Source organism: Melozone crissalis, unplaced genomic scaffold (assembly GCF_028551555.1).
Source record: "Melozone crissalis strain CALT ecotype California unplaced genomic scaffold, PUWL_Pcris_2 ptg000041l_1, whole genome shotgun sequence".
Lineage (NCBI taxonomy): Eukaryota > Metazoa > Chordata > Aves > Passeriformes > Passerellidae > Melozone > Melozone crissalis.
Window position 1 is genome coordinate 4,674,734 of NW_026535819.1, and position 101,551 is coordinate 4,776,284.

General features: G+C 50.7%; 4 protein-coding genes across 6 annotated transcripts; 1 reads left to right on the top strand and 3 right to left on the bottom strand.

Moving 5' to 3' along the window:
* Positions 1–5,697: 5,697 nt before the first annotated feature.
* FAM78A (family with sequence similarity 78 member A) lies at positions 5,698–16,250 on the top strand. Its single transcript, XM_054284111.1, has 2 exons — positions 5,698–6,629; positions 13,736–16,250. The coding sequence occupies exons 1-2, from the start codon at positions 6,367–6,369 to the stop codon at positions 14,262–14,264; spliced, it is 792 nt and encodes a 263-aa protein (XP_054140086.1). The 5' UTR covers positions 5,698–6,366; the 3' UTR covers positions 14,265–16,250.
* Positions 16,251–23,071: 6,821 nt separating this feature from the next.
* NUP214 (nucleoporin 214) lies at positions 23,072–62,618 on the bottom strand. 3 transcript variants are annotated; one of them, XM_054284219.1, is made up of 36 exons: positions 62,542–62,618; positions 61,012–61,207; positions 60,215–60,366; positions 59,757–59,961; positions 59,217–59,287; positions 58,786–58,849; positions 58,419–58,522; positions 58,004–58,110; positions 57,789–57,855; positions 57,146–57,269; positions 55,147–55,308; positions 53,637–54,093; positions 52,176–52,351; positions 51,575–51,666; positions 51,161–51,250; positions 50,672–50,821; positions 50,295–50,453; positions 48,013–48,116; positions 47,340–47,519; positions 46,808–46,893; positions 46,620–46,703; positions 46,061–46,297; positions 45,208–45,372; positions 44,603–44,714; positions 41,046–41,121; positions 40,273–40,381; positions 39,203–39,305; positions 37,598–37,671; positions 34,077–35,843; positions 32,603–32,673; positions 31,953–32,109; positions 30,502–30,651; positions 29,112–29,283; positions 25,731–25,873; positions 24,926–24,950; positions 23,072–24,244 (listed from the first exon to the last, which is right to left on the bottom strand). In XM_054284219.1, the coding sequence occupies exons 1-36, from the start codon at positions 62,581–62,583 to the stop codon at positions 24,211–24,213; spliced, it is 6,267 nt and encodes a 2,088-aa protein (XP_054140194.1). In that variant the 5' UTR covers positions 62,584–62,618; the 3' UTR covers positions 23,072–24,210. The 3 variants fall into 3 exon arrangements, with proteins under 3 accessions (XP_054140194.1, XP_054140193.1, XP_054140192.1); XM_054284218.1 differs by having other exon boundaries at positions 31,953–32,106; positions 46,052–46,297; XM_054284217.1 differs by having other exon boundaries at positions 46,052–46,297.
* Positions 62,619–64,413: 1,795 nt separating this feature from the next.
* Positions 64,414–76,353, bottom strand: AIF1L (allograft inflammatory factor 1 like). Its single transcript, XM_054284273.1, has 5 exons — positions 76,276–76,353; positions 71,834–71,900; positions 68,807–68,848; positions 67,505–67,667; positions 64,414–65,860 (listed from the first exon to the last, which is right to left on the bottom strand). Exons 1-5 carry the CDS (start codon positions 76,351–76,353, stop codon positions 65,773–65,775), a joined length of 438 nt encoding a protein of 145 aa, XP_054140248.1. The 3' UTR covers positions 64,414–65,772.
* Positions 76,354–76,959: 606 nt separating this feature from the next.
* On the bottom strand, positions 76,960–97,439 carry LAMC3 (laminin subunit gamma 3). The gene is given in 29 exon segments (XM_054284151.1): positions 76,960–78,855; positions 79,866–79,965; positions 80,164–80,310; positions 80,441–80,640; positions 80,742–80,844; positions 80,969–81,130; positions 81,233–81,377; positions 81,649–81,783; positions 81,897–81,973; positions 82,246–82,451; positions 82,849–82,987; positions 83,449–83,627; positions 83,710–83,852; positions 83,954–84,107; positions 84,462–84,707; positions 84,790–84,978; positions 86,613–86,831; positions 87,659–87,771; positions 87,962–88,157; positions 88,419–88,535; positions 89,911–90,047; positions 90,237–90,335; positions 90,449–90,566; positions 90,702–90,890; positions 91,207–91,373; positions 92,212–92,342; positions 92,521–92,825; positions 96,825–97,248; positions 97,251–97,439. Coding segments are annotated over 29 exon segments (4,974 nt in total). The 3' UTR covers positions 76,960–78,610.
* Between the last annotated feature and the right edge of the window lie 4,112 nt (positions 97,440–101,551).

The following is a 101,551-nucleotide window of genomic DNA, read 5'->3' on the forward strand; positions in this document are numbered from 1 at the left end:
TCCCTCCCTCCTCAGGGCACAGGGGGCTGTGCTGCCTGGCTCTGCAGCACCAACACCAGGTGTCACCCAGGCACTTTCCCCCAAGGGGGTCTCCCCCAAATCTTCCTGATTAATCTGTTCTTCAGCTTCTCCTCCCCATACCTGGGCACTCTGAATGCCCCCCTGGCATGGATACCTTTCAAAGCCCACCCTCCCTGTGTTTTCCATCACTCACCTTGGAGAAGCATCACCTGCCTCCTGATTAGCCTGGAAGGAGCTGCTGATGAATTCCCATCCTCCTTGAATTCCCATCCTCCCTCAATTCCCATCCTCCCTGAATTCCCACCCTCCTGCCCCGGCACTGCTGCGTGGCCTCGATAGCGCACGTGTCCCCACCGTGTCCCCAGTGTGGCACAGCCCGAGCTGGCAGCAGGTGACAGCCACTGCTGTGTCCCCTGACAGCAGCACAGCGCTGGCCCCAGCAGCACGGAGAGCAGGGAGGCTCTGCCAGGCCCCAGGGAGGGCAGGGAACACCTGCTGTCCCTCTGTCCCTCCTGCCACGCACGCAGTGCTCCATCACTGTCACCTCCCACCTGAGACACCCATGCCCCTGGGAGCATCCCTGCAGCTCCGACTCATGGGCTGAAGGATCACCCTGCATCCCTGGGAACTGCAGCTCCAGTTCATGGGCTGAAGGATCATCCTGCATTCCTGGGAGCATCCCTGCAGCTCCAGTTTGTGGACTGAAGGATCATCCTGTATCTCTGGGAGCCTGCAGCTCCAGCTCATGGGCTGAAGGATCATCCTGCATCTCTGGGAATCTGCAGCTCCAGCTGATTGGCTGAAGGATCATCCTGTATCCCTGGGAGCATCCCTGCAGCTCCAGTTCATGGGCTGAAGGATCACCCTGCATCCCTGGGAGCGTCCCTGTACCTCCAGTTCATGGGCTGAAGGATCATCCTGCATCCCTGGGAACGTGCAGCTCCAGTGTGCGGACTGAAGAATCACCCTGCATTCCTGAGATCATCCCTGCAGCTCCAGTGTGTGGACTGAAGGATCATCCTGCACCCCTGGGAGCATCCCTGCAGCTCCAGCTCACAGGGCTGAAGGGTCACCCTGCACCCCTGAGCACCCTGTGTGGCTCTGAGCCTCCAGCACCCCTGGGACACACCACCCCTGCCATTCCTCCTGCCTGCAGGGTGACAGCCCAGCTGCAGCACCTGCCCTGCCAGCACCTCCCTGCACAGTGGGCTCTCCACAGCACCCCCAGGCTCCTGGAACAGGATTATTCCTATGCAAATAGGCTGGAAATCCCCTGTGGGTGGGGAATTGAAGATGGATATTGCACTGAGGAGCAGAACAGCCACGGCTCTTGGTGCCAGTGACATTTGTCTACACAACTGTCCAGTCACAGAGGTCAGTGGATGCACAGGTAACCCCAGGAACTGGGCACTCAGGTGTCCAAACTGCACTGGAGAGTTTAAGTACTAAATGAAAGGTGGTTCTCAGGATTCCGAAGATAATAACACAAATTCTACATTTTCTTTGCACTGTTATACACAGCTCAAAATTCCCTCAGTGAACTGAGCATCCAGGCTGTGCCCATGTGAGTGACACACCATCCACGTGGCACCAGTGCTTGGACAAGCAAGTGCCTGAGGTCCTGAGGAGCCCTCACTCCTGGGCTTTGTTCATATTTTCCTCCTTTAAGGGAAAATAATGTACATCAAGTTATGATTCATGCCCTCCTGGAACTGATCCCTGGTCAGGGAGGTGATTCTGCCCCTCTGCTCTGCTCTGGTGAGCCCCACCTGGAGCACTGCATCCAGCTCTGGACCCCAGCACAGGAGGGACCTGGAGCGTTTGGAGTGAGCCCACAGGAGGCCTTGGAGATGCTCCAGGGACTGGAGCTGCTCTGCCCTGGAGCCAGGCTGGGAGTGCTGGGGGTGCTCAGCCTGGAGAAGGCTCCAGGGAGAGCTTGGAGCTCCTTGCAGTGTCTAAAGGGGCTCCAGAGAGCTGGGAATGGAGTGACAGGGCTGGCTCACCCTGCCAGAGAGCAGATGGGATATTGGGGAGGCATTTTGTACAATGAGGGTGCTGGGGTCCTGGCATGGGTTCCCAAAGAAGCTGTGGCTGCCCCATCCATCCCTGGAGGTGTTCAAGGACAAGGCTGGACAGGGCTGGGGTAGTGGAAGGTGTCTCTGCCAATGGCTGGGAGTTGAACTAAATGACCTTTAAAGATCCCTTCCAACCCAAACCATGTGATTCTGTGATCCCAGTGGGAGGAAGAGCTTGTTCCCTTCCCAGGCACCCTCACCCAGCCCATAAAACCCAACCTCTCCTGCCTCAGGTACCACGTGGGGCTGTGGCAGCCCTTAAATCACTCAGGAGCTGCCACATCACCCACACCCAGCAGCTCCTGCCTGATGCCTGCCTGTGCTGCCACTACCAGGGCACTCAGCACCCCGTGCCCACCTGCCTGCCCTCACCCCACTGCCCAGCACAGGAAAATCTCAGCCCACCTGAGAACATCAGCACTGCCTCCGCTTGGCTGCAGCCATCACCTCCCAGTGCATGGCATCCTGGATTTCCCCACTCTGTGCCAATGTGGGGCTCTGCAAACATCAGTGGGCACAGGGATAAAGGCTCTGGTGGCCAGGACCCTGCAGAAACAGGGAGACACCACCCAGGCTGTGCTGGGGATGCTCAGCTACAGCTGAACAGGTTCCTCGGGAGCTGTCAGGGGTTAAAAAATACCTTGGAAGCCCTGGGAGTGAATTTAATCTGGTGCCTGTCTCCTCTGCTGACACTGATAGGAGGGAATTTCTGTGCCCCAGCCTCCCCATGAGACTCCAGCCCAGTCCTGAGCAGGAAGGGCAGCGTGGGGTGGATGCAGTGCCAGCTAAAGCCCCGTCAGTGCTGGAGAGGAAAGGAAAACTGCCTGGTGTCTCCTGCAGCAGGGTGGGCTGTCACTGACAGTCCCAGCTGGGGAAACTGAGCTCGGGAGGGAAAAATCCCTGATCCCACTGAGGCCATGACAAGCCCCATCCCATAAAACTAACCCGGGGTTTATAAATATCCCTGCAGACAGGCTCCCTGCTCGGCGGGGCTATTCCAGTCCTGACACACGATCCACAGGGGTCACCCAGCACCTGGGAGAACGCCCAGACACACAGACAGACAGACCCGGCATGCTCCCTGTGTCCCTGCCCTGCCCACCCTGCCTGCAGGGCTGCCGGCCACAATTCCTGCACAATTCCACAATTCCAGTGGCCAGCATGGGCAGGAAAACCGCGCTGGAATGTGGCTGGGACAGCAGTGACAGCCCCATCCCTTTTCTCTGCCCTTCACTGGCAGAGCTGGTGCATCCCAACCTCTGGCCAAAGTGCATCCAGCCAACCCTGCCCGGGATTCTTCCAGGGTGGGATGTGCTAATGCCTCAATCACTCACAGCAGCCTGATGGAGACAGGCACAACCAAAACCCAACAAAAACCTCCAGCTGAGGAGCTGATTTAATTAGAGTGAGATAATGCAATTTCCTAGCTGACCAGAGACAGCCAAGTTGAAGTAAGACCTGGCTGAAGCTTCAGTGGAACTAGAGGCGCAGAATAAGCAGTTTCACCAGGCTCAGGATGCTCTGGGAAACTGTGACAAGCTTGTTTGAAAAGTGTGAAAGAGCCTTGGAAATGTCAAAGGATTTCAGCACCTTCTGGAGGCTGCTGGATATTTCATTCGGAAGATGCTAATTTCATTCTTCCTGGTACTACATGGTAGTAAGTGCCTTGTAACTCGAGCGGGTTCTTAGTGATTGTCTCTGTCACAGGATTAGTGACTAAATTGTGCCTTTCACAGCAACTGGGAAGTTTAAAATAAATACTTCTCAATGCTCCGAGAAACACGTGAGGAGGAAAAACATCACAATAAGCTGTGTTTTTTCCACTGACTGTGGGTGGAAAGGAGCAAATCTGCCTCTCCTATCCTGTGGCATTTGCTTGTTAGGATCATCTAGTAGCTCAGGTCTCTCCTACCTGCTAAGGGCTAATCCAGCCTGCTGAGAGTGCAGGGTGGGAAGGACTAAAAGACATTTACAGCAGCTCTGCACCGCTGTGCCACACCACCAGCAGCACCGGCAAAGAGATTTTTACCTCTCATTCCCGCAGGTTTCCTATTTAGAAACAAGTGACAGAGGACACACTCACCCAATGCCTGATGACCATCAGCTATTGCTGAAAAGCCAAAAATTTCACCTCCCCTGGTGCTCAGATCCTCGGCCAGCTGATGGCCAGCAGGAGCAGCTGGCAGAATTACCCTTAAAACTGCCTGTAATAGAAGTTTACAACTTTCCCACAGGCCACTGCTGCCTCAGACGCTCCTCACTGCCTGTTCCAGCTGCTCCCGAGTCTCGTTGCTGCTGTGGACAGCTTTACATTATTCCTTGCTGGAATCACAGCCCATCCAGCCTCGGGCTACAGATTCTGCAAATAGAGAGACAGACTGACCATCCCCTCTGGTGCCCTTCGGTTGGCACCAAATCTACCTAGGCGGGAGAGGAAAATCTTAATCTGAAAACGCAAGAAAAAGGACTTTGCCGTGAAATTAAAATATAATAAAAACAATAATGATAATAACAATAATGATAATAACAATGATGATAATAAAAAATTAATAATAAAAATAATAATAAAAAAGGGGGGGAAGGCGTTTCTAAAATAAAAAATAAAAACTACATTACCCACAATCCACGGACATGTGGGAGGAAATGCTGTTTTTTTGCAAAGGAGGTTTAGCCTCAACAGCTGCAGTTTAAAAGCGAAATACAGGGGGAGGGATGGCACTGGGCGAAGGAGGGAGGACGGGGCGGCGGGGGGGGCCCGGAGCCGCCGCCGGTGCCGCCGCCGGGGCCGCGGGAGCCTCGGGCATGCGGCGCTGCGTGCGCGGGCGGCCGGCGGGGCTCGCCCGGGGGCACCGAGGGGCTGCCAGCGAGTTCCCGCGAAGTTTGACCCCGCTGCCTTTGCCGACGCTGCGGCGAGCGGAGCGGGAGCCCGCCCGCGCCCCCCCGCGCCCCCGGCGAGGCTGAGCCCCGGGTGCACGAATGTATTGCGGGAGAGGAAGCCTGCGGCAGCCGGGAGGCGGAGGCACCGATCCTGCTCCGCTCAGCTCCCCGGGCAGCCAGCGCAGAGGCGAAGGGGAAAAAAACCCCAGCGGGAGAAGAAGCAGGAGAAGCAGGAGCCTCCCCCCCGCCGCCCCGCGCCGCCGCTCGCCCCCGCAGCGCAGGAGCCGGGGCTCGGCGGCGCGGCCGGGGCTCGCCGCGGCTCCCCGCGATGCTGTGACGCCCCGCGGGGCCCACGCGTGTGCGGGGCAGCCCCGGCGCCCGCCCATGAGCCCCGCCGGCTGAGCCGGCTCGCCCCGGAGCGCCAGCGGGAGGAGGAGGAGGAGGAAGGTCGGACACCCCTGCGGAGAGCCGCTCGCCGAGGAGGAGGAGGAGGAGAGAGGAGGAGGAGGAAGGGGAGCGGCGCCCCCGGGCCGGTGCGTGGGGGGGATGTCACGGGCGGCGTTGAGCGGGCGCTGAGCGGGCGCGGAGCGGCGCGGCCCCGGCGGGCGCGGGGGAGGCTCCATCGCCGCTGCCCCGCTGCGCGCCCGCAGCCGCCGGCCCCACCGGCACCGCGCTCGCGTCCCCGCGCCCGGCTATTTCTAAGGGGAAGAGGAAAAAAAAAGAAAAAAAATTAATCCCCAAAGCCCAGACAGCGCTGGCGGAGGAGCCTCCAGAATCGGAGATTTGGCGACTTTTTGCATTTTCCAGCCGTCGTTTCTTTCTGTTATTATTGTAATTTTGTGCGAAAGGAAGTTATGAACAACTGCAAGTCAGGAAGTGGAAATCCACACCGGTTGTGACAAGCTGGGGCTAAAAACTATTTCATTATTTATATAGATGTGTCTATCAACATTCTGCTTTTCATCCAAAGAATAAAGGGAAATACCGGCTAGTCCTATGTTTGATGGTGAATGACAGACTGCATCTGAGCAAAGGAAGGACTAAATATATCAGCTAAGAACACCACCTTTATTTATTGAACTCAAGAGACTTTTTTTTAACCCAAAGACTGTTTGAGCAAGAGATTTAATGGGTCATTAAAAGGGGAAAAAATTTTAAAGGCCCTTTTGCTTCTGAAGCGCAGCTAACCTCAAAAATAGAAGCAGTGCTTGTAAGACAGATATTCGAATTAAGGCTTTACGTGATGAATTTTCTATCCTATGGATATCAGTTTTGAAATTACAAACCAAGAAGATCTGTAATTGATCTAGCACCAGACAATTTCAATGCCTAATATTCCCCAGGATTGCTGGAGTACCCTAGGAGCTGCGTCAGACTGTACTCGGGGTATGCCATGGGCTGTATTCAGAGCATTAGCTGCAAATCCAAAGTTTTCCGGGAGAGCATTTCAGTGGTCGAAGTGAAAGCCTCCATCGATCCCGTTCCCACCAGCATTGACGAGTCCTCCAGCGTGGTGCTGCGCTACCGCACCCCTCACTTCCGAGCCTCTGCCCAGGTGTTGGTGCCCCCTCTCCCCAAGAAGGAGACCTGGATCGTGGGCTGGATCCAGGCTTGCAGCCACATGGAGTTCTACAACCACTACGGGGACCAGGGGATGTGAGTATTGCCGAGGGGAGGGCGCGTGCGGGTGGGAACGGGGAGAGAGGCAGGGCCCTGGCCTGCTTGGGAAATAGTGGATCGAGCCAAAAGTTATGATTTTTATAATCCATGTTTAAAAACCCAGCCCCTCCGAAACTTAACAGGACTTTGCTGTGTGTTTAAAATACAGGAGAGCTTGTCCCTGCCCTTTCAAAGCAGTGGGTGTTCTTCTCCTCGAGTGGGAATTTGCCCAAGCCCCAACCAAACCCCACTTGTTCTGGTGGGAACCCAGCAAAGCCCTTCCACAACAGCTTTTGGAGATCCTGAAACCCCGGGAGCAGCCCTGCTTTGATGGGTGTGCGACACCAGTGGCTCTCCTGACCTCCAGCTCCTCTTGCCTGCATCCCTCCCCATCCCAAAGGTGCCCATCGAGGAGCCCCAGGGCGAGCCCAGGGCTGACACTTGTGGCACGGAGCCGTCCCTGGCGTGCTCTGTGCTGCTGCTGCTGCTGCTGCAGTGAGCTGTGGCTGGCAGCTCGGAGCCCACCAGCTCTGGGAGCACACTGAACGTCACAGGAGGAATCCTGCTTGCTTTGCCCACAGCAGCAGGCAGCCCACGGGAATCACAAGCTGGATTTAACCCCTTGGTAGTTAAACCACCCGCATCACCTTGGAGCAGGGTGCGGATTTCACGTTACCCTCCCTCACGGGGGATGTGAAAGGGAATATATGGGTGTAAGTATGAGGTGGGAGGAATCCAGGGGCTGCTTGCACACCAGGAATCCCCGTGGTACTGGTCAGACAGTCATAGTGAGGCAGGAATGAGTCAAATCAGAATGTCACCTCCCTGCCAAGAAAAGTCATCTCTCCCCAGTGCCCCACCAGCTTGTTCTCCAAACGTTTAGCCCACAGCTAAATCAGCCCCAGCACCTGATCCCCAAATGCCTGCACAGAGCAGCAGTTCTGCAGCTCACAGTGCTGGGCAGCACAGGTGCAGCCTCCTGGTGCAGCAGAAATGTGTCTGTCCAGCCAGGGGGACAGAGCCTGACCGTGCTGGCAGATGGGTCAGTGGCTGGAGCTGCTGATGCTGCCCAGGCTCTGGGGCTGAGGGAGGAAGGACGGGAAGGTCAGGTCTGAGAATCCTCTCCCTGCTCTGCCCCGAGCCAGGGAGATGCTGGCTCAGCCCCTGAGGGTCAGTCTGGGCAGCTTAAAAAATCCCTGAATGAGGAGAGCTGGGGGAGGCGGGCTGGAGAGCAGGAATGAGTGAATGCAGCACCTTCCTGACAGCCTGAACATCTGCACGCACAGCTTCCCTTCCCTTCCCTTCCCTTCCCTTCCCTTCCCTTCCCTTCCCTTCCCTTCCCTCTCAGGGACCCCAGGGAATCAGGAACACCCCCAGGTGACAATCTGCCCCTCTGCTGTCCCCATGTCCCCTCTCTGCTCAAGCAGAAAGTTTCCTGAGATGCAAACTGGTACCTGGCAAACAGCAGCAGTGAAGGCAGGCTGATTGTGATTTTAAAAGTATTTACAGCAGGCCTGAAATCTGTAGGCTTTCTTGGCTCCAAGAGCATCTTTAGCAAGGACAATTTGTTGCTCAGATGTTCCCAATTGCAGGCCTTTGGGATTTGCATGTGTAATTCTCAGGCTCATTTAGGAATCCTGTCTTTAGCCACCAGCTGCAAAGGGAAAATAGAAAAGTCCACTTTGTATAAATACAGCTCAGATGCACTGAAATAGAGGGGACTGGGCACAGAGTGATGCTGCCAGTGCTGCAAACCTCAGTGTGGCCTTTTATTCCCCTGCACCTGAGTTTCCCTGTGTTTAAAATGAGGATTTGGTACAGCCTGCCCTTGCTGGAATGTTTTGGGACAAAAAAGAAAAGGAAAAAAAAAAAAAAAAAAAGGAGTAGTAGGTGCTGCTGTAAACTGGTAGAATTAAACACTGCAGCTATGTATGAGAGCTTTTAGCTAGAAAATCATGGAAACAAAGATGTTTCCCTAGGAGGTTCACTGACATTTAACTGATTAAAAAAAAAAAAAAAAGTTACCCAAACACAAGCAGGAATTGGTCTGTTTCTGCACTCTCTTTCTATAGACTCATTGCCATCTGAAGGCTATAAATAAAGGCATTTAGGAGGAAAGGCCTCTTCAATGCCATTGAAATATGGGTTGGAAGACCATTACAGAGAGAGAGGACACAAACCTGGTAGAAAGGATGGGCCAAGGCTTTGGCTGGTGAAACTCGATGTAATCCCTCTGACCTCCACAGAGCTGCATCGATTGATGCCAGCACAGCCCCAACCCTCCATGGCAGGCAGAGGCCACTGCCACATCCATGTTTTTAACCCCTGTGGTGACTGGCAAACAAAAACCCCCAAATAATCAAAAATCACTCATCCAACCGCAGCACCAATACTTACAGCAGGCTCTGGATTAATTTTGCACTTCTCTGCTGGGAAGTTGTTAGCTGTGCATAAGCTGGCCATTGCATTGAGGATGGAAACAGCTGAGAAATACTGGAGCAGATGGAGCTGTGCATAATGCTGCTATAGGGATGGGAGTACAGAGGGGATAATTTAGACACACACGTTTAAAGTGGCACTGAACAATTTGGGGGCTAAATGCAGCATTTTTAAATTTAAAGGGAGAGAATTAGAGCTCAGCTAACACATGAAGTGCTGGCATTGCTTTTCATGTGAGTCAGGAGATGCTGCAGGGAACATGAAAACCCCCAGCACGGGGATGGGGATGTGCTCTGTGACCCCTCTCTGTGCACCCATGGCTGGTGCTGCTGCTCCTCCCTAAAATGCAGGATTTCACCCTGGTCCTGAGGGAAGGATCTGCTGTGCACAGGGAGGCAGCAGCATCAGGCCAGAGCTGTGACCTGAGCAGGAGCAGCTGGACCAGGTCCCTGCTGGCATCTGCTGGGCTGGGTGCTGGTTTCTGCACCTGGTGGAACCTGTGCCAGCTCTGGGCCCTGCTGGAATGGCATTCCCCAGCCTCCTTCATCTCCATGGAGATGTGCAAGAAGCTGTGCAGATGGAGATATGCAAAAGAGAGAGATAAATGAATTGGAGTTGGAATTTGATCAGCCAGGAATCAGGAGAAGTTTTCCTGTGGATGTTTCTCCCCCTGGAAGACCTGATGGGGCACTTGCATCCTTACATCATCACTCCATCTTCCCAGGCATCTCTCCCTGGTGAGATTAAATCTTCCATGCCCTGCAGCAGGGACATAATGAACTCAAATTGCCAAGAGAATAAACCCCCAGTCCCCAGGGGGGAGGACACGATCAAAAACACCACAAGGGCATCTTTTCCAAAGAAAGTGAAGGGAGGTCAGTTCCCTGTGGGAATTTACTCCTCCAGGGATTCAGAGGACAAGGCTCTGCTGCCCTGCAGTGGCCCCTGGATCTCACCCACCTTAGCCCAGTTCCATGGGTTGTCCATTGAGTTTGCTGCAGAAATTGTTCCCTTTTTCCTGATGCCAGTTTTGTGTCAGTTCCACTCCCTGACCCAGCCCCAAACGCTGCTGCTGGCTCAGGAGATGAGGCAGGAACACACAGCTGGAGGGTGGGAGGGAGAGGGACCACAGCAGCACAGCAACATCTTCAATTTCCTTCCTGTTCTTCACTCTAACCCTGCCTTGACTTGCCTGCCATGCTGGAAAAGGTGAGAGAGGCACTGCAAAGGAGAATTTAAAATTAAGCAGCTCTGGCTATCAGGTTTTCTTTCTTTCAGTGAGTCCCCAGTGCAGGGCAGTGGTGGAGGGAGGCAGGAGCAGGATGTGAAATCCTGAGACAGAGTTTCAGTACATGGCCCTGCTCCCTGCACCAGGCAGGGGCTGTGCCCCACAGGGGCTGCTCTTATTTAGGGAGCTTGGAGAGGAAGGTGCTGGAAAGCAGAAGGTTGTGCAAGTCCATCTGGCCTGTGACTAATTAGGAGCTGGCTTTAGGCAATTAGAGCTGAGGTTGCAGCAGTGCCTGGTGCCTGTCTGGAGAGGTTACCTGCATGTTCCCCACTGCTGGATGCCCAGGGCTGGCTTTGCTGTCCCTGCCCTGCTGGGTGCTGTGGGACAGACATCTGGAGCTCAGGATGATTTGTTCTGTGTGACAGAAGAGGGAAAAAGTGTCTGAATGAGAACTGGGAAGCCAAAACCTACATAAAGCTGCTTGGCTGTCAGCAGCAGGGCTCTGCTTGTACCACAAGAAATAGCTCAAAGTTCCTTCTGGTAGCAAGAAGACATTTGTTGGAGAGGTTTCTTGGCAGCTCCAGGCTCTGGTGGTGCCCACACTGGCTCTGAAGGTTTCAGAGGAGGCAGAAACAGGCCTGTCAGTGTTGTGAGGCAGAACCTACTGATCCTGGAGCTGATCAGTGAACCCACGAAACCAGATAGCTTGATTGCTTTTCATGCCTCCTTCCTGCTATTGTCAGCAAAGTGTTTACTGGGCACTTTCTGGTCTCTCCTTGGCTCGACACTACCAGAGAAAGATGCTGATGCAGCCAAAGATCATTCCACAGCATTCTTTCCAAAATCATCCAGTTGTTGGCATATTATTCAGCATGGACACGCTCTGCAAGCAGAGGCTGCCAGCCTGGCTGGCACAGGGGCTTTGCTGGAGCATCAGGAGAGGGACAGTCACCAGCAGCAGCCACCAGGCAGCCTCTGCTCTGCTCCAGTCATGGGATCATCATGAGGCCTCGTTTTTCTGCTTGTTCCAAGCAGAGCAGATGAAGCATGATGGTTTTGAAACCCTGGGGTTAACCACACTGGCTCGAATTAGGCACAGCGCGCTCTCTGAAGAAACGCAGGCTGGTGTCTCCTTCCCCGTTCCTGCCCACGCCTTTGCTCAAGCTGGGTGTCCTCCCTGAGCCCAGCCACGCTCAGCTTTGCCCTGGGATGCTACAGGCTCTGCAGGCACCATCCTGCTCAGGCTCTGACACAGCTCCACCCTTGTGCTCTTGTTTAAATCCTGAGCAAATCCCCAGAAGCTCCTGCAATTCCGTCCTGACCTGGGAATGAAGATGGGGACAAGCAGATCTTAGAGGAGCTGCATTTCCTGAGCATCCTCTGTCAGGTTCTCCTGCCATCCAGCCAGCAGCTCTGATCTGAGCAGGCTGGAGCAGCCCAGGAGGGTTCTCACCCTCTGGGGCATCGCAGCTCCTGGTTTGGCACCTGGGTACCTGCAGAGATGCTGTGGCTGCACCACACTGTCACCTCAGAGTCAACCTCTGCCACGTCTCAGCCCTGGGTGACAGCCAAGCTGAGCACCAGCCCCTGTCTGAATGGAAAGTAATCCTAAACCAGCAGGTGACAGGGAGAGAAGAGCCCCCAGATGGGGTTTCGGAGCTGGGCTGTGCAGCAGGGAGGGGTGGGGGCTGCAGAGCAGGACCTCCACTCCTCCATCAGCGAGGGCTGGGTCACTCAGCATCCCCTGGGCCTTCCTGGGGCCATCCTTGAGCCTTCCTGTGCCTTCCCTGGGCCATCCCTGAGCCTTCCCCTGCTCAGCTCTGCCTGAAGGGCGCTAGGGTTGGTGAGCCAGGATGACTCCGGTTTGCAGAGCAGAGCAGAGCACATAAACATCTCTGCAGTGCACAAGGGTCCTGGCAGGACTGCTCAGGGATCTCCTTTTGGCTGCCTTCACTAAAAATTTTCTTCCAGGGAAAGGACTCCCTCTGCCTGCTGGCGATGAGCGCGGGAGGAAGGCATTGCTGCAGCTGCGGTGCCGTAGCTGACAGCAGCCTGTAAATCTGACCAGGGAGATGTTGTGCTTGCATAACCCCTGCTCCTGCGGCTCAGAGCATCCCTGCAGCCCCTGCAGCTCACAGCATCCCCTGCTCCTGCTGCGCTCCCCAGCCCCCAGGGCACCCCACCTCCTGTCTCACACTTCTTCTCCCGTGGGGAGGTGTTTGCCAGGACCCTGGCATGAAAAAACAGATAAATGAGACCTTGAAATCCCCCGTGGTATCCTCTAGCCACAGCCAGACACAGCTAAGTGCTGAACGATCCAGCGGGTACAAACATGGAGGCACTTCACGGTCATTAACTAATTAACAGTCAAAACAGCCTTGTGAGACAGTGACATCTCCCTGGCCAGAGCAGCTCATCCCAGAGCTGTGCAAGAGCCAGCCAGGCCGACCAGTACCCCCAGCCACAGGCTCCTCTGCAATCAAGGGGCTATTTTAAGCTGCAGCACCAGACTTATGAAAGGCTTGGACAGTCACCCTGACCCTGAGGAGCCTCAGGGCGTCCCCTCTGTGTCTCTCCAAGATAAATCATTCCCCATGTCCCAGCCTGCAGCAGGGAGCCACAAGGCTTGGGGAACTGGAGCACAGCCAGTGCTATGGCAGGGTCAGGTGCAAACACCACTGCTGCTGCCACCAGTCCCTTCTGCCACCTTCACTGCTGGGACACCATCCCTGGCTGGTGAGGAGTGCTGATTCATGAGCAGGAAGGAGAAGGTGCATGAGAGGCACCTCTGCCAGCCTGGTTTTTAAAAGATTGTCCTTAAAACAGCTGCTGTGCACTGAGCAAGTGATCTGTGGCCGTGCCGTCTCAGAGCAAGCATCCAACCCTTCTTCTGAGACATTTACAGCGGTTTGCCTCTATTGGCAAATCTAATCTTAAAAATTAAATTGGAAGCTAATGAAAAAACCCACTCCAAGCTGTGCATCAAGCAGCACAAGGTGACAGGGGAGTGTTTTCACTCACATTCCTGCTAGCAGCACTGACCTTTGTGTCCCTCTCGCAGGTGAGCAGTGCGGGCGGCTTTACAAGCAGCTCCACCTGGGGCTCTCTGATTACTGTAACACCATCCCCAGCCCAGAGCCTGGAGTGCAGCCCTCGGGCTGGGTCCTTCCAAGGGCTGCAGGAGGATGGGTTACACTTCCAGAGCCAGGCAGACAGTGGGGAGGGACAGTGGCTCATCCAGAGAGAAATTCAGGGGATGAAGGGATTGAGAGCAGGCCTGATGAGAAGGATGCTTCTAATGGCAGGGATGGCACAAAGGGCACAAATTCCGGAGAGGGAATGCATCCACAGCTCTTCCTTCTCCTTTCTAAAATCCAGGACGTTTCTAAACTAATTAATTAATTAATTATCCATCATTTGCTGTTGATTATGGCAGGTCAAGCTGGGAGCTTCCAGATCTCCTGGACGGTAAAATCCAGGCCATCAGTGACTCAGACGGAGTGAACTATCCCTGGTACGGGAACACCACAGAAACCTGCACCATCGTGGGTCCCACCAAGAAGGAGTCCAAGTTCAACATCAGCATGAACGACAACTTCTACCCCAGCGTGACGTGGGCCGTGCCCGTCAGCGACAGCAACGTGGCCAAGCTCACCAGCATCCACCGGGATCAGAGCTTCACCACCTGGCTGGTGGCCACCAACACGGCCACCAACGAGATGGTGACCCTGCAGACTATCAAATGGCGCATGAGGCTGGGCATCGAGGTGAACCCCAGCAGGCCCCTGGGGCAGCGTGCCAAGCTGCAGGAGCCCTCTGCCCAAGAGCAGCCCCAGGTCCTCAGCAAGAATGAGCCAATACCACCCAGTGCCCTTGTCAAACCCAATGCCAATGATGCTCAGGTACTCATGTGGAGGCCAAAGGATGGACCGCCACTCGTGGTGATACCCCCAAAGCATCGATAATGCACGCCTGGCGTCCTGGCAGCGAGAGGGAGAAAACAAACCCGAAGCAAAACAATCACTTAGGTATTAGGATACACACCTATAATCTGAGCAAAACCTAAATGCACTTTTTATTCATTCAACAAATGCAACCATTCTACCTTCTCCCATTGGGACGGATTTCACTGTGCTAAAGCTAAAGAGGAGACCTTGGACTGGGTCTGTCTCATCACTGGATTCCTAAGGGAAGAAACTAACACTGATGTCTACCCTATAGCTTTTATTTTTTCTTCCCTACTTTAGTTCCTGTTTGAACTTCAGTCTCATTAGCTTGTCCAGAACTGCCGAGAACAATATGAACATTTTATTTGGGATTTTAAGAATTTTTTTTTTCTTTTTTGTTGAGAATGAAACAAGTTCCTGGAGCAAAAAGTTGACTATTTAAGATAAGGTATTTTTTTTAAAGCTGTAAGGTTCTGAGTTGCAAATCCAAGTCATGCGGCCTTATGTAGACTTTGCTTTGCATTGCCAAACTTTTGCCTTAAAGCTATGTTTGAAAAAAAAACAAACCAACAAAACCACCACCAGGCAGAATGTCCTTCCTACAGAATTCTGGAGAAAAAGTTTTGGAACAAGGAATAGGCTGTCAGCGTGGCATGGGCTGATGGATACAAAGGGCATGAAATTGAAAGAAGCAAGAAAATCTTCCTCTTTTTAAAACCTGGAACAAGGAAGCACGGAAATCATCTCAGTTTCAAAGCAATGCAAATAACAACCCTGCTGTGGGATGGCTCTCGAGGGGAGCTCCCAGGCCACCTCTCCCTGCTTTGCAGGATGCCTTGGAAGCTCCTCGTGCTGCTCACCTGTGGTGGTCTCAGCCTCCCTTAGCAGTCCAACAGGGAATCAATCACCTCACAGCTGGAATTGTGGCCCTGGGAGTCAACACCAGTCAAGGGGGGGATGTCCCAGTGGGACATTTGTCGTTAGGACACACAGATGTTTTCCCAGCTAGCCCACAGCCTCACCTTCTCGTGGCTAAGAGCTGGTGTGCCTGCTGCTGTCGGGTGAAGCTCTGTGGCCCCGTTTGCTGTGAAATCCCAGTTATGGGGCTGTACAAAGAGTGGGGTGTCCCAAGGATCTTCTGAAGTCACTGGAGACACAGAGGTGTCAGAGAGGGCAGATCTTACCCAGCATGATCTGTAGTTCAGGAGCAGCCACGTCTGAAAATAACAGGGACCCACTCCCGGCAAACACAGCAGCAGCTGAGGAAAACTCTTCTTTCTGTGCTAACCAATCACATTGGGATTCACAGATCATTTTCTTCCCAATGACCTCATGATCTACCTGGCTGTCAGGAAGGAGGTACAGGCAGGGCCATGACACTGTCCCTGTCTGTCAGGGCACAAACATCCACTGTAGCAAAGGGGAACACACGAGAGGCAGGGCAACACCTGAGCCCTGGGTGTGGATCCTCAGTGAGGAAGGAGCATTTGGAGGAGGAGGAGGTGAAACCTGTAGCTTTTAATAAGGACCAGATGGCTGCTGAGATAACCAGATGCTCCTCTGCAGAGGAGGATGAGGCACAAGAGCCTTTTGAATGGGAGGGAGGGGTTTGAAGGCAGAGGAAGTTCTGTGGTAGAGGTGGCATCTGGAGGCCAGGGCACAGGATGGGGAGTGGAGGATCTGCCCTGCTCCAGCACATGGCCTCAGGCAGATCGCTTCCCTCTGCAGCTCCTTCCCCCAGAAAATATTTCTTCCTCCTATTAACAACTTGCCTCAAGAGCTGGGACTGAGGAGAGTTCTGCATGCCAGGTACAAGCCTGGCCCTGCCGAGCTGGTCTGAACAGGCCTCACAACCCCACACACGCTGCTCAAAAGGCTCTCCCCATGGAGAGGCACCAATCAGCTGCTATTCCTACCCCCATCTTCCACACAGGACCTTACCAGCAAGAAATTCTCCTTCCTCACTTCTCCACAGCCACACCACCTCCTTTGGCAACAGGTTCAACATCAGAAGTGTTGAACAGAACAGGGATGCGCACCCAGGAGTTGTGTCCCCCACCAGGACAGCCTCAAACCAGCAAACAAGGATCCTGGGGCTCTGCAGCCATTCCCCTGCCTGCAGGGGAGCCCACCCTCCTCATCCACTGGCTTTCACAGATGCTCAGCCATGGAGCTGCTCCTTTCCACGGGCAGAGCTCTGAGGTGGGAATTCCGGCTTGGAAACGACTGGACTGGATCAACCCCAAATCCACAAGCCAAAGGGTGCCTCAGTCTCGGCTTTGGGACTATAAAGGATGAAGCTAAGGAGACTTGGACTTGCACAGTCACTCTCTGTATTAAACTCCGTTTTCTTACCTGGATTCACATCCAACTATAGCTCCACTGGCACAGCCCTTTGGGACTTGTCTGTATTTTCTCCGAGGCAATACATGCAGAAGAGGACAAACTGTGAGCTGTGGGTGAATAGCTGATCATGCTCTCATGCATCTTGGCTGCTGCTGAGTCCCATGGGTGGGAGCAGAAGGGGGATTTGTGTCTGGTATTCACTTTGTCTCCAGGTGCTCAGTACTTAGAGTTCTCACTGATGTCAGCCTGGGTCGAAGGAATCGGACCCAGTTGTCTTAATTAGCTGCACAAAGAAATTCCAAGGAAAGATTTCTTCTCAGTCACCAAAAACCACATTCAGGGAACACCTACGTCCTTTTCCACTTAGCTTTGTGTTGGACTTAGTCTCCCAGTGCATTAAGCAAATCTGGTTCCTCCTATTCCCTCTACCTGGTGGACTGGATACATCCATGCAATTTGATAGTAACCTCCTGGCTAATTTGTCCTGTTGCACTGAACGGACCCAGCTGAGCAGTAAACACAAAATTCACATTTCACTCTGGGGTCGGCTTTGCATGGACTTCTCCCTTCCCAAAGAATGCCTTTATCCCGTGCCTAGGTCAAAACGTGCCCCCTCACCTCCATCTGCATCCCCAGACACGGCAGAGAGAGTGATGCTGCCTCTTTGGAGATTTCATGCATTGTGATTAAAAGTGATGTTTTTCCAATGCTGCTTCATTACAAAACTGACGGGGACAGATTGTCTGTAACAGGAAGGATGGCTGGAAGTAACAGGGGCTCTGAGACACCGCTGTTGCTAAGGCTGGTGGTTACAACAGGGATTGACTGACAGGGTTCCAGGGGGGTCTTCAATGTCTGGGCACCCAGGGCAGAGTGGCAAATGAGCAGAGGTGAATCAAGCTCCTTCTCTGGCAGCTTTTGGCAGAACCAGGAATACACAGAGGATACGCTGGGCGGGTGTTGGGGCACCGACACAGCGTACACGGGTGAACGTGAGCGTGTCTGTGCCTCACCCTTCCCATCAGTGATGCTCTCAGCTCTTTATAGACCCAAACCCCCACAGGGGCTCAGAGTGCAGCCTGGCCATCCTGTCACAGCCCTGTGGTGCTCCAGGGTGGGCAGCAGCCCTGGCCCAGACCCTCACCTGCCCCCAGGGGCTGCTGAGCGCGGCCAAGGCACCGAGTGGGTCAGGGACCTCGTGGTTCTCCTTCCCTGCCCTTGACACCGAGATGAACGTGGGAGGAGAGGGGCAGCCCCTCGGGGAGCCAGCACAGACCCTCAGCAGCCTTGGGGAGGGGTAGAGACCTGTGGAGCCGGCGCCAGGCTGGGTCCAGCCCGGGGGAAGGCGAGGCACCGCCGGCCCTCCTGCCCTGGCTCCCGGCGCAGCAATAAGAATCGTCCTTGGTCTTGCAGAGATACTGTGAAAACAAAACCAAGATGTACCGAGTCTGGACACTTACAGATATGTAAAATACAAAACCCTGCTTTTATAACAGAGAAATAAAGTGAAATTTTCAAACGTGTCTGCCTGGAGTCGTTTGGGCGGTGGCTGTTTTTAAACAAATAGCTCTGCGCTCACATTTTGAGCAGCGCTAAATATCCCATTTACCACCAGTTCTATCTCCCTGTCAGCTCTTGGGCTGCAGCAGACAGAGCCAGGAGATTCCTGGCGAACAGCACCAGCCAACATCCTGCATTTTCCATCACCAGCCTGCTGTGCATTGGGGGCAGCCGGAGCTGGGCTGGTCGGCGCAGGCAGCGCTGAACTTGCGCACGCTTCGGTTTCCTGACCCCGCTGGCTTATTTAGCAAAACCCCGGGCAGATGTTCACTGAAAATATCACATCTGGAGAGAGGCAGCAGCGCAGAGCCCTGGGCAGGGGAGAGGGTGGAAGATGCTGCAGTCTGTGATTGGTTTTCAAACATCACCTGTACTCATTCCATTATTCCCTGCCTGCCCCCGAAAATGTTCACGTTCAGGTTTTGTTTGCTTTCCATAAAGGAAAGTGCTGAGTTCTGGAGAGCAGGGGGTGCCTGGCCAAGCAGCCAGCACAGCTCCACTGCTGATTTCTTAAACCCACTGGCATCTTCCAGCTCTGTGCTCCAGCTCCTCCTGCCACAGCCTGACCCCACTGCAGGCTCTAATCCCACCAGTTCTGCCCAAGCAAGACACAGCTTTCTCCTTTGCACATTTGTTTGGTCTTTGAGAAGTTTTGCTGGTCTCTGATCCAGCTGGCAAAGCAGCATCCAAACTTCTCCAAAAAAGCAGCAGAGCAAAGACCTGCTGGGTATCAGTGCTGTGGCAGTGACACAAACAAGTGCAGGTGGGGAGGAGGAGGAGGAAGGAAACTCCCAGCTCAAAGGAAGGAATGTGCAGGGATGGAGCTGGAGCAGGGGAGAGGACAGATTCTGAGTGGGATTCCTTGCCACAGTGGAAACACTCCAGCCTCATCTGTTGATAGCAGGTTAAATTTAGCTGTCCCAGTTTTGGAGGGAGGGAGGGGTGGGGAGGGGACACAGCCAACTCACAGCTGCCTTGGTGAGATCCTGGAAAAGCCAACAGCTCCTGGACACTTCTCCCTGCACAGGGAGGCTGGAAAAGCCCCTGTGGGGGATGAGGAGGGCACAGGGAAGGTCATGAGCTGCTGAGCCCAGCACAGCCCGGGTGAGGCTGGAGCTCTGCTCTGGTGCCTCAGCTAACACCAATCCTTGACTGCAGCACATCCCAAACTTTGCCTTTCTACAAGTTCTGTCCCTTGGTTTTGTGATTTTCTAACCTCAGTTTAAAGCAGACTGAGGCAACAGTTCCTTCATTTGAAGAAACCCTCTGACCTCCACAGTTCCTTCTTGAAACTCTGCAGGGACTTTCCTCTGCTGATGCAAATCAGGTTTTGTTCCCTATTTCTTCTCTCACATCTCCTTAAGCTGTTAATGTGCAGCAGCTGCAAATACTCCTTTCATTCCTTCATGTTTTCAAGTTTTAAAGCAAAACATTTTTAGCAATGCCCTGAAGAACCTTGAAGCACCTATGAAGAATAAAATAAAAATACAGTGCCATGAATTGACACAAAATTGTAACAGCTCCTGAAACAACCTGCACTGAGATTCTCAGGGCTACCTTTAGTAGCTTTTGTAAATTGGTCCCCACGAAGCTTTTGGTTGTAGAGTCCTAGAAAAAATTATTTCTCTGTGAGGGTGGTGAGAGCCTGGCACAGGGTGCCCCATCCCTGGAAGTGTCCAAAGCCAGGTTGGATGGAGCTTGGAGCAATCTGGGATAGTGGGAGGTGTGGAAGGGGGTGGAATGAGATGGGCTTTAAGGTCCCTTCTCCCCCAAATCATTCCATCATTCTGTGAGGAACCCAAAGATGGGAAAGCAGCACTGGAGAGCCAGCTCTGACTCAACCACGACTCATAACTTTGGGGTTGCCCCAAACCCAGGAGAGCAGCACTGGAGAGCCAGGTCTGACTCAACCATGATTCATGACTTTGGGGTTGTCCCACATTTCCCTTTCACCTGTGCACCTGCGGAGAGGTCCAGTGAGGAGCCCTGAGTGCAGCACTGGTGCAGGGGGGCTCTGCCTCTGTCCCTGCTGTGATGGGGCTGTGAGGAGGCAGAACTGCAGCCCCAGCACTCGAGCTTTTCTCCTGCCAGGGAACACAGGAGTCCCAAACAGGCCCTGGCAGCACAGAGCCTGCGTGAGATAAGGGCAGAAAGGAGAAATCCTGGCTCTGCAGCGGGGACAGACTCACGCTGGAGAGGAGGAGCCCTGTGACCTACTGGGAGCTGCAGATGGGGTGAGGTGAGGAATATGCTGAGAGGGACCACAGAGCCCACGGACACGTGTGGGTGTGCAGAGCTGGAAGATGTGTTCTCACATCCAAGCTCATCCCTGGGAGAGGAAGAGCCATGGAGGCACAAAGGTTGGAAAAGACCTCCAAGGTCATGGAGTCCAACCTTTGAGCAAACACCCCCATGCCAATTAAAGCAAAGCACTGAGTGCCCGTTCTCCATGGCTGCCAGGCCCCAGAGCCTCATGGCTATGAGAGGCGGGACAGGGATGGACTCACTGCTGACCCAGGGCTGCTCATCATCCCTGTGAGCCACAGCTGCCTCTGCCCAGCCCCTGGGGCTGCACACGACATTTATCCAGGAACAGAACTTGCCCTGGCACTCCTAGGCTCGCTCATGCCAAAGCCTCATGCAGGATTATTTTTCCTTGTAAGCAATGCTGGAAGCAATGCACAAGGGACACATGAAAACTAAGAAGGGATAAATAAAATGTCATTTCAGCCTCTGAGCCTGGGCACATACACAGCTGAGGGGAGAAGGGAGCTCTGCTCCAGAATGCTGGCAGGGACAGAGAGCAGTGCCCTGATTGCTGGGCAGAGGGCTGGCAGGAGATGGAGCCACCACCTGCCTGCACCCTTCCCCAGCCTCACTCCCTGCTCCAGCATCTGCAGCAAGGGAATCTTCTGCAGCACCTTCCCAACCTCCATCACCTCTGTGAGACTCACCCCAGGCCTGAACACCTCACAGCAGCTCCCTCCCATGGTCTGGATCCTCCCACTGCCAGGGTTTTGGTCAGAGACGCATCAGCTATCTTTTGTCTGGAAAAATAAGGCCAAACCATAGCTTTGTCATAGAGGTGGAAAAATTAATTACTTAAATCTCATGTTTGAAAGGCTTTGCTGTATAAGGCTTGATATTTCAAAATGTGGTCTTGGCCATATCCCTCTGTCTGGGAAGGGAAGGACATCATTCCCTTGGCCCTTCTGTGCCACAGTGGGGAGGTGACCAGAGGACAAATGCCAGCGGTGTCCTGCTGTTGTTGAGCTGGGAGGGGATGGCAGGGCAAAAGCCCTTCAAACATGAGATTAAAGCAATTAATTTTTCTACCTCTGTCACAAAGCTATGGTTTGGCCTTATTTTCCAGAAAAAAAGCTCTTCTCTTTTTTGCTCTTTTAGCCTTCAAGGAAGCAGAAATCCCTGTTTTGGTCTCCCCATGGGTTTGGGGAGATCCTTGTCGTGCCTGAGGCTCCCCTCTGCCCACCACAGCGACACCAGCCCTGTGCTCTGTCACAGCACAGCCCTTCCAACACTCGGCTTCCCACTGCCCTGAGCTCTCAGGGGAGGGGAAAATAAGTGTGTGCTTTCATTAGACACCATTAAGATTTTGCCTTTGATAAAAGCCTTGGAAGATTTCTGATACTGAAAAACTAGGAAAGAAAAAGAGGCACAGAAGGCAAAGCTCCTCCAGAACAGTGGAGTGAGGGCTGCTGGCTACCCAAGGATTAACCAGCATGGACAAACTACTGAGTGAGACCCCAAACCTGGCTGGCCCTTGAATTGGTCCCCATCACCAGAGGCCACTTTTAGCAGTGTGACACAGCTGTGACAGCCTCTGGCAGCCACCAAGCCACTGCCACACACACACACACACTTACCAACTCCTTGAGTCATCTAATGAAAATGCAGATTTTCCAGAGCAGACTCTGCTGGGTTTTGTGCATATTCCTGTGGGCTCTTGGTCACGATCAGCCTGAGCTGCTCAGCTCCTCCAGCAGCTGCTATGGAAACAGGGAGCAGCACCTGCTTTTCTCAAGGGCACATAGTTCAGGGGGCTGGGCTGCTTCAGCCAGGATTTGGGAGTAATTGCAAGAAAATGGATGTTCAGTCAGGGTCTGGGGTAGCTCTGAAGGCACAGGAGTTAAACAGGTACCAAGCAGCAGAGCAGGGACACCCCCAACTGCTCCCATCATTCCAAAAGAGAAACTCCAAAAGGCTCAGCCTGCCAACACCACATTCTTACCAAGCCAATCTTCTCCATAGCAAGAGGCTCCTGAGCTATCTGGGGGAGCACAGCTGATATGGCCTCTGAGGAGGTGTCACATGCCACAGTGAGGGGAGATTAATGCAAAGAATTTAAGGTCAGTGGTTTGGGCCAGCTGCTATTTATAAAGAGGAAAGAAAGCACAACAGCAGTGTCACCTCTAGGCCTTAAGAAATGTTGTCTTGTCAAGGAGAACACACTGGGAAGGGCATGCTCCAATCCATCTTCAGCTTTTCTTCACCTCCAGACCAGCCAGTCTGGAATATTCTCCCTGTCCCAGTGCTGTGGTCCCTGGATCACCAGAACTCTCCCTGTTCCCCCAAAGGACTGGGAGGTTCCACCCAAATCCCAAAAGTGCTGCCTCTAACATCACCCATGGCACACCAGGGTGTGAAATCCAGGGCTTATGGAACAGCCTTGGAGCCCATGGCCTTGCAAAGCCTCTCCACAGCTAAAAACATTGCCCACATCTCTTCATTTTTAAAGGAAACCTGCCTTTAAATATAATTCCCAGGTGCAGAGACAGGAAGGACACCTGGCTCAGCAAGGACAGGAGTTAGGAAAATATTTTTAGGCTGATTTGAAAAAAAATAAACCAATTTCTTCAGGAACTGTTGAAAAATATAAGTAGTTTATAATGGATATGAAAACAAGAAGTTACCAATTATTTACAATTCCCAAAAATGATCACATGTCCACCAAACCAGAAAATGTCACCTGTCATCATATGATATGAAAAGAAAAAAAGAAACAATAGAATGTTTCTGCTGAAAACACAAAATGAAGAACTCCCCAATACATCCTAATAGGACCAAGAAGAAAACCCCATCCAATCTCCTAACACAGGAGCTGCTATTTCAAACATGTTATCCACAGAGCAACATTTGGAGGTTTCATGGAGGTCAGATGCATCAAATACAAAAAGTGTTTGGTCAGAAGTCTTTGGGGCATTCTTAAAAAAAATTGTTTAGTATGTTCAAGTACAAACACACGAGAATTTCACAAATGAAACTGCCTAAAGCCAAAAGCTACAGGAAAAAACCAAAATCTCATCTCTGTTAGAAAACAAAAAGTATCCAACAGAAGAATCCAACAACCAAAGCCAAAAAAAGCAAAATCACTAATGGCTCTAGATGGAGGTCATGTGTCTCCTTTCAGGGCCAGAAGTTTTCCCCAGAACCTGAGTTCCAATTTTTGAGTTCTGTAAGATGTACAGAAAGGTAAAAATAGGAGAGCTTTTCCTTCCCACCTCTTTGCTGAATGTTACTGCCATGGGAACGTGCTCTGCACGCTGCCAGCTTCTCCCCAGATAATTTCCTATTTCTCCACCAAGCCTCTGGCTCACACATGACTCAGTTTCAGCACTTCACTGAGATAAGCATGTGCCCCATCCTAGACTTAAAATTAGCAGGGCAAACCTCAGCCCCTTCTCCAGAGCCTGGGATAATCAGGCATTCTATTAATGAAAAATGTGCTGGTTTATGTCAGGAACCAACTGGAGCTTCCCCCTTGGGTAGGCAAGGGATGGACAAGAAAAAGCTGAGCTCAGCACACATCCATCTCCTCTTGATGCAGGAGATAATAAACCCTTCCACCACAGAAAACATCAAGCCAGATAAAATAGTTTAATATAGAGCAAGAGCAAGTATTGCATAAAAATAATCAAAATCTTTTTCTTAAAAAAAAAAAAAAAGTCTGAGAACTCGTATTTAGAAGAAAAGCTGGTTGGGTATCAATCATGTGGGTGACTCATGAATGCAGGAGCTACAGGAAGAGTTCAGGATGTCCCTAGCTTCTCCATCCACTAAATCCAGAGGAAGATCTGTGGAGCAAGATAAAAAGAAAACCACAGCAGTGAGTGCTAGAGCCTCCCTCAGGCAGCATTAATTCAGCAGATCTCTCAATCAAACCTGCAGTCTCCCTAGTACCAGGAGCTTTTTATGAGAACACACAAGTATTTCCAGCCTCTTTTACCTGAGCCTGCAGCAACACACACTGACTAGATATAATTGTGCTTATTCTAGAGCCTGCCATCTGCAGAGATCCATGTTCTCTCTATCTGACAGGGAAACAAAGTTTAGGAAACTTGCTGGAAGGGATCCAGCCAGGCAGAGGCAGAGCAGATGACAGAGTTAACCTTTAACTGTAAATCATCATCTCACTTCAGCCACCAAAGTACCAATTTATCTCATTCTTTGTTTCAACCTGATAAATGGAGCAGAATCCTGATTCACACACACAGCTTGTGTGCACAGAGATCATGTCCCTGAGAGGTGGAGAAGGAGCATGATCCAAGTGGAAATTTTCTCTTAAGAGACAGGTAAACCTCTCTGGAAAACTCACATCCAGAGCCTGGACTTGGACCTCTGCAGCATCACCAGAATGGAAATAGAGCTAGTATTTAAATGCTATTTTGAGTGTTTGCTCCTGTAAACCATTCCACTCTTTATTCTGATTCAATTCCTATTTTTAAGGAAGAGTTAAGACACAAAATGGTACTTACGTGTTAGGTGATCCAAAACCAAACCCTGAAAGAAAAGCAAGACAGAAAAATAGTTGGTAAAAGGGAAAACGAATGCTTAGGATTTGTAGTAAATGTCCCCTCCCACACACAGATTGAAAAATATTTCTTTCCTGCCTTAGGCCAGGAAAAAAGCGATGGGCAAACAATGAAAGTCAAATCTCCATCTACAAGAGAAGTGACTTGCCTGCCTCCTGAGAGAGCTTGGCTTTCACTGCTCATCAGCCAGGTCATTCATTAGCAGCCCTGCAGACAATGTGCCTGCTTTGCTCCTCTCTCCCTGAGCTGCTTTTTTGAGGTTTGTGCTTAATGCAGGCCCCTGGTGTCAGGCAGCCACCAGGGAACGTGGCCCTGCCTGAATCACTGTGCCTTCACTGAACTGCAGCACAAAAACATTTGGCTGTTGGTGCTCCAGCTCAATTTTTCAGTGCATATTCCTCTAACACTAAGCACTTACAGCACAGATACCCAAGTGGGTACTGAAGAAATATTCCTTAATTCTCAGTATTTTCCTTGGAGGAGAAAGAGCAACTCCAGAAAAAGGGGTGAAAAGCAGTAAACAGATGGGGTGTGCAGAGCAGTAGTGATGTGCTGCCATTGCACCCAGCAGATCAGTGATGAATTAGGAGCTGAAGGCTGAGAAGGTGCTGTACCCCACCCTGCACCTCCATTCTCCTGGACATGGTGCCTTCCCTACAGCACCAGGCAGATTTTTGAGAATTCCCACCCAATTTCCAGGGAAAACCAGAGACATGGGGGATGTTAGGGTGACTTTAGCCTCTCCTACCTCCTCCACCTGTCCCAAAAGCTGAGAATCCACTGCTCTGTGTGCCAAAGCCTGTGCCCTGCTGGGACAGGGAGCCAAAGGTGGGAGTGTTCTGGTTTGCCAAGGTGCCAAACGACGCCGTGTTGTTACTGGTACCACCAAACCTGCAGGTTTAAAGAGAAAATCTCAGTTTGCAAACATCATCTCACTTACACTGGAAGTTTGTCCCCATGCCCATGATAACAGTGCACTCCTTAAATGAGGATACATCAAAAGGTGGCATCAGTTGATACGAATAATTGTTCATTTTGCAAAGATTTCCTGCTTTGGGAGAATATTGTACACAGCAAGGTCTGTTCAGCTTCCATTCCAAACACACACCAGGCAAATATGTTCATGCTCACACACAGGGTATGTTTTCAAGGGCTTGGAAATAACCAACTCCAGCCATCAAATGGAATATTTTAATTCACCCCTGTGTGTGTTCTCACCAAAAGCCTTGCTTCACAAACAGGGCACCAAACACAGAATTGGTGTGAGCTGCTCAGAGCCAGAGCACAAAGCAGAGCCCAGATTCCCAAATTTCAGAGGGTACCTTCCCCATTGCCCAGAAATGTGCAGATTTCTCAATTCCTTTCTCCCCCCAGCCCATTTTGAACCACACAAGGTTCCAGTGCTTCCCTGAAGATCTTCACCAACCAGGCACTTCTCCCCACCAACTCTAACTAATCACTTCCCTAATTGCCTTTGGGGACTGAAATGAGAAACACTTTTATGTAAGAAAATGTGCCTTTCTCCACCCACTCTGTCCAACCAGGCAGCACAAAGCTCTTGGTGTGACACACTAATGAGACCATGACACGCAGTGTTTCTCTGCCCTTCCTTCTATTCTGAATAGAAGAAATGTTCTCAAAGAATGACCTTCAAATTTAACTTAAACTGGGCAAAATGCACATTTCCAAATGACAAGCTCTGCTAAGGCTCTGCAAGTGCACAACAATCCTAAACCCCAGCCTGAGCAGAGCTGGACATGTCACAGTGTGCCAGCTCTGCAGGGCTGTGCCTCACACAAACTCCTGTCATTTCTCACTTCAAACACAACCTGACAGCACGTTAACCCACCTCTCCATCCATCCACATCCAGGAGACTTGAAAACACCCAAAACACAGAGCTACATCAAAAGCCATCTCTGCAGACAAAAGACAGCCCTTGTAGCAATGTGACAAGCAATTCACCTGGCAAAGGACATCACCTCTGCTGCCCCAGACACTGCCAAGTGTGCACACTGCCTCCACAGACTGCAGAGACACCAGGGGCAGCTCAGTGACTCTGCATCTCTGCTCCTGCTCTGCCTTCTCACCTCTCAGAACCACAAATGTGCTTTTCTCAGGAAAAGCAAAACAGATTTTTTTTTTAAAAAAGCAGCAAGATTGGGTGATGTGTTCAGAACAAGAGGTTTTAGAGTGCTCCATCCTCTCAGGACCATGCTACACCACAAATCCTGTCTCCCTTGTGTAAGGAAGAGGTGAAAAGAGTGACAAGAAAACTTGTGGTTCAAACTGCTCCCTTCAGGCCTGTTGGAAAGGCTGCACACAGTTTAAGTAAGAAACAGCTTAATATGGACAGATTTTTTTTCCAGACACATAAAAGACATGCAATGAAATGCAGTCATTGCCTGGTAACAACTTATTCCAACCTATCTTGCTCAGATTTTCAGGTCTTTTGTAAAGCTGCTGTGCAAAACACAACTGAGATGCACTTGAGGTTAGTTTATAAAAGCAAAATATTATTTGCCCACCAACAGTTGGAACTGCAGGCTCTGAAGAAGTGTAGTGGTTTCTATTTCTGACACCCCCATAATTTATTGAGTGATGCACATTTTTCAGAATTGAAGCAGCATGAATCACATGTATTTAAGTCAGCAGAGTATTCTCAGGAACTGGGAGCTAATACAACACCATGTACTTGCAAGTAACTTCTTTGGAATTGGGATTTTTAAAGTTTCACTTCAAGAGAAAGGCAAAAAGGAAGTCCTGCACAGATGCTACATTATACTGCAGAATTAAACTATTGCTCAACATTTTGTGGTGAGATTTGGATTTTTGTAAAAATGCCTGGGAATTTTGCACACTCTTTTAAAGTTTTAAAAATCAACATCCTCAGGGAACTCTGAAAATATCAGACTGAGCCTGTACCCTTCTAGTAGAGAAAAAATTGTCAAAGCTTCCCACAAGTGAAGTCATTGAATTATCTTTCTTGAGTCTGCAGACTGCTTATGCAAGCCCTCTTTTCCATCAACATGCTGCTTGTTCTGAATCCCGTTTTATCTTTAAGCTCTCCATGTTGTCACTAAGCAGATCCAGTCTCAGCACAAAATCCTGCAGCACAGTGGCTTGATGATGGAACTGAACAAACCAGCAGCTGATTTAAGCTAAGTCATCCCCACAAACACATCCTCCTTTTAAGATTTAATTAAGCTGCCTGTATTTTCACTTTCCAAAGGGACTCCTCAAGCTGCTGCACATTCTGGACAGCAGGAGCACCTGGCTGAAGCCTGCCCCAGCTCAGGGGTACCTGCCCACACCTCACAGGAATTAACAAGTCGCACTTCTGGATGCTGCCCTGAGCCTTACATAAGGGCAGTTCCTCCTGAAACCAGACAGAGAGACAAACACTTGTGAAATTTATAAACACCAAGACTGGGGAGACATCCTGTTTCCTCTCCTCACTGGAAGTTTTTCTCTTTTTAATTGGCTCTGTTCAGTCTGACTGTAACTGCAGCACAATGCTGAAGAACTTGCATTTGCTGCCTCCTGCAGAAGCTGCTTGGCAAGGTTTGGAATTTTATATTTGCTGAACAAAGCAAGGAATGATGTGCTGTCTGCTCTGGTGCCAAGCACAGGCTTAGGGGACACAGGAACAGGTAAAAACAATCAGGGAGGGATAAATATGAAGAGGTCTGGGAGCACAGACTGTTACAAGTGCCTCATCCCACAGGTGAGAGAACAGCCTGAATTCTCATTAGCATCTCTAGCCCGAATCTAACCAGAGGATAAAGTGTCTGGACAGAGTAACAGATAACAATAATTGTTATTTTCTTTGCTAGGCATAGTTTGTAGTCCTAGATTTGCACACAGAGAAAATACCCCTGCATTTCCTCACACAGTTACAAGCTGACATCTCTAAAGCTAAAGATTCAACACAGGAGTTACCAGCATTACAATGCTCACGCTCATTCTTTGGGGTGCAAATTTTAGTTTTATACCTTAACATTTTTGTCTTTTAAACAAACCAAGGACAGTTTGAGCTTACCAGTCAACGACAGAACATATTCCTCATGTCAGAGCAGAGGTAACCAAGCAGAACCTTGTCATGCAAGCAGGCTGCTTTCCCTGGCTTACCCAAATCCTCCAGCGCTGGCTGCTGCCGTCCCCTCGCCGAACACTTTGCCTCCCGTTGAGCCCAGAGGGCTTGAAAAGGTTGGGGCTGAACCGAATGCTGGCACCCCTCCAAACCCAGGGGATCCCCCAAAAGTGGGAGGGCTGCCAAACACTGGAGCAGCACCGAAGCCACCTGAGCAAAACAGAGGCAAAAAAGGGGACAGGAATATCACATAAACGATAAGGCAGAGAGAGAAAACAAAGAGCAGCTTTCCAGGTAGGTAATGGGGTGTGCATCCTATCATATGGACATCAATTTATGGAATTAATTCCAATCTGCAGGGTGTTTTGTTGTAAGAGATATGGGTAAGAGAAATGCCTGAATGCATGAAAGAAAACTGCAACTGGCAAGTCTCCCCCATCTCTGACGATCAGAGAGTAATGCAAACTCGGGTTTTAAGTGATTCAAGGATGCAAAGATTCAGGAGGTAGGGTATGATTTAATTCTGGTTTAAGTGGTGGAAACTAAAATGGAAGGATTAAATGCCAGGTCAGTGGAACTGCCTGCAGGGAATCAAGAACTCATCTCTGCTCTTGGCAATGTCTGTTCAGGGGTTAGCTGCCTCCTGCAGCTCTGAATGGATTTCTACCCAGATTATTTCTTTCTATGTTCATCTGCTGATATTACTGGCCTGTTTAACTGTGGAACATGAAGGACACCTGCTCTTTTATTTGACCAGGGATGAGGATGGGATACCACTGCACCTTTTAATACCCAGGGTGAAATTCCAGTCCATGCCAAGGTAATGGATACTGTTTGGCTGTAAACACAAAAGGTCTGGAAAAAAAATAAATGCTAGGCCTGAATTATTTAAATGCAGATCAGATATTTTGTTACCTCTATCTCTAGGAAGTTAAGAGCATTTATCCCAGGGGCTGAAGCTTTGGTCAGCAAACACTCTTTAGCAACGTATATTAACATTTTTCACTTTCCTTTTTCCACTATTTTAAGTAGTGAAATGGGGATAAAAGAGGTTACAAAACCCAGAGCAAAGCTTGTAAGATAATATTCCAAGGAAGTATCTAAAATAAGAAAAATGTATTCAGTTCCATGTTCTGTACTCTTAACTTTACAGAACATATGACCAGAACTAAATTACACAGCTCTCAGCTCTTAAACTGCAATGGGAATTTTTGGAATGAACACCTGAGGATGCTGCATAAGAGAGTAAAATTCAGCCTCGGACCCACCAGTTAAAGCTCCATTCACTCAGCCATCAGTTATTTTTCATTTATTGTTCAGAGACAATTCTTGTCCATGCACCGAGTCCAGGCTGTGCACAGCTCAGTGCAGAACAGCAAATATCTCCCAGACAGTGAGGGCTGTCCTAGTGGGTGCTCCCCAAAGTACCTGCTTTGTTTGGAGTGGAGAACCCAAAGCCTTGGGAGGCCACACTTCCACCACCAGAGCTGAAAGTGCCTGTAGGCTTCTGCTCTCCAAAGGAGGAGCTGCCAAAGCCAAAAGTCTTTGCTCCGCTGTTTCCAAATAAGCTCGAAGAATCTGGGGAGATGAAGAATATTTATAAACAGCCAATACTCAAGAAGACAATATTCTACACTGCACTTCATTAGCTGAAGCAGGAGAAAGGAAAATGACTTTTCTTTCCACAAGCCCCAAGCACACAATGAACATCACACTGACAACAGCACAGGGAGAAGCCAAGTTTTCCCTAATTCCTACAGGACTTTGTAGCTGCACCAAGATCCATTCTGGATTTGATAGACCACTAACAAGCCTTTATTGCTGCAATCTAGTAAATCACCAGGAGGGATGATTTGTTTAGATGCATCCTGTGCCCCAGTCAGTAAAAGACAATTCCTCAAGTGAGGAATCCCAGCAGCTACAATCAGTTTCTCCAGACAACACAAATATCAGCAAACCACAAATTAAAGGTTCTCAGCTGTTTTGGCAATGCTCAGTATTTCTACACAAGATTATCTAACAGGACCTTAAAGTAGGAGCCAAACTTCTCCAGCCTTACTGAGAAATAACTCATTTTTTCATCCTTCGTGAGCCTACAGGGAGTTTTTGCATCTGGAGGCAGGACACAGAACAACCAAAGCTTTTCTCTGATGAACCATCTGTTTTGTTTCATCACAAACCTCAGAATTGCATTAAATGATTAAATTAGCAAAGTTAGAAAACTGACCTCAACCATTAATCCCAATGGATCATTAAAGATGTAATAAAATAAATGGATTTTCTCTCTTAAGGCTTGAAGTGCTACTTCTAACCACTTGCAGCACTAATTTTACAGCTTCCCTTTGCTTCCCAACTTTCATGTTCAGTCACTGCTTCCCCCTCTTTGTGCTTTCTACCTGCCTATCCATATGTCACAGCAAATTCTGATAAAGTACCTTGCATGTGCTGCATAAAGACATTAATTTTTAGGCAGAGGTTCACAAAAATTCTCTCCCTCTCATATTGATTCGTTGCAATTTTTACAGTCCTAGGGCGATGAGAGATGATCAAAGCTTTCTAACTTCCAACCAAGTTGGAAGCAGAAACTCAGTGACAAGAATTTTGAGTATTTCATTTTAAGGAAGGATTTAGACAAGAATTCTCTACAGAATATAGATATTATTCACACTTCTTGTTTGTTTCAATGGCTTCCCTACTTGTTTTCCATAAACCTAGAAGAAAAATTCTGGATTACACATCACACATGCACTGGTTACTCCCTCAAAGCCTTTCATATTAACACAGAATTTACTCAAAAACAACCAGCAGAGAAGCAGATGGGCTCACAAAAAGCAGATGGAAATCACAGCACATTTTGTATTCTTGTTTTGTTCACTTACTCTGGGAAGCTGCAGATCCAAATCCTCCACTGGAGGAACTGAAGGGATTCTTGTTGGCTGCATCCTGGCTTGGCTTTCCTCCCAAACCACTGAAGAAGCCTCCACCTCTCCCACCACTTCCAGCTCCAAACAAGCTTCCACTGGAAGAAGATGGCTGCTAGAACACAAAAAAAGGACAAAAAGGGGATTTAAGCAAAGTCAAGGCAGCACGTGTTCCCCCCAGGCTGCTCTGCCTGGGCCTTTTCTCTGGATGTCTGAAGGGGCTGACAAACCAGCCAGCAATCACCTTCCAAAATGGAATGCCATGAAATTTTATTTAAGTCTCTCTTAAATCTTGTCCACAGCACAGAATAATGCCTTTGAGACTTGCCCTACACTTGCCCTACTTTCCACATGGCATGGAATAAAGGCAGGAGACTCACTGAATCTATCTTATCTTGAATGTGATAAAATGTTTGTGTCTCCATGCCCCCTGCAGTATTCATGCAGATGCTGCTTTGGTGCTTACCACAACAGCAAATATTTCCAGTACAGATGGGACACATTTTATTTAATACATCAAACTATATTTTAAAAACTAAATCAGAAATAGGGAAGCCTGACCAAGTCCCCCACATGTAACAGCCCTACAAAAAGCCATAAATACTTGCCTGGCCAAAGACAGTGCCTCCAGTATTTGCTGCTTGCCCAAACACAGAACCTGTGTTACTAGAACCAAAACCTAAGAGGAAAAAAAAAGAAAAATTAACCACCAAAACTATTACCAGAGTGTAAGACCAGGACAGGATAAGGACAGGTCTTCCATGCCAAAACACAAGGATACAAATGATGTTAGCAAACATATCTAGGCTGGACCAATACAAAACACGTGCCAACACACAAATAATAATTTACACTGAAAGTTTATATCAAAATCATTCTCATTCTCTCTTTGGCCAACCTAAAAACAGACAATAGAAGGCTTTTTCACTTGTGGGACTGTTGCTAACACTAAGAGAATAGGATTTCTGTTAACATGGCTACAATAACACTGCAAGTCGTGCACAAGCACTGGAGCATTCTGATTGCCCTTGTGTAAAGAGGATCTGAGCTTTGTTACCTGAAGACTCCTGTTAAAGATAATGAAATGTTTTGATTAAAAAAAGAACTCCCCTTTCGATTTCCCAGTTCACTTAAATGTGCCTTTTGTAATAAAACTTGAATCTCTATAATTAGGAACACCTTTCTCAAGCAGAGTTCACTTCCCACCATTTAACTATTCTCTGCTACTGTAGTTAAAATGAGCAAGCAGTTGCCTGCAGTGCCATCATCTTTAATTAAATGAACCTAATTAGTTTTTCTTCTTTGGAAATACATGCTCTCCATTATTACTATGCACTTGTCACTTTTCCCTGGGAGCTCTCTGAAGATTGTACAGAAAAACCTTTGGAAAAGCCCCAACAATATACTGGAGAACAAAAAGGGACTGACCAAGGAGGTTTGGTCTGTGCAGGAATCCAATTTAACTGTGTGGACAGGTAGCTGATGCTCCTGTTACTGCTATATTTAATTTTTGAGATGGTTCCAAATGCAGAAGTGGATTTAACAGATTTTTCCCTGCAAATCCACCACTTTGAGGGCCTAAATTTTTTTTTTTTTGGCCATCCCAGCTGATGACAGAGTGTTACACCTGGCTGTACATCCTCTGTTGCATGTGTTCAGTGCAGGCCACTGAGGGAAGTGCTGCATCTGTGTTTATTCATTGCCTTGGTTATGGTTCCAGAGCTGCTCTGCCCCTTTCATGCAACAATTTACATTTCCAGTTATTGTGCAACAGGCAGGACAATATGTAATTCAAAATTAAATTAAGGTAGACTAGTAAGTATAAAATGAAGGCAGGACTGGCTGACAAGGCTACATTCAGAGGCCTGCTGATGAATAGTGAAGCAGAGCAAAAGCTTCTTTTGCCTCCAACATTAGGCTGCTTCTCACATCCACTGCAGCTCTTGTTCTTACTAACTGAAAATAAAATAGAACAAAACCAAAAAAATGAGACCCATCAGGTGCAATAGGGGGGAAAAAAGGCATTAATGCCATGCTGCTTTACACCCTCCAAGCCAGACAGTGCCAACACTCTGCCCTTACCTGAGGCCTGGCAGAAGCTGAAGCCAGCAGAGGACGTGGTGGTGGTGACAGCAGCAGTGCTCCCAAACACAGATCCCCCCTGCCCAAAGCCAGAGCTCTGCCCAAACACAGGAGGGCTGCTCTGCCCAAAGAGCACCCCCCCTGTGCTGGCAGGCTGCCCAAAGGAGAAGGAGCTGGCACTGTTGGTGCTGGCTGGGGCTCCAAAAACATTCCCACTGCTCGAGGCTGCTGTGGAAGCCGCTGGCTGGCCAAAGGCTGGCATTGTCCCAAAACCAGACTGGCTGAAGGTAAAGCCACTTGAAGAACTGCTTGCAGGCTGTCCAAAGACTGGTGCTTGCCCAAAGGCTGGCTGGCCAAAGCCTCCCGTGGTGGTGGTGCCAAAAGCAGAAGCACCAAAGGCTGAGGTGGCAGCCTGGGTGGTGGCAGTGGCCGTGGACAGAGTGCTGGTGGTGAGCTGCCCAAAGGGAGAGGATGCTGTGGTACCTGCTGGGAGCTGTCCAAAAACTGGGGGTGTGGAAGGAGGGGCAGCAGCTTCCCCAGCAGGCTGGGTAAATGCTGAGCCAGAAGAGCTGGAACTCGGTGGCTGAGAGAACACTGAGGAGCCTGCAGACGTGGGGGCAAACACAGAGGCACCAACAGCTGCACTCTGCACACCTGTAGTAACATCAGAGGTGGCAGCCAGAGCACCTGTGGCTTCTGCAGGAGAGGCAGGAGAGGCAACACTTGCTGTGGAGGTTGCTGCTGACACATTCTGATCTGCAGGAGTGGCTGTGGAGACAGCAGGAGGCACTGGAGCCTTCAGATCACTGGTGGAGGTGGGAGCAGCCACGGGCTCGGGGGCAGGAGGTGCCACTGTGGTCCCAGAGCCCTCTGGGACGGTGTCCCCAGCTGTGGCCTGGGGTAAGGCTGGCTCTTTTAGTGGCTCTGAGAGCTGTGCCTGGGGCTGTGGCACTGCAGCTGAAGACCCAGCTGCTCCAGCTTCGTTTTCAGATGGTTTTTCTGAACCTGGTGGTAATTTGGCATCCCCTGCAGACTTACTGGAAGTTGCAGCAGGGACAGCAGTTTGTGATGAACTTGAGAAACCTCCAAAGGAGAGGGATGTCGAAGCAGGGAGAGTAGAAGGGGCAGAGGTGGAAGTGCTCATACTGTTTGTTTGCTGAATACCAAATGAAAAGGTGGGTTTGCTGCCACCAGAGCTTCCAAGATTAAACACCCCAGAAGAGCCTGTGTTGGTTAACTGGACATTGCCAAAGAGACTGCCCGTGGCACTGGTGCTGATGGACAGGGGTGCTGTGCCAGCTGATGTGACTGAGGTTGAAGCAGCTTCTCCAGCTTTTCCTAAAGTCAGGGGAGGAGTAAAACTAAACCCAGAAGATATTGTAGACACTTTAGTTGACTGTGTTCCTGCAGCACTGGTGGATGGTGCTTTACTGGTGGTCTTGGCATTATCATCCACTTGACCAACCCGTAGTCCTGAGAAGCTCCCAAGAGTTTCCCCAGCTAGGTTGCCCTGAAACAAGTGATCTCCTGGTTTGGATGGAGCAATATCCAACTTGCCAGAGGTTGTGGGGGGAGCAGAAGATGATGCTGCAGCAGCTTTGGTTGACTGGGTGCCATCTGCTGAGGAGCTACTTCCTACTACACCTCCTGGAGCACCTGCTGGTTTGTGGGACCCAAACACAAAGGAGGAGGCCTCTGGAATTGCTCCAAGTTTGGAATTCCCAGCAAACAAAAATGAGTCTGGCTGGGCTGATTCTTTTGCAGGAGCTGTCAGTGAGAGAGACAGAGGAAACAAATTGAGTTAAGGTATGCAAAGCTCATTTATCATTCTTGCAATAATGGCCCATTTTAGTGCTTCACAGACTGTCAGTGCTCTTGCCTCAAAGCTACAAAGCCTCTGTCCATCAGGTAACTGCAGCCTTCACATCCATTCAGGACACAACAGTGACGCCTGAAGCCTTTATGGCCAGGGTGGCAGTGACAAACACTGTTAGTGTCACATCACAGCCTCCACTTAACCATCCTTCTCTCTGAGTACAGACAACTCCAGCCTTTGGCTCCCATTTCTTTTCCAGCAGTTTGATAAAAACATGAAAGACCTGGTTATTACAGATCATTTTCTACTGACACCACTCTCACCTCTTCTTACTTGGTTCAGGTAAAAAAATTCCTGACATTTACTACAGCACTTTCTTTTTAAACCAATGGCTCAGAACAGTTAAGGTCATAAAAATACTTTCTGACACTTGAAGAGTTTTCTACAAAATCAAATCTTTCTTTACCAATTCAGCTATTTACAGACCACCAACCAGTTTTGATACAGCTTGTTTTCAGCTTTGAAAAACTAGAGAAAAACTCTCAAAGGTAATTGCCTGCCCTCCATTTCTAACCTACACTGCTGTCCAACAGTGTGAAACTGCTAAAGTTTTAAGGGAGACTGAGCTAGTTTTATTTAATGGACTGTCATTTCATTTCTGTGCACCAAATTCTGACTAGAAAACACTTCACTGGTGTTTGGACAAAGAACAGGAAATCTGCATGGAGATCAAACAACAAAGAGCAAAAGCTTTTTACCAGATCTGGTATTATCCTTGTGTTTTCCTCTTTATTAAGTATATTTAAGTGACTGACACTCAACAATGTAACTTTATTTTCCTCCTGAGGCCCTGAAATTACATTCTGTAGTTCTTCCATTACCAATTAGAGACAGAGGTGCTCCTACCAGCTCACAGAACAGAGTGAAGTACCTGCCCTCACACAATGTTGTGGTTTACAAGTCTGCCTCCTGTACCTCCCACTCCTGCTTTATCTCTGTTATTTACCTAAGCTTTTATGTTCATCTCCAAATTTTAAGCCCACTTCATTCTCTCTGCTTAACATCAAGACCATCAGTAGCATTACTGTAGCTGTGATGTCTAAGGATAGAAACAAGCCAAGATTTGTAAGAAGAGGTGATGTCTTTTATCAGAGGAACCAACAAAACTGGGAGCAAATTTTTTTACTGTATGATCTCATCTGCAAGACTGAAATTAAAGGCAGAAAGCTTCAAAAATATTACAGAGCAGGTTTTATCAGCTCCCCTTGATGAGACTCAACAAGTAGGGTGTACCTATGGCATGGAAAGGCAGCCTCTGTATTGCCACTTCAATTTTGGCAGCAACACAAAGCCATTCCAAGCACTTCCCTCTGATTACTAAATGCTCAGTGGATAACAGTTTATGTCAGTCCACCTCAGCAACCTTAAATCTACAGATTAAAAACAGCAGAGGAAATGACTACAGATGTTACCCTTTCCATAAACTAGTGCCTCCTAAATGTTCTTGGCAACAAATATTTTGCTTAATTGACAGGTGGGTGGCCCAGATTTCTGTATTACAGGGGAGAACCCAACATGTGTATGAAATGTTACTGCAATCTTAGTAATAGAAGTGCAACACACAACAAGAACCACATGGGTTAGGAAGAGTAAACACTCTGTTAAGAGGGAAGAGATGCTGTTTGCACAACTCTCCCAGACTAACCTTGAGAGGGAGCGAGGCTGGCAGGCGTCTGTGAGGAAGCAGCTGATGTGACGCCACCAAAATTAAATACAGGCCTAGGAGGAGAGGGGAGAAAGGGAAAGAATGACTTAGCTCAAAGTGCTGAAATTTCCAACCATATGATGAGCACAACTCAGAGGTTCAGACTTCCAGTACAGACTTGCACAAAGCCAGGCACACAGGAACAGTTTCTCCAAGGATTAACAGCAAGAGAGAAGCATACACACACACTGTGCTTCACTGGTTCCCTCTCTGAAAAGGCTTCTAGAGGGTTAAAGAGAGCCAGGGTTCAAAGTTCTTTTGACCACCCTCATTCTTCCATGTTCTTTCCTTTCTGCTGTGTATTTCTTCCTCATGCACCAAAACCTGATGGATTTGGGGAGACTGGTGAGAGGAAAAACCACAGGGGCAGCTACAGTTTGAAAGAGCTAAAAGGGAAGAATCAGTGCATGTGCAGAAGGGAATGACTGGATACAACCATCCATCAAAAAGGAGATCACTCATAGCAAGACAGAAATGAAAAGTTATCATGACTATTTTACACTGAAAATATTTTGTCTTGCAAAAAGACTGTGATCTTTCATAATGAGTCTTGCAGAGATCTTCATTCCCTGAGGCTTTTTAAGCTTTCTCTGATTCTCAAAGACCAGCTGCTGATACAGAAGTCAGGCCATGGGACTAAGACATCACTGACAGCAGCACTGTATTTAGCATATGGTTTACACACTGAGGCACTGCACATGGGACAAAGGCAGGGTTGTTTGCTTTTTGTATCTGAATTTCCATCACTCAAAAGGACTCTTTTAGCCCTCTGAAGAGCCCAGCAAGGCATTTGGGTAGTATTCACTTAAAAAATGTGCAGAGAAATGGGTAAGACTGGAAGAAACCACCCATTTGAATGTGTGTGTATTCCGAAATACTTAATGTTGCCAACTTCACAGAGAAATTCACTTGAGTGGTAGACCAGTAAACATGCAGAACTTCAAACAATCATTCCTAAGGAATTATCCCTCTCCCTTAAACATAAGATATAACCAAATAAACATTTTTGCTATCCCTGAAATTCCATAAGAAAGATTTCAGAGTAACTGTATGTTCATAACATGTGCCTTGCTTTGTGTTATTGTTATGTAACAAATATCACCAGATGGCTTGGGGCCCCTCTTGTCACCTTTATGAACTGATTACTTTTCCAAGCCAAAACACAAAATTTGTTCTGCTGTATTAAAATGAAGAAGTAATTCAGTGAGTGTGACCATCAGTACATATTTCATGTCCTAACAGGGAATTTGTTTATCAGTAGATAAAACCCAAAAGCAAGCCAGTCATCCTTTACTCTTGATTAGTTATACACTGAAAATTCTCAGAGCAACATGATATTGTGTCAAGAGTCTCACAGACCTTGAGACCTCAGTCAGGCTTCCACAAACAAGGTCTTCAAAGGACTCTGGTACAACCCCTGCCCTCCCAGCCTAACATTTGCAGGTGCCATTTTACAGTTCTGCACAGCTTGTAGGCAACACCTGCTGTAACAGCCAAAACTCATATTTAATGTCAACCACAAAGAAATTTAATGTTCATACAGACCCTGCAGAAGAAAACAAGGGGGTTTTGTTAAGCTGTGAAGTTGTTGCTTGTACTGATGTCACAGTAGAAGAAACAGCTGTAACTGTTTTTACTGTCCCTTGTCCTGTAAGTTACAAGAACAACAAATAAATATACTTTTAAAATAAATTTACAAATTAAAAAAAAATAAACAAGGCATCCTGTCATCTATCTATTAGAAAAGCAGGGATTAGCTTGCACGCACAGTCTGTAATTTAATAAATTTCTAATAAAAAGGAAGTGCTATCAAATTCAGGAGCTGACATTTTCAATAAACCAAAATTTAAGAAGCATTTGCCAAGTCAAATATGATTCCTAGCTATTTTTACTGCTTCTTACCCCTGGCTAAGAGGCAACCTACATCCACGGATTAAAGGCAAAAGACCAACAGAGATGGATTGCAGACATTTATGCAAGAGGCTTATAAAACCATGTCCAATGCAAGCATTATTATCTAATACACATTAAAAATCAATTGCTTCCTTCCTCTAATGTTTCCTCTTTCCCTGTTAAGTTGTAAACTGAGCATTCCTTTCTTTAGAAGCTTCCCAACTGTATGAGACTGATCCCTGTGTCTGAAGTGGCTCCCAAGTTGGTCCTACAGCTCAGTGCTCAATAGATCCTGCACAGGAATTAGATCAAGCTGGTTCAGGTACTCCTATAATGCTGTGTGGCTAAAAATCAAATCAGCACATTTAAAATCAGCAGGATTTTAATGTTTTAAAAACGAGACCTGCTTTGAATTTGCTGTCAAACCACAGTAGCCTTGTGGAAGATGTGCTTTCAGCATTCCCTGATAAGAGCTACAAGCCCTGAGTTCACTCTGAACAAGGAATTGTATCACTAAATTCTAGATGCAGGAACAGACAAAACACAGGGAGTATAGACAACCACTCTCCTGCACTTCTGTACCTTTTTTTTTTACAAATTCTCCCCCTCAAGACTGGCACAGCAACCTCTCAGTGGAGGCAAAACTCTTCTCAGTATCCTCATTCTCTGGACTGTGCACCCTGACATCTTGCAAGAGACATCAGGCTTTATTTCCAACTCACCTGAGCTCTTGTTGCCAGATGATGTTGGAGCAGCTGTGGATGCCACAGGAGAGGGTGCACACACAGAGGAAGGTGGAATCTGGCTCTTCATTGAGCTTGTGAGAGATGTCTAAAAACACAGCACCACTTCAGGTCAGTGAAGTCTGTCCATTAACAAAGGTCTTTCTGACTCTGGTTTGCCATTATCAGTGTCATGCAGTGACTTAAGAATAAAATAGAGGTGGGTGGCTGCAGCACTTAGGAGCGCTCTGCACTCTTGGGCCCATTATGCCTTGACACTTAAATAGAGGGTCAGTCCTCAGACTTTTCAACAAGCCAGCAAGCCTCTGTGGGCAGCAGCTCAATGATTTCAGAGGACAAAGACTTCTGCATTGGGGATTTTTGATGCATAGATATAAAACCCAGCAGCTTGTCAACTATTAAGCAATATTTTCAGTAGAATAACAGGGTAATAAAGAACTCTCTCCCCCTTGATTTCCTGTAACTTACTTTTTTAATGTGGAATTTAGTTGCAGCTACATAATACAGCTTCCTTTGCTGTTAGCTGCAACCATCACTGCAGCAAGGCTGTGGCCATTAGAAAGCTGCATGTCCTCAGAAGTGAGAAAAGACAAGACATAACATAAGATATGCCTGACATCACACTGTCAAGGTCACAGATACAGAAATGGTTTGTCAAGAATGCAGGGCAAGCTATGAAAATGAAACCCCCAAACTCTGCTGAGCATGCCCAGGTAAGTATTCCACAGGGAAAGGGCTCTGTATCAAAATACCTGCTTAGCTTGATTTGTAGCAACAGTTGCCAAAACTTGATGGACTGCCTGGGCTGCAGAGTGAGGTACAGATGATCTTAAAAAAAAAATTAAACAATTATATGAATAACTAGTCTGAAAGAGGATTTCCTCTCCTCTCAGAAAGACCAGCTCCCAGAAGCCTTGAACAACAGCCACTATTAAAGATTCCACACACAACTCCAAAAGAACAAATCTGATTAGAGAATAAACCTCTTAAATGAATCAGTCACATTTAACAAAGGAAGTCTGTAAATGTGTTTAAACCTCTAGACTGAAATGATCAAGTCTTCTCCAGACACTCTTGTCTCTGAACAGAGTCAGGGCTTTCTATTTTACAGGGAGTTGATGAAAAATCAGCAGGTAAGGGGATTACAATTTTATGCCTAGTGGATAACAAATTTAAGCAGCTTCCTCCACAATGTGGAGTCCAGACACGTACATGCAATACTTAGAAATGCTGAGTAAGTTGGGAGGGGGTGGAGGGAGCATTTCCTGTCTTTGAAGTGCACTATAAACACTGACAAAGTCATGGAAAGAACTGTGATAAAATTAATCTATATTCTACATTGTAAATTTGGTATTTTTGACCATGAAATAAAAACCCCCAGACAATTGCTGCAGAATGGCAGCACCTCATGGGCTGCAGGATCTGACCTTGGCACTGTGGGGCACCAACAAATCAAATCAGGGCAACTTGGGAACAGCCAACCAGTTTTAGCATCTCAAGGCTGTGGTCCACCAGGTTCACAAGCTTCACTGGCCAACAGCAGAAGATTCCAGAAGCTTAAATTAAACCATGATTGCATTCTCTTGGTGGCAAAGCCCAGCTTTCTCACCCAGGCAGGCTCTCTCCATCTTGACTTGGACCAGAAGTTCCCTAAGGCAATAACCAATCTCTGGCTGAGGATGCAAATCCCAGACCCTGAGCAAATTTGGGCATCCAAAGCTGTCTGTCTGCTAAAGCATGAGGATTCCCAAACTGCATTTACTGTTTAGTCAGCTGCAGGCCAATTCACAGGAATTTTCTACCAAGAGGACACAGATATGACACATTTTGCATGGACATTTATCTTGGATATGGTTTTGTGCCTTGAACAGCTTTGCTTTACTAGAAAGTCCTTCTTTCCTTCCAGCCATGAGTACCCTCTCTACATTGCCTGGCCTGGATTTGCCCTCTGCCCAAAACAGAAGTACAGCAAACAATGAAAACTTCAAGATTAACACTGGAAAAAGTTGGTGTTGGGATGGTGCAGCTGTAGATTTCAAGCTTATACTGAACAAAAAAAGAAAACAACAAAAGTCTGAAATTCATCAGAGGGTGGGACTTGATCTCAACATCATTTGACAATGCTGTGAAAATGCTGAGTTTGACTTCAGTTGTGGAGAAAGGATTATCTTTTCACTGAAAACTGGACTGGGACCACCAACACACCCAGTCATAGGCCACTGAACAACTGATAACAACTGAAAAATCATTCCTGCTTACCAACCAAAGAGTGTGCTGTGGCAGCAAAACACAGCCAGGATGTCTGAAGTAGCAAAAAGTGGTGAATTAACTTTGCTGGGTGAATGCTCTTCATTTCAGTGCTGAATCTGACTGGCAGGCATGGCTCATTTGGGTAGAATTTTTAGAAAGTACATTTCTATGAGGTCAGCTATAAAGTAAAACTGTAGAAAGCCTCCAAGATATCAAGCTAGCTGGTGCTCTATAAATTAGAGATATCAATCAATACTGACAATCTAAAACTACTTGAAAGTAAGACAGGTCTTTAACTACAGTTCAGCTGAAAACCAATCTCATTACATATTGCTCATTCACAATCTTCTCTGTGCACAGCCAGTACTTTCTACTTTTTTTCATCATAGTTCTGATGAAACAGAGGGTGGAAAACTCTTCCTGGTCACAACATTACAGCAAAAAAATTCCTAAGTAGAGCTGTCTACAAATTTGACTTTCAAAAAATGTAGCAATTCCCCTCCCCACTCCAGTTTATCACTTTTAGGAAGAAATAAAATAGCAACAAGCACCCAAGCTGTTTCTCAATTAAAATGCAAAAGAAACCATGAAGTAAATGTCAAGGTCTCCAGTTGAGTACCACCACTGTGAGACTGTTTCCTCTTTAAAAAGCTGAATTAAAGAAATTGTACCTTTTTTTCTTTGACAGTGAAGAGTACACACAAATGTGTGAAAGCCAGTGGTGATGCAACAACAGCAATTGTTCCAGGAGCTGCACATACAGCTCACTGTTATATGGATAAAGCATTTGCAACTTTGAGATATGTAGTGAATTTATCCCTCTTCATGCACTAAGCCCAACTTTGCACAAACTTCTCAGCACTGCCCTGAACTGGCCATGCACTGCCCTGGTCTTAAGCAACAGCATGAACTTTAAGTTAAGACAGTTCCAAGGTCATTACAATGACAGGGCAAAAGCCTAGTCCTAGGCTGGTGACAGAGCCTGTGATAAGGAAGAAATCTCTGGAATGAGCTGAGCTGGCTGCTGTCTGCAGGAAGCAGAGTAGGGAAGCCAAGTGTTACAGCTAACTCACAAGAAATGGTAACAAATTCAAGGGTAAATACCAGAAGTCAATGTTCCTACTTTACTCCTGAGGAAGAGCCCTGCAGCTCTGAAAGGTTCCAAAGGGACTGACCCCTAGTGACACCCAACCCTTCAGTCAAAATTCTGGTGTTAAAACATTTGAGACAAGTTTCCAGAAAAGCCAGAGCACAGCTCTCCCTCCCTTCAGGGGGTGAATCTGGGAACAGACAGAAGAGGCATAACTCCAGAGAAGGTTCTCTCAGCAAAGGATGACAAAGTAGAAGGAAAACATCTGGACAGCCTGAAGTCACAGACCACACTCAGTGACAGAGAGCTGCAATTCCCTCACTGAAAGAGGTAGAGCAGAGGCAGTGATTTGAGAGATAACAAATTTCATATTAGCAGTAAAACCACGGAATCCCAAAAGGAGAAGATGCACATAAATGCATTTCACAGACAAATGGAGAAGGAGGTTAATACTGGTCTCATCATGTTGTATTCTTGTTGTATTCATATTTCTCAGGTCCCATACTGTACCAAGCTGTTCTTCTCTGCAGCACAGCTCTTCATGTATTCTCAGGGGCTCCTCCTGGGCTCTTGACCCACCCCTTTTTATTCCAGTTACCTTCACGAGCTACATCTGCTGCCCAACTAAGGACTTTGCAGCTGTAGCTCATTTGGAGCAACTCAGACCTACACAGATCTTACAATACATAGATCTTAACAGGGACTCTCTCCATAACAATACATTTATTCAGGCCCCCACATCATCATTTGTTCAGGACAAGCCATTAGCAATTCCTTGAATGACCTGGTAAGATTTTTCTTTCTTTAATTCTTTCTTTCAATCCACAAACCCAATACTCGTCTAAATGCACCCACTTCAGATCTTACACGGCCAGACTCAGTAAAACACTGCTACTGCTCCCCACTGGCAGATGTGCTCCAGTGCAGATGCTACCAAAGGGCACAGAAAGAGAGGCAGCACTCACTCACCCTATAACTGCAGAGACCGCACTGCTGGACAGTGCACCAGACTTGAGTTCTCGAACGTTCACCACCTGAGGAACATTCTTCAGAGTGGATTCAGTCAGGGAGGTGCTCACAGCTTGAAGGAACAGGAAAAAAAAAAAGACAAAAAAAAACCCCAGATGTAAAGAAAAACTCTATATTAAGCATTTCATTTCATTCAGTATGGCCTGAATAATTCCAAGAGCGTCCATCCAAGATTCTAGAACATATATAGTGTACCTGGCCTGAAATATTTGGAACCTCAGATTTCATTAAGGACAAAAGAAGTGGGCAGCAATCTATATAGTTGGTACATTTTTTGTTTGCTGAGCAAATGTAATTATTGTGAACTCTCTCTTACCAACATTGTAACATTTTTTGTTAACAGAAACGGGAGTTTCTCAGGTATTCTGTACTAGCAGCTTACAGGAAAAAGGAAGACAAAGGAACACTGGATAGCTCAGAGGTGCAACAACTACAGATGTGTGCCACATTTTGTTTGATGATCTCCTCCTTTGAGAGCACTAAATCCTTGTGAAAGCCCCACTGAGCTGCTCAGAGGTCACTTGGGCAATTAGCCATCCTTTTACCTGGGGACTGGTTTGCAGCCATCTGCCTCTGCAGAGCTGCAGCAGCAGCTGCTTGTGGTGCTGGAACAGTGACAGTGGGAGCAGGGGCTCCATGCTTCACAGTCTTTGTTGCAAGCATTGTACTGTCTGCCCCTTGTGGGATGATTCTGTTTGAAGATGCAGGCACTAAAAATAAAACAAATTAACAAAAGTATTAGTTAAATGTTTCTCTATAAACCAGGGAGTCTTTGGAAGCCTTTGCTGAGCTGCAGTTCCTCTATGTACACAGCTTCCTTCTGACAGGACGCATGTGCAGGCCATTCAAATAATCAACACAATCTGTCCCTGGCAGATTTTGGTATATCCCAAGGAATTTAGTAAGTCTCAATAGATGTAATTTCAATACACTAGAGGATTTCCAATTTGCTGTAACAGACACTTCTGCTGACACCTTATTTTTCTCTCTGGCTGCAGAGATTAAAGAAACTTCTCTTGCCCAAGGAAAACCGAGTGTATGCAAATGCAGCTCTTACTGAGATTTGCTGGGCTCAGACCTCCTAACCCTGGCCACAGATGCAGCAGTATTCCAGCTTCTTAGGCTTTGGGCAATATTTTAGGTCACTGAAATTTGAAAGAAGCAGGCTATCACAAAAACACAATCAGTGAGTCAAGGTGTTTTAGTGCCTTTAGCTCAAGTTCATGAGGTTACAAAGCCACTCTGTTACTGCTCCTGGGAACCTGGCAAAGTAAATCTGCATCCTGCAATCTCATTTCTCCAGGGCCTGAAGCACTGGCAGTGGATAACACAGTAGTTAAAGCTTCCCACAAGACCACATTGAGGAGAGACACTGCAAACACAACTCACACAAAGTACCCAGGGAGAGGTGCTGTTTCCCAAAGGATGGAGACTGAGCCATCAAGCCAGGCTGGATTGAGGGAGTTCGGACCACGGGAGCATGACGAGGGACCTGGACTGGGGCAGCCTCTTCTTCCTGGTCCACTGCTTGGGAATCATCATTCTCCAGGGACTGGGAAACTGAGGATGTTGAGCTGACTTCATCCAAATCTTCATAATATCTTGTGGACAAGAAGGCAGATCGGGACAAACTTGCTGCAACGTCAGAACCAAAATTCAGTATTAAGCTGAGGGAACCATCCAGTGTAACAGCCATGACAGATGCACCCTATTTTAGGGCAGTCTCCTATTGGCTTGTCTAACTCAAGCATTGATAGGATTTGACTTCTTAACTGCCTGCAAAGGCAGCCTTCAACCAGACAGCAACTGAAGGCAAGTCCTTCTGAGAGTAGATGGGAGAACAGAAAAGGAGAAGTAGGGGCTGAGTAGTCAAAAGCTAATTTCAGGTCTCAGTCCCACAGCAAGTAAGTCACCCTCTCAGAAAGCATATCTGACTATAGAGTCACTAAAGGCTTACCTGGAGCTGTAGACCTAATTGGTGGAGTTTTCCTCTTGGCTAGAAAATTCCTCAGCTGTGCCTGCTTCACTGGGGATAACTTAGCTGGAAAATGGAAGGTAGTTATTAGTCTACAGTCAAACTGCAAGTAAAAAAAATAAAAAAAAGAAGGTAATTCACATTTATGGCAGGAAGAAAGGATAAATTACCAGGTGCTTTGGGCAGAGGTTTTGCATGTGATTTCAAAGTGGTTTTCATCAAATCGTTGCGCAGGCTTTCAAGGTCACTGTCAAAACTGGGACAAGGCAGAGCAGTGAAAAAACAGCAGCAGAAAAAAGAAGCCTACCAAAGCAGGAACAAAACTGGGCCAAAGTAGCCACTAGAACCACTGGCATATTTAGAAGAACAATTGGCTCCTCTAGATACTGTGTGATGCACCTTTAACTATTTTGGAAACTTCAATTCTTCCCCTGAAGTCAGACAGACAGCCAGCAGTATCTCAGCCTGGAGGCTCAATTATCCCATTTACTAAAAAACTCTTTAAACTTTTAGGGGGAAATTTCTGCTAAGCATCACACAGTGTCCACGAATACAACCAATGAACTTCTGCATTACCTGGGCATGGTTTAGTATAATCCTCAGAACATCCTGTCCTCCCATACCATGCCCACAAAACATCATTGTCTGGAGGATGCACATTACTGGGGGCAAGAGAGAGGGAGGAATTCATGTTTCACACACCTCTGAGCACTGTTGAGAGGGGAATCACTGGGAACACTCCACTGAGATGTCTGGTTGTAGAGGCGCAGCTGCTGCAGGCTGTTCACCAGGTGGTTCAGCCTCTTCCTCTGCTGGTTGATGATTTCCCGGTTGTTTGCCAGGGTGTTGAACAAAGTCTCTCGCTCAGGGACTATCAGACGCCTGCAGAGACCAGACCAAGAGACAGGGACAAGGACCATTCTGTGCATCTGGGTCACAGGCAGCAAGCAAACACCAATGGTTTAGTGATTCTGGCTACTGAAACTCAAAGTCAATCTCCAAAGCAGTTCAGTTCATTTCAAATACAGATTTCTCCTTTGAATGTGCAGTTTATTTCTTTAGCTCATTTGCTTTAAGATGCTTTATCTATTAGAAAGGTTTAATTAGCTGCCATCAATGAATTTCTGCAAAACTTCGTTTGTTTCTACAAGCACTATTTACACTGTACAGAGACACAACAAGCTTATAACATGTACGAAGCCAGAGAGTCTGAACCTATGGCTCCCATTAGGTGTCTGAGACAAGCTTCACTCGCAGATCCCTCAAAAAAAAAAAAAAAATCACACTTTTAAATAGAAAAAGGTCTTTGTCTGTTGGTTATAGACTAATTCCCAATTCACAGATGTAGTTCTGTACTCCAGTTTCAATTCCTTACTTCTGCTTTCTCTTCTGTTCCAGGTGCCGGTCCCACTCCAAATCCAGGACGTCGTTCACATCCTGAACAGCAAACTTCACGTACTGGTGCAAGCGCCGGATTTCCTGCCATGAAAAATAAAGTGAGCTTTAAATTAATTTCAGAAATCTCAGTTGGAGAAGATGAAGACACTTTGGGCTCATTAAATCCAAGCCATACAACACTTGCCTGTATTTCTGCCTGGAGAGTTTTGTCAGCACAACAGAACCCAACATGGTGAAAATTTATGTAACAATCAATAGGGTACACATTGTCCAGGGTTTGCCCTGGACATTTCACCTCAGCTCTCAACTAAGAGAAATACTGTCCACAATATTTGCAAAACACTGCCAAGTCTTTACAAAAAGGATTTTACAAACACCAGGCATTGTACAAAACAATCCTTATTTCAAATGCCACTTCCAGAGCATGAGTCATTCGGTCCCATCTTACAACACTGAAACTTCTAACAATTATAAGTGATCAAAGCTTTGCAGGCTGCTCACACGGCTCTAGAATATCAGCATTCACAGACTATGATTCATGAAAGCACTCACAAATGCTCACACCTCCCACAGTAAGGCAAGGAATTAATTTGACTTTTATAGGTAGGAAAATAAAAAGTAAAAAGCAAGGACAGAGAGTAAAGTGACTTATCCACGACCACACAGCTGCACAACTGCAGGTATGCCAGAGACCTCTGGCCCCAAGCTCTGCTCCCTAAACAAACCCAGAGCTCAGTCTCATTCCTGTGATCCCTCCTGCCTGGCATGGCACAGCCCTGGCTTGAACTCCAACCTTGTAAAATGGAAATGGGAACTGCAGCTGGTTTCAGCTCATCTCAACAGAATGCTCACCTAAATACAATGAAGCAACCAAGGAACAGAGCTTGAGAAGAATTCCACTGTAAATGCTCTCAGGATACAGCATGGAATTCTAGTGGGACCTCTCCAACCTGAAAGCAAACCCAGTGCTGCTGTGGGCTTAGTGTTTAACACTGCCAAGCCCAGGTTTCCTTTCTCCAGCACCTACATGGCAGCAACTCTCTGGATACCAAACTAGTAGAGCTGGACATCAGAAAAGTCTCAGGGTATTGAAAACTTCATGAAAACTAAGACACAAAGCTGCCTAAGGGAGCTTTTCTCACCCAGGAGAATGGGGATGATGTAGACTAAGCAAAATTTCAGAGTCAGCACACAGCTTTCTCAAAGCAAACTTCCACAAAGTTGACCCAAAAGCTCCCTCATTCCACTCAAATCCACTTCCACTTCTCTCCCACTGTGTTCTACTTTCCTCATGGTCCTTTCTCTACACAGTGAAACGCATACTTCAAGATTATCATCTCTCTGAATTCACAAGCTTAAGCTTCAAATGTCACAGCGACATGCTGGACATCAAAGCAGCCATGCAATTAAGACTGTGAATCAATCAACAGAATCCAGGTGAAGATTAGAGATCAGACCTAAAAGAAATTACTTTGTGTCAGCTGATTTCCAATAACTACATGCATGGTCTTGATACCTAATGCCACAAAGATGACATTCAATTATGCCTTCAACCTGCCAGTCAAACCTCTTGAGGAGAACTTATCAGTGTATAAAAGACCAAGTATCATTTGTAGGGCACATTCACTCTATTTTGCTTAGGGTTAAATAGCCTTCATCACCAGAGCTGTAACAAAAAGTGCTTCACCCCTACTTTCTTTCTTGTCTTTGAAAGCTTCTTTATGTACTGCTGGTTATTTTCCTTTGTGCCTCAGCTTTCAGAATATCATTAAGCTTTATGCTCCACCATCCATGAAATTAACCACACAATTCTGTAAGTCATAATAAATCATCAAATTGTTCCACAAGGCACTTGCTGAAGATAAAAATAATTCTAAGAACTCTTCTATAAAGTGTAGGAAAAAACCCAACATTCTTTTAACTAAATCCCTGAGCAAACACTACAGGCTGAGAAGGAACAGGATGTCAAGAGTCACATTCTAAGATTAGAAGACTTAGATCTCAGGTGAACTACATCCCCTTCAGGAGGAGTTTCGAATCATCACTGCAAATGGCAACAATAGAGAGGAGCTTCAGGAGAAGATTGCCAGCAGCTCTTGCAAACTCATGGAAACCAAAGCTCCCCACACATTTACTAGACTATTTACTGAAACAGCAAATACTTAGGGCAGAACAAGAATTCTAGGAACTTGCACACACAAGCCTAATTTTTATTTGATTTAAAGCTCTCTATCAGAAGTTGGCTGACATGATTCATACCTGAAGCTGTGCTTCACTCTTGGGATCCAAAGGTTTCTTATAGAGCAAGTGTAAATACCCCGAGCTACGATTCTGCTCGTTCTGTTCTTTAGCCTCTTCTACCCCTGCAAATCCCTCCAGCAGGGTTGTCTTCAGAATACTGATATCTCCATGAAGTGACTGCAAAGTGAAAAGATGGGACAAGGTTCAAGGTAACATTTTCTACCAGCACAAGGGCTCCTGCAAGCATCTGCCTGAAAGCACAAAGGCAAATGCCAGCCCCTCATTAACACAGCAGAGTCAGGTGTTCCCTCCACACTTCAGCTGTAGAGTTTTAGGAGGAACATCAGGTGAGGAACAGTCACTGCTGGTTCACAGTTTGAAGACAGCCTGCTCACCTCTGTTGTCTCTTTAATTTCCAAGAGGAAGGTGTGAAGATCCTCTGACTCAGTCCTCAGCATCTTCATTTCCTCTGGAGTCCCAACTTGGAAACAGGCTTTGGAAGTCCTGGCCTTCAGCTCGTCCATCTCCTTTTGGAAATGTGCAATCTGCAAGGCCAAGTGGAAGAAAGGGCAGCCACTGAAAACACAGCAGGGACTGGAACAAATGTCTCAGCTCTTGGATAATGCCTCTACTACATCATAAACACTGGTCACTTTGCAGCCAAAGCAGGAAATTCTTCTTGAACATTAACAGGAAAGAATATTCCATCTTCTCAGCACAGTGACTGAAGATGACTGAATAGGACACATAAATAACAACTACAAATCAGGCTGATCATCTTAGGAAAAATTTCCATTCTGATTCCTGAACTACTTACAGACACCATCAGAACACAGCTGAAGTGTTTGTGCGGCATTATGAAGAAAACTGCTTGAAAATCTCACCTCCTCCCTGATTCCTGCTATGACAGGGTCTGACTCTTTCCACTGGTGAGTCTGTTTCTCTAAAGCTGTGCTGGGGAGTGCTGATTTGCCCTGGGGGGGGGGGGGGGGGGGGGGGGGGAAAGACAAAACCAAAACAAATATTAAGGATAGATCCATTGCAACAGGGAGCTTAGAATATCAAAAAAGGCCTGGTGTTAAACTCCATTCAGACACTCTGGTTATAACAGGTAAAATACAGCTCTCTAAAGACATGCAGTGAACATTGTTTAAAATCACAGATTTGCCACTGTTTCAAAATCAGAACTTAGCTAATTCTTTGACCTAAGAACATTAGTTCAGTCCAAGGAATTCTAAGCAATTCATGGGCCATGAAAAACATTCACCCTCCAAAGAAACCAGACAAGTTCCTGTTACCTGAGCAGAGCTTGGCTTTGCTGCTGATGGGGTGACTTTGGCTGTCTTCTGTACCAAGGAAGCTGAAGGAGGATTTTGAGCAGGACGTGCCGCTGGAATTTAATAAGAACAGTAATTGATGAAGTTAAACAAAGCTTGAGGAAACAGGCTGTGATCAGAAACAATCAGCACTATCAAATCCAAAAGCAGTAGTGCTATGGGCTCCAATGCAAGAACACACCTTCCTCAGGTGCCTTTTCACTTCCATTCAACTTCTCTTGTGATCTCTGATCAATGCAGATGGAAGGTAAGGCACTGATTTGTGTGGCTGCCCAGAAACCCTCAGAGCACTGAAAACACCAGAACTTCTGGGTGAACTTAAGCAGCTGAATATAATTATTTCACACATGGCTCACTGAGAAATAGAGCACAAATGGAAAAAATGCTCAGTTTCAAGACAAAGTGATTCACATTATGATGGTGTGCCAATCAGGAGGGCCTCTGGAGCAGGAAAAGCAGCAGGAAAAACAAGCAAAAGGCCAAATGAAGCTCTCTGTGACCTAAAACTTTTAGAATGTTTTTTATAATGCTTTATTCCCAAAAATAGGGATCAGACTCCTACCTGTGGCAGGCACAGGGGATGAAGTCTTCAGTGGTGTGGCAGGAGGGGCTGCAAGAGGCATGGACTGGCTCAGAGAACCTCCAGGAGCAGTTTTGGAACTGGTTGAGAAGGAAAACATTGTGGAGGTGCTTTGCCCACTGCTGCTGGTGGGAGAAGAGGTATCTACAGCACTGAACCTGCAACAGAATGAATAAATGAATGAGTGAATGAATAAATGAATGAGCACCCCCTGGGATCAGAACTACTCAAGCTGCAGATACAAAATCACGACTGTAACTTGTGGGACAGTGGGAAGGAGCCATTCAGGATAATTTCTGAATACATGGAACCACAGAGACTTCTATCTTAGATCCTCCCATGAGCAAAAGCTAAATGCCAGCAAAAAATACTACCCTGCTTCAAATGCACCTCATAATTTTGTTCCAGCTATAGCAAATCTGAGCTGCCCTTCAGTGCTCATCTCAGAGTAAGACTCAAACAAAAATTCTGTAAGAAAATATGAATTTCTATTCATTTGCAAACTCAGCTCCTCAAGGCAGCCAATTTAAATATTCAGTCAATTCACTGGTGTATCATTTGCTTTATACACAAAATATAAAAAGCCCTAAGAGCTCCCATCAGATTCTGGTGTAGTAAAGATTTTTCTAATTCAAAAATAATCATTTAAACCATCAGAAATTTCTTTATGATGCATTTACATGAAAGTTCTTCTCCTTAAAAAGCAGCTCCAATTAACATAGCTCTGTGTTTTAAACCACTTCTTCTAAAAATAAAGAGCAAGTCTCAGGAGTTGGAGGGAAGAGTGAGTATATGACATCTGAGAACACTCAAATCCATTTTACATGGCTTCTAATCAATATTAGTTTTTTTCAGCCAGTGTGAACAAGCTTTGAAGATTCCAGATCCTGTGTTCAGTAAGCAAGTGTCCATTGAAGAACACAACCAAAAGGCCTGGCACCTTCTCTGCTGAACACAGAGTGGCAAAGCAATCCATCAGCTGTGGCTCCAGCTTCCTCTCAGGCTGGGGTAAGGAACCTTCAATAAACTGTCAGAGAAACCTGTGCTATCACCACCCCACTCAAACAATTCCAGACAGAAGAGATTTCCCAGCAGTCCTCAGCCATGATTTGCATCAAACCAAGGCACGGAATCACTGTTTGATGCCTATGAAACAAAGATATAAAACCCCCCTGAGTCTGTGGCAATTTATCAGTCCAAATTTTTGGCACTGTCCCTTGACTAGTACCCATGAACAAAACCCCTGGCATGGGAAGCACTGAGGGTTTCCACAGCCACAACGCTCTTGGATAAAGAGGGGCTTCCTCAGTGCTTTCCTGGGAATGTGGGAAGTGCTGTCAGGGCAAAAAGCCAGACACCATCTACAGAACTACCACACATTATCCATGCCTACAGCAATTTAACAAGCACCCAGCCCCTGCATTCATTGCTGAATCTATTTACTTCTCATTGAGGTTCACTTTGACTGAAGAAGCTGAAGGTGAAAAAGATGACTTCTGTGCAGCAGGTGCTGTGGAGAGCAGTGGCCCAGATGAGCTGTCTGCAGCTGGTTTAAAGTTCATGGAGCCAAAAGGAAAAGAGGTGGCAGGAGCTGCTGTAGTGCTGCCTGCAGAAGCAGGAGTCAGGGATGCCTTGGAAGAAGCAGAGGAGAAGGAGAATGTTGCTAGTCCAGTCAGAGCAGGAGTCTGGGCTTGCTTGGAGGCATCAGCGGCAAAGGAATATGGTGGAGGATCACTGCCTGTGGAGCCAGGAGCCTTCACAGCTGAGGGCATGAAGGAAAAAACAGCTGCTCCACTCCCTGCTGGAGGCTGGCTTGAGGTGGGCACAGTGGGAGCAGCAGCTGGGGCTGTGTCAGGCTTCAGAGAAGTTGGAGTTGTGGTTGGACTTGTGGCAGCACTCCCTGCAGGAACACAAATGGGAAAGCAGGAGGCTCATGGGGCTGCACTGAGTCATGGCAGAAGGTATTGCAAGGCTAAATCTCTTTGATATGGACAGCTCAGCACTGCTTCTCTCACTGACAGTGAGGAAGAGAGATGGCAGAGCTGGGTTGGCAGTCCCCAGTCCCAGCAAGTGATACAGAAACTGTACAAAGTCATGATCAATACAACAATCTCTTCAGATTAATGTTGTCTGCAGTTTCCTGTGAAAAAGCTTCACCTTCCTCCATTGATTTTGATGAGGTTCCTGCCATCTCAAATAAAATAAGCAGTAAGCATTCAAGTTAGCCAGCACTGCAGGAAGGCAGGCTGCCAAAAAGCAGCTTTCTGGCTGGGAAAGGAGAAGCAAATTTGGGCACAGGGGAGAAAATGGTGCATTTGCAATTATTTCTCTATGAATGCAAACAAGCAAAACAATCATCTTGACTGCCTACATCATACCACACAGAGCAACACATCTATAACTCAAACAAAACTACTCCCATTCACCTGCTGACACAATTTTCACAGTGCTGAGGAAAGCTTTAAATAGAATTTAAAAAGAATTTTATTTAAATAGGATTTTTCTGAAGTCAAACACCTTAGTTCATATCATGACCTCCTGTGGCAAAACTATGGAGGAAAACCATCACCTCTCTGAAGTGTGCAGGCCATGCTCAGAGCTGGGCAAAGAGCCTCCTAAAACTGGTCTGGCCCTATTCTGCAAAGGCTGATTGCACAGGGAAATCTAAATGCACAGCCTGCAAAGTGCTTGAGATCCCACAAACAAACTCCATGATCTTAGAGGCCTTTTCCAAACCAAATGATTCTGTGATTTGGTGAACAGGACTTGGTAATTTCACACTCATGCACAAAAGACAGAGAACAGTCCTGGGAGCTCAAAACACCCAAGAACTGCTCCCCATTATTATTATAAAGAAAAAATATGTTTTCTGTGACCACATGTGTCTGACTACTGAACTGACAGATCAGTATGACAAAGATCCACAAATCCCAGTGCTCCCCTGAGCACTCACCTGCTGCCTTTGGGACTCTCTCCCCTGCCACCTGCAGTGGCTCTGGGGTCACAATAAGTGACTTGACTCCTGGGTTTTGGTTGATCATGTGAAATGGGCAAAGCACACCATCCGTGGAGAGCAGGATCAGAACTGGAGCTGGAGCAAGGATCTTCTCATCACCTGCCAGAGACCACACATGTAAGTCCTGCAGTCAAAGCTTCCTATTCTGTTCCTACTGGAATTGCCTCCTTCAATATTTCTTACATTTATACCTTCTTGCTTTCATTTGCATCTTTGTTCCCTTGCTTCTCTGTCAGTGCTCAGATCTCTTTCTTTATCCTTTTGTATTCCTTTGTGTTTCTGACTTCATGTTTCATAAAAGGGTTGTTTGACAATTGAATGTCATCTCCTGAATGACAAAGCCCAACTTTCACCCATCAACTCCTGTGCCAAGCTTTTTCAGATTTTGAAGCAGTCATTTTTCCTCACTGATACTCTGCTCCCTCCTTCAATTCCTTTCAGCAATCCCCACATTCCATTGGGCCCTGTCTCCTCATTATCATTCATATGCATGAACTACAAAATGGAATTGCTACAGAGGAAGCTTTTTAACTTTAAAGAAAGCAAACATCAAACAAATATCCTTGTGATCTGAACCACTGACACAAAATACTTGTGTTTTATGCAGCTGCTTTGTGAGTCTGCTTCAGTACAAAAATTCTCAGAACAGTTAAAGGCTTCAGAACACTCTCTGTATTTCTAAAATTCTGTAATAGTTTAACTGTGCTTAATTACATGCAAAAACCCAAACCCAACACATGCAGAGTACAGGAAAAATCTGCTATAATCATGGTGCTTTGTTTGTCAGAGAGCAGAGTGAACAGCCATTTTTCTTTACTATTGGTTCTTCAGGAAAACCATGCTAGGGAAGGGCAGTTTCCACTTGGGAACAAGCTCCAGGACAAATCAGGTTTCTCTGCAACCTAAACTTGCTGTGAACTGCAAAGCCAATTAATGTGTAGCCAAACTGTTGTGTCAGAACACAGAAAATGTATTAGCAAAGAGCTTCTCCAAAAACCTTTTTAAAAACTCTGAGGCAGCATAACACAGGCTTTAAAAAATCTGTCCTGACAGATTTCTTAATCCAGTAACTGTATAGATTAACAGAGAAAAGGCTTCAAATTCAATTTGGCATTCAAGTACAAATGTTTGACCTCAATTCCCTACTGCAGGTTTTTTTTCAGGTAAAGGTCTCAGTTAACTGGCACCCTCCTGTGCTCTTCAGGAACTCCTGACTGCAGTACCTCCCACTCTGCCTCAAGGCATCTCTATTTCCATCTGTCTCTGGCCTTCAAGGTAGAATTCTCAGAATTCACTGAGATGCAACACAATAGCTCAGATGTAGCTTCAGACTTTGACAAAATGCTTTGAAGGGCCTTCAGGCAGCACAGAAGGTACAGCAATAATGCAGCTGAGATGTGGAGCACAGCAGGGTTCAGGCAGTACAGACCTGAGCTTCAATGCAGAATTAAAACCTACGCATTCACCTCAGCAATCTTTGCTGTTTTTGGCTTTGAAACCAACCCACTTTTCCTTTAGATCCATGCAAATGTACTTGATACAAAACAGTTCTGCAAAAGGACGTAAGTGACAAGAATAAAAAACACCTCATGGGCAGTCTGAAATCCCCAGTGTTGGAACACAACTCCTTTAAACTCACTAAAATCTCAGTTCTGGGGACAGATGTAACTCAGGAGCTTTGTTTGTCATGTCTGTTGATGTCATGTTCCCAGGATGCTGAAAGCTCCAGGAAAAAAAAGAATTTACCACTTCACCCCTGAATCCTTACACAGAAGTGAAGCCACGTGCTGTGGGTTTGGAATTAAAACAGCAGGAGGTGTGTTGGTCTGCCTTTCAGAACAATCTACCAGAACTCTGAGCACAAGGCTGCCCCTCAAAAACATCAAATATACTGAGATTTATTGACTATCCCACAAGAAAGACAAACAAGACTTACTGATCACGATAGGCATGTTACTGGTGTAGTCCACAGCAACACCAACAGGCAGAGTGTCATCACTTTTATCTGTCAGAGGAAGTTCTGCTCTGCTTGAGTCCTCCAAAACCCACGATTCCCAGTTCTGCAAAAAGTAAAATTATTGCTACATCAGCTACTGCTTTCCTGTGACCAGCCTTCTTCAGCACTCCAGCCTACAACAGCTGAAACACCAGCTAGAGAGTAACTACTTAAATTTGTCAGATTAACAAATGCCAGAAAGATCAGGGTCCTTCACAGACTTCTGTGTGACTTCTCATGTATCACTGCATGTCAGAGGTCAGACATTTTTAATGCTTAACTTCAACTGATGACCTCACATCAATCACTTCATTATAGTGAGTTTGAGCAAATTTTGAGACTGCCAAGTGAAAAACAAAAACCAGACTTCTGGTACTTGGATCACAACACACATCTCTTGTTCATCTAAGGATTATCTTCAGATTATGTACAATTTAGAAGCTTGTTTAGTTTTGGGATGTCTTAAAAAAAACCATTGTCTCATTGTATTCCAGGTCTTATACAGGTTATACTTGGGGAAAGAAAATGCACGTTTGCACAAATGCAACATAAAATGCATTCAAAAATTGAGTAAAAATATTACCTGATCCCCCTGCCTGGCAAGAATGCTGACTTCTGTGGAAGCTGCTGAAGCTGCCAGAACTAGATCCCTGTAAGCATGGACACAAACAGGTTAAAACTAACATGACAGTCCACTGCAAGGTCTACAAAAAAGGAGGAACACAATCTATGCAGAAGCACTGATGCCTCAGACATGCATACCAAGGGAAGAACTTTGCCATGATTCCTGCCACTCACCATTCCTCCACAAAATTGAGGAAGTAATGATGCTGTCTCTCAGTGCAGCTCGTGTAGCACGGCTCCATGAAGTTCACAAACTTCTCTGGTCGCTTCTCTTCCTTTTTCTGTAAGATCAACATTGATAATTTATCTTTCAATATACAAACCAAGTAATCTCCCTTAAACTTGACAGTATCAGGGCACACCAATAACATCATCATTGCATCTCAGCAGAGAACAATTTACTCATTGATTTTCAGGTGGATCCTACTTCCTCCACTTAATCCCCCAACCTCAATCCCATGATTTACAGCAACATCAAACTCAAATTCTATGTGGTGCCAACATCAACAATAAAAGCAACTCTCCATTGTCATGAACAAGTCAGGAACAAGCAATAGACACTTGTGTCATTGTGACAGCTGGCACTTACAGGCAATATGGCTATGACCACTTGTGGAGACATCTCCAGTGTCCCATCAGCCTCTGCATACACGATGGCAAAGACATAGGTGCCAATCCAAAGCACATCCAAAACTGAAAGAGAAAGCAAATACCTCAGCCAGAAATACTTTATAGTTAATATTTCCTTGTTGATTTTACCTGTGCACAGCACACAAAAGGAAATAACAAGCAAATGGCAACTAACTCCTAAACTACCAAGCTTAAGAATCACAGAAAATCACACTGTAATTTCGTAACCATTGCTATACAGCTGCTATAACTAAAGACAACAGGGGGAACAATGAGTAAAATACTTTTGAAGAGAAAAAAAGTTAAAAAGTAATAAAAAGATGCACCTTTAACAGGATTGTCCGAGTCATAAAAGGGAGGACAGGGGATTACTTTCTTCTCCTGCAGATTCTGCAAATAAAACAACTCTTAAATATACAGAAAAGGCAATGAACAAATCCAATTGCAAGTTTTGCAGGAAGCCCAGAGAACTGGTTTAGAGCAACTCACCCATTCTTTAACACTCATCATGGCCACTCTGAAATCATGACTTCAGTGACCACTGCAAACCTTAAACTAAACCAAATACTGGCCTAAGACACTTGAATATTACTGAAGCACTTGGGCAGCATCACATGGCTCACACCATGTGCCACCTAACCAAATTCTGGAGTTTGTGATACAAAAACCAATCTACCAACCAAAGAAAAACCAACCAACAACCGAAACATATTTTAAACTCCTGAAATCATAAGGCCTTAACACCACCAATACTCACAGGCAGATATTGCACCACAGTGCCATTTTGCCTCCCTGCAGCCAGTTGTTTTCCCTTTGGGCTCCAACACACTAGGCAAAAAAAAGAGAGAATTTCATTAGCCCTAAGGAACTGGAGATGCCCCACAAAAATAGGACCAATAAACTAAAACTGCTATTTTTTTAACTGAAAGAAAAAAAATAATCTGAATCAAACAAGGCATCATCCAGTCACAGAGAAGGCAGGACTATACAGGTCAAAACCCAACAGGTGATGATGCTAATTTGCATGTTTTCCTGGAAATGAGTCAAGCCTGAGACAGCACAAACCACAGCTGGGCATGTTTGGTAACTCACAAGACTCAGCTGCTGCAATCAACTGGGAAAGAGTAATTCCACTGCAACACATTTTCTGAGTCTCACTGAATTTAAACCCTTCCTTTTTGAGAAGAATTTTAAGAAACCTCCTCCTGAGACAAGCAACCTGTGTTTATACACCTCTCAATCAATGTCTCCTCTTTAATGTTCAAGATTCTGAGTGCCCTCCAAGGCTGCCACTCACCAGATGTGACAGCAGCAGAGGATGGGAGCGTGGCATAGACCTTCACAGAGTCTGTGACCTGCAGCACAGAGATGCTGCCATCGGACAGACACACGGCCACCATGGTGGGACTGGCAGGGTTCCACTTCAGGTCATTGACCATGGCTGCACCTCCTGAGTCCTTGGCCAGTTTGTGACAAGCAAATGCATGTTTCTGCTGTTTTGCCTTTTGGGGAAGACAAACACACAGGACAGTCAAAGTGGAGCACAAAACAAAACTCTCCTGAAGCCACAGCTCAAAGCAGTTTTGACCTGCCTATAAATTAATGATAAAAACAAGCAGATTTTGAGCAACTCCTTTACAAGACAACCCTCAGAGAGACAGAAAATCCCACCCCAGCTACACCTCCCCTCTGCTGTATTCTGAAAAAAAAACCCAACCCCAAACCAAAGGCAAACCCACTTGGCACAGGCTGTACCTGATTTAGGAATGTGCGGACATCAAAAAAGCTGATGAAGGATCCAACCTCACTGGACATCATACAGACAGACAGGGTGAGATTGTCACAGCTCAGAGCCAGGTGCTGCATAGGAAACTTCATGGGAACCACAGTACTCTGAATATTGTCCACTTGAAACACAAAAGGAAAGGAAGATGGAATGAAGGGGACAAATTTAAATAGCAGGAATTGTTCTTGTAAAATGAGACAACAAATTTATGCAATAATCTTCAGTCCTATGAACAGCAGTTATTAAAAGTAACATGTAGAAAAACTGAATGAAAGCAAATCCCTTCATCTGTATCAATACAATCTTGAGAGATGCCAAATTTCTAAGAAAAGAAAATGCCACCTTCCTTCCTCAGTAACCTGAGTGGAAAGATTTTTGGCTTTATTTATGTATGTAGAGAGTGGAACAGTTACTAAGGAGAATGAAAACCATTCTGCACTCAGGTGGTGGAACAGTGGTAGCTTCTCCTCTCCTGGACAGTAATTTAGAGTGGGTAATTCAGTATGAAAACTGCCTCAGTGTGTCCCTCAAATCTCACACATCCCTGACACATGCACAGGCTCACAGCTCAAAGAATGGCTACCAACCATTGTTCCTGCCTTCCTACACAAGAAAATGTGGCAATTCAAATGCCTGACAGAGAATGGCAAGGACTGTAACATGTGTCAGAAACCAAGAGTTCCATTTCATAAACCCCTACAAACCTGTCTCTGCCAAACCCGTGAGATTTAAGTGTGTCTTACCATGAGATTTAAGTGTGCCTTACCAATTTTATTGGGATCTTCTCCTGGCTGTTTCTGCATGAGAAGATCTCTGGTGTGGAAGATCTGCAGGCTGGTCCCTCCTCCAGCAAAGACCAGCCCATATTTGTTGGACACTGCAAGGAGGCTGGAGCGCTCTTTGGGGAGGTCATCAGGAGAATCAAAGATGCGAACCTTCTTCAGTGCTCTGAACTGAAAATCCTGTTTGGGAGAGTTGGGAAGAGGCTGCTCACATGCTGCCCAAGAGGAACAATTTGCTTTGGCTTCTCTATCCTGCACACCCAGGCAGGCTCTGGCCACTCCATCACATTTTCTGTCTCATCCATAAAAGACTGAGATCACACCACTTTTTTTTTTTTTCCATTGGTTAAATCTCTCTTGTACCCAGTGCTTGTGTTCATAAAATCTGCCTGGGATATCTGACCTTCTCAGGAGCACACCAAAACCAGCCAAGGGATACAAAGAGAAAGGAATAAAGAAACCATGGGACTGGACTGAACAAAACTTGCTGCTACAGGCACACATTTGCCATCCTACATGCCAGTAACTCCAGTCAAGCACCCGAGTTATTCCCAAATAACTGCCACTAAATAAGTACATTCCTGCAATCTGAGGAGGATGTAGGAACTCAGAAACTTCAGCAAAATAAACAGCCCAACCACTCTATTTGTGAGGGCAAAAGGCAGCTGCACAAAGACCCATAGTCACCCCAGGAATCTGTTCCCCCATGTCCCTTCTCACAGCAACACTGGGTGACACAGGACGGGCTAGGCTGGCTCCACACAGCTAGACTCCAGCTCACACTGCCCCACATCCCCAAACCAGGAGATCCCAGCACAAGGCATGCTGACAGGAGGACTTAGAAACATATCACTCTTCTTCCAAAACAAGGCTCCTCCAACTCTCCTTCATCCCTGAAACTGCTCAAGAACGAGGCTTGGAGCAACCTGGTCTGCTGGAAGGTGTCCCTGTCCGTGGCAGGGTTTACAACAAGATAAGCTTTAGGGTTCCTTCCAACCCAAACCATTCTGTGACTCCCTCCTCAGGGAATAAACACCCCTCTACAGCAAGGCCATGCCAGCCTTCACTTTTCCACCCCACAGGCTTGTACCACGCTATACTGCAAAGTCCTCAAGATTGCCCAAAAATTCTGCAGTGTCCCTCACTGGAGATATTCCAGACCCATTTGGACAATCGTGTGCCATATGCTTTGGGATGAACCAGTCTGAGCAGGGAGGTTTGCCCAGATGACCACTGTGGTCCCTTCCAGCCTGACCCATCCTGCGGTTCTGTTTCACAAACACTGCAAGGATGTCTCAAACAGCCCCGCCACATCCCGAGCCGACCCTCCCGGTTTGTCAGCCCCACGGTCCCAACCAAGCCTCCTCCATAACCCATCGCCGCTCGCAGCCCAGGCCGAGCCTTCTCCAAGTCCCGCTCCCCTCCGGCTCCAAGCCAAGGCCCCCCCGGCCCGAGTTAAACAGCCTGTCCCCCCGTCGGGCTGCCCCCACAGCCCCGCTCTGCCCGTGCCTCACCTTCATCTCCCGCTCGGGGATCACGTCCATGTCGTCCCCCATGGCGGCCCCACGGCCGCGGTCCCGCCGCCCGCGCTCGGCCGGGAGAGCCCCGCGCCGCTTCCGCTTCCGCCGGGGCCGCTCTGGCCGCGACTCTCGCTGCTCCGGGTCCTCCCAGCGGCTCCTCCCCTACCGCAGCTGTGCTTAGTAAACCCTCTTTGCACAGATTGGAAAATATCTCTGAAACCATCGAATCCAATCTGTGACCGAACACCACCTGTCACCCACATCACTGAGTGTCGTTGCTTAAACACCTCCAGGGACCGTGACTCCAGCACCCCTCTCGCAGCCCATTCCGATATCTAATCACCGTTTCTGTGAAGAAATTCCTCCCAGGGTCCAACCTAAACCCCCCTGGCGCAGCTTAAGGCTGTGTGCTTTAACCCTCTGCACGTTCTGAGGCGCTGAGAGCTGCGTGATGCCTGTGCCTCGCTCCATCCTGAGGGGACAGACCCCGCTGACAGCGGGGATGGGCTCCGGCCGAGCAGGGGATGGGCTCCGGCTGTCCCTGCCGAGCCACGGTGGAGCCTGGCAGGCGGCTGCTCCAACCCGGCCACCAGCCCTTGGTGAGCGGCTTTGATGCTTTTCCCGTATCAGTATTACTGAAGGGCTAAGGAGTCACAGAAACTCCCGAGTTGGAAGGGACGCTCAAGGATAAATTGAGCATCGTGATCCTGCACAGGCCAACCCCAGAGTCCCACCATGTCCCTGAGAGCCATGTCCAAACATCCTGGAGCTCTGGCAGTCTTGGGGCCGTTCCCTGGGGAGCCTGGGCAGTGCCCAGCACCCTCTGGGGAACAACCTTTTCCTAATTCCAACCTAACCCTATCCTGACTCAGTTTCGTGCCTTTCCCTCAGCTAAAATCCTGCTCCCTTGGCATGGGCTGTAGTGGGAGCACAGGGATGCTCTGGGTCAGCTCCAGTGCAGGGTGCCTGAGCTGCAAACACAGTAGCTCTGTGAGCTGGAGGAGCCTTATTGTGCTCCAGAACCATGCAAAAGCAGAATATGGGGCCTTAATCATGCCAGGTCCCCAATTTCTTTACTTGTTCAAGTTTTGAGGGGTTCAGCTCCCAACCAGACAGAAGGCCAGCACTCAGCCCTATGGGAACATCTTGAGAAGGGCTGTTTCCAGCTCTAGCAGGTCATTCTCTTTTCCAGGACCAAAAAGGACAAGGATTTCCACAGAGACAAGCAATGATGGCTTTGGGCAGTGACCTGAACTGCAGCAAATCACATCCACGTTTCCCTCGTGTAATATGCTTCCTTTATTTCCTAAGTGAACAACAGCTCCAACACACAGCCAAGAAAAGCAGGTGCATTCCCAGAGGCTACCAGGCAGCAGAAAGCAGACATGGGGCTGTGATCTCAGGGAAATTCTGTCCTTTTGAGAAACATGTGAAAAAAGTGCACACAGTAATTTCCTGGGAAACGTGGTCTCCCCTTTAGATAATTCACATCAGACAAGAACCTTGGGCAATTGCTTCCAGAGCACAGAGAATAATAAAAAAAACCTTCCTTCAAGAGAAGCATTGCAAGTGTCTGCTCTCAATAAACAAGTTATTCCTTAAAACAAGCACTGGCACCTGCTTCTTTTTCAGTAAGTCAGAAAAAAGTGCCAACTTTCAGGAGGTGGCCTCTGTATTTCATCCCACAAACTCCATGGCTTTCAGTCAGTTATTACAGATAAAAATCAGATCAAGACAGTCCAAACCTATCTCCAGGATCTGTTTAAGAGTTTATATTAACAGACTTGGAAACCAGCTCTCTTAATCTTCAACCAGTCATATGGACCAAACTTCAGACGAGATAACAGTAAACACTGACACACTGTGTAGCTTTAAAAGATTTATTTTCAGTCCCTGAAGTAGACTGGTGCTGCTTTTGCTCATAATTTTTCTCTCTGTTACAGTTTTGGTTTTCACACAAACAGTAGTGAGAATGTTTTTGTTGGTTTTTTAAATTATTTAAAAGTGCAGCCTTTGGCAGGAACAATCAGCCTAGTAGAGTTAATCATCTGTATTTCCTTTAAAAAATGTACTTACTAAACCATGATTTAAAAAAGTTAAAAGCTGTCAAGAACATTTAAGAAAAGAGGAGGGAAAGGCCAAAGAGCAAACACCTGAATTCCAGAAATTGTGTATGGAACAAGAATCACCACAGTACCCAGAGCGTGGATAGCACAGTCCCAGCTCATATTCCATATTTACAGCCCTTCTTATTTTGCAGATTTGAGGGCTTATCCATCAGGGAAATGGATAATCCCAGGGGACCAGGCTGAAACATGTACAGGGAGGTCTGCAAAAATCAGAGGGACAGAGCAGCTGCCCGAGGACAGATCCTCATCTGCAACTGCTCTGGCCAGGCTCAGTTTGGTCACTCAGCTTCCTTTCACCTGGAGGTTTCACTTGCCCCAGGCATCCTGTGGGGCTGCAAAGGCATCACAGCTTGGCTCCGGACTCCATGGATGGGACAGACAACCACCTGCCCAGAGGTTACACTCCTGGTCGGGCCCAAGTGGTGATTTATCAGGAAGGGGGTCCCCAAGGTGGCATTAACCATCCTCACTTGCAGTTGGACCCCGAGATCTGCCCGCAGGATGAGCCCCCAGAGCAGACAGAAACTGTCCCCACTCCAACAGGCTGTGCAGGCAGATCTCTGTGTCCAAGCACATTCCCCATAGGATCAGGCAGATGTGGGAGGCTGATTTGCATTTTGGGGAGGTCAGGAGGGGAAGAACTAAGTCCAAAGTAGGAACAGGAGGATGGAGCAGAGAAGGCACTTATTTCTTTGCACCCATGAAGCCGCTCTCAGGGGCTTTGTCCACGTCTGGCAGCAAGGACCATCAGGAACCTGTCATGACAAGCACAGCTCTGAATCCATAGGCTGGGAACAAAGTAGCTCCTCGTCTGAGAAATGCAGGAAGGGCAGAGGAAAGAGTAAAAATCACAGGATATTTTTTGTTCTTTTTGGTCTCACATTACACTTGGTGCTACGGCTTCTGTCTAACAGATCGAGTTGGCTAAGGGATGCAGCAGAAAGACACGAGCTGGGGGGCTCCAGCTTCCCTTGCTGTTCCTCTAAGGCAGGTTAGTTGAAAACTAGGACTGTCCACAGTAAAGAGTAACAAAGCACAGGTAACCTCTGTTACAGACCAGCAAAGCAAACAGTGCCCATTTTACAGCCTGTCCTCTTCAAGGGAGGCTGGCTATGTCTCTCTCTGGAGGGGGACCAGAAGGTTTCCGGCTGCTCTCATTGGCTTTTCCTTCAAACAGCATGACCCTGCAAAACACAACAGATATTGCCAATTTAAAAAAAAAAGCAAATGTATATTTATCCATCATTGGGGGTGGCATTCTCTGCTGAAAAAGAGCATCTGGCTCCCCTACAAAGAGCACTCAGATAATTAGCAAAGCAGGGAAAGCCAACAGAGGGCAGTGCTGCCAGGCTGGCTTTTCCAGCAGCTACCAGGAGTGGGTTCCCTAAGTCTCTGCCGGTTTTCCTCTCAGAGCCCAGGGGATTAGCACATTTTATTTAGACAGCCACTTCCGAAATCCCCTGGGCACACACTGCATGCCAAGTGCTCCTGATGCGTAAAAGCAAATACCACTCCTGGCCCACCTTGCACATAACCACACAACAGAGCATTCAGAAGCCAACACCGAGCAAGCAACAGCAATTACAGCCATGGGAGAGAGCAAAAACAAGGAGCAAGGCACTGGCTGCAGGAATGTCAAGCATTTTGTAACCACTAGCACTGTCTTCCTCCCTGAGGACTGCAGCTACGCTGGGAATGCCAGCTGCCTCCATGGATCAAAGGGCTGCACTGCTCTTAGGACAAGTTTTACATTTCTGCTCCTGCTCTACAGGGTCCAACAGACAATGGGGTGTCTGTTAGCAAGAGAAGGGACCTGTTTGTGAAAGCTGCTGCAGTTGGGAGGAGGGATGGGAGATACAGGACACGCTGCAGGCTCTGTCTGGTTCTGTGGAGAAAAAGGAGGAGCAGGGATGTCAGAAGTCTGTGTCTGCCTGGAAGAGGAGCATCACAACAGAGACACAGCACACAGTGGGGAGAATCTGCCAGCAAACATGTCCCAGCTTAGAGAAACCACGTGAGAAGTGGATGCAAGATTCTTCCTCCCAACCTGCCCGGAAAGCTGGCTGTGTTTCTAAAGCTGCCTTCAAAAAGGGGTAAGGAGGATGGAGAGGATCAGCTCCTATTCATGGCAGTTTCAGACACAAAAGCAGGGCCAGCCTCTGAGCTGTGAAAGGAAATGCCAGGCTTCAATGGGATGGAGATGGAGCCAAGCAAGTGTTTGGAAGCCATTTATTAGAGCAGCACTTTCAGAGCCCTGTTGAGAGGGCAGAGGGGGCCGTGGGAGGCTAGTGCTGGCAGCCTGTATCACAGAAAACCTCTCCCAGCACGAGCCAGCTGTTTTAAGCATGTGCCCCATCTCCATCTACTGCCCATCCCTCCAAGATCAGGCAGGGATGGAGCATCCTGTGGGATACAGGATGCTCCATCATTCACTCAGGTCCTGCCACCATCCACAGGGGAAGTCTGTGTCCCCAAAGCCAGCAGGATCCTCAGGGAGGAGATGGGAAGCAGTCCTGCAGTGCTGAATGCCTGCACACCCTCGGGAAGGGAGGGGGATGGCTCCCATGGAGCACGTGGGAGGAAGCCTGGTGCTAACACACAGCAGGCAGCTCTGCTGGGAGCACTCGCCACTGCTCAGCCTCACCACGGGCTTGTACACCCTCCATGGCACCCTGCAGACTGCCCTGCACAAGGATCCTCGTCTCCCTCCATGAACACTGAGTGTGCACAGCTCCAGCTCCACCACACAGAACAGCCTGTGCTTCCCAGCTGCCCCCAGAGCAGCTCAGGTGCTGCTGCTCTCCCCAGCTCCATCCCGGGACACTCACAGTTTGAGCACAGCAGAGCGCTTCCCAAGCATCAAGTTGACAAAGTCCTGGTAGGAGATGGTGTCGCTGACCCCTCCAGTCACCTCAGAGATCATCCTCTTCAGCTCTAGGTGGGTCTTCGGAGCCCCCAACTTCTCCATCATCCTTTTGACAGACATCAAATCTGCAAGAGCAACCACTGCTGTCAAGGGGTGACCCCACAGACCAACCCTAGGGACAGAGCCATGAGTTCCCACCTGACACCACCTCACCCTGTGGCTGACACAAAAAGCCTTGCAGCACAGCTCACTGCCACTCTGCCCAGTCCAGAGCATCACTTCCCAATTATCCTGAGTGCAGCTCAGGATAAAAGTACCACACACTCAGACAAGAGGGACAACTCCAAGTGCTCCAGAGACACGTGGGGACAGTGCTCTCTAGCTCGGATTGCGGTGCCAAGAATCACAAGGATGGGGAGGAGGGAAGCACCACTGGGGTTAAAGCTGGAGACAAACAAGCAGTGGGGAGCAGACGCCCCTGCCCATCGCCACAGGCCATTTCCTCCCATTGCACTGCTGCCTGCTGAGACCTGCGGGCCCCTTCCCTCCCGGAAGCCTCAGCCAGGCCTCTCCAGCTCCACACAGGCTGCACTTCAGCTGCAACACTTGTGGAGGAGGGGAACGAGGCAGCTGCCTCCTGGAAGGGCACAGTGCACAAGTGATTACACTTCAGTGTCAGCTCCAGGCCTGCAGGAGGCTGGAACTTTATGTAACTGGTGCTTTCTGAGCCCAAAGCAGGGCTGCTCAGCTGAGCCAGACTCACACCCAAGTCCTTGGCTTCCCTCTGCTCCCTTCCTTGCAAAGCAAAGAGCTTCTCTGCACCAGAGAATTGCTCATGGATTTATACAGCTCCTGCCTCAAGCCAGGCAAGCCCTAGGATTGTCCAAGTCCTGCAGCTTCCCAGCTCTGAATTCCCAGCTCTGCAGCAGAGGATTGAGAAGAAGGCCTCAGTGGAGAAAAAGGGGGAAGAAAGAAAAAAAAGTATTTAGAGCAGAAAGAAGTGGAGGAGATCAACAGAACTTCAGGAGAACAGCACTGAGAAGAGCTTAGATCTTGAAATAGGCAAGGAGAGATGGAGGAAGCTGAGAGGCAGGGGCTGGAGAGCCAAGGAAGCCCCCAGCTGGCAATCAAGGTCCAAGCAAGGCTGGACATTGGAAAAGCCCACAAGTTTTCCTCCTCAACACCATGATGCAGAAGGAAGCAGCAGATTCAGCAGCAGACAGGCTGTGGCTCTTCCAGCCCAGCATCGCTCAGAATCACTCACCAATTTCACCTTGGTTGTTCAGGTCAAACTCCATGTATTTCTCTGGAAGAGACACAGAATTAAGTTAGCAGCACTCTAGAGCAGGGGGGTGTGCAGGGCTTTGGAGCACTGCCTGCTTCCAGCCCTGAAATAAAGCATTTGGTGATAAGATTGATATACTGCTGAATGCAAAGTTCAGAGGGGGAGACCATCTCAAGGCCTGGTTTTAGCACCCTTATCTCAACTCTAGGGCTCTAGAGTTTAAGTTCTCTTTAATTGTGGCTGCTTTTCATTTAAGCTGAAGGAAAACACTGGCAACAGAACAAGGTATCAGCTGGCTATGAACAGCGTTAAAAGGTTTCCAGCCAGAAAAACAAAGCTCTGGAACAGGCTCCCAGAAGGAGTAGCAAGGAAAACAAACCCCTGAGCACTGCAGAGATGAAGCTTGATCGGATTAGGAGGGGGATTAAATGACGCAGTTGCCTGCAGTAATGAGGGACAGACTCCACAGTGCTCCCATCACTGTGCTCCCTCCCAGAGCAGCACCTGCCAGCTGAGATGCTCAAGGACCACATCAAGAGGGTGAAGCCAAGAACATGCCTGGGCACAGTGATGCTGGAGCAGGTTGTTTGCCCTTCCAGCCTGCTGTCAAACACTGCTGACTTGAGCAAATCCAGCATTGTCAGGGAGAGGCAGAGCCTGCTCCAGAAGGTCTGGTTAGCTTTGCAGGACAAAAACTTGCATGCTGCAACAGGCAGAGCACTGATTTGAGTTAGAAAATTCAGGAATTCAGTCCTGTGCAGTTTCTGCCCTTTGAAGTGGCACACCTGAGCTTCCTACACACCCCCCCACCCCTTGATAGCTGTTCCCCATTTAGACTTTAAGCTCTTCAGGCAAGGATTTGTCTGTCTTACAGACCATACAGCTCCCAGCACCACAGGAGGCCCCCATCACCTCAGCTCCACTAAATGGAAAGAGCAAGATGCCTGCTGGCACCATCCATCCATGCTGAGCTGGATAAATCACCCTGCAGTGAGCACTCGCTCCCCACACCAGCCTTGGAGGACTCAAATTAACCAAGCCCTTCCAGGCTGCTCTTTTGCCCCAGGAAGGGAAATGGAAAACACCTTTTGCCTCTGCTCCAGGAACACCAGCAGGCGTATGAGCATGAACACAGAAGTGGCAGGCTAATTTAAGGAGCCAAAGGGAAGAGTGGTTATTTCACACAATGGAGTCTTCCCAGGACCTGTGCTTCCAAAGGAAATTGTTGGGATAACTGGACTGATGGGCAGGAGGCAAAGGAATGGCTTGGCTTGGCTTCACCTGGGTCTCAGCCCATGGATTCCTGCTGCCATGAGCTGACCAGGACAGAATACCATGGACAGGAAATACCATGTACAAACCAAAGCTATTCATGCTTCAGGCTGGAGTAAATGTCTCACATCAAGCAACCAATCCTAGCAGAAATCAAGGCTGTCACACAGCCCTGATTAGGGGCTGATGTGGGACTGCCTCTCCCCACTCTCTGCCTCACCACAATGACCTTGTGCATTTTAGCTGCCACCTCCCTCACCAGGGTCAGGCACCCCTGCATCTGCCTGGGGCACAAACCCTGCTCTGCCATGTCCATGCCCAGCCCATGTTTTCTTTTCTTCTGAGCTGACACTTAGCCAACAGTGCAGAGAACAGAGGCAGCTTTACATCAGCCTCAGCTCACACATTCACATTTCCCTCCCACCCCAGCAGCAGGGATATAGTGGGGCAAAAACCATGCACGGTCCCTCCCTCACAAACACATTTACACAAACACTGCATGGGGGCTCCATCTCTGCCTCCCCCAGGCTGGGAGGAGGAAGCGGGAAGGACAGCAGAGAAGAAATATTCCCCCCATCATCACACAATGAGCTGATTGTTGGGGGAGCTGGAGGAGGCCTTGGAGAGAGGGACAGGCCACGGAGACAAACTCACGAGGCAGCAGGAAGAGATGCCAAAGGCTCTCGTTACAGGGAATTCTGCGCCTGTGACCTACAGTTGCAATGTTTGAAGAGCCCCAATTGTGATGGGAAAAAATAATGCGGGGCTGCAGCCAAAAGCCAAAGCTGCACAAAAAGCAACACAAAGAGATGGGGGAGCACAGGAGGCTCCTCTGTGCCCAGCAGTGTAAGGGATCACAAAACGCCAGCCAGCTTCTTCCTCGCTGGATTGCAAAGCCAGAATTCAAAGGGAAATAGCAGACAATGTCTGAAATGGAAGCAAGGTCAGGTTTTATTTGGTTAGAGCCAGGCTGAGCACAAGCCTCGAGGCAGTGTGACGCAGGCATGTTTTCCCAACTGCCTTCAGCCACTGCTTGGAAACAAAGTGGGTACACCAGAATAACCCTGCCAGATCTTGTCCTCTAACCAGTCTGAGGACAAGCTCCAGAGGACTCCAGGCTTTTGAGCTGCTTCTCTATCCTCTGTCCCAGCAAAAGGCCCAAACCTAAGCCCAGGATCTGCTGACCCACTGGAGTCAGGCTTTGGCCAGAACTAGACATATCAGTGCTGTGTTCCCTCTGCTGGGAAAGAACTAAAACTTTTGGAGAGAGGAAGTCCCCAACTCCTCCAGAAAGCAGCTGACACTTCTGCTTTGTGGAATGAGGCCCTCCTACATATTGGAAAAACAAAAAATAGAGTCCAGCTATTGCATTGCCCGTTATGCCAGTTAGCTTGCTGGGTAACTAGACAGAAACCATCCTCCTTTGCTGCTCCCCAGGGTTTTGCCCACACAGCAGGTTTTGTAGTAACAGCAGCTGCCAGGCAGGGTGTCTGTAGGGTGACAAGTCCCTGCAAACACCTCTGGAGAGGTGTTTTCCACAAAGGCTTGTATGGAAAACACCTCTCCAGAGAGTTTCACCAAGTCCCACAAGCAAGGAGGAAGGCATCCATCCCAGCTCAGTCACTTGTATTTGGCCGAGAATCTCAGGCTGGTGACACCCAAGTGCTGAGGAAAATAATCAGGTTCAGAGCAAACAGTAAGGCCCAAAGGACATGGCGACCCTCCAGTTCTCACCTTTGAACACTGCCAACTTCTCCTCCAGGCCTTTTTCATTACTGAACTTTGGGTCACAGAGGAACTCCTAAAACAGAAAAAAAAAATCCTCAAGGTTAAAGGTGTGAAAACACCCTGGAGGGCACCTCCAAAGGGCACAATTCCCAGAGAGTCACAGCTGAGCAACAGCACCAGGAGACTTGAAAATGGGCTGAATCCCTCCACACCTTGTCATTAACATTCCAGTGCGAGGGGAATCCCTCTGATGCCTCAGATTTCCCACCAGCAGCTGGAGGGAGGGCTGGACCCCACCTGCCTTTGGAATAACTGCATGAAAGCCCCTGTTCTTGCTTTCAAAGTTTCAGCTCCCCACATCTCTGCTTAAGCACGCTTAGCATGTGGATTGGGCACTTATTTCCAGCAAGGGCTCCTAGTCCTTGCAGAAAGCACTCTTATCTCAGATTTCAAACTCTTAGATAAACTCAGAGGGGTTGCAAATAGAGCAGGCAAAGTTTGCAGAATGCCATATGCCCGAGAGGACGGGTATTTTGGGCTCAGGAACTCTTATACCAAATATCCATTTTCCCCCCTCTACCCTGCTCACTTCTGGTCACTTGTCCCTAGCCCCACCTCAAAAACCTTCAGATAGCCAAGAGAACAGACCACAGCTTGCACAGCCAGCTCTTGTGCTGTGCCCTGCCAGCAGCACTCCCCACAGCTGTGAGCAGCAGGGTCTTGCTCCTGTCCCTGCCCTCCCACACCAGCTCCAGCCCAGCACAGCTTAATGACTCGATCTGTGTTCAGCACAACACCACATTCTTCAGTGCAGAAATCATTAACATCTGCACAGCTTTTGCATGGCCTGCCCAGGACAAACCCCTCGAGGGGTGAGTGGATGGAGGGCTGAGGCTGCTCCCTACTCTGGGAATGTGTTCCTCACCACTGCTCATGGGGAAGTCAGGAATGGGTCACTAAGAGCCTTGTGTGCTGATCACTGTTGGCCATCCTAATCCTGCTCCTGTGCTCTGGGTCCCACACACCTGGAGCTGCTCCCTCCTTCCTCACTGGGACAGGGGAGCTTGGACTGCTCAGGGAATCCTCAAACCTTCACTGCTATGGCAAGTCTTTTCCCTGCAGCTGAACTAGGGTTTTGTAGGAAGCCCACTAGGACAGAAGTGACTGACACCCCCTCCTCCCACCCCAGAAACTCCAGATGGGACACCAGACACCATGGCCACAAAACCAGTGTGACACTGGCTTCCCTCATCACCATGGTCACCAACTCAGATGGAGAGCTGTGGTGAAAAACAACATTTCCAGTTCCTTCTTTTGCTCTCCTTTGCAAACTCAGTTTCATTTAGCTCAGTTATTTCTACCCAGGGGTATCATTTACCAGCCCAACACAAAGGGCCCAATTCAGCTTCGAGACCTGGGCCCAGGCAGCAGCAGGAGTCACCAGAGACCAGAGTAGTGTTACCTGCTGCCATCACCACTGAACAACCTCTGCAGAAGACAAACACCCCTGAAAGCCAAAACAGGGCCAAAACACCTCCTGGCCACTAGGTCACAGCTTCATTCCTGCCCTGCAGGAGCAGCAAGCAGCTTCCACCTCCCAGCAGAACAGGGGATGTGAGGGCAGAGCACAGTGTCTCTCTGGGAGCAAGAAGCAGCACAGAAATGGTGAACACTGAAGGGAATGCATCCAGACCTGATGGCTGAGGGACACATGCCCAGGAGCCACCAGCACCTGGCACAAAAGCAGCACAGGTGACACTGCACACAGCATTAGGGCTCAGTTCCCTTGTGCTTCAATGGAGGGGGGCTGCAGAGCCCATCAGCACCACAGCTCTGCTCCAGGTGCAAGGAAGCAACAAGGGGCTGTACTTGAAAGGCATTCCACTCTCCACATTGTGTGTGAGCGGGGCTGTGACTGTGATAAGGAAAACACTCACAATGGCACACAGGAATTCAGTCCCCAGGGCCCGTGACTCAAACTCAGAGTGGCTGAAAGTTCCTCCTAGAGCCCAGCTGAAGTTTCTCCTAGAGCCCTTTGCTAAAGTCCCCATTTTAAGGAGCATGTTCTATTAATAAGAACTGCTTTAAAAGCCTCTCCCCTGCTCCTGCCCTGAACAGCCTTTCTTGAGCTCTTGATTTTTCTAAGCCAATAAACTCAGTCAGACAAGCCCCAGTTACCTGCAAGACAACCTGAGCAAAGCCAGATCCATCCTTGATCCCCAAAAAGGTGACTCCAGCTGGCAGGCCAAGCTCTCACAGGGATGTTGAAGTGCTGAATGCCAGCCACCCTGCCTGCAGGGGCTGGGAAGGGCTGAGGGATGCTCAGAAGAAGAGGGATGCTCAGGAGAAGCAGGCACCTGCTCTCTAACAGGCTGAATTCCTTCCCTGCAGCCCAGAGCATTAGAAGGTAAAACAAGGTTGAAACTAATCTGTGCTGGATTAGACCTGCCACCTTGATGCACGAGGCTGGACAATGTGATTGCATTGCCTGAAAAGAGGGGAACAACCAAGACGGGAGCCCACAAGAGTGGTTCAGGCTGGAAGAGAGGAACCAGCACCAGTACTCAGCTATCCTTCAGCAGCACATGTGCACTCAGCCTTCTGCCTGCCAGACCCATATCCCAGAGAGAGCTCTGGGGTAGAAACCAGCCAGGAAAACAGGGCTGGAGGGAGCTAAGTGTTAGGATGAGACAATGAGATTAAGCCTGATAGGAATTTGGCCTGATGGGTTTTATTAGGAGCACTTGACTGTTTTACAGCCTCAGGGCTCTCCAGTGCTGGGGAAACCCCCGTCCCTGGCTCCAGCCACAGTATCAGCCCAAGTTTCTGTATCAGCTGTTTGTCAGGGAGGTGTGAGGCTGTTTGCTGCACTCCCCCATTGCCACACAGAGCTGGCAGAGCACAGCAGCGTGGGGGTTGCTGCCCAGAGCACAATGGCTTCTGAGGATCCACGGGCATCTGCCACCCGTGCTATCTGCAGCTCGGTTTTGAGCTGCTCAAACCCCAGCTCGTAGCGCTGAGCCAGCACACAGGGCAGCAAGGGTGCAAACAAGCAGCCCTGTCAGTGGGAAGTCACATAGCTTGTTTCATTTCTGTCACCCAAACCTCAGCCAAAGAAAAGGCCAGAAGTGATGAGAGCTTAGGGGAGAGATAGGGAAACTGTCCCCTGCATGGGAACAGCCCTGAGCCTGGGGACACAGCAGTGACACATTCCCAGCATCACAGCAAGCACAGCTTCACAGGCTCAGCACCAGCTTAAGGATCATGCATCCACCTTGTGCTTGTGTGATGCTGGAGGCTCTGGAGAAGCAAAAGCTGCAGCAGTAGGTACACCACAGTCCCTTGATCCCCGGCCTAAGGGCCACATCACCTTGTCTAGGAGAGATGTGTTAGACCCTTGGTGCAGGGTGTGCTGTGCCTGCCTTCCAGCAGCAGGTTACAAAGGCTCCATTTTAACCAAGTGCTCTTATTCCACACCTTATGCCTGACATCTCTTTTTCCACAGCACAACCTAATTTCTAGTTAATTGAGTAATTTCTAATGACTTAATTCCCTCTCCAGCGACCTAAGCTTCACCTCTACTGTCTCACTGGAAGACCACATTGCTACTTTTCATAGCTTAGTCAGTGTGAGGGCAAGGTGAGCCCATCTCCTCTGGGCTTTCATCTTGTACAGCGATTTGATTTCTGTACTTGTAACACCAAGGTGTCACTAACTAAAGGAGCACCTAAGAAGTGCTAGAAATCCCAGCACTGTTTGCTTCGAGGTTAAAACCTTCTTTTCACCCTCAGAACTGCTCTTAGCTGGGAGAGATGCCAACAGAGCTGCCCCCATAACCATGCCAAGCAAGGGACGGGGTAAGCCTGGAGCTCGGGGGAAAGGACCTTGCCCGACCCTGGCATGAAGGGCACGAAGCCCAGTGCACTTTGCACTAATCCAGGAGGTTCCATTCCCCCTGCCCGAGGCTTGTGGGACGTCCAGCCATCCCGGGCAGCCCGTTCACCCGCTGTAATGAAAAGCTAGGAAGGCTGGAGTCAGCTCTGAGCAGCAGAAACTTCTCATTCCGGGAAGAAAAAGTTGAAGCGCTCGATACAGCAGAGAGGAGGTTGAAATCCTGCAGGAGAACAATAGTTCCCATTCTTGCCGGAGCACGTTCCCGAAGGGAATTCCATAGCAGGCAGCCCCCGGGCGCCCACCAGCCCGCTCGGACCTGCCGATGTGCGATGCACGGGGAGCAAAGAGCCGCAACACCAGCGGATGGAGAGCGATCCCCGCACAAGCCCCGCTTCCTCCTGCGGCCGGATCCCCTCCCCAAAGGGGTTTGGGCAGAGGGGTCTCCAGCTCCTCCTGCACCCACCGCCCCCCTCCTCCTCTTCCTCCCGCCTACTCCGCAGCCCCCTCCCCATTCCCCACTCCCCGCAGGGGTCGGGAGGCGGCCCCAGCCCCACCTTGTTGATCTCGTCCAGCCGCCCGTCGTGCGGGGCTCTCCGCAGCCCCCCGCCGCTCGGCCGGCGCGGAGCCGCCATCGCACCGAGCCGCCCGCGCCCGCCGCCGCCTTAAATAGGGGCGGGCAGGGCCGGGCCGGGCCCTCCGCCCCCCGCCCTTAACCCGTTCCCCGCCCCGCACCGGGAGGGCAGCAGGAGCCCGCGGTGCCCGAGCACGGGGGAGGCACCGCCGGCTCTGGGCATCCCGCAGGAGCGAAGGGATCGGCTCCCTGTGCCCGCACCGCCCGCAGGACGCGGCTCCGGGACACCGGGGATCGCTCCGGAGCTGCCCTGGGAGCGGCATCGCCCCGCAGAGCCGCAGGGGCGAGATGGCACAGCCGCTTCCAGGCGATGGATTAACGCTGGAGTGCGAGCAGCGGGAAAAGGGATGGACCGAGGTGATGCGTGTCCCGGCCAGGGTCGCACCTCCTCGCTGCCATCCTGACACCTCATGTTAAAATCATGTACTAGCATGATTTCATGCTAGAATTTTCAGACATTTGCCCCTCACCACCCTAAATGCAGCCGCATCTCAACCCCTGATCTTTAAAAGCAGCAAACTCGGGTACAGCGTGCTCTCCTGCCGCCTCACACCCTGGATGGACAGCTGTGTGTTATATTAAGAATTTTTAATGGACACAGCTCTAGGCAGGTGGCACCAGCGAAAAACACAGAGTTCCAGGGAGAGCAGGAGGCAGCGTGAACCACATCTTCAGCAGCAGGCACGCAGCAGAGGCTTGACATTTCTGTAAGAGCAGCAAATTTGTGTGTTCACTGGAGATGTGTAATTGTCCTCCCAGAGAGACAGTGAGTGGCCAGGGCCCCCTGCCTCTGGCCAAGCCGGATCACACTGTGCTCTCGCTGTTCCATTGTTTTGCTTTCCCAGAGCTGTCCTTGGGCAGCAGCAGGGGAGCCCCTGCCCTCACACCCCCACAGCCCTGCAGCTCTGGCACCCCACTCCTCGGGCAGCTTTTGTGCAGAATTAGAAGGGCGATGGCTTTGTTCTCAGCAGGAGAATCCTGTGTTCCTTCCAGGCCACTGGACCCACCAGAGATGTTGCTGGGGGAATTCAACATTGATGGCAGCAATTTTACATAAATTACACAAGACTTTAGCAAACCTGATTTGCAGCACTGTGAGCAGAAAAAACATAGGTAAAACCGGTTAAAAAATGAAGCAAGCTCCAGCCTGGGGACTCGTTTCTGCTCTCATGGGAATGACTTCAGCTACCTGGAGTCACAGCACAGCCAGCACAAGGTGGGCTGAGCCAGGACCTGGCTTGTCCTGCAGCCCAGCCCACACGGGAGCACAGAGGAACAGAAATGCCTTTCCTTTAAAGGCAATACAGCCCCTGACCTCTGCCACCCCGTGGGAGTGACACAGGCAGGAGCGGTGTCCAGCTGTTCCCCATCCAGTCCACACTGGCTGCACAGCCTGCTGCCATCAGCCAGCTCCTCTCCAGTGGGGCTGTGGGTGCTGCTGCTCTGGCACCTCCCATGGCTACATCTCTGGGACTTGGTGGCAATTGGCTGTTTTGTAGCCATGCCTGGTGACATTCAGGGAGCCAAGCAGAGCTGGCTACGGCTTTGTCTTACCCTGGAGTAGGGGAACAGCAAGATCTGAGCTCCTCTCATACTGAAGCAGGCTGAGGATGTCCCACCTGCCTTCCAGGAGCTGGGTGAGGATCCATCTTTGCTTTGTTTCTGCTCATTAATTGAGCCCTCCCTGCTGTGAGCTCCCTTCCCTTGGGAAGCAGGCAAGCTGTGTGCCCTCCGGCGAGCAGCTCTCTGCCTGGCTTCTCCAGCATTCCTCTCTGCACCTCTGTGACCACAGCACTGCAGGGTGCTGTGCAGCAGGACCAGCTTCCAGCATGTGTGAGAGCCTCTCTCTTCTCCTGGGGCAGGAGGGAGTGCCAGGCAGTACAGCTTGGGTACACTGCATACTTGGTAAGCTGTCCCTGCGATGGGAAAGGAGGGATGGAGGAGATGTGTGAGGATTCTTTGTTCACTCTGCAGTGGGAGACCAACCCTGGAATGGCTCCATGTCCTGCACAGAAACATCAGTGCCCCTGGTGGGTGGGTGTCCCCCCATCCCAAGGACAGAGGTGGTGGCCGGAGTCGTGCTGCAGAGTGCTTGAGGTGCGGAGCCTGAACGGGTGTGGAGAAGGACCTGGGGTGTGATACTGAGGGAGGACAGTGCAGTGGGAGAGATTGGTGCTGTTGAATGCAGAGTGTCCTTCCCTCTGCCATTCCCTGTGCAGGGTGGGCACAGAGGACGTGTGGCAGCAGCCAGCCACCTGTCACTTGGAGCAGCTCTCAGGGAGACTCCTCAAAATGTCCTCCAAGTTCTGCTTGTCGGCCCGGATCTCAGCCAAGTCGCTCTCAAACGCCTGGATCTGCTCCTGCTGCCGTGCTGCCTCCTGCTGCAGCCGCCTGAGCTGCCTGGCCAGGGGACCTGGTGTGGCCAGGCGCAGCCACAGCTGCTCCAGCTGCAGCCTCCCAGCGCTCAGCACCGCCTCCACCTCCGTGTCCTGCTCCAGCTCACCTGGGCAAGGAGGGAGAGTGTCACAGACATCTTTTATGGAAAACCCTTTCCTTAGGATTTTTCCTCCTGAGAAGCTGAGAGGCCTCAGGAATAAAATGTAAACATTGATTATCTGCTGCTGTGGAATGCAACAGGTAGATCTTTGATTGGCCCATGTTGGTTGTTTCTAATTAATGGCCAATCACAGCCCAGCTGGCTTGGACAGACAGTCTGAGCCACGAGCCTTCGTTATCATTCTTTCCTTTTCTATTCTTTGCTAGCCTTCTGATTAAATCCTTTCTTCTATTCTTTTAATATAGTTTTAATATTATATATATCATAAAATAATAAATCAGCCTTCTGAAACATGGAGTCAGATTCTCTTCTCTTCCTCATCCTCAGACCCCTGTGAACACCATCACAGGAGAGGACATGGATGAGAGCAGAGAAGAGGACAGGAGATGTTCTGGATGTACTCCATGGCACCAGGCAGACTGTAAGGAGTGGGTGCAGCAGGGCATGGAGGCTTTGCAGCTTCTCACTGATCACAGACAAGCAAACAGAGCTGTGGCTCCAGGCAGGGCCTGGGCACTTCTCATTCTTACAAATGGGTCATAGTTTCCAGGCTTTTGCAAAGTTTTTTGGATGCAAAAGTCCTGGAATGCTCAGAAATAGACCCATGTGATAAAAACAGGAGGAGCTGGAGCAAGACCAACCAGCAACAAGGAGCAAACCCAGTCTAGCACAGCCCTCAGTTCCAAAGGGACTTTGCCAGCCTTGCTCCTCCTGAGGATCCCAAGGGAGATCAGTGTACCCAGAGCAGACATGAGCACACACATTCAGCAAACCCCAATTCATTCTTCATGAGCCTTAAAGAAGCCTTGCTGAGACCATGGATATCTAAGCCAAAAGAGCACCCAGCTCAGCCTGGATGGCCATCAGGCAGGAGTAGCAGTGAGCAGGAGAGCCCTGGCCCCCGAGAGCCCAGCCCTTCCCCTGGAACCCACACCCCATTTCCCCCCACGTCTCACCTAGGCTGTTCAGCAGGGTGTTCAGGGTCTCAATGTCCGACATGAGTGAGCCCCGGGCTTCCTGCAGACTTTTTGCCATCTCACTCACCTCTGACCCCACCTTCCAACAGAGACAGACACCCAGATCAGGGACACCACTGACCCTTGGCTGGATGGTGGAGGAGATCCCAGGAAGATCTCCAAGGTGTTGTCCCTACAGTGGAGCTCCCAAACCAAGTTGTTCCCAATGCTTTGGGATGTGGGCAAAGCTGCCTCCATGCTCTGGAGGACACAGCCTGCCCAAGGGAACCCAGCTGACCTGCTGTGCTTCCTCCAGGTCTCCTCTGAGCTTCTCAGCCATGTGCTCCTGCCGGGAGAGCTCCCACTGGGTCTCATTGGCACGCATGGTGAGCTGGCTGGCGTGTTTGAGGGCCTGTTTGCTCTCCTGCAGCACAGCCCGTGCCCTCTGCAAAGGGACAGAGATGGGGACAGTCACCTGGGGACACACAGCCCTGCCTGCAGCAGCCTGGGCTCTGTAGGTGATGCTGCCAGCCTGGCCATGCCCAGCAGCTCCACCCCAACCCCTCAGCTCAGACCTTGGCACTCTCCTCAGAGAGTTTCTCAGCCTCCCCAGCTGTCCTCTGGGCTGTGGTGGAGATGGACAGGGAGTTTCCCAGTGTCTTTTCTGCCTGTTTAATCTTCCTCTGAGCATCCACCACCACTCTGTCCCGCACAGAGGCCATCCTCCTCCTCAGGGCAGCCTGACTCTTCCGATGCCCCAGCACCTTCTTCATGCCTATGGGAGCAACCTGGCCATCACCAAACTGTCCTTTTCTCCCCTTGCCACCTGGTGAGAGCCAGGTTGTGGCTGGAGATGCTCTGACTGGTGCCTTTTACCTTCCAAGCTGTCCAGGAGGGACTCGGCATCAGAGAGAACAGCTTTTCCTCGGGAGACAGCCCTGGTGGCCACGTCATGGGCAGAGCCAGCCTGGTCCTGCAGCTGGAGAGAAGAGAGGAGGAATGAGGCTGGGCAGCTGGGAGGCATCTGGGAGGAATGAGGCTGACCACACCTGGCTGCAGGAGCAGCAGGGATGGGGTTTCCCATTCCTGTGAGCAGCAATTACCTGCTTGAAGCCACGAGTCCTTTGCAGCTCCAGGTGCAATCCAGATGTCAGTGCATGGGATGCCTCCACGGCCTGCTGAGCCAAGGGCTCCTGGGCTGCTGCTGCCTGCTCCAGCACTGCCAGCTCCTGTGCCAGGTCTGCAGCCTGCATTGGCAGCACCTGCTGCAGGATCAGGAGTGCCAAAGGCTCCATGAGATCATCTCCCAGCTTGGTAAAGCAGGAGGTAGGGGTGCCAGCAGGAGCTGTAGTTTGGGTGCTGCTCACCTGCCTCAGAGCAGCCACCTGCAAGAGTCTCTCAGCCAGGTCAGCCTGTGCCTGTTCCACAGCTGCCAGAGCTCTCCTGGCCTCCGCTGCCACCTCTGCCATGCCAGCACCCAGCTCCTCCTGTGCCCGCTGGATTTCCTCGTACCTACACAGGACACTGCTGTCAGCCAGGGCCCTCTGGTCCCTTCAAGGATGAAGAGGACAACGTGGCCCTGGGCATGGATGCAGCAGGAAATTCTGGGGCTTTTTTTGAACCCCCACAGCACCCTGTCCCTCTGCCTTACAGCACTGCAGTGCAATGAGTTTGAAGGTGCTCAGCATGTGCCTGTTGGGCAGGTGCCAAATCCCTGTGACTGAGCCCTGTGACAGGGAACTGGCCAGAGGAAAGGGGCTGTGGTGCCCTGCCAGCCCCTCACCCGGCCTCCAGCTCGTGCTGCACGTCCTGTCTGCTGTTCCTCTCCAGCAGGTTCCTCAGGAGCTCAGAGCTGGCATTGGAGGCATGCAGTGCTCTCCTGACCACGGCCTCCACCTGTGCCATGGAGTCCTTGTGGCTGCAGGGACAAGGACACCCAGACAGAGGCAATCAGGATTGGTCTCCTGGAAAAGGAATGCCCCATGCACCCCCAGCTGGACTGACATCTTCCTCTGCCTGCTCAAATCTTACCTCTTGGACAGAGCCTGAGCCTCCAGTGCCCAGTGGCTCCAGTTTGTGGGCTGCTGAGGGATTTCCTGGGGAATTTCCTTGGAATGCAAACAGCAGCACTGAGACCCTGGCAGGGAGCAGGCACCCCTGCACCCTGCCAGCCCAGCATCACCAAGAACCTCCCAAAGGGCTAGAACAAGCAAAACATCTCCTCTTGGCTCAGCTGCAAGGAGTCTGTACCCACATGGAGCCCAGGCTTTCCCGCTCCCCCACTCGGCTGGTCACATCCCACCCCAGCAGTGCTGGCAGGCACATCCCAGTGCCCTCCAGGATTGCCACCACCCCCTCAGGAGCCCCTGAGAGCCCCCACCGTGGTAGCCAGGGTGTCAGCAGCGTGCAGGATCTCCTGCTCAGCCGACTGCAGCACGGCCCCGATCTCCGAGAGCAGCGTGCAGGTCTTGGGGGGTCCGTGATGGGAGCAGCTGGTGGCCTGGCTGGCATTGCTGAGACGGCCTTGTGCAGTGTTCAGTGCCCCTGCCAGCTGCCCCACCTGCACCAGGAGGGTGGCCCAGGCACCTGTGGGCAGCACAAGCATCTCGTTGCCCGTTGGGGTTGCTCAGGGCTCCCTGCTGCCCTGTGGAGCTGTCCCATGCCCCAGCCCCTAACAGCTACTGCTGAAAGGGGAGTACAGTCCCTCTGGGTGCTCAGGGGGAAGCCAGGAATTCAGCACCCAAAGGGTACCCCCCAATAATGCCCATCACTGCCTGCTCCAAGACCTCAGTGGTGTGAGCATACCTGCAGTGCTCTGTCCTCCTAAAAAGGTTCTGTCCCAAAAAGGCATGTCCCCTCCACTGCCTCCACACCACACTGGGTCCAGAGCTCACCTGGGACCTCCTTGCACCCCCCCAGCATGTCACCGCACCCTGAGGGAGCAGAGGGTGAAATGGGTGGGAGGAAGGAGAGTCCCCTGTACCTCTCAGGAGGTGTGGGCTGGGCAGCCCATCTCCACGGGGTGCATCTCCCAGCATGGCAGCCTGGCCCGGGTGGGTGTCACAGCCTGACTTCTGCAGCCACTCCTCCATCTCCTGCAGCCTGGCCTTCAGGCGGTCAGCCTGGGGGCAGGACAGGGGGACACGAGGGGACAGTGAGGCACTGCAGGGGTGTCACAGACATCTTTTGTTAAAATCCTTTCCTTAGGGTTTTTCCTCCTGAGAAGCTGGGAGGCCTCAGGAACAAAATGTAAACAATGATTATCTGCTGCTGTGGAATGCAACAGGTGCATCTGTGATTGGTCTCATGTGGTTGTTTCTAATTAATGACCAGTCACAGTCAGCTGGCTTGGACTCTGTCAGAGCCACAAGCCTTTGTTATCATTCCTTCTTTTTCTATTCTTAGCTGGCCTTCTGATGAAATCCTTTCTTCTATTCTTTTAGTATAGTTTTAATATACTATATATCATAAAATAATAAATCAAGCTTTCTGAAACATCGACTCAGATCCTCATCTCTTCCCTCACCCTCAGACCCCTGTGAACACTGTCACACAGGGCTGCTGTGCCTGGCACAGGCTGTACCTCATCCTTCACCAGCCCGTAGCAGGCAGGGCACTGCTGGCAGCGGGAGCTCAGCGGCTCCAGGAAGAAGTTGGCCTGGCAGCGGTCACACTTGTAGCCCACGAAGCCAGGGTGGCACAGGCAGGTGCTGTTCTCGTGGCACTGCGGGGTGGTGGAGCCCAGCGGGGAGCAGTTGCAGGCTGCAGCAGGGGCAGAAAGGTGTCACAGTGAGGATGCCAGCCCTACTTTGGGGACAAAGATGCAGCGCCCGTGCCCCCTTACCTCGGCAGCCCCTGGCAGAGAAGCCGAAGAAGCCGTGCTGGCATCGATCACATCTCCTCCCTGTGACACCAGGTTGGCAGGAGCACTGCCCCGTCAGCGCGTGGCACCCGCTGTCCCGTGACCCTGTTGGGTGGCACTCACAGCTGGCATGAGAAGTGGAGGGTCATGAGCAGGCAATCAGTGCAGAGAGCAGAGCTGGGAGCATGGAGCCATCCCTGGCAGCCCCATGGCATGCCCCACATACCTCCTGCACCCCATGGTGGGCTCCAGGCCGTAGTAGCCAGGCTGGCACTGCCCACAGGCTCTGCCTGTCACGTGTGGGAGGCAGTGGCACTGGCCTGTGACAGGATCACAGCCCTCCAGCCTCGGGTCTGAGCCACTGGGGTTGCAATCACAAGCTATGGGAGACAAAATAACCCTTAAATCCCAGCATAAATAACCAGACAAAATAACCCTTAAATCCCAGCATGGGGCTGGTGGATTGGCCTGCAGGAATGGTGTGCACTGGAGCTGAGCTCCTGACAACGTGGAGAGCCACATTCCCCCATCAACCAGGGCTCCAAAGAGCCCCTGCAAGCCAGAGTATCTCTGGGGAAGGATGGCAGTGGAGCAAGAGGGCAAAAGGGAACACGTGGGGGTAACCTGGACCATCCATCAGCCCCTGAACCTGCTGGGCATCCCCTTCTACCCTCTGCCTTCACTGCTGGGAGGGTTTTGGCTGCGAGTGAGCGGTGCCCCGGGGCTGTACTTACGAGCACACTTCCCAGCAGGGCCGGGAGCCAGCGCATCCCCGTAGAAGCCCGGCCGGCACCTCTCGCAGTGCTCGCCCATTGTGTGGTGGAGGCAGCGCAGGCATCGGCCGGACACGGGGTCGCAGTTCCCCACGGCATTGGGATCCACGTTCCCGTGGCACTGGCAGGGCTCACAGGGGTGCACGGGGCCTCTCTGCCCCAGGGGGTCCCCAAAAAACCCATCATCGCAGAGCTCACAGCGCTTTCCTGGGGAAGGTGGAACGGTGGCGAGGATCCAGCCGTGCCCACGCTGCCCACGGCCCCTGTGCCCACCCAGGCCCGGCCTCACCTCTCTGCCCCGGGGGGCAGTGGGTGCAGACCACCTCCCCAGTGCTGGGCACCTCGGTGCAGGGCGAGCGGCCGGGGCAGGGGCAGGGCTTGCAGTCATCGGAGCGCCCCACGAAGGGGTTGCCGTAAAAGCCGGGGCTGCAGCGCTCGCAGGAGGGACCCTCTGTGTTGTGTGAGCACTGGCAGTGCCCTGTGGGGAGGAAAATCCTCTAATAACCCCAACACACCCCCACCACCACAACCAACCCTATCCCAAGGCCATAACCAACAACACCCCAACTAGCCAAGCTTCCGGACGGGGATCCGCCGCCAATGACACCGAATAAACAAACACTACCAACATCCCCCCAAAATAAACCAAAGACACAAAAGAGACCCCTAAACTTACTAGTCAACCTCACCTTGCAACCACTGCTACAACTGACCCCAACACCCCGTAGTAAGGGCAAGGGTTGGATGCAACCCAGCGGATCCCTTGCTGAGCACGGCAAGAGGGATGTGCAGCTCCACGTGAGGGGTTGCACATCCCCAACCAGCACTCGGGATATTTTCCCTCCTTGTCCAGTCTTTGGTAGAGGGAGAAGGTTTTGGAGTGGCCACGGAGGCCACAGAGATGCAGGGACGAGGCAGAGCTGGCACAGGCAGCGCCGTCAGTGTGTGAGGGGGCTGCCGGCGCCTGCCGTAATCCACGACACATTTCCGAGTGTCGAGGAGCGTCCTTTCCAGCCCGGCTTGGAAAACACAAACAGCCGGCCCGGCACCCACCGGGGAGCATCTCCAGAGCGAGCCGAGCCTCTGAGTCAGCCTTCCGAAATGGGCTGTGAGGAGGAGGAGAGGAAGAGGAGGCAGAGTGCTCAAGGAACCCCCAGCTCCAGGCAGATGCTCTGCTTCTCTGAAGACAGAGGAGTCAGGGGGAGGATTCCCCCCGTGTTTTGTGGGGTCGGGTCATACCAGGAAGGCTGCGCAGGAGGGGGTGTTATTCCATTTTCCCCACATCCAGGCAGAGTCAGACGATGGAAAAGAAAGAAAAAGCGGGTGGCAGGAAGAAGTGGAAAAATAAACGAAAGGAAATGCGCAGGCTGGCAGCGCCCAGGCCGGAACATCAAAAGTCTGGCCCCATCCCTGGGGATTGTGCAGTGGCGGCGCCAGCCCCGCTCTGCGGGATGAGGGCGGGTTTGCAGAGCTGCCGCCGTGGTTCTGTGGGCAGGGCAGGGGCATTTGCCGAGCTCTGTGCCTCCCCAAGCCCTCTCCATCCCTGCTGTACATCATTATTGCTCCCCACTGAGGAGAGCCAGCCACCAGGGGCAGGGCTGGCAGCACAAGAGCTGGCTCCTCTGGTGTCTTCCCTCTGTGTTTTCCTGCTTTTTTCCTTGTTTCTCTGCTCAGGTTAACCCTCAGTTTGCAGATTCCAGATCTGCCCCCAGTCTTGCTCCTCTCATCAGGCAGTGAGGCTGCCTGTGAGACCCAGCCTAGCAAAACCCTTTCTGCTGCCCTGGTCCCTGCTCCCTCACTCCTCTGAGCACCACCACCCTTCCTTTCTCCTCCAAGCACCAGCATCCTTCCTTTTTCCTCCTTAGAAGTCATAAAGTATCATGAAAAATGCTCCTCAAATTATAGATTACCACCATTACTGCACTTCATTAATAATCTCTATCTTTGCAGTTATGAACCCTGTCCCTAGAACCACCCAAGCGATTCAACTTGCAGATTTTGGGAACCACAACCTCACCAGTGGTTCCCAGCTTCCCTCAGAGCAAGCAAAGGCAGGGATTTGTCACCCACACAGGGAGCAGCAGGTGAGTGGCGGGGCTGGAGGGTGCACACCTGTGAGGGGGTGGCAGTCCCCGTGCTGGTTGCAGGTGCAGGGCACGCAGCTGACGAAGGGGCCGCCAAATGGGATCTCCCTCTTGAATCCAGGCGCACAGGACTGGCAGAACTGCCCGCTGTATCCCGTGGGACACGTGCACTCCTCCACCCAGCCCGCCCGTGGGCCCGGCCCGGGGCGAGCAGATGTGAGCTGGACCTGGCTCAGGGACAGCCTGCCTGTGAGAGGGGAGAGCAGCGTGGGAATGGGGTGCTGCATGCCCTGCTCTGCTCTGGAATGCTCCAGACAGACCCCAAAACACCTCCTTGAGAGCCCGGGGTGTTCACAGAGAGGAGGCAGCCCCTGCCCCAGAACAGCCCTGACAATCCCTCTCATCCTTGAGAGCCTGATGCTGCTTCCATGTCTCCAGTCCCACCCCAGCCTGGTCCCCTGGTTGATGTCCTGTGGAGATGTCCCCAGTCTCACCCCAGCCTGGTCCCCATGGGGATGTCCTGTGGAGATGTCTCCAGTCCCACCCTTCCCTGGATGTCCTGTGGAGAAGTCCCCAGTCCCACCCCAGCCTGGTCCCCTGGTTGATGTCCTGTGGAGATGTCTCCAATCTCACCCCAAGCCTGGTCCCCACGGGGATGTTCTGTGGAGATGTCTCCAGTCCCACCCCAGCCTGGTCCCCACAGGGATGTCCTGTGGAGATGTCTCCAGTCCCACCCCAGCCTGGTCCCCTGGTTGATGTCCTGTGGAGATGTCTCCAGTCCCACCCCAGCCTGGTCCCCACAGGGATGTCCTGTGGAGATGTCTCCAGTCCCACCCCAGCCTGGTCCCCTGGTTGATGTCCTGTGGAGATGTCCCCAGTCTCACCCCAGCCTGGTCCCCTGGTTGATGTCCTGTGGAGATGTCCCCAGTCTCACCCCAGCCTGGTCCCCTGGTTGATGTCCTGTGGAGATGTCCCCAGTCTCACCCCAGCCTGGTCCCCACAGGGATGTCCTGTGGAGATGTCTCCAGTCCCACCCCAGCCTGGTCCCATGGGATGTCCTGTAGAGCCACTCACCTCTCCCAGGGCCGTGGCTCACACGGAGGCGGAGCGAGCTCAGGTTGGAGAGCAGGCGCTGGAAGCTGAAGGCCGACAGCAAAGGCTCTGCACCCTCCTCTGCCTCGTGGAGCCTGTTGGAGAGGGAGTGGGGGAGGCAGGACAGCGCCAGCATGGGCTGGGTGCTGCAGGACAGCTCAGCTCCTGGCTGGGACCTGGGCAGGGGGTCCCTGAGATGGGCAGAGAGCAGTAAAGAGCACCCCAGACAAATCAGGCACTGAGCCCTAAACCCACTGAGGCTCCCCAAAACTCCGTGATGGGTACCTGAAGGTGACAGCCTGCTTTCCATGCTGGAGCTGACTCTTGCTGCTGGACATGGTGATCTTCATCCCCTCGCCCTCCAGCAGCAGCTGGACCTGGAGCAGAGGCACCCCAGGTTCTGTTCTTGTCCCGTTCTCCACTCCCAGCAGCAGGGACAGGAGCTGCCCATAACTGGGGCGCTGGTTCTGCAGAAACTTCTCTGTGAGGGGAGAGAGGAGCAAAGTCTGTAGGACATGGAGGCACCAGCTCTGCATTTCTATTCCCACCACCACCCTCAGGAGCCACAGCCACCCTCCTAGGGTGGTGCCAGCTCCAGCCAGCCCTCCTGGGGTCCCAGTGCACTGTTCCAATGCCCACCACAGTGTTCTGCTACAGAAACATGCTCAGCTCTTGGAATGGAGCCCGGTGCCTCCTGCAGCAGCATAGCAGTGGGATGAGAGAACCAGGGGATCCACAGTACCTGGTGCAAGGAAATCCACTGGCTCCTCTCCATCCCATTCAGTGATGATCTCCCGGCCAGCCCAGCGCAGGGGCAGCTCCGTGGTGCCTGGAGCTGTGGCAGCCCAGCCCTCCAGCCCTGTGTGACAATACAGTGGGCACAGCTAAGGGAGCAGCGAGTGCCTGCCAGCACAGCACCAGTAGGGCACTGCTTTCAGGGGCTCTGTCCCTCCTCCCAACACTCTCTCGAGTCTTGGAAGGGGCCAGCACTTTGTAACACCCTGTTCCACTTGGGCTCTGTGTTCTCATGCCCTTAACCACCCCTCATCTATTTATTTTCTTAGATTTGGAGGAAATTGTTATCTTTAAACTTTTGCCCTCCTGTCTGTGCTGCCGTTCTAACATTACTGTGGGCTGGTGAGCACAGGAAGCCTGAGGAGAAATGCTGGAGAAGCTCAGAAGAGATGGGGTGTAGTTGCAATAAGTTGGTTTCCTTAAGAAACCAGTTAAACTCCCCCCCATTCTGCAGGGTTAGTTATTTCTTCCAGCTCTGCAGGACAAACACTTGGAAATCTCTCAAGTGGGCTGTGCTCTGTTATCAAATCATCCCCAACTTATACTTTCACCCAGTGTAAGAAAATTCCATCTGATCCCCCTCCACTGTGGACTGGGGAATGTTTTGGGGAGCAGGGATTTAGGAGGGTGCTGTGGCTGCGTCTCAGCTCAGAAACTGCCAAACCAGCCCCCAAAGGAGCAGCCCCAAACTGGCTGTGTGAAGGATGGAAAAAAAGGCTCGGTTTAAAGCCTGGCTCGGTTTCAAGGCCGCGAAGACATTCCAGCAGCACAGCAAATTGGCAGCGCGGTTTAAAGGCAATTATGATCCGCCCGTGCCTGGCGCGTTCGCATCCATCTGGGAAGCGCGGGGTGCCCGCCGGGGGTGCCCGTGCCCGCGGTGTCCCCGCGGTGTCCCCGCAGCGTGCGGCAGATGGCAGGGTTTCCCCAGCATCCCGCACGCTCCCAGCCCTGCCAGCAGCCAGGCAAAAGCGCCACCTCCCTCCCTCCCTGCCGCCCGTCCAACCGCGCTGCCACATCCCAGCCCAGCACGGGGACAGAAGGGAATAATTGGGGAAGCTCCCAGCAGGCTCCGTCCTACTGGTCTTATTTTATTTTATCTCTCTGAGCTGATCCTGAGTGCTCCTGCCGTTCCTGGCGTGGTGCAATGTCCATGCCTGGCCCCACAGCCCTCCCTGAGCCATGCAGAGCCCCAGGAGCAGGTTGGCATGGAGGGGTGCCACGGGGAGTCACGGACACCCTGTCCCCATGGAGCTGGGGGCAGAAGCAGAAATTTAACAGCAAAACAGGGGCAAGCCAAAGCAATCCCTCTCCACCCATCACCACCAGGGAGATGCTCAGCCCCACAGAAGGACATCCAGTCACATCCTTCCCAACCATTTTTGGCTGAAATCGGCAGAGCAGTGCCCTTAGTTTTACTTGGGGCTAGGGGAGGTCGTTACCTTGGCTGAAGTCGGAGCGGATCTGGGTCTCCTCGTAGCCGTCTGCCGCCCTGCAGGCGCTGGAGTGGCCATAACAGAAGCAGCTGGTGCAGCCGATGGGGTTGTGGGGCTGCAGGTTAAACCAGCCCGGCTGGCACCTGGGCACGGGGAGGAAACAGGAGAATGTGGCACAGGGCAGGGAACCACGGCACTGTCACTGTGTGGGACTCTGGTGACACTCCTGTGAGCTCAGTCCCAGTGGTCCACAGGAATGCAGTCCCACAGCCCTGCCACCAATTTCAAGACTGGAAAGGGACAGTGTTCCTGTCCCCATGCCAGGTGCTCACCTGTTGCACAGGTGTCCCTCCACCCTCTCCTTGCAGGTGCAGTGCCCCGTGTTAGGGTCACAGGTGCCCACGCTGCCCGCGGGGTCACAGCTGCAGGGTCTGGATGGGGGAGATAAAGTCGGGATGGGATGAGATAAAGGCAGGATGGGGGGAGATAAAGGCAGGACGGGGTGAGCCCCCGTCCCATCCCGCTGCCCCGGGCTCCTCCTCACCTGCAGCCGCCCTCGCTGAGGCTGTGGTAGCTGTCCTTGCAGCGCTCACACTTCCAGCCCGTCACGTTGGCTTTGCAGACGCACGTCCCCGAGCTGTCGCACTGGGGCTGCAGGGACCCTGCGGGGACCCGGCCAGCCCTGAGGCTCAACCCCAGCCGGGGAAAGGCGGGGAAACCCGAGCAAGAGAGAACCCACCAAAACCATCCCTCCCGGCAAACTCCGGCTGGGCTATCGGTAGCTTTGCCGCACGCACCTGCGGGGTGGCAGTGGCAGGGCTGGCAGGCTCCCTGCGGCTCCCAGCGGTAGTAGTTCTGCCTGCAGCTCTCGCAGTGGGGCCCGGCCGTGTTGTCGCGGCAGTTGAGGCAGTGTCCCCCGTGCCCGCTGCGCCGGAACAGCTCCCGGTCGTAGAAACACTCCTCGGAGCGGCCGCTGCAGTTGCAAGCTGCGGGAGAGGCGGGAGGACGGGTGGGCACCTGGCGGGCACTGGAGGACCCATATGGGACCCCTTGGCTCAGCAGCGAGAGCTTTCAGCAGTGCCTGTGCCCTCGGAAGCAGAGGTGGGTGCAGTACAATGCACGGAGCTGATGGCTGCACTCGGGGGGTAAAGGGAATTGGAGTACTCGGGATGCTGCAGTGAAGGGGAGCCCCGGGGTACAAATCCTCCCTCCCTCCCAAAATGGAGCAGTGCAGGAAGGGCAGGAGGTGCCAGGTGAGCTGGTGCAGCGGCAGGGCACCCAGAACCACTGGGGGATACTCACGCAGGCACTCGTTGGCAGCCTCGGCCGTGCCGCGTGCCCAGGGCCGGTCCTGGTAGAAGGGCTGGCAGCGCTCACAGTCGGTGCCAGCCGTGTGGTGCTGGCACACGCACGCCAGCTGCCCGGCCTCGTCCGGCAAGCACTCGCTGGCGTGGCCGTTGCATTTGCACCTGTGGTGAGACCCCAGCACGGGACAGCTGCTCTGAGCACAGTGTGGGCAGCAGCAGCAGCAGTGGCACAGTGCGCAGGCCATGCAGTGTGTGACCCTGCTGCTGGGCTGGCTGTGGGGTGAGAGCAGCTCAGGCTGTGCTGGCCTTGAGGCCACCCGTCGTGTCCCTGAGGCTCTCCCACTATGGCCAGTTGGGAGGTCACACTGAGGGTGGCCCGCGCTGACCAGCTCCAGCTGCTGACCCCAGAGGTGGGACAGCAGCTCCAGGTCTGCTGGCTGGGAGCTGTCCCAGCCCTGCTGCCTGGGGCAGACAGCACTCTCAGGGATGGGAAATTTTCCACTTCTCCCAGCTGGGGAAGGGCATGTGCAGCACAGCCCACAGGCGGCACCAAGTGGGTGCCACCTGCATCTCTATCCCACATCTGCTGCCCTTTGCTGCTGGCAGCTGTTCCAGCTTCTCTGCCTGTGACCTCTGCAGCTTCAGGTCATCTTTCCACTAGAACCCCACGGCTTTTGCAGTGCCCAGGAACCAGCAGGGTCACAGGAGGAGCAACACGAGCCCCAGCATCATTAAAAGCCATTGGGCTGGGAGGGAACAAAGCAAATACAACTGCTGACACATGAAGTGAGTTACTGGGGAAAAGAAAATTCCTGCACAGCTCGGAGGTCTCCAGATTTCATCATCTATCTCTGCATTTCCAGCTCCAGTTTACACATGGAGGAAGCCACACCTGAGCAGTTTGCCCCAAAATCACAATTCAGACAATAGATGGGGAGCAGCTGGCCCCAGTCCCACAGCCCCAAGAAGGTCCCCATACTTCTGCCTGGCTGCTCCTCACCTGCCACCAACAGAGAAGTCAGATATGGCGTAGTAGTACGACTGCAACACCTTGGGGTCCTTGAAGATGTCATCCCCAAATGTGTTGAGCCGGTTCAAGGAGATGAGCAGGTCAGTGACTGTCACCCACTCCTGCAGGGGACATGGGGAAGCCACCTTGGTGGAGAGGTCTGGGCCACCATCTCCCACCCCAACCAGGCCACATCCTGCAGCTTTTCAAGCCGGGCTGCAGCTCATCCCCAGCTGGGTGCAATAATTCCCTTGATCCCAAGGCTCCGTGCCCCACACCCCAATCCCACCCTGGTGGCACCTGCAGCGCTGGGCTCCCATCAAAATTGTAGGCGCTGGGCCGTCCCTCCAGGGTGGAGAAGGCCACGTTGCCGCCGCTCAGCGGGGAGATGTCGCTGAACTCGTCGCTGCAGAAGGCCACCTGCTCGTCCTCGCCGGGCCGCAGGTACTGCCGTGGCTGCTTGCCGTAGGTTTTGTGGCAGGAGGCGCTGTAGAACTGGAAGGGCACCCAGGGCCCCCCGGCGCGGCTGCGCTTGTAGATGGCGAAGCTCTCGGGGCGGCTGGTGTGGAACTTGAGCCGCACGTAGGTGATCTCGTAGGCTTTGCCTGGGGACAGAGCCACCACGCTGTGACCCTGTGCCAGCCTCTCGATGGGCACCACAGCTTGGGTTATCCCAACAGCACCCTGCAGCTCCCAGCACAGCTAAAAATGGACAAATCACCGCCCTCACCTGTCACAGATATCTTTTATGAAAAATCCTTTCCTTAGGATTTTTCCCCCTGAGAAGCCTCAGGAACAAAATGTAAACAATGATTATCTGCTGCTGTGGAATGCAACAGGTGGATCTTTGATTGGACCATGTTGGATGTTTTTAATTAATGGCCAATCAAAGCCCAGCTGGCTCAGGCTCTCTGTCGAAGCCACATCATTCTTTACTATTCTATTCTTAGCCAGTCTTCTAATGAAATCCTTTCTTCTATTCTTTTAGTATAGTTTTAACATAATATATATAATAAAATAATAAATCAAGCCTTCTGAAACATGGAGTCAGATCCTCGTCTCTTCCCTCATCCAAGACCCCCTGTGAACACCATCACACTCACCCATCTGCCCTCAACAGCTCCTCCTCGGTGCAGCCCAAACCTTGTCTGGATCCAAGCTGGCTCTTGCCCCAATGCAGGGCCCACTCCTTGTGTGGTGCACTGGGTGGGTTGCATGGGCAAAGAGCAGCTCCAAATCCAGGCTCTACCCAGCAGCTGGCCCACAGCACTGAAAGCATCCCCAGGGCAGTGGTGCTGTAGGGATGGAGAGCTGGAAAAGGTCAAGGCCAATCCCTTCCCAGGGAGCTGCATGCCAGGACCTGGCATCGCTTCCATCTTTGCTGGGATGAAGACAAAGAGAGGCCACCAATCCTTGGGGCGTCCCAGCGAGCTCTGAAAGAGCTTGAAAGGATTAGCAGAAAGGAAAAGAGAAAACACCAAAGTGAACATCAGACCCACTTAATTGCCAGAGATGAAGGACCAGCTCAAAGCCAGAATTGCTCCATAACAGCACCACTCCTGACAGCACAAAACAATTAGCTGCAAGGTTTTGGCTTTATTTGAAAAGATAATGAGTTGGGAATGTTAGAGGGGTTATTCCGGGACTAGGAAAACAAGCCTTTAATTGGGCCCATATGAATTCTGTCGCGTATGTGCCGCGACTTTGCTGCGGGGGAGCCGAGGCAGCCGGCTACCAGCGCTGGGAAAAGCAGCTGCATCCCATCAGGGATGCGGGAAGCGCTGCCGGGAGAGGGGGACAGAGCCACTGCCAGCCCACCCGGAGGTGACGAGAAGGGGCTCAGCTGGGCTGTGCCACCCTCGCCTTGTGCCTGTCCCCTCCCTCGGAGCGCTGGTGGCAGCGGGGGTGGCCCTGTCCTGCACACCCCGAGCCTGGCAGGCGCCGGTTCCCAGACAGCGCGGTCCCCAGAGGGTTTCTACCAAAACAGCGAGGTCGGGGCCGTCACCTCCCGGGGCAGCTTGCTCTGGGAGAGGAAGGGAAGGCAGGGCTGTGTCAATAAACCACCCCTGCCCCAAGTGGCCCCGCACGAGGGGAGGGGGTGGCCGCGCTGGGGCAGCCCCGTTTTGGTGCCTCCAGCTGGGGTGGAGCAGATTCACTTTCCTGAGGAATTTTCGTGAGAGGAGAAATTTGGCTGATTAAAAAGGCTGTCTGAGAATTTTCATGCGCTGTTCCCAGACAGGCTTTTTAATCAGCCAATTTCTCCTAAGGAAAAAAAATAAAAAAGATCCAGAAAATAACACAGGCTGGCTGTCTCCTCTTTGCTGCTCAGGTGTGACATGTCCCAAAGCCAGATGTGCTGCTGGACAGCGATGCTGGGAATGGTGCACAAGCAGCACCAGGACCCCTGGGTGCTCTCCCAGCTGTGCACCTGCCTTCCCTGAGCCCAAACTGCAGCCTGGGGCTCCAAGAAGAGAATTCTGGAGAGCAGGAAAGGAGCATGTGGGACACTCATGTCACCTACATGTCCTGTCATCTCTAGCCCTGCAGGAAAATCAGAGTCATAGACACAGATAATGCCTGATTTAGACACTCCAAAACGAGCCATTGGCATTCAGATTGCTTCCTGAGGAGCCCTGGAGTCTGCTGCCTTTGCAAGCCACGGATATTTTGAGTTCCTTCCTGACATCTGACAGGGCAAATACAAGAGCTGTGGACACTTGGGATGATCGACCAGCTGCGAGCCCACTGCACCATAACAGCATGGCTGGAACCTCGCAGAGAGAGAGAGATTTAAAGGAGCATAATCTAATTAACGCCAATCAACAACACACAGGTAAACACGGGTCTTGTCCAAGTCATCCCATGTCTTATTTAATAAGCTCCCCAGGCAACCACGCTGCAGAACTTACAAAAGGTGTGACTGAGCAAGACAGGCAGGCTGAGGGGACACACTGCATGGGATGGAACACCCAATTACTTGGTGGAGCTCAGGGGCAAGGACTCAGCCCAGGTTGCATTCCAGGGGACTGCAGTTGGGCTTTTCCTGCTTAACCCGAGTGAAAGCATTAAGGCAGCAATAAAAACATCTGTGGCTAGGACAAGAACAGGGCCTGGCAATTGTGGGAAAGGTCAGACAATGATGTGCCAAGCACCAAGATGGTATTTTTTAGCATGGCAAGATAAAGGAGCCGTGTAGGAAGAAGGGTAGAATGGCAGAGGATGCTCCAGCTCATGAGGGGCTGTAGGGCTGGAAGATGAGCTCGGTGCAGTGCTCGAGCCTTGGCTGTGCTAACAGAGACAGACATAGCAGGGCAGTCACAGGGACTGGGCTCCACTGGAAACCCAAGTGTGGGGTCCAAGAAAGACCACAGAGGAGCCAGGGAAGAGCTGGAAGAAGGACAGAGATGGGAAAGCAGCCCCGGGGCTTGCAGAGCCCGCACATGTGGGTGTGCACAGCTGGGACTGGTGGCCACAAAGTCGCCCGGCGGCGGCAGCAGCTCAGCCACACAGGCTGCATTCGGGTGGTCTGTGCCCCGGGTCAGCCACACACGGACTGGGGACAACCTGACAGCCTGTGCTGGGTGGGCAAGAGGCTGGATAATGCCCTCAGGGCTGGCAGGAGCAGGGAGTGAGGATGGCAAACTCCTCCAGCTCCGCTCCTGGTGCCAAGCCCCAGCCCGGGGACAGGAGCAGATGTCCTTCTCCTCGCAGAGGGCTGGGAAAGCAGCGACCTCCACCCAGCCAGGCAGGCACAGACCCTCCACGGCCACCCCAACCACGCTGGGTCCCACCAGCACGGCTCAGTGCTACACCAACACTCGGCTGTGCCCTCACCAGTGCCACCCTGACACTCGGCTGTCCCCTCACTGGTGCCACACCGAGACTCGGCTGTGCCCACACCAGTGCCACCCCAACACTCATCTGTCCCCTCACCGGCTCCAGCCGCAGCCCCTCCACTACCCGCCTTCGGCATGCAGATGGCAGGAGACTGCAGAGAATGAAGATTTTACAGCGCTGGCCAACAGCCAGGAGAGTTTAGATGGCAGGAAAATGTTATAAAACCTTTTTAAAATGCCAGGCATGCCCCTTGGGTTTAAGCACCCTCCAGGTGGGCGGCTTGCACGGTATTTAAAACACAGAGGGTTGGATGCCAGCTGGGGAAACCTACTGGGATTGCACGGTGTGTCTGGAGCTCGGCACCCCGAGACACACCAGGCACCCCGAGCAACGCACGGGGGTGAGACAGGAGGAGCTTGGCACCCACGGCAGCCGCTCTCCCCGGGCAGGGCTCTCCCAGGGTAGGAACCATCTGCCTCCTGCTCCTCAGGCTTCCAAAATCAGTGAATAAAACATCCTGGGGTGAAGGGGGGAGCAGCACTCCGGGCACGGCTGGCTGGGAAGCAGCACAGACAGGCACAGCTCCAGTCCTTTCAGTGCTCTGTAGAGTGCAGCTCCCTCCATACACCCCCCAAAAAGCCCTGGGGAGGGTCCTGTCCTTAACCCAGCGCTGGCAGCAAGATCTGCAGGGTTCAGGAGCATCCAGCCCCATCTCTGCACCCCGATCTCCCCCCACCGACCCCTCCGTGGCTCCTGCTGGCTCTTACCCAGGTGCAGGGTGATGTTGACGGAGTTGGGGTGCTGGATGCCGAAGGCCATGGACTGGCTCTGCCACCAGGTGCTCTCCTCCTGGCTGTGGAAGTCGGTGAGCAGGGAGGCGTTGTGGTGGCGCCGGGGGTCGCTGGCGTCGCAGCGGTGGCACAGGGCGCTGGCGTGCGGGGCACCCATGTGCAGGCAGTAATCCTCGGGGGGAGACCCGCACGTGTTGCTGGCACGGACGGCCCGGCCGAAGGCGGCGTTCTCGAACACGGGCATGCAGCGGCGGGGCTGCCCCCGGGGGTCCCAGCAGGGGGATGGGACCCCCAGCCCCAGCCCCAGCAGGGCCAGCAGGCAGAGCCCCGCAGGCCGAGCCATGCCGCGGAAATCCCGGCCGGACTCTGAGCCTCCTCTGGATGGCAGCAGGCGGGACGGGATGGGATGGGACGGGGTGGGATGGATGGGATGGGATGGGACGGGTCCCCCTGCCCGGCACCTCCTCTCGCTCCGAGGTCCATCTTGTGGAGGCTGCTGGGAATGTCGAAATATTCCTGTGAGAGGCAGAGCTGTGGAGTTTGGGATCCCCACAGGACATGGTAGTGCTCAGGCCGTGGAGATGGGACCATCCAGTGCTCCATCCCCAAAACATCTCAATTTCTTTGTGGATTGGGGATTTGCAGCTTCAGCTGCGTGGGCATAGCCGAGCTCCTCCATTTCCCTGTCCTGGGAATGAGCTTGTGGTGGTGCATATCTCACATGAGGATTTTTCCTTCAATTGGTAGGGGTCACCACTTTTTATGCTGCCCCAAAATCAAGGGGGGATTAGGGAAAGGCTTTGAAACAGATTGACTTTGAAGCACCTTCTCCCCACACTGATTTATGGGGGGCATTGACTGCTCTCCCACTTACACCAGCCTGCCTGCCTGGGATGTGGGTCTGTGACACCCCAGCACCCTCGAGTGGGGGGGGCCCATCCCTGCCTGCTGCCCTGAGCCAGCCCAGTCCCCTGGACCCGAGTGAGGGCACATTCCTGTGGAGGCATCTCCATGGGGTGGCAGAACCAGATCATCACCAGACCTCATTAGCAGCTCTCAGCTAATGTTAATTATAGTCTGTGCCAGGGGAACCCCTCTGGGGACCACGGCACCCTCCAGATCTGACCCATGAGGGCAGGAGTGTGGCAGCACACAGGGAGAGAGGCAGCCTGGCACGGTGCCATGCCCCTGGGCAAACCCTGACCCACACCCCACAGGGCAGTATTTGCAAAAGTGGGATGCACAGGGGAGCTCTGACCCCCACACCACTTGTCTGAGCTGCCCACAGGGGCTCTGGAAACTTAGTACTCATATATAATTTAAGCTCCCTTCCTCCCCTTCCCTTCTACTCTTATTTATTTTATTCTCCTTCCCCTCCACGCTGCGGGAGAAAGCACCAGAGGGGAGCTGTGAATCAGAGTCCTGGGCAGCAGCGCCGTTTCAAAGCCCCATTATCATATATTGACCCAGGCTCTGACAGCCAGAGCCAGCTCCTCTGGGAGGGCTGCATTTCCCAGCATCCGGGAGCTGTGCAGCAGCTGCTGGGAGTGGGCAGCCACTGGGAAACCCACTGCCAACCTCCAGGGAGAAGGAGAGGGGTTTGCAGCTCAATTATTGCCCCGCGCGTTCCCAGCACCAGTTTTAATGGGATTTGCATCCTGCAGGGATGAGGTTTTCCAGGTGTTTTGCTTTTCCTGTGGCTGTAAGCTCAGGACAGGAGATAGAATCATAAAATACTCTGAGCTGGAAGAGACCCAAAAGGATCATTGAGCCCAGCTCTTAAGTGAATGACCCATGTGGGGATTGATCCCACGACCTTGGCACTATTAACACCGAGCTCTAACCAAACCTTTTGTGTCAGGGGTTTGCCTCCTCCTCCTTGGGATGCAGCACTCAGCCCTGAGAGGATTTGCCTGCCCCTGGTTACAGAGGGGGAGAGAGTCATGACATGTGAGAGAGTGATGACACCACACAGCCAGGGCTCAGGATGCTGATGAGTGCCCCATCCCACCTCCTCTTCCTCCTCCTCCAGCACAGCCCACTGGGTGTGGGGGCATGGAGAGCTTGATGGGAATTGGTGCTGACACTGTTGTGCTCTGCAGTGGGGATGGTGCAGCTGGGGTGGGAACTGCACATTCCCAGATGGATTCAGCTGTGCCCCAGACAGGATGATCCCTCACCAGCCTCCTCCTGGGTGGTGGGCACAAGTTTGCCCCTTGCTGTGGTCCATAGTAGCAAAGCCCAACCTCACCTGAACTCCTCTGTACCTGGAGACACTTCACCCAATGCTCCAGGACTTTGGGCCAAGCACTTGAGGGATGTGGTGACCAAGGCTGTGATGACACCAGCCTGTCCAGGAGCCTTCTTGTGCCCCAACACAGACCGGGAACCCAGCAAGGGTTAAAAGCCGTGGAGGCGGAGAGGAGAAAATGTTCTTCTGATTTGCTTAATGAACGTTAATTAAGAAGACAGAAGATAGCAGATTCCTTCAGGGTAGAGATGAAAGGCCCGTTAATTAAATCTGGAGAGCGAGGAACAGGGCCAACTGATCCTCCTCCTGATCAGACCTGACAAGGCAGGCGCGGGGCAGGAGCGAGGTGCGCCACATCCCACAGCCCCTCGTGTCCCCCAGCCCAGCTCCAGGCTGCCAGCACGGCCAGGTTCTACAGGCTGTGTGGGACTGGGTGCCTCTTACCTGCCCCCAGCACCCCTGAGGCTGAGGGTGCCCCCATCCACGCCCTGCAGCTGGGGTGAGAGCTGGGTCACTGCCCCGGGCTCCACTGCCCTCCTGGAGTGGTTATGTTCTCAGTTTCCAGCAGGAACTTCTCCCAAAGGATGAGCTGACCTTGCTGCAGGAAGGGGAACACAGGATGGACAGCTCCATCCTGACGAAGAGGAGGAGAAGGTTTGGTCACGAGCTTGGCGGTTTGCCCCAGGTCCCACCTCCCACAGGTTAAATGGGAGAGGGTCAGGAAGGCACTGACCACCACCGTGTGCCATGGAGGGACAAGCCTCTGGGATGGACACCTACCTGTGCTTCACACACACACTGCCTCACCTTCCTGGAACAGGCAGCTCCTAGCACCAGGGATTTGCCAGAAATGGTTTTTGTGCCTGTAGCTGAGACCTGGGGCACAGTAACAGGATTCTGCTGCCAGCCTGCTGCCTCCATGCTATCTTCCTGCTTTCAGCACAGCCTTGTTTTTAAAAGCAGAGCAGTTGAACATCCCAAAATCCACAGCAGCCTTACCTGGCCCTCCCTGACACTGTGTCCAGTTCCCTCTCCCCCTGCATCCCTTGCCCTGGGGCTGGAGCAGGGTTGGAGGCAGGCTGAGCTGCAGGATGCCACCAGCATTCCAATGAGCACAGACATGGCTCTGCCGCTCTCCCAGCCCTGCAAGGGGGCACAGCTGGGGTGGCAGAGTGCTCTTTGTCACAAGCAGCAGCTCCTTGGGCAGAAAGGAGGAAAGGGCAGCTTCCAGCTCACCCCCCAGCTCTGCTGACCACGGAGTGAAGGTCCCATCTTCAGCGTAGTGGGAAAATGAACCTGCAGTGTAAATAATGGCTGGAGCATCTCTCATGCACGCTGGCTTATTTTGTAAACCTGAACTTTGCAAAATGTCACAAAACGGAGAAACGAGAGGCCTGGGATGAGTAAATCTCTATTAGAAATTCCCTGGGATGGCAGCAGTGATGTTCTCGCTCGATGATGGCACATTCCAGCCCAGCCCGGCTCGGGGAGCGGGGTCATGCGTGGCGCTGATTGCAGAAAGTATTTAATTAACACTGCTGTAAATGCAGTGCTGGAGATGCCAGCCAGACCACGGAGGGGCCACCACGCTGCTGAGCTGCAGGAAGTTCTGCCAAGGCTGACAGGAGATGAGGGAGGGCAGAGAAAATCCAGCAGATTTTGCTTCCTGCTTTGCCACAGCCCCTAAGGGGCAAGGGGAGGATGGGACAGTGACACTGTCAGGATGTCCCCTGGGCAAGAAGGCTTCAAGCAGTGCCCAGACAAGTGGGGAAACCCCATAACAGGTAAAGGAGCTCTCTCCCAAAGCAATTGTCAGGACACACATCACCATCCTCTTCCCTCATGCACAAATGGTCTAAAGTCACCTTTTCAGAGGTAATCATCCCCAAATTCTCTCAATACCTGGCAGACAGTGAAAATAGGAACATCTCAGCTTCGCTCGTGCATGACCACAAGCTCATCATCTCACTGATGAGCTGAGCTACTCCAGATCTGACCCAGCTCAAGGACACAGGGTGACAGCCAAGCCATCCCTGTCCCCAGGACACGCATTTCACCCATTGCCTTGGGCTCAGGAGGTCGGGAAGCACAGCAGGAGGAAGCACCAGGTCAGAGCAGGACCAGCAGGTTTCAGGCACAGCCAAAAAGGACCTTTTCCCTCCTGAGCTCATCAGCAGTCTAATGACACTGCCTAAAAAGCTCCAGAGCCCCTAATCGCTCATCACATTACGGCTGCTCACAAGTGAGGCCAACCAGCACAAACCTCCTCGAAGCCTTTCTAATTAATGAGCAGAGGCTTAGGCTCTCCCAGCCCAAAAGCAGCATCTCAGATAAAACCAGCAGCCTCCTGCCAGCCCCAGTCCCCTTGATAAACCCCTTTAATGGGCTTGTCAGCATCACCTGAGCCCACTCCATTGGCTAACAAGGCACATCTGTCTGTCTGTCCCAGCCT

What these genes read in the sequence shown, in the direction of transcription:
- AIF1L (XM_054284273.1), bottom strand. Translation starts at nt 76,353, where the DNA reads ATGGCGGCTCCGCGCCGGCCGAGCGGCGGGGGGCTGCGGAGAGCCCCG. An exon ending in GAAGTTGGCAGTGTTCAAAG is followed by an intron (nt 68,849 to 71,833) that starts GTGAGAACTGGA and finishes TGTCTCTTCCAG; the next exon opens with AGAAATACATGGAGTTTGAC. An exon ending in CGCTCTGCTGTGCTCAAACT is followed by an intron (nt 65,861 to 67,504) that starts GTGAGTGTCCCG and finishes TGTGTTTTGCAG; the next exon opens with GGTCATGCTGTTTGAAGGAA.
- FAM78A (XM_054284111.1), top strand. Translation starts at nt 6,367, where the DNA reads ATGGGCTGTATTCAGAGCATTAGCTGCAAATCCAAAGTTTTCCGGGAG. An exon ending in CACTACGGGGACCAGGGGAT is followed by an intron (nt 6,630 to 13,735) that starts GTGAGTATTGCC and finishes TGATTATGGCAG; the next exon opens with GTCAAGCTGGGAGCTTCCAG.
- NUP214 (XM_054284217.1), bottom strand. Translation starts at nt 62,583, where the DNA reads ATGGGGGACGACATGGACGTGATCCCCGAGCGGGAGATGAAG. An exon ending in AGAGTGAAGCACAGCTTCAG is followed by an intron (nt 48,117 to 50,294) that starts GTATGAATCATG and finishes TTTTCATGGCAG; the next exon opens with GAAATCCGGCGCTTGCACCA. An exon ending in AATTAGGTCTACAGCTCCAG is followed by an intron (nt 46,298 to 46,619) that starts GTAAGCCTTTAG and finishes CTGACGTTGCAG; the next exon opens with CAAGTTTGTCCCGATCTGCC.